Here is a 144179-nt window from a genome sequence, read left to right on the forward strand (position 1 = left end):
CTGTAATGTAATTATTCCTGGGTCTCGGTGTCCCCTCTCACTGCAGTGACCCCTGTAATGTAATTATTCCTGGGCCTCCGGGTCCCCCTCACTGCAGTGACCCCTGTAATGTAATTATTCCTGGGCCTCGGTGTCCCCTCTCACTGCAGTGACGCCTGTAATGTAATTATTCCTGGGCCTCCGGGTCCCCCTCACTGCAGTGACCCCTGTAATGTAATTATTCCTGGGTCTCGGTGTGCCCTCTCACTGCAGTGACCCCTGTAATGTCATTATTCCTGGACCTCGCTGTCCCTCTCACTGCAGTGACCCCTGTAATGTCATTATTCCTGGGCCTCGTTGTCCCTCTCACTGCAGTGACCCCTGTAATGTAATTATTCCTGGGTCTCGGTGTTCCCCTCACTGCAGTGACCCCTGTAATGTCATTATTCCTGGGTCTCGCTGTCCCTCTCACTGCAGTGACCCCTGTAATGTCATTATTCCTGGGCCTCGTTGTCCCTCTCACTGCAGTGACCCCTGTAACGTCATTATTCCTGGACCTCGCTGTTCCCCCCACTGCAGTGACCCCTGTAATGTAATTATTCCTGGGCCTCGTTGTCCCTCTCACTGCAGTGACCCCTGTAATGTCATTATTCCTGGGTCTCGGTGTTCCCCTCACTGCAGTGACCCCTGTAATGTCATTATTCCTGGGTCTCGTTGTCCCCTCACTGCAGTGACCCCTGTAATGTCATTATTCCTGGGTCTCGTTGTCCCTCTCACTGCAGTGACCCCTGTAATGTCATTATTCCTGGGCCTCCGGGTCCCCCTCACTGCAGTGACCCCTGTAATGTCCTTATTCCTGGGCCTCGTTGTCCCTCTCACTGCAGTGACCCCTGTAATGTAATTATTCCTGGGCCTCGTTGTCCCTCTCACTGCAGTGACCCCTGTAATGTAATTATTCCTGGGTCTCGGTGTTCCCCTCACTGCAGTGACCCCTGTAATGTCATTATTCCTGGGCCTCGGTGTTCCCCTCACTGCAGTGACCCCTGTAATGTCATTATTCCTGGGTCTCGGTGTTCCCCTCACTGCAGTGACCCCTGTAATGTCATTATTCCTGGGTCTCGTTGTCCCTCTCACTGCAGTGACCCCTGTAATGTCCTTATTCCTGGGCCTCGTTGTCCCTCTCACTGCAGTGACCCCTGTAATGTCCTTATTCCTGGGCCTCAGTGTCCCTCTCACTGCAGTGACCCCTGTAATGTAATTATTCCTGGGCCTCGTTGTCCCTCTCACTGCAGTGACCCCTGTAATGTAATTATTCCTGGGTCTCGGTGTTCCCCTCACTGCAGTGACCCCTGTAATGTAATTATTCCTGGGCCTCGTTGTCCCTCTCACTGCAGTGACCCCTGTAATGTCCTTATTCCTGGGCCTCGTTGTCCCTCTCACTGCAGTGACCCCTGTAATGTCATTATTCCTGGGTCTCGGTGTTCCCCTCACTGCAGTGACCCCTGTAATGTCATTATTCCTGGGTCTCGGTGTCCCCTCTCACTGCAGTGACCCCTGTAATGTAATTATTCCTGGGTCTCGGTGTCCCCTCTCACTGCAGTGACCCCTGTAATGTAATTATTCCTGGGCCTCGCTGTCCCTCTCACTGCAGTGACCCCTGTAATGTCATTATTCCTGGGCCTCGTTGTCCCTCTCACTGCAGTGACCCCTGTAATGTAATTATTCCTGGGTCTCGTTGTCCCCTCTCACTGCAGTGACCCCTGTAATGTCATTATTCCTGGGCCTCGTTGTCCCTCTCACTGCAGTGACCCCTGTAATGTAATTATTCCTGGGTCTCGTTGTCCCTCTCACTGCAGTGACCCCTGTAATGTAATTATTCCTGGGCCTCGTTGTCCCTCTCACTGCAGTGACCCCTGTAATGTCATTATTCCTGGGTCTCGGTGTTCCCCTCACTGCAGTGACCCCTGTAATGTCATTATTCCTGGGTCTCGGTGTCCCCTCTCACTGCAGTGACCCCTGTAATGTAATTATTCCTGGGTCTTGGTGTCCCCTCTCACTGCAGTGACCCCTATAATGTAATTATTCCTGGGCCTCGCTGTCCCTCTCACTGCAGTGACCCCTGTAATGTCATTATTCCTGGGCCTCGTTGTCCCTCTCACTGCAGTGACCCCTGTAATGTCATTATTCCTGGGCCTCGTTGTCCCTCTCACTGCAGTGACCCCTGTAATGTAATTATTCCTGGGCCTCGTTGTCCCTCTCACTGCAGTGACCCCTGTAATGTAATTATTCCTGGGTCTCGGTGTTCCCCTCACTGCAGTGACCCCTGTAATGTAATTATTCCTGGGTCTCGTTGTCCCTCTCACTGCAGTGACCCCTGTAATGTAATTATTCCTGGGCCTCCGGGTCCCCCTCACTGCAGTGACCCTTGTAATGTAATTATTCCTAGGACTCGGTGTCCCCTCTCACTGCAGTGACCCCTGTAATGTCATTATTCCTGGGTGTCGGTGTTCCCCTCACTGCAGTGACCCTTGTAATGTCATTATTCCTGGGTCTCGGTGTCCCCTCTCACTGCAGTGACCCCTGTAATGTAATTATTCCTGGGCCTCCGAGTCCCCCTCACTGCAGTGACCCCTGTAATGTAATTATTCCTGGGTCTCGGTGTCCCCTCTCACTGCAGTGACCCCTGTAATGTAATTATTCCTGGGCCTCCGGGTCCCCCTCACTGCAGTGACCCTTGTAATGTAATTATTCCTAGGACTCGGTGTCCCCTCTCACTGCAGTGACCCCTGTAATGTCATTATTCCTGGGTGTCGGTGTTCCCCTCACTGCAGTGACCCCTGTAATGTCATTATTCCTGGGCCTCGTTGTCCCCTCACTGCAGTGACCCCTGTAATGTAATTATTCCTGGGCCTCGTTGTCCCCTCTCACTTCAGTGACCCCTGTAATGTCATTATTCCTGGGTGTCGGTGTTCCCCTCACTGCAGTTACCCCACTCCAGTCACTTCTGTCACTAGAATGGAGTCTATGAGGAGCTCCTGGGTCACCCCTGTCCTTACATCCTAGTCCTGTCAGTGCTGAGCCGTATACACTGGAGGAGACCCTCACAGGAGCCAATTTTACACAGTAGTGTGCAGACATGACAGTCAGCCTTCCGTCCCCTGCCCCTAGCCCCCAATGTGGAGCGTAACAGACCCCGGATCCTTAGATGGCCATTCTGGGATCCATGTTTGTGTAGCACGCTCCTTGCACTGCAGGGAAATTTGTCTCCGAGAACATGGCGGCCAGCACTTCCTGGAAGTCTCGCAACCACTCGGTATAGCGATGTCCCAGGAAGCACAGATATGTCATCAGACACCGCCGGCCACAACAGGAGCCTGAGAAACGGTGATAGACCGTGCTGTGTGCATGATATGTGCCCGGATAGTGAAAGGAAGGCCGCGGTCATGTCGTGATAACTGGAAGGCAAGTATGAGCTGTGACTGGCTGCTGGCGCTATGGTTGCTCGGGAGAGGAGGCAGAGCTGCGTCCTGTCCCCATATGCCTCACTGGGTACATACATGGCATCATGGAGAGGGGGCACATGACTGCCCATAGATGAGCACTGGTGGCCTCCTTACATGATAAGGTTGTCATGGCAACGCCTATGGGCTGCTGGAGACAGCTGGAAATGTCATGTCTGGCCCCTGCTGTAGTGAGATGTGGCCCCCGCAGTCACTCCAGAATGTCCCAGCTGGAAATGAAAGCGTGTGTGTGTATTTGTGGGCAGGGGCATTATATAAGAAAACATATATAATACATGTGTGTGTGTATATATATATATATGTGTGTGTATTATTTGTGTACAAATGTGTGTGTGTGTGTATATATATATATAATTTGTGGTTTGTGTCCCTCATTCTGGTACAGTGAATGACCCGGCCTTTGTCCACAATTGATGAAAGGGAAAAAAGAAAACCCGTTACAGCAGATGGATGTGTACGTGTGGTAAAATGTCAATGAATATCCATAACCATATCACAAAGGTCATCAATGAACAAGTAGTGGTCGACCTCTGTAATGCCCCGCTCCTTTCTCAGGAACATTGGTATTTGTAGATTCTAGCAGCAGCAGCCAGCCATGCTCAGCGCTTCCAAGCTCTTATCTATTGTGCTTGTAGTCGCTGCGCTGAAGCAAGCCGGATTGCAGGAAGCGCACTGTTGGCTCCTGATCCGGTCAGTTTTAGTACAGTTGATCTCCTCCGATACTGCAGAGGTTTCCCGTGTTTGTAGCATGTGAGAATGCACAATGCGGCCGGTCACAGCTGTCAATCAGCAGGAGTGCCCCATCAGACAACATGGAGGAACAGCCCTTTAATACCATCTCGTGCCTTTTCACATTTTCTTGATTTGCTTTTATACAGGGGTTACTTAATGTAGTATAGAAGAAACTGGAAGTAATAAGACCCCGATAATGTGTAGAAAAGAATAATAGAATATTGAAAGTCATAAGCCACCACACAACTGTGTTTTTATTCATAGGATGAAATTTCAAAGTTGACCATGAAGCCTCTTGTCTGATAACTGGCACCGCCCCGATTCCTGTCATGCAGCTTTGTGCCTTGAAGATCATTTCCAATAAATAAGCTACTCAGGTGAGATAGTGGCATCATCTGACCTTTTGGTTTGGGGGCAGGTAGTCTACAATGTGGTGCTTGGTAGTGGCAGGGTCAGCAGTCACTTGCCTAAAGGGATTCCCCGACAATGTAATAACGTGGCGCCTGTAAGACAGTTAAAACTTCGTCTTGTCCTGGTCACGTGTTAGGACAGACTGAAGGCATGCAGCTCCCGAGACATATCTCAACTGACAGAGGAGCCGTATCACACCCATATCCATCAGCCGCGAGCATGGCTGTCCTATGTGAAGAGAGTTATCTCCTGTTTCATCCTCCTCCGTCAATCTGACAGTTTTAGAACAGTGCAGAATGAGAATACCTATAAAACATTGAGGAGGATGAAAGTGTAGATAACCCCCATTGTGCTCAGGAAGGAAAATGTATTTAATTTTAATCACATTAACTTCTCATTGCTTTAGACATCAGTATATGCATGTACAGGGTGGGCCATTTATATGGGTACACGTAAATGGGAATGGTTGGTGATATCAACTTCCTGTTTGTGGCACATTAGTAAATGGGGGGGGGGGACTTTACAAGATGGGTGGTGACCATGGCGGCCATTTTGAAGTCGGCCATTTTGTATCCAACTTTATTTTTTCCAGTGGGAAGAGGGCTATGTGACATCAAACTTATTGAGAATTTCACAAGAAAAACAATGGTGTGCTTGGTTTTAACATAACTTTGTTCTTTCATGAGTTATTTACAAGTTTATGACCACTTATAAAATGTGTTCAAAGTGCTGCCCATTGTGTTGGATTTTCAATGCAACCCTCTTCTCCCACTCTTGACACACTGATAGCAACACCACAGAAGAAATGCTAGCACAGGCTTCCAGTATCCATTGTTTCAGATGCTGCACATCTCGTATCTTCACAGGATAGACAATTGCCTTCAGATGATCCCAAAGATAAAAGTCTAAGGGGGTCGGATCGGGAGACCTTGGTGGCCATTCAACTTGGCCCACGACGACCAATCCACCTTTCACGAAACTGTTCATGTAGGAATGCTCGGACCTGGCACCCATAATTGATGGTGTGGTATATGGGTTACAAAGATAGTGGGGCCATTCTTCATCAATGGAAACCTCAATGCCACTGGATATCTGAATTGCTACATGATGATGTGTTGCCTTCTTTATGCACTGAAGATGGCACGTTCCCTGAGATTTTTCTGCAAGATGGTGCACCACCACATTATGGGTGTCAGGTCCAAGCATTCCTACAAGGAATCTGACCCCCTTAGACTAGCATTTCTTCTGCGGTGTTGCTATCAGTGTGTCAAGAGTGGGAGAAGAGGGTTGCATTGACAATCCAACACAATGAGCAGCACTTTGAACACATTTTATAAGTGGTCATAAACTTGTAAATAACTCATGAAAGAGTAAAGTTACATTAAAACCAAGCACACCATTGTTTTTCTTGTGAAATTTTCAATAAGTTTGAGGTGTCACATGACCCTCTTCCCATTGGAAAAAATTAAATTTGGATCCAAAATGGCCGACTTCAAATTGGCCACCATGGTCGCCAACCATCTTGTAAGGTTTCCCCCTCCCATATACTAATGTGCCACAAACAGGAAGTTAATATCACCAACCATTCCCATTTTATTTAGGTGTATCCATGGAAATGGCCCACCCTGTATATTTCTTCACATATCGCAGCCCTACTCCTGGCTGACTGAGATTTGTGTTATATAGCAGCATAATTTAGAGGCAGAGACCCTGATTCCAGTGGTGTCACCTACTGGGCTACCTACTGTGGCATTGATAAAACTCTTTTCTGAGCAGGAGATTCCCTAGAGGACTAATAAACCTGCTGCCATGTAGTTGTCCATATTCATGAGTTCTGTGTAACTCCGCCCTCACCACGCAATGTCAGCTTTCTGCCTATGCACAGTATACACAGAAAGCTGCCAATCAGTGGTGTGGGTGGGGTTATACAGAGCTCAGCAATTAGAGACTTGGTAGATCTGCGGGAGTTATAGGGAACCTGTCACCAGCAAAAACGCTATTAACCTGCAGATAAGGAGTTTGATAGCGTTACTAATCTGGCCGGTGTCCACACTTAGCCAAACGTTCTGGGGAGAAAATTCACTTTATTCTCCACGGCAGGATTCCATTTCAGTCACCGCTGTCTTGGGGTCATATTCTACACCGAACTTTCTTTTACTCCCTATATCCGATCACTCACTCGCTCTTGTCACCTGCATCTTAAAAACATCTCCAGAATCCGACCTTTTCTCACCTTTGAAACTGCTAAGACTCTTACTGTCGCTCTTATTCATTCTCGTCTGGACTACTGCAACTCTCTTCTGATCGGTCTCCCTCTTACCAAACTTTCTCCTCTCCAATCCATCTTGAATGCGGCAGCCAGGGTCATATTTCTGTCCAGCCGCTTCACCGATGCCTCCATCTTGTGCCAGTCATTACACTGGCTACCTATTCGCTACAGGTCCAGTATAAACTCATCTCTCTCACCCACAAAGCTCTCCACAGTGCTGCACCGCCTTATATCTCATCTCTCCTCTCTCATCTATGTCTATTGCCCTACACTTGCCCTCCGTTCTACAAATGACCTAAAACTAACATCCCCCGTAATCCGAACCTCGCACCTCCGTCTCCAAGACTTCCCTCGTGCTGTGCCAGCTCTCTGGAATGCACTTCCCCAGACGATCAGACTGATACCTAGCCCCGACCTATTCAAGCGCGCTTTGAAAACCCATCTCTTCAAACAAGCCTACCACATCAACTACTCAGTAAACTAACTTTGCCCTGTTCCCTCCTTCCAAATATTATTCTGAATCTGCACACTACTATTCATCTGTCTCCACACCCTCCATGCACATAACTGCACTTGATACTTGACTATTGCACTTAAACACACGGGCCGATGACCGGATCATGCAGCTTTATATGAAAATTCCTATTTATTATAATTGCCAGACCTGAAATAACAAGCACTTTTCACCTACTGTGTCCCCCCCATTTCCTTGTAGATTGTAAGCTTGCGAGCAGGGACCTCACTCCTAATGTCACTGTTTAAATTGAATCATAGAATCGTAGAGTTGGAAGGGACCTCCTGGGCCATCTGGTCCAACCCCCTGCTCAAAGCAGGATTCGCTAAATTATCCCAGACAGATGTCTGTCCAGCCTCTGTTTGAAGACTTCTATTGAAGGAGAACTCACCACCTCTCGTGGCGGCCTGTTCCACTCTATCTCTGATCACTCTAACTGTCAAAAAGTTTTTTCTAATATCTAATCTGTGTCTCCTCCCATTCAGTTTCATCCCTTTGCTCCTAGTCTTTCCTTGTGCAAATGAGAATAAAAATGATCCTACTACAATGTGACAGCCCTTGAGATATTTGTAGACAGCTATTAAGTCTCCTCTCAGTCTTCTCTTCTGCAAGCTAAACATTCCCAAATCCTGCAACCTTTCCTCATAAGACAGGGTTTGCAGACCGGTCACCATTCTGGTCGCTCTTTTCTGAACTTACTTCAGTTTGTTGATGTCTTTTTTAAAATGTGGCACCCAAAACTGGACACAGTATTCCAGATGAGGTCTGACCAAAGAGGAGTAGAGGGCAATAATGACTTCTTGTGATCTAGACTGTATGCTTCTGTTTATACATCCTAGAATTGCATTTGCCTTTTTTGCTGCTGAATCACACTGTTGACTCGTATTCAGTCTGTGATCAATTAGTATACCCAAGTCTTTTTCACATGTGCTGTTACTTAGCCCTATTCCTCCCATTTTGTATATGATTTTTTCATTTTTATTGCCAAGATGTAGTACTTTGCATTTTTCCCTGTTAAAAAACATTCTGTTAGTTGTTGCCCACTGCTCCAGTTTATTTATATCTTTTTGAATCCTCTCTCTTCTCTAGTATTAGCTATTCCTTCTAGCTTTGTGTCATAAGCAAATTTAATCAGTTTACCCTCAATTCCTTCATCTAAATCGTTGATAAAGATGTTGAACAATACAGGGCCCAGGACAGAGCCCTGTGGTACCCCACTTGAGACATTCTTCCAACTGGATATGCAGCCATTTACGACAACTCTTTGGGTCCGATCACTAAGCCAGTTAAGAATCCACCTAACAGTTGCCTTGTCCATTCCATACTTAGCCATTTTTTCAATAAGGATTGTATGAGATACTTTGTCAAATGCTTTGCTGAAGTCAAGATATACTATATCTACAGCATTTCCCTGATCCACCCAATCAGCGATTCTGTCATAGAAGGAAATTAAGTTAGTCTGACATGACTTATTAGTTACAAACCCATGCTGACTCTGTTTAATCACTTCATTCTTGTCCATGTACTTACATACATGTTAATAATTTGCTCAAAGATCTTTCCTAGTATAGAAGTCAGACTCACCGGCCTATAGTTGCCTGGGTCCACCTTCTTCCCCTTTTTGAAGATGGGAACAACATTTGCTCTTCTTCAGTCTTCTGGAACTTCTCCTGTTCTCCAAGAATTTTCAAAGATTATGGAGAGGGGTTCAAAAATTTCTTCTGCTATCTCCTTCAGAACTCTGGGGTGTAATTCATCTGGACCTGGAGACTTGAATTCATTTAGGTTAGCTAAGTGTTTCCTCACTAACTTTCTGTGTATAGATATCCTGGATTCTTCTATTTCCTTAATAGGACAGTGAAGAACAGTTGATGTTAAATTTCCTTTCTGAGAGAAAACAGATGCAAAATAGGAATTTAAAAGTTGGGCCTTCTCAACTTTCTGTCTTACCATTTCATCATTTTCATCCTGTAAAAATCCTATAGCATCTTTGACTTTTCTTTTACTTTTGACATATCCCCAAAATCCTTTATTATTGCTTTTAACATCTCTTGCAAGCCTCAATTCATTGCCAGCTTTAGAGAATCTGATTTGTGCCCTGCAGGTTCTGCAGACAGCTTTATGTTCTTCTTTAGATATGCCTCCCTCTTTCCATTTTACAAACATTTATTTCTTCCTTTTTAGCATGTGCTTAAGTTCTGTGTTCATCCATCCTGGTGTCCTTAAACGCTTCCTATTCTTCCCTCTTTTCGGAATTGTTAACGATTGTGCTTTGAGAATTTCATTTTTCAAGATTTCCCATCCTTCCTGGACATTTTTGTCCTTAAGGATATCCAGCCATTGGATCCCTCCAATTCTCTTTCTGAATCCCTTAAAATCTGCCTTTCTCTAGTCACCTTCCACGACAGCAGTATCGGAGGATGTCTCCCCGCCCTAATAGGGGACAGGAAATGCACAAGAGGTTAAATAACCCTCCCCTTCCTATTACCTTCAGTGTTTTTCCTGTCCCCTATGGGGGCATAAGAGGTCCGATGGTGCTGCCATGGCCGGCGACCGGAGCACCCCATCTCTTACCTGGAGCCGGGCAGCCGATGGTCGGGGAATCCGTTCCTCCCTCCTTGGATCTGGCCGCTCCCGTCTCCGCCTGCAGGTGCGACTCAGGACCCCGTACCCGCCTTTTCTGCGCCCCTTCCGCGGGGTAAAGTAAGACGGCGATGTGCAGCCGGGGTCCTCATGGAGCTCCCCGGCGTCCTCCTCTCCATGACGGCAGCGCATCGGAAGTGACGCGGCGCCGTACTTCCGGTTTCGGGGCGGCAGCATGGCGGCCTCCAGGGAACGCGAGCGGCGTCTCGGGGAAGGTGAGAGCTGCGCCTCGGTGTTCGCCCACCCACCTGCCTGACGCTATCCACCCGCCTGTCGCAGCCCACTCGCCGCCTGTTCACCGCCCACCTGCCCACTTACCTGAAGTGATGGGGGCTAAGGTGATACAGGGGCGGCATCGGGCGGTGGCTGGGAGTTCGAGGGGGTGGAGTGACGTCCCCAGGATGACAGTGGACAGCTGAGAAGGAGCCGTGAGGAGGGGTAAGCACGATTACCTCCACCTCTGGACCAGGGTAGGAGGAGCAGAGGAAGACACTGTGGAGCCTCGGCTTTTTAAGACCCTGGCAGAGGGCGTCCAGGTAAGGCCATTTCTGCACTGGTGACTGTGACAGACTCTCGTTCTGCTTCTGCGGAGCCCAGCGTACACCCTCCTACTGTAAGTAGCAGGACCGGTCCCCCTTTATTCTGTCCAAATGGCGAGGTAACTTAGTACGCCTTCTCTCTCTATTCTAGGGAGACAAGGCCCCTGACCCCATAAAGAAACCAAGTCGCAAGTGCGTGTGCGGTACCAAACTCTCCTTAACATACAGGAAAAATCTATGTCAGCCCTGCACGGATGAAGTAATCCGCGTAGAACAACCCTCCCTTCTGGACAGTATAAAATCTCTCATCAAGCAAAACATGCAATCTTCTATGATTACGAGTGCCCAGACCCCGACCGCACAACCCCCTCCAACTAGGAAAAGGAAGGCGCCCCCGGCGGAGTCGTACTCAGATTCGGGAGAAATTGCTGCCTCTGACTCAGAGGATGCATGGGAAAACGAGAGTTCCACTTCTGCCCCCAGGCCCGATAACAAAAAATATTACTTTTCATCGGAAGTCATGGGGGACTTAGTTAGCATGGTAAGGGGCACCATGGGATTAGAGGAGACGGAGGTAGAATACTCAGTTCAGGATGAAATGTTTGGGGGATTGAGACCCAAAGACCAAAAGGGGTTCCCCATCCATGAGAACATCCGAAATTTAGTTATGCAAGAATGGGCCTTTCCTGAAAAAAGGCTCACTACTCCATCAGATATGAGGAACAGATTTCCTTTGGAGGGGGATTGCTCCCTATGGGAGATCCCCAAAGTAGACGTGCAGGTATCCAGAGTGACGAAAAGGACGGCTCTTCCCTTCGAAGACTCGTCTCAACTCAAGGATCCTATGGATCGTAAAACAAAGCCTAGACATCACATCAAAGTCAAAACTTTGTGCGATTCCCTTCCAGGGGAAGTATGTATTTGGCCCAGCCCTGGATGATATCCTGGAGAAGGCCATGGATAAAAAGAAGTCACTACCAGAAGAGCGGAAACCTAGAAGACGGTTTTTTCGTTCCCACCGTGACCAACCCTCCCAGAAAGAGTTCAAAGGGAAGGGTAAAACGGGCAGGTGGAGCTATCCGAAGGGAGGAAGAGGCAGAAATATTCTGGCCTCCCAGTCCCAGCAACAACAAAACCCCACAAAGAAGCAATGACGGTATTCCGGTCGGGGGCCGACTGTCGAATTTCATAGAGCAATGGCAGTCCATAACATCAAACCAGTGGGTTCTTCGCACTATTCGCGACGGACTGAGATTGGAATTCGAGAGTCCTCCCCCTCAATGCCTGAGAATAACCTCCCTGCAAGCGCACCTCCAAAGATCCTTGCTTTCAGATATAAAAACACTCCTGCAAGCAAGAGCAATCTTTCCGGGTCCACAACGAGAAATAGGCAAAGGCCACTATTCTCGCCTCTTCGTAGTGGTAAAACCCTCAGGGAAACACAGGGTCATTATAAACTTGAAACCATTGAACCAAGTGGTGAAATACAGGCGGTTCAAGATGGAGTCGGTCAAGACTGCAATCCCTCTTATAGGACAGAATTGGGTGATGGCTACAATAGACCTAAGGGACGCCTATTATCACGTCCCGATCCATCCAGACCACAAGATTCTTCAGGTTTGCGGTATCTCAGGGGTCCCAGGTCAGGCACTACCTATTCAACGTCCTGCCGTTTGGAGTATCATCAGCCCCTCGGGTATTTACCAAGGTGATGGCGGAGGCAATAATCTTCATTCGCCAACAGGGGATCTGCATCGTCCCATATCTGGACGACCTTCTAATAGTAGCTCCATCCAGGCCTCGCCTGAACCAGGACGTACGCAAATCTCTAGAGATTCTGAAATCCTTGGGTTGGATCCCTAACCTAGAGAAGTCAAACCTTCATCCCTCAACAAGGAAAAACTCCTCTTCCAGGTCATGTGAAAGCCTCTCTTCTATGGTGGCTGAACCGTCAGAACCTTCAGCGGGGGGGTCGGCTGGGATCAGCTGCCCCTGAAGATCATCACCACGGATGCCAGTCAGCGAGGCTGGGGCGCGACAGTGGGAAAATCACACTTCCAGGGGTTATGGGGCCCAGAAGTCAGTTCCAACTCCTCAAATACAAGAGAACTAATAGCGGTAGAGGAGGCACTAAAGGCATCAGCGACCCTCGTCCAAAACCATCACGTACGCGTGTACTCAGACAATATGACTACGGTGTCCTACATCCGCCACCAGGGAGGCACAAAATTCTTCAACCTAAAGCTGGTGGCTGCGAGGATCTTCTCCTGGGCAGAGAAACATCTACTGTCCATATCAGCAGTGCATCTAAGGGCAGTAGACAATGTGGAAGCGGACTTCCTCAGCAGGAGGGACGTTCATCCCGGGGAATGGAGCCTGGACCAGTCAGTATTTTCATCGCTGGTCTCAAGATGGGGATATCCCGAGGTGGACCTGTTCGCCAATGGTCAGAATGCGAAGGTGGGAACATATTTCTCCCTCAGGCCCACCGACGGAGCGTGGGAAGTAGACGCCTTCTCTCACCCGTGGCACTTCAACCTAGCCTACGCTTTTCCTCCAATCCCCATGATAGCAAGAACACTACAGAAGGTACTGGCAGAACGAGTCACTACAATCTTTTTTTTTTTTATCATAAAGGTTTTTATTGAGTTTTCAGAAAAAATACAAACTTCTCATACAAAAACATCAAGAACAGGAGCAATGAGTAGCAAGAGGTGGAATAACCTCGAGCCATTATTAGAATATCAATCTGGGACATTAAATACCCCTTCCAACAACAACTTGAACATAGAAGCGGGGAGAGGGGGGAGGGGGAAGGGGAAGCAGCTCTACATGCATGGCATTCTTAGGCACAATCAATTTATTTATGGTGTAGGTGTCTGTATCTGGGGGAGGGCCGTTGCATAAAGGGAAGTGGCCCACGGATGCCGTTGTTTAAGTCTCACCGTTCTCTTCTCTAGATTGGGGGTCAAGTTGGTTTCGTATAGCCAGTGTAGGTTGGTCCTCTCAATTAGTTCTGTTTTTGTAGGGGGGCTCACCGACCTCCACTTGTATGCCACACAGTACCTGCCGGCTATGAGAATGTGAGAAATGATATTTTTTAACCCTCCGTCAGGCGCAATAGATCTGACAGGCACACAGTAATTAGTTTCACTTCTCTCTCCTTGCCCACTTATCAGAAAACCCCACCCCTCCTAGTTATCTCCTGACTCTACAGGCTCTGTGAAACCTGATATCACAGTGACTCAGCAGACCTTCTAGTGAGCAGATATCAACACTTTGGCTTCTCAGGCACATTGCGCCTGATTTCAACACAAATTGAAAGGTTAGTATTTTCTTTTTTTATTCATCACGATTGTGTATTTAGCTTGTTTTATGAAGGATTAATGCTAAGTTAGTGTACATAAGTACTGTTTTCTTAGACAAAAGGAGGGTGGCTTCTAAGGCACATTGCGCCCTAACACATACTCTTTCTCTCTTGCTTCAGATTTTCTGCTGCAATGGCCAGAAAACAGTATGACTCATCTAAACCCCTTCATTTAGAAGAAATGAAGATTTTTTTGTTAGAAGATGATGAGGAAGAACCAGCAGTAACTGAGGATTTAGAGGAATCTAGTGACATTTCATCTGAAGATGAGGTAGCAGAATGTAACACTGATTCTGGAACAGAGCAGGATGGTGATGACACTGATACAGAGGAAACAGACACAGATCTAGCTTATTATTTGGGCAAAGATAAAAATACAAAGTGGAACAAAAAGGCACCCAAGAACAAACAGCACAGAGCATCCCACAATATTATTACACACCTTCCTGGAGTTATTGGAAGTGCTAGAAAAGCTAAAACTGCAGTGGAATGTTGGAGTAATCTAATTACAGATAGCATGTTGGAAACTATTGTTCGGTTCACTAACCAGTATATTGACACAATCAAAGAGCAATTCTCCAGAGAGAGGGACATCAAAAACACTGATGTGATTGAACTCAAGGCATTTATTGGCTTGTTATACCTAGCTGGTGCTTTCAGAGCAAATAGGCAAAGTTTGGAGGAGCTGTGGGGGACAGACGGTGATGGCATCGAAAAATTCAGCCTTGTGATGAATCTGAAACGATTCAAAGTCCTGATCCGTTGCCTCCGTTTCGATGATCTTCTGCTGTAATTGAAACCACTGAAGATGAGTAGAAAATAATTAAGTAACATCTAAGTGCAATATCCTTTAAGTTTTTTTCCATAATTTTATATTTAAGCAATAGTTAAGTAAAGATAACTGGAGCCTATTTGGCGGTACTACCGAAAAGTGGTACTTTTAGTTTTAATAAGTTTATGGTTAATAAATGTTTTTTTTGCATCTGATTTGGTGTAATCTCTTTTAATACATTCCTATGAAGGTCACTGACTACTTCTATAGTCCTGAAATTGAAATATGTAGCTACTATAGGTGGTTTTCTGACCTGTGCTTGTCAGGCACATTGCGCATGAACTGAGGAGAATCTATATTGCGCCTGACGGAGGGTTAAAAGATCCGGGATCCCATCTAGGCCAATGTGTAGCACCGCTAAGGTTGGGTTTGGGGAAAGACGGAGACTAGTAACCTCATGGATTAGATTGAACACCTCCTGCCAGAAGTTAGATAACTTAGGGCAAAACCACCACATATGACACAAGGTGCCCCTGTGGTTGCATCCCCTCCAGCACAAAGGTGACATATGTGGGGAAAAAGAAGCCAGTTTAGTAGGGGAGTTGTACCACCGCAGATGAACCTTTTTTAATTGCTCTATGTGATTGAGACATGAAGAGAATTTGTGGATCCATTTTGAGGCCGCGAACCATTCTTGCGACGGAAGCTGAGAGGCTAGATCTTGTTCCCATTTGAGCATATACGGCAATTGTTTGTCCGGTTCCGGGGAGTTTAGCAGGTTATGGATGTATGAAAGGCCTTTGATTTTGCTATTTTGAAAGAATTTTTTAATTGCAGCGTGGTCGGCTGTTGTGGGAACCGGTAGGTGAGGAGCAGACTGAAGGAAGTGACGTATTTGAAAAAACTGGAATAAACTGTGTCGGGGGAGGTTAAATTTAACACACATTTCTGAGTACGGGAGTAGGACGCCTTCTCTATAGAGATCTGCTAGGGTAATTGGACCTCCACGTGTCCAGGCGGCAAGATTCAAATTTGGAATGAAGGCTTCCAGCGATCTAAGGGGAAGGCTGGGACCTAGAGCCTGTGACACTGGCTTGCTCCATAAGGACCAAGCTTTCTTTAGAGCTGCTGTGGTGGGTAGAAGATCGCCGGGGGGCGAAGGGGTTAGGAGCAGGGAGTCTATGAATTGTTTAGGGGAGTGGGCCTGTGCCCAGGTGTACTCAATCTGTAACCATCTCAAGTCTGAATCATTCTTCCACCAATCTCGAGCCGGTTCCAGGATAGCAGCTCTGTGATATGTTAGAATATTAGGAATACCCATTCCTCCACCACTGAACGGGGCATGCATACATCTCAGGGCTATTCTAGGTTTTTTCCCAGCCCATATAAATTTACTCATTAGCGAATGAATTTTGGTGAGATACCGTTGCGGAATTGTTAGGGGCAGGCACCGAAGTAAGTAGATAATTTTTGGGAGACAGATCATTTTAAAAGTCTGCATTCTCGCCACCCAAGAGAGTGGGAGAAGAGAAAGGCGAGTAAGTTCTTTATCCAATGAGGTGTGCAGGGTCAGCAGATTTTTCCGGATCACGGAGTGTAGCGGGGCCAGTATAATACCCAGGTAGGGGATTCCCTCGTCTTCCCATTTGAAAGGGTAAAGATGAGAAAGAGTGGCTCTGGTAGAGGCTGGCAAGAAGAGCAGAAAAATTAAGGACTTGGTAATATTAAGCTCGTAATACGAGACTTGAGCGAAGGAGGACAGGATCTCCATTACGTGTTGTGGGGACACCTCTACATTAGTGCAAGATAAAATCACGTCATCTGCATATAGACTGACCACATGATTTATACTCCCCACTCGAATCCCCGAGATCCGAGGGCATTCACGGATAGTCTGCGCCAGAGGCTCTATAGCAAGGGCATAGATGATAGGGGAGAGCGGACACCCCTGGCGTGTCCCATTGGTTAATTCAAAACTCCGAGATATAAATCCGGATGCCAGAACTTTGGCGTTAGGGTTAGAGTACAGCGCCATTATGGCATTAAGTATGGGGCCTTTGAAACCAAACTTGGCCAGAACAGATTTCAGATATCCCCAGTGCACCCTGTCGAACGCCTTCTCTGCGTCCAGGGACAGGAATACACTGGGGATTTTCCTCCCCTCAGCCACCGCAATCAGATCCAGCATACGTCTCGTCCCATCTTTCGCCTGCCTCCCCGCCACAAACCCCACTTGATCCGGGGAAATCAGTGATGGAAGAACTTTATGTATTCTAGCTGAGATTATTTTGGCGTACAATTTTAAGTCGCAGTTTAGGAGGGATATTGGCCTGAAGTTCCCCGGTGAAATAGGGGGTTTTCCTGGTTTTGGCAGGGTAGTTATAATGGCCTCTAGATTATTTGGTGAAATATCTGCTGTGGCTCGCCAAGAGGAGAAAAGTCTCAGGAGGAAAGGAGACAGGGTTTCAGTGAATTGCCTATAATAGGAGTTAGTGAGGCCGTCTGGGCCTGGAGCTGAATTTCTTTTGGCTGTGGTCACCGCCTGGCGAACCTCTTCCAGAGAAAAAGTGGAATTTTGTTGCTCCAGCTGTACTGCAGATAACCGAGGAAGATTAATATTGTTTAAGAAGGAATTAATTGCCGTTTGGGTAGGCTTTGGGGCAGTGGGGTCATTTTTAAGGTTGTAGAGAGACTGGTAAAAGTCAGCGAATGCGTTGGCTATTTCCGTTGGGTTGCGTATTGTGGCATTAGAACCCGTCACGAGGTATTCAATTTTATTTTGCATTTCTCGTTTTTTTAACCCTCCTGGCTAGTAAGGCACCCGCCCTGTCACCCATCACATAGTACCGCTGTTTGAGGGATCTTAAGTTTTTCTCATAGTCTGCCATCAACACCTGGCGGAGCTGTGTTCTTAGTTTCCTGAGTTCGTCAGATGTCGACAAGTTTGGGGCAGATTTATTGTGGGCTTCCAAAAGTACTATGCGGGACAGTAGAGCTTTGTAAGTTGCCTGACACCTCCTTTTCTCCCTAGTGGCAATTTTGATGAATGACCCCCTAATATAGGCCTTGTGTGCAGACCAAAGCGTTTCCTCTGTCACCTCCTTGTTATCATTAAAGTTAAAAAACTCTGCGAGGTCGGCCTGCAACTCCTCAGAGATTTGTCTACAGGCTAGGAGGGAGTCATTCATGCGCCACCGGGTAAAAACAGGCGCGCGGTTTTGCTCCTGAACTGTCAGGTATATGGGGGCGTGGTCCGACCAAGCTATAAGTCCAATTTTTGAATCTGAGCAATCCATAATAAGTGAGCTATCAACCAGAAAGTAGTCCAATCTGCTGTAAGAGGTGAACCGAGGCGAGAAGAATGTGTAGTCCCTCTCATTTGCATGTTGGTATCTCCATATATCATGGAGATGCCTTTCTGAAATTATTGTGCTCATCTCCTTCCTCTTTACAGCAGTATTGGAGCAATCCAGAGTGCTGGACATTACCATGTTAAAATCCCCGCAGATTATTTGCTTACCCTCTTTAACGGATGAAAGCTTGGAAAGAAACCTCCGCAAAAAGCTGATTTGACCAGAGTTGGGGGCGTAAACGGTTGCAATAGTATACTTAGATCCATTTATGGAGCAATTAATAATGGCGTATCTACCGTCAGGGTCTAAATGTTGTGAATGTAGTGTGAACGCAACAGTATTTTTTACACAAATGAATACTCCAGCCTTTTTTTTTTCCACAAGCCAGCAGTATGAAAGGAAATTTAGCATTATTTAACCTGTGTGAGTCCCCTTGGAGGAGATGAGACTCCTGACCACATATTACATCACATTTGGATTTAACCACTTCCCGCCAAAACATGGATCTCTTGGCTGGCGAGTTCAGACCCCTAACAATTATAGACATACAGTTCAGTACCATTGTACATGAAAAAAAAGTCTCTTGCCTAGAGCTGCAGGGGGAAAAGGAAGGTTAGGCAGGAAAGAGATAACACTAACAATATTGACATCACTAACATTACTGATGTAGGGAGCATCAGTCCACAAAGAAAAAAGCCCAAAAAAGGGGCCTGCGGTATGGTGGAAATTTACCGCCATTGGGGTTCAGGGTCCTGGTTGAACAGAACCAGCGGACCTTAAAAGTAGCAACTAAGTCTCAGCCGCGACTCAAACATATCACATAACTCACACGACGGACCAGTCTTCATTCACTTTATCCTGTTGGGATGATCCTGTAGCTCTTGGAGATCTGCCCGGGAGATTTGCCAAGTTCCATGAGGATAGGAGCTTTGCCAACTGCTGTGGGGAATGGCAGGCGTGGGTATTTCCTGCTCGGAAAAGCAGGATCTTTACAGGGAAACCGCATCTATAGGATATAGCTTCATCCCTGAGAACTTTGGTATAAGGAGCAAATTCCCTCCTTTTTGCCAGGGTTCCTGCAGACAGATCTGGAAAAATGGACAGGTGCCGGAATTGCTCAGACAGAGGGGGTCTCTTTCTCAGGGCTTGCAGCAGGGCTTCTTTGGTCTTGTAAAAGTGCAGGCGAGCTAAAGTGTCCCGAGGGACATCAGCACTGAGGGATTTAGGCTTAGGGACTCTGTGTATTCTGTCCACCAGGAAATCAGTTGCAGTCAGGTCTGGGAGCAGCTCCTGCAGCAAGGAGCCCAGAAAACTCTGCAGCCCCTTGTCTGGTATGGCCTCTGGAATTCCTCTGATTCTTATATTATTTCGGCGGGACCTGTCCTCTAAATCCAAGACCTTGGTATGGAGCTTTTGCACTTGTTCCTCCAGTGCTGCATTGGCATCAATGAGGCTATTGTCTGACTTTGTCAGCTCCCCCATTTTAGATTCAATATGTGCTGTACGGCTGCCTATGGCAGTGATATCTCCCCTCAGCTCAGCCTCCATATCTTTCCAATCCTGCTGCAGTGATGAGCGGAGGGCACTGAGCAGTTTCTGCATTGTACCTTTGGTAAGCGGTATATCTGCAGCGTCTGTGTCCAAGTCTGGGCCTGCTGTGGATCCCCTCCTGGATGAGCGTGAGGAAGCTGTGGAGGAGGATGCTGCCGCCATTTTCCCTTTCCCCGTGCTGGAGAAGAAGTCTATAACTTTCGCCGGGGACGGCTTCTTCTGGGATTTTCCCCTTGGCATGCTACGATCCTGGATACCTCCGCAGCACTCCGCCCCCGTGTGCAGAGAGATTGGTGCCGCTGGCGAGCCTCAATGAGCCGATTAGGAGTCGAAGTGGCTGGAGCTCAGCAGCTAAGTGACCGGTGCCATTAGCAAGCAGGCCACGCCCCCAGTCACTACAATCTTGATAGCTCCCTTGTGGCCGGGAAGGAGCTGGTACGGAGCCCTGCAAAACATGGCTCAGGATGGTTCAATACTCCTGCCCCAGAGAGACTATCGCCTTCGCTAGGGCCCTCTACTGCACTCAGATCCGTGCAAGCTGAGCCTGGCGGCCTGGCTACTGAAGCCAGAATTCTAAAAGCTAAGGGTTTATCCGAAAAAGTAATCCAAACCCTACAAAGAAGTAGGAAACCAGTGACTAACGCCATTTACGGGAAAGTTTGGAAGAAGTTCTCGTCCTGGTGCTCCCCAAATCTTCCAGATCCCTTCCATCCCAAGATTGCACAGATCTTAGAGTTCCTCCAGGATGGCCTAGATCTGGGCCTCACACCCAGTACCTTAAAGGTACAAGTGTCAGCCCTTAGCTCATTCTGCGATCAGGACTTGGCGAGCCATCGATGGATTAAACGGTTCATGACCTCGGCTTCTAGGATCCGTCCCAGACTCCGTAGCCAGATTCCCCCTGGGACTTGAACCTGGTTCTCAAAAGCTTGTCGGCTGAACCGTTTGAACCTCTGGCTTCCACGACGTTGAAAAACTTGACACTAAAAACAGTGTTCCTGGTGGCAATCACTACTGCAAGGCGCATAGGAGAGCTACAGGCCCTTTCGATACAGGAACCATACTTAACCATCATGGAGGATAGCATCATCCTAAGATTAGATCCCTCCTTTATGCCTATGGTAGTCTCGAACTTTCAAAGGAGCCAGGACATCGTATTACCCTCCTTCTGTCCAAGTCCCTCCAACGCGAAAGAAGAAGGGTTCCATACCCTCGATGTACGCAGAGTAGTCCTCTTCTACCTACAGCAGACGGCAAGTTGGAGGATTCATCAGAACCTATTCGTTCAGATTTCAGGCCGAAATAGAGGCAAAAAGGCGGCAAAAAATGCAATCGCCAATTGGATCAAGCAAGTGATCAGCCTCGCCTACTCGTCACAGAACGTTTCCTCTCCTACATCATTAAAAGCCCACTCTACTCATTCTGTAGCAACTTTGTGGGCAGGAAGAGGGGACGCATCTACAGAGCAGATATGCAGAGCCGCCACCTGGTCGTCTGTCCACATATTCACCAGACACTATAGACTAAACTTCAACAGGGATTTAACGTTTGGCAGATGTGTTCTGCAGTCTGTTGTCCCTCCCTAAGAAATTAGTTGTTGGTATTTCTCCGATACTGCTGTCGTGGAAGGTGACTAGAGAAAATAGAATTAGTCTTACCGGTAATTCGGTTTCTAGGAACATTCCACGACAGCACTAATTTCCATCCTTGCCTGATGCTCTACCGGATGATTCCTGCACCTTGGTGGTAACTGTACATGCTAGTGTGTACAGAAAAAACACTGGAGGTAATAGGAAGGGGAGGGTTATTTAACCTCTTGTGCATTTCCTGTCCCCTATTAGGGCGGGGAGACATCCTCCGATACTGCTGTCGTGGAAGGTTCCTAGAAACCGAATTACCGGTAAGACTAATTCTATTTTCTGAAATCTAACCTTGACGTCTGAGTCTTCACAGGTCTTCCTCCTCTAGTTATCCAAAATTCTAAAATAGCATGGTCGCTTCCTCCTAGGGTCCCAGCCACTTTTACCTCCTCAACCATTTCCTCCCAGCTTATAAGGATTAGATCGAAGGTAGCAGTTCCCCTTGTTTTCTCCCCTACCTTTTGGAAGATAAAGTTGTCGGCAAGAGAGGATAAGAATTTCCTTGACCTGTTAGTTTTGCCTGAGAGAGATTCCCAACAAATGTCAGGATAGTTGAAATCTCCCATGACACTTTGAGGATGGAAGAGAAGACCACCTGCGCTCCCAGTTCTTTCACTTTCTTACCTAAGTTTTCAGTCATTGCAGATGGTTTCCAGGTCGTTTCTTGCCTGGAAACCTGGAAATTGTCTTAACTTGTATTGAATTTATTGTCTGTACATGTCCCCGCTTAATTGTAAAGTGCTGCGGAATATGTTGGCGCTATATAAATTAAAAAATTATTATTATTATTTATTATACCGCTGTGAGAATCCAGAGCGCCGGCTGTAGCCGCACTCCCGGCCCTGACTGACAGCCCCTCTACTTTGGGGCCGGCTGTCAGGTGGGACCGCGGTTACTGCTGTCGCTTGCTGTGTGTATGCAGAGCAGTGACTGAGCTGTCCCCCATGACTGTGATTGAATGATGCCAGGGGGGAATAAAGTTAATTTCTCACCGCAGTGTTCGGCTAAGCACAGGTACCGGGCAGGTTAATAGCGATTTATTTTTTTTTTTTATTTTTTTTTTTCTTGAGACATGTTTCCTTCCAAACCGTTTTTAATCAAAACTGCAGCAAGCAGACAAGTTCATTTCTGACCTCGGGGTCTCTGCCCCTACACGATGCTGCTCAGATGTGGTAGCAAAAGCCCTGTGATAGGTTCCCTTTCATTCGTAATATGGTTTAGAAATCACTTTCTGAAATACCATAGAAGTAATTTTCAAGGTAAAATAGAGGATCCCACATTCAGGATGCTCCAATAACAGAATTATTTCTTTAGCTCTTTACAATTAGATGGGGGCATGTACAGACAGTAAATACCTCACAAAGTAACACACCGTGCTCCAGTTACAGGAGTGAGGACCCTGCTCACAATCTATAAGGACATAGAAAGTGCTTGTCATGTATGGTCCGGCCACCATTATTTTTATTTTTTTGTAAGTAATAGAAGTTTATTGAAACCTCATTGATAACAAGTACTAGAACACTATAAAATGCACAATTATAGAATGTCTTAACCCCTTTAGGACCAGGGGTATTTCCATTTTTGTGTCCCTGTTTTTTGCTCCCTTTCTTCCCATAGCCATAACTTTTTTTTATTTTTCTGTCAATATGGCCATGTGAGGGCTTGTTTTTTGTGGGGTGAGTTGTACTTTTGAACAATGCCATTGGTTTTGCCATATAGTGTACTGGAAAATATAGAAAAAAATTAAAGTGGGAGACTAGAAGCTGTGATCTTCTGTGTAGCTAAAAAGCTCATCTGCTATGAACCTCGGCCACTGGGCGTCGCTCATAGCAGTTCGGTGAAGACAACCACGGGGTCACCTACAATCCCAGGATTGTCATGCCAATCCATCAGCAACCCACATATATGTGACATGGGTTGGATTTGTGACTCACTTCCAGCACAATAATGTTAAAGGGAATCTGTCGCCCCATTTTTGGTCCATAAGCTGCGGCCACAGCCACAGCCATCAGGGGCTTATCCTAAAGCATTCTGTAATGCTGTAGATAAGCCCCCGATGTAACCTGAAAGAAGAAAAACGAGTTAGATTATGCTCACCCGGGGGTCCAGTCCGATTGGTGTCGCGGTCCGGTCCGACACCTCCCATCTTCTAGAGATGCCGTCCTACTTCTTACTTCTGCCATGGCTCCTGCACAGGCGTACTTTCTCTGCCCTGTCGAGGGCAGAGTAAAGTACTGCAGTGCGCAGGCGCCGGAGCTCTCTTACCTTTCCCGGTGCCTGCGCACTGCAGTACTTTACTCTGCCCTCCATAGGGAAGATAAAGTACGCCTGCGGAGGAGCTGCGGCAGAAGTAAGGAGGAGGACGTCATCTCTAGAAGATGGGAGGCACCGGACCGTGACACCCACCGCCCCCTGGTGACTATAATCTAACTTTTTTTTCTTCTCTTTCAGGTTACATCGGGGCTTATCTACAGCATTACAGAATGCTGTAGATAAGCCCCTGATGGCGGTGGCCCCAGCTTATATGCTGAAAATGGGGTGACAGATTCCCTTTAAATGCCGCTGTCAGAGATTGACACTGACATTTAACATGTTAACAGCCGCGGGTGAATCGCGGATTCCACCCACGACTGTTTGGGGAACCTGTCAGCTGATGAAATCAGCTGACATGTGCCGGAAAACTTGAACAGGGGAAGGCATCTTTGGACGCACCTTTACGTCCAAGGTCGTAAAGGGGTTAAAACCTGCTCCTGAGGCACTGCGGAGGAACCGAATGTTCATTAGTTATGGAGTCTGCTTGGATTTTTATGGTGTGAGTTGCTTTTTGTTTTTCCACTTTTAAATCTCTTTTATCATTATTAAACACATACATAACGAAACCCAAACAAACCGTTTAGTGATCAGGGGGTCCCTCTGCTTCTCTCTGCATCAGTTATGTAACTGATCTAGTATGGAAATATTTTTCTGTTCAAAAAACAGAGTGTCCACATACAGGTGGGAATTTGGCTTCATATAATGTATTTTTCATGTTTTATTAAAAATTCTAATTCTTTTGACCCTGTGAGTGTTGCATACTCTTAGATTCCAAGATGCCTGTGGAAGCGATGTCACCCAAAGACATCATGACAAACTCTCATGCCAAGTCCATCTTAAATACTATGAACTCCCTGCGCAAGAGCCAGACATTATGTGATGTCACACTCCGGGTAAACATGAAGGATTTTCCTGCTCACCGAATTGTACTTGCTGCCTGCAGTGATTACTTTTGTGCAATGTTTACTAGTGAGGTAAGTAGTGCCCAAGATTAAGAATTAAAAAGTTTTACAAAAAGTGCAGTTTTCACCCTTTTCCACCACATTTCTATAAGGTATTATTCCAATCTGCAAAAGTAAAAAATGGTTCTATTTGTGTGTAAAACTACAATACCGATCAAGAGTTCCGACACACCTGTTCATGCATTGGTTTACTTTGTTCTTATCCACATTCTAGGTTCTGACTGAAGGCAGCAAGTCTTTGAAAGAACAAGTACGGAAACCAGGAGTATAGAAAGAAGCGTGAAACCAGAATGTGTGCTAAATCTTACTATAGATCCTCAAAGCACTTTCATCAGGTAGTCGCTTGGAATGGCTTTCCTTTAAGGCCCTGTCACACACAGCAAGATCGCTGATTTTGTGATGCAACAGCGATCTCGCTGTGTGTGACATGCATCAGCGACCGCCCCCCCCCGCCGGGTATCGCTGATCGTGCTCTAATGTCCTGGGCCATTTTTTGATTGTTGGTCTCCCTCTGGCCAGCACGATCACTGCGTGTGGCAGCGGGAGAGCAACGATCAGCGAGCTCCCAGCACTGTAAGCAGACGCTGGGAGCTGGTATCCAAGGTAAATATCGGGTAACTAAGCGCGCGCGTCACTTAGTTACCCGCTGTGTACCTTGGATACGTGCATGCTCGCGCTGGGAGCTGGTATCCAAGGTACACAGAAGGTAACTAAACGACGCGCTCGCTTAGTTACCCGATAATTACCTTGGATAATTATTACCCGATAATTACCTTGGATACCAGCGTCCTCGCTGGTCCTGATCGCTGGTGAAATCTGCCTGTTTGACAGCTCACCAGCGATCATGTAGCGAGGCACCAGTGATTCTGACAAGGTCGTATCATTGTCGGGATCGCTGGTGCATCGTTAGTGTAACGGGACCCTTAGTCTTCAAGGAGTTCCCAGAGGTCCTGGGCACTTGTTGACTGCTCTTCCTTAACCCCTTAATGACAGCCAATACGTCTTTTAACTGACCTAAGATATCATCCCCACACAAGTGACAATTCAGCAGCTGTTGGCTGTACACTATAGCTGACAACTTGCTGTATCATAAACGATCAGTGTTGTCACCATCCATATCTGTTTAACCCCTTAGTTGCTGCTGTCAAAAGTGACATCAAATAAATGGGTAAAAGATTGTGGGGGCTTGCACTTTAATCTAATTGATAAACCGAGATCATGATTGTGTGGTCCTGATGTTTGCCATAGCAGTTCATGGCCAAATAGCGGCCTTAGAGTCTCCCGGCTATATCTGTCAGTTCAGAAGTCAGCGACATTTAGGTGGTAAACAAACATTTTGTGGGGGGCGTGGCTATGGAGTGAACAGGAGAGGACGCTTACCGAGAAAGCTCCTCATGATCCCGTAATATCCTGAGATTTAGACCCTTTCTGCCTGGCATATCTGGAGCGGCGCGGACCCCTGTGGACAGCGGGACCCCTTTGGACCATCATAGGAGGACGGGAGCAGTCTTCTATCAGCGGGAGACCGGGGAGACTGTAGCGGGCGGCTGCTTCCCCACGAGGCCGCGACCTTCTTGGGCGCGCGGCTCTACTACAGAGAGCTGCGGCGTCGCTCGCACCGCTGAACTGCTGTTCGGGCAGCGAAGATAACGACTCACAGAACGGGAAGGACGTGCGGTGAGTGCCCTGAAAAATCGGGCCCTGTGTGCTCTTCCCCTCAGCCATTTCGTTAGTACTGTGGGAGGCCTTGCGCCCCTCCCCCCGCGGCTGCTGTCTCTGTGGAGACCCCTCTCCCTCCCCTGGCCGCAAGGAACATTAACCATTCAATGTGAATCGCTGCCCTCTTAATTTCACGCAGCCCTCCCTCATCTCTGTGGCCTGAGCCATAATTATTTATTAATAATCCTTCTGTGCGTACTGCCTGCGGTGGACATTTTCAGAGCACATATCTCCAGCTTTCTTACTGAGTCAGACTGCAGCAGCCATGAGCAGATTTAAAGGGTCGGGAGCGGCAGCAGAAAAACTAAAGTGCACGACTCCTGAGGAATACGTCCTCCCAAGTTCAACGTAAGAATCGACCTTCAGGGGGTGAGGAGGAGGCTGAGCAAGAGGAATTGACACTTAAACAGGCGTCTGAGCAATTGATGCAGACCATTTCCCTCACCAGAACATCTGACAGAAAAAATTGAGGATGTTTACACCGAGGTGGGGAGACTTCGTCACGATATACAGGCCATGAAGGGACGCATTACAAAGGTGGAGATGAGGGTGTCCAAGGTGGAGAATTCCGTCACACCTATGGAGGCCAAGTTAACGAAAGTGGCGGGCTCCGTGAATGCTTGGAAGCAAAAGGTGGATGACTTGGAGAACAGAATGCGTCGGAATAATATTCGCATCATTGGTCTGCCTGAACGCTCGGAAGGTCAGCATCCTGAGCAGTTTCTGGAAGATTGGCTTAAGACCTCACTGGGAGATGATTTCTCGTCAGTGTTCGCTGTTGAAAGGGCTCATAGGGTCCCTACAAAACCTCTGCCTCCAGGGGCCCCACCTCGGCCCTTCTTGGCACGCCTCCTCAATTGTAAGGACAGAGACACCATTCTGCATCTTGCAAGGCTAAAAAGTGCCATTAAGTTCAATAATGCTGTGATCTCCATCTTCCCGGACTTTTCCATGGAACTGCAGAAGCAGCGGGCACAATTCGTTGAGGTCAAGAAACGGCTCAGGGAAAGAAATATTGTGTACTCAATGATATATCCAGCCCAACTTCGGATTGTCCACGGAGGTACCTCCGTGTTCTTCAAGGATCCAGTGGGGGCGACTGAATGGCTGCGGTCCCATGGGGGAATCCCCTGCAAAGGAATCCTGATGTGATGGCTGTTAATTTAGATCCTTTTATTTAAAGGTCTAATTGGAACTTTCTTGGCGGGTATCTAGTTACCAACAATACCGGACACTGTGCTCAGTGATGGTATCCCCTTGCCTATTTTTTGATGGGGGCATGAGACTATGCTCCTATATTGTTAGGTTCTTGTTTTGTTTTCTCTTTTTCAAAAGTTTTTGTTTTTCTGGTTATTTAGGTAAATGCTGCAGCCGATGCCAACTCTACTATCTAGGTGATATCTCTACATTTTGTTCGGGCACCGCTATGCAACATATATGGATAGGCGAAAAAGGGTTCTGAATTGATATGCATGACCTGGAATGTAAGAGGTATAAAAAACCCCCAGAAGAAAATTAAGGTGTTCTCACAAATTAGGCAATATCGTCCTCACATTGTGGCCCTGGTTGAGACGCACCTGACCAGAGATACCATTCGGTGTGTGCAAAAACCGTGGGTACAATAGTTTATACATGCTTTTCATACCAGCTATTCAAGAGGGGTTTCATTGTTAATCCATAAAGATGTTCGATGGGAGACCAGAGAAGCCCGGAAAGATCCTGAGGGATGGTTTGTGTTCGTACATGCGTTGATCAACTCTCAGAAATATGTTATCCTGTGTGTTTACAATCACCCTCCGGCCAATATGTCAATTATCCAGAAGGCACTGAGCTTTGCCCTAAATTACCCAGATGCACATGTTATTTGTATGGGTGACTTTAATCTGGTCATGAATAATCATCTTGATAAACTGAGATTGGGTGATGGAATACAGAGTGGGGTCCCCTCCCCGGGCACATCCCGGCTGTCACAATTTATGGCGGGTGGCTGGATTTATGGAGATTGCACCATCCAGAGACAAGGGAATATACGTGCCATTCCTCCACAAAACGCTCCGTCTCGTATAGATTACATCTTTGGATCCAGCAGCCTAGCGACAAGAGTGGATGATATTGAACATGACAGTTGGGGGATTTCAGACCACAGTCCGGTTGTTCTTAAACTTAGGTACGGACCGGTGAATACCAGGATAATATGGAAATTGAACCCTTTCTGGCTGAAATTGATAAAACCACCTGATAAGACGATTGATCAGCTGCATTGCTTCGTCTCGTCCCACCCTGAACCCCGAAATATTAATTTATTTTGGGACACGCTTAAAGCTTATTTGAGGGGTTGTTTATCCTCCACAATCATATGAACGCACACTATATCAAAATAGAGGGTGCCTGGGTAAATTTGAAAAGATCTGGGAGAGGTGGAATTCCTCTCACCTTACTTTGGAGAGTGGAGATGTCGCATAATAAAGGATTAATGGTGTGGAAGTAGGCTGCGGAATAGCTTAGTTTAGGTTTATGTTTTTTGTAGATGTAGATGCGGCTTAAAAGTCAAGCAGATCTCATTATTCAAGTAATAATACAAGACCATTGTGATTTAAATGACATTATATTTTGCTTTATTCTGTATACAACTGGTACGCACATTTTGCTTTATATTTTCATATCGTATGAACATATATATATTTTGTATTATGTTTAACATTATTTACCAGTATGTATATTGTATACCTGTTTATGACTTAATAAACAAATTAAAAAAAAAACAAAAAACAAATATTTTGTTCATTCCGGCTATACCACTTTGCATTAATTCCTGAAAATCACATGAAGGGTTAATAAACTACCTGACAGCAGTTTTCAATATGTGAGGGGGTGCTGTTTTTAAAATGGTATCATGTTTGGAGATTTTCCAATATATAGCACCCCCAAAGTCACTTCAAACCTGGATAGGTCACTCAAAAAAATAAATTTTGTAAATTTCCTTGAAAAAATGAAAAATTACTGCTACATTTTTAAACCTTCTAAAAGGCTAATAAAATAAGTTAGTGTTTTAAAAATGGTGCTGATGTAAAGCAGACATGTGGGAAATGTTATTTATTAATGTTTTTCTGTGATATGACTATCTGGATTAAAGGGATAATCATTCAAAGTTTGAAAATTGCAATTTTTTTTACATTTTTGTCAAGTTTCTGATATTTTTTGTAAATAAACTAAAAAGATGTCAACCTAAATTTACCATTATCATAAATTATAATGTGTCACGAAAAAACAATCTCAAAATAACTGGGATTTGTTGAAGCGTTCCAGAGTTTTCACCACCTAAAGTGACATTGGTCAGAATTTAAAAAATTGGCCCGTCACTAAGGGGTTAAATCTATGACTCAACTCATCCTAAACAATCTCAAGAGGGTTGTGATCTGATTGTGGCAGCCATGTCATCGGATGCAGCACTCTATCCATCCCCCTCCTTTTTAGTCACATAGCCTGGACATGTGTTTTGGTTCATTCATTGTCCTGTTGCAACACAAATGATGTTCCCACTAAAACGCAAACCAGATAGGGTGACGTTTTGCAGAATGTTGGGTAGCCATGTTGTGTAAGACTGTGTTGAGTTTGAAATAAAGTACAGAAATTTTCACCAGCACAGCACCTCCACACCATCACACCTTCCCCACCAAGCTTCAGAGTGGGCACCATACATATAGAAACCATCCTCTCTCCTTTTCTGCTTCTCCCAAAGGCATGGTGGTTGGTAAAGTACTGACTTCCACTGATCTAACGCCAATTTTTGTATTTCTTTGTTCAAACAAGTCTCTTTTTCTTGTTTGCGGTCCTCAGTAGTGGCTTCTTTGCAGAAATTGGATCATAAAGACCAGCTTTTCGCAGTGTCGTCCGGAAAGGTGATGTTGAGATGTCTATTAGTGATGAGCGAACATGCTCGGAAAAGGTGTTATTTGAGCATTCTCCTTTGCTGAGTGTCTTCAGCGTGCTCAAAAAATATGTTACAGTCCCCTCCCCACGGCTGCATGTCTCGCATCTGTTCGACAGCCGCAACACATTCATAATTTGTCTGATAAGCACTCCCTGTATGAGTTGCAGCTGTTTGCCAGCCACGAGACATGCAGCTGCGGGGACCCAAATATATTTTTTGAGCACGCCGGAGACACTTGAACACGAGCATGCTCAGAGAAGACCTTATGTCAGCTCATCACTAGTGTCTACATCTTCATGTCTGGACATCATTTATGAAGGCTGTTGTATTAGATGCTGTCAACCTGTGGTTTCTGAGGCTCGTAACTGTATTTATCCTCTGCAGCAGAGGTAATTCTTTGTCTTTTTTTTTCCTGTAGCCGTCCTCATGAGAACCAGTGATGGCGATTCATGGTTTTCAGAACTGCACTTGAGAATACCTGCAAGGTTCTAGCAATTTTCCACATTGACCTTCGTTTCTTAAAGTAATGAAGGACTATCATTTGTCTGCAATTATTTGAGTGTTCCTTGCCATATTCTGGCTTAGAACAGTTGTGGAATAGGACTGAGCGCTGTTTTCAACTGTGTACCAACACTGCCTCTGCAAAACTCACGATGGTCACAAACATTTTTTTGGAGATCAGTGACACTACAAATGAACTCTCAACGAGGCACATATGTTCATTAGACACCATTCCAGGTGACTACCTCATGAATCTGTTGAGAGAATACCGAGGGGGTGTAAAGCAGACATTAGAGTTAAAAATTGTACTTTTAAGGAATCTAAGATTTAACACATATCCCGGGTTGTTTCACGTTTCCTTACTCTTTGTTTCCATATGTGTACCTTCATGATTTTGCTTCCTTCAGTCTAAATCTACATTCAAATAAGAACAAGGAAATGAATGCATGAACAAAATAGAAAGAAAAAAGTATTTCACCAAGAATATCTCAGAAGAATTTGTGATATTAAGTGCACGGAACACGACTGCCATATTTAATGTAAGTGTTGACTCATTCGAGACAATCTATGCAACTTGACAATGATGCTTGAAGTCTGAAAGCCATGGACATCACAAAACTGTTTTTTTCTTTCCTTTATGATGCTTTTCCAGGCCTTTACTTTAGTTGACTTCAGTTGTTGCTTGTTTGTGGGTTATTCTACTTAACGTTTTGTCTTAAGCATGTACAAAGTATGCTTGATGGGGTTGAGATCTGGTGATTGACTCGGCCATTAGAGAATTTTCCACTTCTTTGCCTTAATGCTTTCACTGTATGTTTTAGGACATCGTGAATCTGCACTGTGAAGCGATTTCCATCAACTTTGCTGTATGTGGTTGAATTTGAACAGAACCTATAGCCCATGTAGTAATGCCAGGTAGGCTAGGGTTATATCCCAGCTCTATAGGCTCTGATTATTGGTACCTGGCTGGCACTGCATGTAACCAGGCTATAGGGGTTCACCTTAGTCAGTCAGCTTGTAAAAGATGACCAGAGTGGATGTGTGTTGGAGCTAAAGAGAGAGAGAAGTCGGAATCTGTCTCTGAGAACAGATTGCACAGGGCGTGTGCACCAAACTGCAAGTATAACTGGTTGCTATGGATGATAGCTGTTTTGTTTGACTGGATTGGGACTAGCTCAGCCGTGTATGAGTAGCCAAGGTCGGTGTTGTTTAGTTAGCGCCTGGACAAGGCTAGGGATTTATGTTTGTTTCCTGTTTGGTACTGTGCAGCCAGTGGAAAATACCGTATTTTTCGGACTATAAGACACACTTTTTCCCCCTCCAAATTTTTGGAGAAAATGGGGGTGCGTCTTGTAGTCAGAATATACTTACAAATACTGTGGCGGCAGCAGGAGTTGGGCGATTCTGCGACGGTCCCGGTCCGACACTGCCGGGCGATGAGCACACTCTCTTCCCTGGCTGGTGCGGCAGATTCTGCAGAGGGGCTCGGCCGGCATTTTGTGAAAGCACGGAGACCTCGCACATCCATTGTTACGATCTGGTGGCCTCCGGGAAAATGGCCGCCAGTGGCGGCACATGCTCAGATTGAGATCTCGACAGCCTTCTCCATAGTTTCTTCTTCTGATCATTCTGGTACAGGTTGATATTAGTTTCATCTGTCCAAAGAATGCTTTTCCTAAACTGTGCGAGCTTCTTTAGACTTTGCAAAAAAAAACAACAACTTTTCTGGCTTTTCAATTTTTTAAGGCTAATTAATGGTTTGTGAACCCTCTTTTTTTTTTTTTTGTCAACCTAAATATGGTTTGTTTCTTTTCCTCTGGCCACATGTTGTGGGTTCACAGCAACAGTTCCCAAATGCAAATGCTACACCTTAAATCAGCTACCTTTTACCTGTTTAATTGATGATGGAATAAAGAGGAATTAGCCCTTTTTTGCCCATTAAAGGGGTTGTCCGGGCTTTTCACATAATCTCAGTACATATCTGGGCTGCAGAATTATGACAATAAGTAATTTACTTTCTGTCACACGGTTTTCTAGATATTCTGAACAGAACGTCCAAGGGGGGGGTGTTATGGCATTGAAATGAGAACTGGTCGTATCCTCCTACTCTACTCCAAACATGCCCTCTATAGCAACAACCCCACCCTCTATAGCTACAGGCCCTCCCCGTCCACATGCAGAAGCCCTCATCACACAGTAACAAATCCTCCCCCTCTACCAGCCTCACTGCAGAGAGCAGACCACCCAGCTGCACCTCCCCCAGACACACGCTGAACAGTGATCTATGGAAAGTGAAAGTAGTGAGGAGGGAAAATCGTCCTGTATTCTGGGCCACTCCATGATTACAATACATAACTCACTATCAGTAATTCCTTCCCTCACTGTCTCAGGCTGCTGGCAGCAGTGAGAACAGACTGTGTGATGGCCAGTGATGGGGGTCTGCAGCTTCTAATCTGCACAGGGGATGGCAGTCACTGATGTAATCTGTTGTGTGACAAAGCCTCTGCTGTGTGAATGAGACAGCTCTGTGTCACTGATGTCTTCACACAGCAGCAGACTTGGTGCAGTGTATGTGTGAGCACTGTGTCTCTAATGACACAAATACTGATGGGAGCAGCCTGTCCCAGAATACAGGACGATTTTCCCTCCTCACTAGTATCACTTTCCATAGATCACTGTTCAGCGTGTGTCTGGGGGAGGAGCAGCTGGGTGGTCTGCTCTCTGCAATGAGGCTGCTAGAGGGGAGGATTTGTTACTGTGTGATGAGGGCTTCTTCCTGTGGATGGGGAGGGCCTGTAGCTATAGAGGGTGAGGTTGTTGCTATAGAGGGCATGTTTGGAGTAGAGTAGGAGGTTACGACCAGTTCTCATTTCAATGCCATAACACCCCCCCCCCCCCCCCCCCCCGGACGTTCTGTTCAGAATATCTAGAAAACCGTGCAAACTAGTGACAGAAAGTAAATTACTTATTGTCATAATTCTGCAGCCCAGATATGTACTGAGATTGTGAAAAGCCCGGACAACCCCTTTAAAGAGCTTTTGATATAATGTTCCAATTACTTTTGGTTCCTTAAAAATGAGGCAGCTACATATTAAAAAGCTGTAATTCCTAAACATTTACTCCCAATTAGGATGTGAATACCCTCACATCAAAGTCGAGAGTCTGCACTTTAACCCCTTTCCGATGTTGTGCATAATAGTACGCCCACGTCTGACTCCCTCCCTTTGATATGGGCTCCAGCACTGAGCCCACGTCTTTCCCGACACATGTCAGCTGTTTAGAACAGCTGACAAGTGCCTGAAACAGCCGCAGGTGGAATCCCGATCCACCCGCAGCTATTAACCCATTAAATGCCGCTGTCAAACTCTGACAGCGGCATTTAACATGCGGTTCCGGCAATTGCGCCTGAAATCCGCCCATCGGTGACCCCCTCACGTGATCACGGGTCACCAATAGGTTGGCATGACAACCGGAGGTCTGCTGGAGACCTCTATGGTGTCACTGCCGGATTGCTATGAGTGCCACCAAGTGGTCGGCGCTCATAGCAAGTTAGGTATTCTGCTACATACAGGTAATCTAATCATCGCCTGTATGTAGTAGAGCCGATCGGACAAGTGCAGCTTCTAATCTCCCATAAAGACTATTGAAGCGTGACAAAGTAGAAAAAAAAAAGTTTTTAAAAATATAAAAACAAAATAATATATATAAGTTCAAATCATCCCCCTTTTGCCCCATTCAAAATAAAACAATAAAAGTAAAATCAAACATAGACATATTTGGTTTCGCCTCATTCAGAATCACCCAATCTATCAATAAAAAAAGGATTAACCTGATCACTAAACGGCGCAGTGAGAAAAAAAAGTCTAATTGCCAGAATTACGTTTTTTGGTCGCCACAACATTGCATTAAAATAACTGGCGATCAAAAGATTGTATCTGCACCAAAATGGTATAATTAAAAACGTCATCTCGGCACGCAAAAAAAAGCCCTCACGCAACCTGAGATTGTGAAAAATGGAGATGCTTCGGGTATTGGAAAATGGCACAATTGTTTTTTTGTTTTAACAAAGTTTGGAATTTATTTTCTTCACTTAGATAAAATAGAACCTAGACATGTTTGGTGTCTGAGAACTTGTGGAGAATCATAATGGCAGGTCAGTTTTAGCATTTAGGCTGTGTGCACACGATGCAGATTTGCAGCGGTTCCGCAGCGGATTTTACCGCGCAGAAACGTTGCATATCCGCATTGTGATGTACAGTAGCCTTAAAATGAATGTAAAAAAAAAAAACGCTGTGCAGACGCTGCGGATTTTTCCCGCGCGGTTTTCCCGCGGTACAAATTCCGCAGCATGTTACTACTTTTGTGCGGTTTTCCATCTCCCCTGTCACCAAATCCGCAGGGGGAAAACCGCGATGGAAAACCGCATGGAAGAAATCCGCAGGAAAAATGCAGGTCATTTGACCTGCGGATTTCTTCCATTCTGCGCGGAAAAATCCGCAGGGCTAAATACTCCGTCTGCACTCAGCCTTAGTGAACCTAGCAAAATAAAGCCAAACAAAAAACAAGTGTGGGATTGCACTTATGTTTGCAATTTCACCGCACTTGGGATTTTTTCCCATTTTCCAGTACACAATATGTTAAAATGAATGGTGTTGTTCAAAAGTACAACTTGTCCCGCAAAAAAAACGAGCCCTCACATGGCCATATTGACGGAAAAAATAAAAAAAAATGATTCTGGGAAGAAGGGGAGCAAAAAACGAAACCGCAAAACTGAAAATACCTCCGGTCATGAAGGGGTTAAACCTATGTTCTTTATATCACTGTATATTGAATATGTTTTGGTAAACAGCTAAAATTCCAAAACCAGTGTCCCTGAACAAATATATCTGGATTTTACTGTACATCCAAGGTAATATTTCATGTGTATTAGTTTAGTTTTAATTATTGGATTTCAATCTGTAGAAGAGAAAAAATGGGTGAGATTTTTTTCTGCCATGTTAATAAATATGTCAAAATAAGATGTGACAAATTTATTAAGAGGCAAGTGCATTCTGGCTCACAGGGACAGAACTCAGGCACTGGCAGCTCTGGGAATGACAGAGACTGGACTTTTTTATTATTATTGTTATTATTTATTTATATAGCACCATTGGTTCCATGGTGCTGTACATGAGAAGGGGTTACATACAAATTACAGATATCACTTACAGTAAATAAACTAGCAATGACAGACTGATATAGAGTGGAGAGAGGACCCTGCCCTTTCGGGCTTGCATTCTACATGACTGGACTGTCATTCAAATGCGCATACAGAGAATAAGGAGTGAGGGCCAGAGAAGTGGAAATGCTTTAACACTCTCCAATGCAATTGCAGCGAGTTTGCATAGAACTTTAACTTTTGGATTTCTGCAAGAAAGGTAATAATTAACTTAGGTCGGGGTCAGACTGGCGAGAGCCTAGCGCACCAATACCCGGCACCGCCGCCGGCGCTCGGGACCGAAGCGTTCAGCTGCATAGAAATACATGCAGCCACACACTCCGGTCCGAGTGCCGGCGGCAGTGCCGGGTACAGGCGCGAGTTTCTTGCATAGCTCTCGTAAGTCTGATCCCGGCCTTAGAGTAATAATTTCCTTTTAAATCTGAGCAAAATAACAAAGGTACGTTAGATTTTCACAACTTTGGCTTTATTACATTTCTTTATGATATTTTCACCCACAGCTATCTGAGAAAGGCAAACCATATGTGGATATCCAGGGTCTTACGTCTTGTACCATGGAGATCCTACTTGATTTTGTATATACAGAGACTGTTCACGTTACTGTGGAGAATGTACAGGAGCTCCTGCCAGCTGCCTGCTTACTTCAGTTAAAAGGTAAGCAGGTTACATCTCATTATTTCTCAAGCCATTCTGCATGAAATAGTAATTACCTGCTGTTAAGTTTGTTTTTTTTTTAACAGAAATTTTTTTTATTGTTCTTGGAAACACATACACGTAGATAAACAAACATATGAACGCCATCTCACTTAACACGCCTTGGCAGCATGCTAAAAATTAGGTTATTAATGGTTGGCTAAGGAATGTTCTATACAGAAAAATGCAAAGTGTCACTTCAGCTCACCTGTCCTGTGTTAGAGATGAGTATCCCTCGAGACTTCTAGGGTAGACAATCTAGTCTAGGTGTGGTCCAAGGAGTAGGCTCTGGTCTGGCTTCCAGGTCAAATAACTCTCAATGGTCTAGACCAGTGTTCCCCCAACTCCAGTCCTCGAGCCATCAACAGGTCATGTTTTCAGGATTTCCCTTAAAATTGCACAGGTGAGATCTGCTCTCTGCACAGGGAAAAATTCCCCCACCTGGGTGATACTAAGGAAATCCTTAAAACCTGACCTGTTGGTTGCTCTTGAGGACTGGAGTTGGGGAACACTGGTCTAGAAGATGATGTTCTCCAGCACCAAAGGAGAGTCAGCGGGGTGAAGGGGATCTCTGAGTTCTCATACACACGCTGCTCATTTTTTTTCTTCTACAATTGAGCCATTGAGATGTTTTTTGGGGATCTGGAGCATGTCAGTACTTTGTGTTTCGCCGTGTTTTTCATCTATTTAGGTGAATGGCCAAGAAAGCAAGTAAAACATATAAAAAACAATGCACACTTATTTTACGCATCGTTTTTCCTGCCAAGACTGGTGTTTTTTGTGGAGGAATCTGCTGCAGGTATTCAGCATGTGCACATGGCCCAAGACTTTACCGCACCCTATTCCTACTTATTAGATCATCATGAAAGATTTAATTATGAACTATTTTTTTTCCTGTTTTCTTATGTCTAAACCTGGGTGCGTCCTACAGTCTGATGCTTCTTGTAGTCTGGAAAAAAAAAATATATATATGACCGATCAGGTATTGGTGACCTATCAAGTAGTGACCAACCCCTTTAAAGGCTAAGTTTTAACTGCTTTCTTTTGGTGCTGAAAAACTTCCCTTTTGGGTCATTGAGAGCTATAGAATGTTATGCCACTCTGAATGCACTTGGGCATACTCATTATCGGAATACATTATCAAATATTACAACAATTTTTATAAAGGTACCATATTTTTCAAATTATAAGACACACTTTTTTTTTTTTCCCAAAAATTTTTCGGTGAAAATTGGGGTGCGTCTTATAATCCGACTGTAGCGTACCAGAGAGGGAGGGCGGCTGCAGTTGAGCTGGATCCCAGGAGTCAGGGTTGCTTCTGCAGGAAGCTGGCTGCGGTGGGGCAATGCTGCGGGCCCTGGGTGAGATCTAAAGCTGCGCATGTGCTGCCTCTGGCATCCATTTTCCCAGAGTCAACCGCAGTGAAAGTGTTTGGAAGTGCGGGGACTCCGACGACATTTTCTGACAGCCTGGGGCCACAGCGCCGAACACCCCCCTCCTTCTAGCCCCGAGTCCTGCAGCATTGCCCCACTCCTTCCACCGCCAGCTTCCTGCAGTAGCGGCTCTGCCTCCTGCGACCCTGCTCCACCACAGTCGCTCCCTGTAAGCTGCTGTAAAAGCAGACTATAGGACGCACCACCAATTATAAAAAAAAAAAAAAAAAAAAAAAAAATTCCATTTTTTTTTCCCTCCCCAAAATTTGTGGTGCGTCTTATAGTCTGCAAAATACAGTCTATATTTGTAACAGGATGAAATGGAAATCTCCAGATATGGCATTTTCTGTAGGATCAAAATTACATGGCCATATAAGTCCAAGTTTATGGGATGAATAAGTACATAAACTCATTATTCAAATATCGCCCAACGATATACCAATATATACACTCACTGGCCACTTTATTAGGTACACCATGCTAGTAAGGGGTTGGACCCCCTTTTGCCTTCAGAACTGCCTCAATTCTTCGTGGCAGAGATTCAACAAGGTGCTGGAAGCATTCCTCAGAGATTTTGGACCATATTGACATGATGGCATCACACAGTTGGCGCAGATTTGTCGGCTGCACATCCCTGATGCGAATCTCCCGTTCCACCACATCCCAAAGATGCTCTATTGGATTGAGATCTGGTGACTGAGGAGGCCATTTGAGTACAGTAAACTCATTGTCATGTTCAAGAAACCAATCTGAGATGATTCGAGCTTTATGACATGGCGCATTATCCTGCTGAAAGTAGCCATCAGATGTTGGGTACATTGTGGTCATAAAGGGATGGACATGGTCAGCAACAATACTCAGGTAGGCTGTGGCGTTGCAACGATGCTCAATTGGTACCAAGGGGCCCAAAGAGTGCCCAGAAAAAATTCCCCACACCATGACACCACCACCACCAGCCTGAACCGTTGATACAAGGCAGGATGGATCCATGCTTTCATGTTGTTTACGCCAAATTCTGACCCTACCATCCGAATGTCGCAGCAGAAATCGAGACTCATCAGACCAGGCAACGTTTTTCCAATCTTCTACTGTCCAATTTCGATGAGCTTGTGCAAATTGTAGCCTCAGTTTCCTGTTCTTAGCTGAGAGGAGTGGTACCCAGTGTGGTCTTCTGCTGCTGTAGCCCATCTGCCTCAAAGTTCGACGCACTGTGCGTTCAGAGATGCTCTTCTGCCTACCTTGGTTGTAACGGGTGGCAATTTGAGTCACTGTTGCCTTTCTATCAGCTCGAACCAGTCTGCCCATTCTCCTCTGACCTCTGGCATCAACATGGCATTTCCGGCCACAGAACTGCCGCTCACTGGATTTTTTTTCTTTTTCGGACCATTCTCTGTAAACCCTAGAGATGGTTGTGCGTGAAAATCCCAGTAGATCAGCAGTTTCTGAAATTCTCAGACCAGCCCTTCTGGCACCAACAATCATGCCACGTTCAAAGGCACTCAAATCACCTTTCTTCCCCATACTGATGCTCGGTTTGAACTGCAGGAGATTGTCTTGACCATGTCTACATGCCTAAATGCACTGAGTTGCCGCCATGTGATTGGCTGATTAGAAATTAAGTCTTAACACACAGTTGGACAGGTGTACCTAATAAAGTGGCCAGTGAGTGTATATAGTATGTCGTCTCCCAGGTATTACAACTATACCCATATCAGTCTGTATTAAACCAAGGTATGCATATAATACATCAGATGTAATCCAGTTATCCGCTTCTGTTTGTAAGTAACTCTACAAATGAGACCTGACCTCTCTATTACCCACGATTAGCATCACTACCACTACGCCCCCTCATCAAGGCCTTTGACTAAATTGTCGGTCTTAATATATCAGAGCCAGAGATCTTTATATCATTGATATCACTTACTGGGCTGCTTTCTGTAGTTTTGGTAAAATCACTGTTTTATCAGCAGGACATTATTGCTGGAGGCCATGTAGTCGTCCATATTCTTCACCACTGTATAACCCCGGCCCCACCATTGCTTGGCTGCTTTCTGCCTATGCACTTTGTTACAAGACTGTCAATCAGTGCTGTGAGCAGGATTATACACAGCTCGGCATGCAAAGAACTAATTGCTCTCCTTCAAATGAATCAGTGATTTGTTTCAGAACTGCAGCAAGCAGCCCAGAAAATAATATAATTGCTGAAATCATTTGACTCCACATGATGTTGCTCTCATATGTGACCGACTCTCTAATTGCTCATGTATTTCTCAGTGTATCGTTCCTGTAACTGTAAAACTGCTAGGTAACATCACCTTGGAGGAAATCCAGGAGGCAACCATGTCCCTGCCTAATGGAAAAACTCCCGGTCCTGACGGTATGCCCACGGAGCTATATAAAAGATACTTAGACCAGTTGGGGCCAGTTCTGTTGCAGACCCTTTCTGAAGCACTTGCAGGGCACTCGCTCCCCCAATCCTTTTATGATGCCACTATTGTGGTGATTCCAAAGCCTGACAAGCCTGCTGAGGAGTGTGGTTCTTATCGTCCCATATCCTTGCTCAATACTGATTATAAAATTCTTACGAAACTCATTGCTAATAGACTGAAAGCATTAACATTGGGCATTGTACATGAAGATCAAACTGGTTTTATGCCAGGAAGGTCCACCTCCTCTAATATTAGAAGAGTGCAGGTTCTGACGCAGATAGGCCATAAATATTAAAGACCTTGGGTGATATAGCCTCTTTAGATACTGCAAAGGCCTTTGATTAACCCCTTCCTGACATGAGACGTACTATCCCGTCCATGGGAACCGGGCCCCTATGCCCATGGACGGGATAGTACGTCTAGCGCGATCAGCGGCGCCCACGTGGTGAGCGCCGCTGCTCGCGGCCGGGTGTCAGCTGATTATCACAGCTGACACCCGGCACAATGTGTCAGGGGCGGTCACGGACTGCCCCCGACACGTTAACCCCTTGCACACCGCGATCATGTTTGTACCGGCGGTTAAAGGGAAGCATCGGCAGGGAGGGGGCTCCCTCCGTGCTTCCCTGAGCCCCCCACGGCAGCGCAATGTGCAGCGCTGCTGCGGGGGACTCCTTTCCTCCAGGCCCCCGGATCCAAGATGGCGACGGGGGCCTTCAGGGGCCTGAGGAAGCTGGCTTCCTCAGTGCCTGCAAAGCGCAGGCATGAGGAAGCCTTCTGCAGTGCCTGTGTCAGATAGCTGATCTGTCACAGTGATCTGTGATGTGACAGATCAGCGATCTGTCACAGGACAGTGATGTCCCACCTGGGACTATTTAATAAAGTAAAAAAAAAAATAAAAAAAAGTGTTAAAATAATTTAAAAAAAATCGCCAAATAAATTAGAAAAAAAAAAAAAAATATTCCCCCAATAAATCCATTTTTTGGAAATAATAAAAAAAAAACAATAAAAGTACACATATTAGGTATCGCCGCGTCCGTAATGACCCGCCCTGTAAAACTGTCCCATTAGTTAACCCCTTTAGCGAACCCCTTAAAAAATAAAAATAAAAAACGAAGCAAAAGATTTATTATCATACCGCCAAACAAAAAGTGTAATAACGCGCGATCAAAAAGACGCATATAAATATCCATGGTACCGCTGAAAACGTCATCTTGTCCCGCAAAAAATGAGCCGCAACACAGCATCATCAGCGAAAAAATAAAAAAGTTATAGCTCACAGAATAAAGCGATGCAAAAATAATTATTTTTTATATAAAATAGTTTTCATTGCATAAAACCGACAAAAACATAAAAAAATGACATAAATGAGGTATCGCTGTATCCGTACTGACCCGAAGAATAAAACCGCTTTATCAATTTTACCGCACGCGGAACGGTGTAAACGCACCCCCCCAAAAGAAATTCATGAAACGCTGGTTTTTGTTCATTCTGTGTCCCAAAAATAGGAATAAAAAGCGATCAAAAAATGTCACGTGCCCGAAAATGGTACCAATAAAAGCGTCAACTCGTCCCGCAAAAAATAAGACCTCACATGACTCGGTGGGACAAAATACGGAAAAATTATAGCTCTCAATATGTGGTGATGCAAAAACTATTTTTACAATAAAAAGCGTCTTTTAGCGTGCGACAGCTGCCAAATATAAAAACTGCCATAAATAGTAAATCAAACCCCCCGTCATCACCCCCTTAGTTAGGGAAAAATAATAAAATTAAAAAAAAAAGTATTTATCTCCATTTTCCCGTTAGGGCTAGGGTTAGGGTTAGGGCTAGGGTTAGGGCTCAGATTAGGGTTAGGGGTGTGTTGGGGTTAGGGTTGGAGTTATAATTGGGGGGTTTCCACTGTTTGGGCACATCAGGGGCTCTCCAAATGCAACATGGCTTCTAATCTCAATTCCAGCCAATTCTGAGTTGAAAAAGTCAAATGTTGCTCCTTCCCTTCCAAGCTCTGCCATGCGCCCAAACAGTGTTTTACCCCACATGTAGGGTATCAACCTACTCAGGACAAATTGCAAAACAATTTTTGGGGTCCAATTTCTCCTGTTACCCTTAGGAAAATAAAAAATTGGGGGCAAAAATATCATTTTTGTGGAAAAAAATGATTTTTTTATTTTCACGTCCGAGTGTTATAAACTTCTGTGAAGCACTTGGGGGTTCAAAGTGCTCACCACACATCTAGATAAGTTCCGTGGGGGGTCTAGTGTCCAAAATGGGGTCACTTGTGGGGAGTTTCAATAGTTTAGGTACATCAGGGGCTCTCCAAACGCACATGACACCCGCAGACCATTCCATCAAAGTCTGCATTCCAAAACGTCACTGCTTCCCTTCCGAGCCCCGACGTGTGTCCATACAGTAGTTTTCTCCCACATATGGGGTGTCAGCGTACTCAGGCCAAATTGGACAACAACTTTTGGGGGTCCAATTTCTCCTGTTACCCTTGGGAAAATGAAAAAATTGGGGACTAATTGATCATGTTTCTGGAAAAAATACGATTTTTTTATTTTCATGCCCTGGCATTATAAACTTCTGTGAAGCTCTTGGGGGTTCAAAGTGCTCACCTCACATCTAGATAAGTTCCTTAGTGGGTCTAGTTTTCAAAATGGGGTCATTTGTGGGGGGTTTCCACTGTTTAGGTACATTAGGGGCTCTCCAAAGGCAACATGACACCCGCAGACCATTCCATCAAAGTCTGCATTCCAAAACGTCACTACTTCCCTTCCGAGCCCCGACGTGTGCCCATACAGTAGTTTTCTCCCACATATGGGGTATCAGCATACTCAGGACAAATTGGACAACAACTTTTGGGGTCCAATTTCTCCTGGTACCCTTGGGAAAATAAAAAAAATGGTGACTAAAAGATCATGTTTGTGGAAAAAATACGAATTTTTTATTTTCACGCCCGGGCATTATAAACTTCTGTGAAGCACTGGGGGGGTCAAAGTGCTCACCACACATCTAGATAAGTTCCGTAGGGGGTCTAGTTTCCAAAATGGTGTCATTTGTGGGGGGTTTCCACTGTTTTGGTACATCAGGGGTTTTCCAAACGCGACATGGTGTCCGATCTCAATTCCAGCCAAAAACATCAAATGGCGCTGCTTCCCTTCCGAGCTCTGCGATGCGCCCAAATAGTGGTTTACCCCCACATGTGGGGTATCAGCGTACTCAGGACAAATTGCACAATAACTTTTAGGGTCCTGTTACCCTTGGAAAAATAAGAATTGAGGGTGAAAAGATCATTTTTGTGGAAAAAATATGATTTTTTAATTGTATGGCTTTATGTTATAAACTTCTGTGAAGCCCATGGGGGTTCAAAGTTCTCACCACACATCTAGATAAGTTCCTTAGGGGGTCTAGTTTCCAAAATGGTGTCATTTGTGGGGGGTTTCCACTGTTTTGGTACATCAGGGGTTTTCCAAACGCGACATGGTGTCCGATCTCAATTCCAGCCAAAAACGTCAAATGGCGCTGCTTCCCTTCCGAGCTCTGCCATGCGCCCAAATAGTGGTTTACCCCCACATGTGGGGTATCAGCGTACTCAGGACAAATTGCACAATAACTTTTATGGTCCTGTTACCCTTTGGAAAATAAAAATTGGGGTGAAAAGATCATTTTTGTGGAAAAAATATGATTTTTTAATTGTACCGCTGTACGTTATAAACTTCTGTAAAGCCCTTGTGGGTTCAAAGTTCTCACCACATATCTAGATAAGTTCCTTGGGGGGGTCTAGTTTCCAAAATGGGGTCACTTGTAGGGGGTTTCCACTGTTTAGGTACATCAGGGACTCTCCAAACGTGACATGGCGTCCAATCTGAATTCCAGCCAATTTTGCATTGAAAAAGTCAAACGGCGCTCCTTCCATTCTGAGCTCTGCCATGCACCGAAACAGTGGTTCCCCCCCACATATCAGGTATCTGCGTACTCAGGACAAATTGCACAATAACTTTTGCAGTCCAATTTCTCCTGTTACCCTTGGTAAAATAAAAAAAATTGAACCTGAAGTATTTTTTTTATGAAAAAAAGTTAGATGTTCATTTTTTTTTTTAAATATTCAAAAAAATTCCTGTGACGCACCTAAAGGGTTAATAAACTTCTTGAATGTGGTTTTGAGCACTTTAAGGGGTGCAGTTTTTAGAATGGTGTCACTTTTGGGTATTTTCTATCATATAGACCCCTCAAAGTGGCTTCAAATGTGATGTGGTCCTAAAAATAAAATGGTGTTGTAAAAATGAGAAATCGCTGGTCAACTTTTAACCCTTATAACTTCCTAACAAAAAAAAATTTTGGTTCCAAAATTGTGCTGATGTAAAGTAAACATGTGGGAAATGTTAGTTATCAAGTTTTTTGTGTGCCGTATCTCTGTGATTTAAGGGCATAAAAATTCAAAGTTGGAAAATTGCGAAATTTTCAAAATTTTCGCCAAATTTCCGTTTTTCTCACAAATAAACGCAAGTTATTTGAATGAAATTTTACCACTAACATGAAGTACAATATGTCACGAGAAAACAATGTCAGAATCACCGGGATCCATGGAAGCGTTCCAGAGTTATGACCTCATAAAGGTACAGTGGTCAGAATTGTAAAAATTGGCCCGGTCATGAACGTGCAAACCACCCTTGGGGGTGAAGGGGTTAATTGGAGTGGAAATGCTTGCAACGGGTGCTTCTGAAATTTGGTTTCTCAGTCAAATTTTGCAAATGGGTTGAGCTGCTTTATCGTATGCCAAGAGCTAATATACTGGTGAATGGCGTGCTATCGGAATATTTCAATCTGAGCAGAGGGACCAGACAGGGCTGCCCACTATCCCCAATACACGCACTGGCGATTGAACCAATTGCGCTTAAAATTAGACAGGACCATTTGGTGGTGGGAATAGATATAAATTCTAGGGTGGATAAGGTAGGATTGTATGCTGATGACCTGGTGCTATTCCTGGATGGGATTGAACAGTCCCTTCCTAGAGCGATTGACCTTATTAATTGCTTTGGAGAATTCTCGGGTCTTAAAATTAATTGGAGCAAGTCGGTAGTTATGCCGATAATGGATAACACAACAGTACCCGTGTTGTTTGGTTTGCAAGTAGTACAGAAATTTAAGTATTTGGGCATTGTAATTAACCAAAATCCGATTAAAGACCTTGGAGACAATATATACCCCCTTGAGGATATGATGAAAAAAAACTTTGCGATATGGTCTCGACTTCCCCTATCTGTAGCGGGTAGAATTGGATTAATTAAAATGATAATCCTCCCAAAGTGTTTATATATGTTGGAACATACATCAATTATCGTCCCCAAGGGTTTCTTCAAGAAAATGCATAGCTTGATGGCAGCGTTTATATGGGGCTCATCTAGACCTAAAGTGAATATTAGTTCCCTGCAAAGGCTCAAGAGGCAGGGTGGATATGCGGTACCTGACCTTTTTTTGTATTATCTGGCTGGCCAGTTACGATATTTAAAACTTTGGTTGCCCCATGATGGACTCAATGCAGAGGCTCATCTCATTCATTTTCTCGGGGGGCACACACCATGGGCGGTATTGGAGGGTTCATACAGACCACCTCAGGGCCTGTTGTTTGCATATAGTTTGGCAATACAGGTTTGGCGGGAAAGTAAACATACTTTAAAGTTTTCCGATCAGGTTCGGGAGATTCAGATATGGGATAATCCTGAATTTTCCCATCTCCAGAATTTACAGGATCCAAATTTCTGGAAACAAAATGGTATAACAACGCTCAATCAGATCTTTGAAAATCAAATTTTATTACCATTTGAACAATTTCATATAAAATTTGGAATCCCTCATAGAGAGTTTTAGAGATATCTACAGCTGAGACATTCCATAATGTACCAATTCCCACTTCCTAGAATGCGAATATCTAGATATCCACTAATAGGAATATTGTCAACCCATGGACCTACAGGTGTGATTTTTTCCTTATACACCTTTTTATTAAATTCCAAAATTGCTTCCACCCCATTGGCTGTGGAGGATAAATGGAGGCACCTAATCCCCTCGATCACCGATGACCAGTGGAATGATGCACTGGAAGCGCATACGACGGTGTCTCCACCGGCAAATAACAAATTAATTCAATTATATATGTTACACCAATCCTATTTAACCCCGAATAGACTACATAAATTCGGCAGAAGAGTAAATGATGAATGTCATAGATGCGGGGAGGTGTGAGCGGATTTTTGACATCTCATTTGGGATTGTAGAATTATAAGAAGATATTGAAAGGACGTAGTTTTTACACTAGAAAGGATAATTGGGATACCAATTGAATGTAGTCCAGAGCTGTGTGTGTTGGGAGTTGTGGATGAAGAAATGTGGACTCATTATGACAGGATATTTCTCAGGGAGGTTATGTTTATGGCCAGGAAAGCGATAGCGCAGAGGTGGATGGGGGGAAGGTCTCCTTCGATCAATCAGTGAAAAAAATTAGTGAACAATATAATTCCATATGAGAACATATTACACAGAAACAGAGGATGTCCCCAGAAATTTCACAGAATTTGGGAAAGGTGGTGTGACTCACCCTTGACACACCTAGCCCCTGATGCCATAATCTCCTCAACTGCGAGATATAACCCATGAGGTATCTCTTTTCTAATGCATAAATATGATGCTTTATGTTGACTCAGGAATATTTGCTTATTATAACCCAAATTGTTGCAAACTTAGAACCCTGATAAAGAATCTCCTGATTAGTGATGCAATGCTGCTGAGAATACATCATGTTTAATGTTCTATTTCATTTGTGTTGTTTGTTTATTTTTTTATTGAAAGTTTGATTTTATAACTGATATTGTGGATGATGATTTGATGGATTACTCTGCTTTTACACTGTAATGTCATATGCTTGTTATATTATTTTGTGTAATCTTTCAATAAAAAGAGTTTAAAAAAAAAAACTGCTAGGTAACCTATTGCTTTTGGCTTCCAACACATTGACTTCAGCTGACTGTTCACTTGCTGCCTGTTATACCCCATCACTTGTCATGACAGTGTTATTCACGTCACCTTTCATAGGTTATAATGTTCTGGCTGACCGGTGTGTATATATGATATATGTGTATACACTTCATTTCTCCATCGTGACCAATGTTTTTTTTCACTCTGATTACAAAGCATTGTGAATAATCCTGTATAACCGCTGATCGTGTGGTCTACTACACAGGTGTCAAGCAGGCATGCTGTGACTTTCTGGAGTCTCAGCTTGATCCATCCAATTGTTTAGGGATTCGCGACTTTGCGGAGACCCATAATTGCTTGGACCTAATGCAGGCCGCTGAGGTGTACAGCCAGAAGCACTTTCCCGAGGTGGTGCAACACGAGGAGTTCATGTTACTGCAGCAAGAGGAGGTGGAGAAGTTAATCCGATGTGATGAGATTCAGGTAGGAGTCTGTATCCTCTGTGCGGCTGGGGCCATCTTATTCTGGGTTGCCAGTTTACTGCACATTATTTCAGTTTCTTTATTTGTTTTGTCATGCAGATTGACTCTGAAGAACCGGTGTTTGAGGCTGTTTTACACTGGGTAAAACACAACAAACCGCATAGGGAAAAATGCCTTTCCCAGCTTCTTCAGTACGTGCGCATGCCTCTGCTGACTCCACGGTACATCACAGACGTAATAGACACCGAGGTATTTGGCGAACGGGTGGATGTTCTGTTATCTTGTGTGATTTTTCCACTGTTCTACAGTAATTTCAACTATTTTTTTCATGTCTACATTTTTGCAGCCCTTGATCAAATGTAGTTTACAGTGCAGAGACCTGGTGGATGAGGCTAAGAAATTTCATTTACGCCCAGAGTTGCGGAGTCAAATGCAGGGCCCAAGGACCCGAGTACGTCTGGGTAAGTTCAGGAATAATTCTTATGTCAAGTTCCCTATTTTAAGGTTGACTTTACAGTCATCCAGTGTAAGATTTTGGGTGCGGTCCTAAACGGTACAAGGAAAACTGACAATCACTGATTAGGCTATGTGCACATGTCTGGAATTCCCGCGGATTTTATGCGTTTTTGCCGCGAAAATGCTGTAAAATCGCTGCAAAAACGCAAAAAATAAGGAACCCATTGAGTTCAATGGCATTACGCACATGCTGTGCTAATGCTGCGTATTTTTCCGTGGCGGAATCACATTGCGGGAAAATACGCAGCATGCTCATTCTATTTACGGAATCGCGGGATTTCCGCACACATAGGAAAGCATTGTTTCGCTTACTTTCCGCATGTGGCTATGCCCACCATGCGGAAAATGTGCGGATGGTACCCACGGTCTGGAGGAGAGGAGACTCTCCTCCAGGCTCTGGGTACCATATCCCTGTTAAAATAAAAAAAGAATGAAAATAAAAAAATGGTGATATTCTCACCTTTCGGCGTCCCCCGAAGCATACTCAGGCCTCAGCGATGCTCCCAGCAAGTCCTGTTCCTTTCAACAATGACCTTTGATGACATAGCGGTCTCGTGAGGGACGCCGGAAAGTGAGAATATCACGATTTTTTTTTATTATTATTATTTTTAACATATCTTTTTACTACTGAGGCTGCGTAGGCAGCCTCTAGTAAAAAGTTTGTCACACTTGTCAAACACTATGTATGACAAGTGTGACCATCCTGTCAATTAGTTTTCCAAGCGATGCTACAGATCGCTTGGAAAACGCTAGTATTCTGCAAGCTAATTATGCTTGCAAAACGCTAGTTTTTCACGGGAAATACGCGGGAATTACAAATGCGGATTTCTCGCGTATTTCCTGCAGGAATTCGGGACGTGTGCACATAGCCTTAAGACTACCAGCTACTACTTAACTCAGAATATTTAATGAGTAAAATACAAGTTTTACAGAATCTTTTCCAGCCCAAACCTATGTATTAATCTATTGAGCTTCTCTTGCTCTACAACAGTGTTCCTCAATTCCAGTCCTCAAAACCCACCAACAGGTCAAGTTTTCAGGATATCCTTAGTACTGCACAGGTGATTATTCCATCACCAGCTCAAGCATTAAGTCCTTAACCTGGTCAATACGAAGGAAATCTTGAAAACATGACGTGTTGGTGGTCTTGAGGACTGGAGTTGAGAAACGCTGCTCTAGAACATGATGCTCTGTGACTGAACACAATTTTCTCCTTCGCCTCATTGGGGGACACAGGTACTGTGGGTGTATGCTACTACCGCCTGGAGGCTGACACTAAGATAAAAAAAGAGGTTAGCTCCTCCTCCGCCGTGTACAACCTCACCCCAATTGCAGGGCAGGAAATCAGTTTCATGCTTAGTGTCCGTTGGAGGCACACGTCTGGTTTTTCTCCAGACTTTTTTTTTTTCCCTGAGAAGATGAGACAGGGGAGACGGACCCTATTGAAAGGGTCCGATCTCCCGAAACCAACAACGGGCGAGCACGTGCGAGCGTCGCCTCCACGTATCCTCTCCCGCAATGTGGGACACGTCTGATCTTTTTTTCCCAGACTTTTTTCTGTTTTCCTTCCATGAAGATGAGACAGGGGCAACGGACCCTGTTGAAAGGGTCCGATTTCCCCAAACCATCAACGGGCGAGCACGTGCGAGTGTTGCCTCCACATATCCTCTTCCGCAACATGGGACATGATGCCGGGCTTAGCCCTGACCACCCTAGGGTATTGAAACCCTAGGCTGTACAGAGGCACAAGCATAGTCCGTGCGCCCCCCCCCTGCACCACCAATGCTAGACTGCGGTGCTGCAAGGCGGCGGACGGTCCCTCTCCTCATTCCTGGAGGGAAAGATGGAGCTAGGGTGCCTGCACCGTCCTATATGTGGCCCCCCCTCCCCTCTACCTGAGCTGGGAAGCTGAAGCATCGTCACAGGGGGATAGTCGGGGAGGACTCCTGCAGCAGCGTCCACAGGGCTGGAGTCCTTAGCTTTTTCCTCGGGGGTCAGAGCGGCAGCATCCGAAGATAGCGCCCCCCCCCCCCCCCGTCGCGCACGGCGGTGGGTCCTGACGTCCAGCCATGTAGCCTCGTCCTGGGACTCCGTGGGAGGTGGGTCCCCCCCTCGTGGTCAGGCGCTGTAAATCGAGCCCGTGGCTACGGCTGGCGCTAGGCCGCGGGTGGAAGTCCCGCCTCCTTCGCGTCACTTTCTGTGGCCCGCCCCCCGTGGCCTGGGCGGCCGCCGAAGAAATTGAGCCCCCGCGGCTTTGGACCAGCGCTAGGCCGCAAACCGGAAGTACCGCGGGCGCAGAGCAAGCGGTTATGCGAAGCCTGTGATTCCGAGCGCGCCCAGGAGCCCTCCCCTGCGACCGAGCCCAGTGTACCAAGTCCCCCGGAGTGGGCCCTATCACTGTCGCAGTCTATGGAGTCCCTTCGTGCCCAGATAAGGGCAGGGATAGTGGCTCACCTGTCTTAGAAGGGTCCTGCACCTCACAGGAGCCTCCGGCCTGCAGGGGCCGCCCTCACTCCAGGCAGAGGCGGGGGAAACGAACCCACACAGCGTCTCCCGGTCCATCCGGTGCCTCGGCATCCGTGAGTTCCGCTTCTTGCTCTCCTTCACCAGTAGTCGATAGCGAGCAAAGCTCAGATTTCTACTCGGACGAACCCCTTGACAAGATACGCCGGGATGTCGTGAAACAGTGGACAGCCTCATCGAAGCCATCAACCAGACTTTGGGGATTGAGGATGTTTCCACCTTGGCTTCGGGCCATAAGGTGTTGTTTAAGCGAGTTAAGCGGCCGCATAGAGTATTTTGCACTCACCCAGAGTTCGAGGACATAGTGCAACGACACAGGGAGCGGCCGGACAGATGTTTTTCGGGCCAGAAGGCGCTCGAAGTGAGGTATCAGTTTGCCCCGGACCTCTGTAAGAAATGGACAGAATCCCCAACGGTGGATCCACCCGTGTCACGCTTGGCTTCTAAAACCCTGTTATCCGTGTATCCTAGTGGTTCTTCTTTTAAGGATCCCACGGATCATCTCATTGAGAGTTTGGCTCCCTCAGTATTTGAGGCATCAGGCTCGGCACTCTCTCCCTCGTTCGTGGCAACGTGGTTGGCCAAGGCCATGATTTCTTGGTCAGAATCATTGAACCAAGCCTTGCAGGATAGGGACCTACCTGTAGAAGTATCAGAGATCGCATGTCTAATCGCTATGGCTGGGGACTACTTAATCAATGCATCTTTGGATGCCGCCAATTGCACGGCACTTTCCATTAGGAGAGCTCTGTGGTTAAGGACATGGCGGGCCGATTCAACCTCCAAGAAGTCCTTGACTTCCCTACCTTATCAGTGCGGCCGCCTATTCGGAGAGAAGTTAGATCAGCTCATCTGACTCCACAGGAGGGAAGAGCGGTTTTCTCCCTCAACAAAGGGTCAAACCGCCGTTTCGTCACCAGTTTTCAGGCACGTTTTCGGGCCTTTCGCAACCCCGGGTGAACTACGGCGGCCAACTCCGCCGCTTCAGGTCGCCCCAACCAGGATAAAGGTCGGCAGGCCTCATATAGAGCCAACCTGTTGGGGAGAATGCGTACTCACCAGCCCAGGTCGAGGAGATCCAGGTCCCAAAGATCTTCAGCCGAATGACTCGAGGCATTTGCCAGGCGACACCAGCAAGGTAGGCGGCCGCCTACTCTGGTGTCGCCACGTCTGGCTCACCGTCGTACACGACACATGGGTAAGAGAGCTGGTGTCCTCAGGGTACAAGATAGAGTTTGTCAGGTACCCCCCAAGACGTTTTTTTCTTTCCCGTCTTCCCAAGGTGGATACCCGGGCAAGGGCTTTGCTAGGAGCCATCAAATCGCTCCAGCGCAACTGAATCATTCCCTTGCCAGAACACAAAAGGCTCATGGCTTCTATTCCAACCTATTCGCGGTCCCCAAAAAGGACGGGACTGTCAGACCTGTTTTGTACCTGAAGCTCCTGAACAAATTCATCAGGGTCAGACATTTTCGGATGGAGTCTACGTTCAGTCATATCGGCCATGGGGCAGGGAGAATACTTGGCCTCTATCAATATCCAAGACGCCTACTTACGTATCCCCATATTCCCTCCTCATCAAAGATTTCTACGCTTCGCCATCAACTGTTTACATTTTCAGTTCGCAGCGCTACCCTTCGGGCTAGCCATCGCCCCCAGAGTGTTCACAAAAGTCATGGCAGTTGTCATGGCCATCCTGCACTCCCGGGGCATAGTTGTTGTGCCTTACTTAGACGACCTCTTGGTCAAGGGCCCTTCAATTCGGGCATGCGAGGAAAGTGTCAACATCACGCTAGATACTCTATCCCTTGTTCCAGCTCAGAGAATTTCCTTTCTAGGGATGATCTTCGACACCTTCCGACGGTTGGTAATTCTCCCTCAGGACAAGGCCCTAGCTCTCCGGCAGGAGTCCGGACACTTCACCAACCAGTCCCTCATACCATCCGTTTCGGGATCAGGATTCTAGGAAAAATGGTGGCAGCAATGGAAGGGATACCGTTCGCCCAGTTCCATCTTCGCCCCCTGCAACACGCCCTCTTGTCATCCTGGGACAAGAACCCATTCACGCTCGATCACTAGTGCCTGTTGTCCTCTCAGGTCAAACGGTCACTCGAGTGGTGGATAACCAGTTCCTCCCTGCTTCAGGGGAAACCTTTTCCCCCAGACCATTTGTTGGTGCTCACAACCGACGCCAGCCTCCTAGGCTGGGGAGCGGTTTTTCGCCACCACACGACCCAAGGACGGTGGACGCCGCAGGAGGCACGCCTCCCGATCAACTTGTTGGACATACGAGCGATCTGGCTGGCTCTGCAACATTTTCATCACCTTCTAGCAGGCCGCCCCGTCCGGATTCAGTCGGACAACACCACGGCGGTGGCTTTCATAAATCATCAAGGGGACACCCGCAGCAGAGCAACCATGCGCGAGGTAGGGCACTTTCTTCATTTGGGCCCAGAGGAACCACTCGTTGATATCAGCAGTCCACATCCCGGGCGTGGAGATCTGGGCGGCAGACTTCCTCAGCCGGCAGGGTCTTGCGTCTGGGGAGTGGTCACTACACCCTGAGGTCTTCCAGCAGATTTGCCCGGATGTGGACCTGATGGCTTCCAGGGTCAACGCCAAGGTGCCCACGTATGTCGCTTGGTCCAGGGACCCGCAGGCAATCGATGTGGATGCGTTGGTTCTGCCATGGAACCAGTTTCGCCTCCCATATCTATTTCCCCCGCTGCCACTACTTCCGAGAGTCATCAAAAAGATCAAAATAGATGGGGTTCCAGCAATTCTGCTGGCCCCAGACTGGCCCCGTCGAGCGTGGTACACAGATCTAGTGCAGCTGCTCGCCGACGTTCCTTGGCAACTGCCAGAGCGCCCGGATCTACTGTCCCAGGGCCCGATCTTCCACCCGAGCTTAGGGGCCCTGTGTTTGATGGCATGGCCGTTGAATCTTGGATTCTAACCCAGGCGGGGTTTGGGCGCGAGGTGGTCGCTACAATGGTTAGTGCGCGGAAGCCTGCCTCAGCACGTATTTACCATCACACCTGGAAGGTTTTCTTTTCTTGGTGTCGAGGCCGTGGTTGTTCTCCACTGAGATTCTCTATCCCCAACATCTTGACCTTTCTCCAGTCTGGCCTAGACTCAGGGTTAGCCCCAAGCTCCCTCAGGAGACAAATATCGGCTTTATCCATCCTGTTCCAGCGCAGAATTGCTACCAATTTGCAGGTGAAGACTTTCATCCAGGGAGTCTCCCATTTGGTTACCTCCCTATAGGGCGCCCCTGGACGCCTGGGACCTTAACCTGGTCCTAAGCGTTTTGCAGGAAGCCCCATTCGAACAGCTACAAGATGTCTCTTTGTTGTACCTTTCCTGGAAAGTGGTGTTCCAGGTGGCCATAACTTCTATCAGGCGGGTATCGGAGCTGGCGGTCTTATCCTGCCGAGCCCCGTTTCTCACTTTCCATAAGGATAAGGTGGTTCTCAGACCAACCCCTCCCTTTCTGCCGAAGGTCGTTTCCTCATTTCACATTAATGAGGATATTGTCTTGCCCTCCTTTTGTCCAGCACCGGTACACCGTGTGGAAAAGGCTCTTCACACGTTAGACCTGGTAAGAGCCCTCCGGAGGTACGGGTCACGGACGGCACCCTTTCGTCAGACAGACACGCTGTTCGTGCTCCCCGAGGGTCGCAGGAGGGGACTCACTGCCTCAAAATCGACCATAGCCAGATGGATTCGTTTCACTATTCAGGAGTCCTACCCCATCAAAGGTGCGTCGGTTCCAGCAGGGATCAGAGCACACTCTACTCGGGCAGTGGGCGCCTCTTGGACGTTTCGGCACCAGGCTTCGACGGAACAGATTTGCAAGGCAGCCACCTGGTCCAGCCTGCACACATTTGCCAAACATTACAATATCCATACTCAGGCCTCAGCGGATGCGAGCCAGGGTAGAAGGATTCTCCAAGCAGCGGTGACGCACCTTTAGACATGAGGTGTATGTAGCTTGGATCGGTGAGTCAACTCCCACCCAGGGACTGCTTTAGGACGTCCTACAGTACTTGTGTCCCCCAATGAGGCGAAGGAGAAACATGGATTTTTGTGACAAACTCACCGTAAAATCCTTTTCTCCGAGATGCTCGTTGGGGGACACAACACCCACCCTGTTAGCCAAATGGCTCTTGTTTGTTTAATTAATATGCATTTTCGTTTGATATTATGGTGTTTTTTTTCTGGACATGTTGTTACCTGCATTAAGGCTGATTTTGTTGTTCTCCTACTGCTTTTGCACTAAACTGATTTCCTCCCGCAATCGGGGCGAGGGTGTATACGGCGGAGGAGGCGCTAACCTCTTTTTTTCACTTATTGTCAGCCTCCAGGCGGCAGTAGCATACACCCACAGTACCTGTGTCCCCCAATGAGCGTCTCGGAGAAAAGGATTTTACGGTGAGTTTATCACAAAATTCCAAGTTTCAAGCTGACATGTGATAGAAAAAATTGTAAACAGAAGTTCCTCAAGTGATGGATTTTATTGCTTCCGTTAGTGTAGTACCTTTTTGTTAGTATAGCTCATGAATTACACACGAACAACCCAAATATGAAGAAGTTATTCTGCAATTGGATATTTATGAGCTTTAACGTGTTCATGAAGCCATAAACCTGTCAAATAGAGCTGTGTAAAGGCTGCCATACACATTGGTTAAGTCACTAAACCCATCAGTTTCAGTAGGACTACATCTAATGTCTATAAGTGGGGCACCCAACTCTGTCCCCAACTTGTTAGTTTGGAAGAGAGGTGAGGATCGGGCAGATAAAAGTGCAATACAAAGATAAGCTGCCACCAGGGGTTTTGGGCAGTGGCTTTCTATACTCTCCCCTTTAGGTGCTTGGTCGAACATTCATGAATATGAGGAATTCTGGAGAGCGGGATGTAGGGTCCTCTTGAGTTTATTTTTATTTTTCATCTCTTTAGGATACAATACTAGTTTCTCTGAAAAAGAGAATGTGCTGGGTGATCAAGAGCTTAAAGGGAACTTGTTGTGTCCAGAAATTTTATTTACCTGATGATATAGGGATAATCTGCAGGTAAATGGCATTTAAACCCTGTGTAGCCGGCTTACTAGAAGCGTGCCTATAGGGAGTCAGCAGGGCGGTGTAGGCAGCAGTGACTATAAGCTGTCAGTAAGATGTGACGCCAGGTAAGTATGACTACACAAACAAGAAATAGATCAACATTTTTTAATTATGTTGGTGTTTCCTTACTGTATATGAGACAAAGTAGTTAAACTGGGATCACGTTTGAGAAGAAGGGCGACATGTCCAGAGGGAAAACCATCAAGGTATGTGGACATGACTGACTCAGTAGGTCACATTCATAATCTGAATAACCTCGCATTACTTGGGTATTCATACTACAATGACTATTTTCTGGCAGTCCTTCTATGTTACCTCATATTAATGTGCTCTTTGAACTATTGTAGATATATACGTATATGTATCGATTTGGACACTTTCCAGACCCTACCAACTAGCTATCATGCTGCTCTGGTTTTGAGCAGGGTATATCGTGTATACATTGTTGTCTGCGACTTGTCATTATTATAGCACTTTTGATATTTTACTGCACTCTTGCGTCTGTTATATATCTGTATATATATCTAGCAGAAAAACCATCCTAACTCCATCTTACAGGGAATGTATATATGTGATCTATTCAGTCGTGTCTTCATCCTCTGATGGGTTTTCCTCAGGTGTTGTCACCCTTTTTTGCAATCATGACATCCCATGGTTAGCTTCTTGTAATCATGCTGGTATATCCTTATATGAAATATAGATGTTGATATATTATCTGTGTGGTTACTTACATGGTGTCGTATCTTACTGTAGGCTTATAGTCAGTTTTGATGATGCATATTCAGGTACATTATACTGAGACAAGGCATAACTACAGTTTACCCTTTTTGTCACATGTGTATTGACTACATATGCCTTCTATGATTTAGCAGTTCTTGGTATATTCACTATACAGGGAGTGTGGGTAAAATGCTTTATCCTTTTCCTGCACTTTGAAAGACAGCCTGCTCTACACACACTTACAGGCTGGCATCATTGCTCACAGTATAGTGAGTGGTGGTTGTCACAGATTCCCTGCACTGCCCTTTTGACTGGAGACGAGCGGCTGCAGGGATAATAAAACTTATTTTTCTCCCTGTAGCCGCTGCTCCATTAAAACGGCTAAATGGGATTTAAAATTTAACCTTCAGATAATTGCTAGTTTCTGGGCATGACAGGTTACCTATAATGAGCAGCGGTGCAGGTGACAAATGATAGCTCAGCCTATGGGCAAAACTATTAAAAATTTAGACACAAAATACTAAATGGTAAATCAGCTTGTTGGGGCTTCCCCACATGGTATAGGGGGTACTGAGAAGCCATCAATAAAGTTGTATTACAAAGATAGTACATTTCTAATGATGAGCAAGCGTGATATCCAAGTATCTTGGGTGTGCTCGAATAATATGGTCGAGTCCTTGCGGCTGCATGTCTCGCAGTTGTTAGGCAATCCATGCATGTGTTGCGGCTGTCTAACAGCCATGGGACATTCAGCCGCAGGGACTCAAACATATTATCCGAGCATGCCCAAGATCCCTGTGCGTGCGCTGATAACACCTTATCCAAGCACGTTCGCTCATGATTATCACCTGAATTATATGGCTGACTATGATAACCATTGTGCATCGGACCCGCCAGAGTAGGAGCCACATTTACAGGCATGAAAGCACAAAGGAATTGCTATGATGAGAAAATACCTTTTACAAATCAAAACTTCCCAAAACAGTTACAAATAGTTATATCCGTTTTGTTCTTGTGTATTTCATTATTTTATTTGTATCTATTTTTTAAGGCGCTAATGAGGTGCTGCTTGTCATTGGTGGATTTGGTAGCCAACAATCTCCTATAGATGTAGTGGAGAAATTCGACCCCAAAACTCAAGAGTGGGGTTTCCTTCCGGTGAGTTCATAGGATTCTGATAATGATATTCACTGTACAGGGAACATCTATTCTAGGTCTTGAGGACATGCAATAATTTATTATTTTTTTTTTTTTTATAACTTTTTTAATTACATTTTCAGTATCAAACACAATACAAAACAAATCGGTGATATAGCTTTCTCAAGCATTACGCAATTATTTTTTGTAGTTTTTGTATCGGAGTGCAGCGTGATCCACAGCTATATGTGGTCTAATGTGGGTATGTAAAAAAGCAGCTATTCTGCAATTGTTCTTTAAAGAGTTTTCATTGTTTTTACTTTTTTTTTTCATAAATCAATGTACACATGACAATAAACTTCGTAATATACAGGTGCATCTCACAAAATTAGAATATCATCAAAAAGTTAATTTATTTCAGTTCTTCAATGCAAAAAGTGAAACTCATATATTATACAGAGTCATTACACACAGAGTGATCTATTTCAAGGGTTTTTATTCCTGTTAATGTTGATGATTATGGCTTACAGCCAATGAAAATCCAAAAGTCATTATCTCAGTAAATTAGAATACTTTCTAACACCAGCTTGAAAAATGATTTTAACTCCTTAATGACCGTCAATACGTCTTTTAACTGACCTGAGATATAAGAGAATATCATCCTCCTACAGGTGACCATCCAGCATCTGTCAGCTGTACACTATAGCTGACAACTTGCTGCATCAGCCACGATCAGTGTTATCGTCGTCCATATCTGTTTAACCCCTTAGATGCAGCTGTCAATAATGACTATAATAATAAATGCCCTAAGCAGCTTCCGGTTGTAACAACTTCCGTCCAGTTGTAACCGGTGACGTCACCGCACACCTCTTTCCATGTTAACCCTCAACACACACACTCCTCTCACCTTTCACCATCTCCACTCACGTCCACTCACTCTTTCACTCCACATACGACCCTTTCTCTCACTCCGTCTCTCATACTCACGCCGTCATCGCCGCTGATCCACGATCCCCGAGATCTTCCGCCGGCACCATCCTGGATCCAGACGTCCTCCACGCCGGCGACATGTTCTTGCGGCGACGCCATTTTGGATCGGCGAAATCCCACGATAGTCAAGATGGCGTCGCCGCAAGAACATGTCGCCGATGTGGAGGACGTCGGGATCCAAAATGGCGTCGGCGAAATCTCGCGAGATTGCTAATTTTTTAAAAAAAACTGTCAAATTTCTGATATTTTTATAAATAAACACAAAACATGTGAACCTAAATTTACCATGATAAAGTATAATGTGTCACGAAAAAACAATCTCAAAATCACTGGATTTTGTCAAAGCGTTCCAGAGTTATTACCACATAAAGTGACACTGGTCAGATTTTTAAAATTTGGCTCTGTAACTAAGGGGTTAAAATCCGAAATGTTGACCTACTGAAATGTATGTTCAGTAAATGTGCTCAGTACTTGGTTGGGGCTCCTTTTGCATCAATTACAGCATCAATGTGGTGTGGTGTGGCATGGAGGCGATCAGCCTGTGTCATTGCTGAGGTGTTATGGAAGCCCAGGTTGCTTGGATAGCAGTCTTCAGCTCATCTGCATTGTTGGGCCTAGTGTCTCTTATCTTCCTCTTGACAATACCCCATAGATTCTCTATGGGGTTAAGGTCAGGCGATTTTGTTCTCCAATCAAGCACAGTGATACTGTTGTTTGTAAACAAGCTAATGGTACTTTTGGCAGTGTGGACAGGTGCCAAGTTCTGCTGGAGAATCAAATTTCCATCTCCAAAAATCTTGTGCGCAGAAGGAAGCATGAAGTTCTCTAAAATTTCCTGGTAAAACCTTGCACTGACTTTGGTCTTGATAAAACAGTGTACCTACACCAGCAGATGACATGGCTCATGCCGGGTTATAGAGATGCGAGACTTATGCGAGTTTCTCACATGTCTGACCGCGGCCTTATGAAGAGAATTGCTTACACAGGAATTTTTTAGGGGCTTTATAGGAAAATGGGTGTGAATACATATGCAGATGTCAATTTTTAGTTATTTGATCATATAAATTTAATTGATTCCTATATTTTGCTTACTTCTCGTCACCAACTTAGACTATTTAGTGCTGATGCATCACACACATGTCGGATTACAAAATATTTAAAACAGGTTGTAATGTAAGAAAATAGGTAAAAAGCCAAGGTAGATGAATACTTTCGCAAGCCACTGTAGATTCTTTCCTGTATTTGCTTTTGCAACTATCCTCACAGACGTGCAGCTTCCCGGATCACAAAAAGGGTGCTGTTGGAGCTGCATGTGACTGGACCTGTCCATCAGTCTAACCTCGCCCCATCTCTGTGCTATTCATGTACGGTGGATGTCACTAGCAGTTTATTATGACTGATGTCGCCGTTCATTTCAGTCAACCACTTCTCTCCAGTGGCAGTATGGAGGCAAATCTTAGACAATGCTGACACGTGTAATAGACAGTAAAGTGAACAGAGCTGGTTGGCACAACAAGTAAAATAAAGGTTTTTGAGGAACTTAAAGGGACCCTGCCACCATGAAAATGCAGTGCAATCTGCAGGTACCATGTTATAGAGCAGGGAGACTAGATTGATGCAGTGCCTTGAAAAAGTATTCATACCCTGTGAACTTTTCCACAGTTTTTCACGTTGTACCCACAAACGTAAATGTATTTTATTGGGAGTTGCCAACACAAAGTAGCAACTATTTGTAATGTTTAAAGTAAATGATATATGTTTTTCTAAATATTTACAAATATAAATCTGAAAATTGTGACATCAATTTGTATTCAGCACCCCTGAGTCAATACTTTGTAGGACCAACTTTCACTGCAATTACCGCTGCAAGTCTTTTTGGGTATGTGTCTACTAGCTTTGCACATCTAAAAGCTGACATTTTTGCCAATTCTTCTTTGCAAACCAGTTCTAGCTCAGTGAGATTGGATGGAGAGTGTCTGTGAACACTAATTTTCAAGTCTTACACAGATTCCCAATGAGATTTAGGTCTGGACTGTGACTGGGCCATTGGAACACATGAACATGCTTTGAACTAAACCATTTCATTGTAGCTCTGGCTGTCTGTTTAGGATCATTGTCCAACTCTAAGGGGTCCTGGGCGCTGTGCGTCGGGAGGGGGAAGCGCCGTCCGAGGGTCCCCCGGGGGCTCAGCGTCCCAGCGGGCGTAGGAGCAGCACGGCCCAGTGTCCTGGGGCTCTGCCGTGGCTGCCGCGCCGCCCTCCCCCCTTCGCCATGAATACAGGAGCTGCCGCTTCCGGGTCGCTCCCCTCTGACGTCGCACGCAGGGCACGCTAGGAAGGGGCATGCCCGTGTGACGTCGGGAGGCGGCGCCGAAATCCAAGATGGCTGTGCCCATCAGGAAAACGCCGACCGGTAAAGGAAGATCCTGGCGGCATGGCTGTGGGTGTAACCGGAGGAGGCGGAGAGTGCAGTGGATCCCCCTTATAAGGGGGATGACCACAGAAGACGCACTCATGCCCAAAGCTTCACAATGAAAGTGGGGCAGGATGAGCAGCAGCGTCAGCAGCAGCAAGAGCTCTCGCCAGATGCCAGGCCGAGCCGCCAGCATGCCAGGAGCAGCCGCTGAAATGGGAGCGGCAGTCGTAAACGTGACCGGCATGGCTCTGAGACGTCCAGAAGAAATGTCATGAGCGCATCTGAGGAGCCTCTGAGATCGGTACCCCTGAGTGACAGCGGTGGTGAGTGATCTATGTGAATGTCACCCTTATGGTAACAGGGTTCCATTTTTTTCTGATTGGTCACTAGAGGTCGAGGAAGTCTAGCGGCAAAACAAAGAATAGAGAGTGCGCCCTATGCAAACACCCGCTGGCAGATCAGTGGCAGAAAGACCTCTGCGCTGACTGTATAAACAAAATCATACAGGATGAAACCCCTGATTTGGTGACTAGCCTTAAGGCGTTAATACAACAGGAGGTAAAAGGCTCCCTAAAGGCAGCCCTTAAAAAGAAGGATAAAAAAAGCCGTAGAAGGGATTCTGATTCGGAGGCCTCGCTAGTGCAGAAAGGTCGGGAAAGATCCCTGTCCCCCTCCACCTCCTCTTCCTCTTCTCAGTCCTCAGAATCCTCCTCGGACAGCGATATAAGGGGCCGTCCGTGTTTCCCAACAGAGGACGTGGAAAAGCTGGTCAAAGCTATCAGGGCTACTATGGGTCTTAAGGAGGAAAAGACTCCTAAGTCATTGGAGGATGTGATGTTTGGAGGAAAGGAAAAAAACGCACCTTCCCTGTAAATAAGATAAAGGCCTTAATTGACAGGGAATGGAAAAAACCTGAGAGGTCAGGGGGCTTGCCTTCTACATCAAAAAGGAAGTACCCTTTTGAGCAAAAGCATTCAGAGACCTGGAAAAAAGTCCCAAAAATTGACGGTGCCGTAGCCAAATCCTCAAAAAGGTATCTTTACCATTAGAGGACTCTGGCGTGCTGAAAGACCCGCTTGATAAAAAAGCAGACGATTTCCTGAAGCATATCTGGGAAGCTTCGGCAGGTGGATTAAAACCAGCGATAGCTGGTACTTGTACTGCTCGTGCCCTCATGGTCTGGCTACAACAAATAGAGGACCAGATCAAGGATAGAGTTCCTAGGGATGAAATACTGTCTAATCTGACACTGGTACATGGAGCAGCGGCTTTCCTAGGGGATACCTCTGCAGATTCCGCAAGATTGACAGTCAGAGCAGCAAGCCTGTCAAATGCGGCGAGACGAGCCCTGTGGCTTAAAGGGTGCCCAGGAGATTTGCCATCGAAACATAGATTATGTTCCATTCCGTGTGATGGCCAATTCCTCTTCGGAAAAAACTAGAGGAAATTTTGGAACATGCGGGGGATAGGAAGAAAGGCTTTCCCCGATTTCCGGGAGAGCCCAAAAAGCAGCCCTTTCGGAGGAGAAGATTTAACAGGGGGCGTCCCATGGGAGATAAGAAAAATTGAGACTTTAAAGAAAGGAGAGGATCGAGCTATATGTTTAAAGGGCCCTCTACTTCCTCCAAAAAATATCCCCAATGACATCAGGTCGGAGGTAGGGGGAAGGCTTTCTCTCTTCCTTTCCGCCTGGGCAAATATCTCCCCCAGTACATGGGTCCTAAACATAATCAAGGACGGTTTAAAAATAAAATTCACCCGTCCGCCCAGGCATACCTTTATAATGAATATAGAAACTTGGCACACACAGTATATATGATTTCCAGTGAAAAAGTGATTTTTCATATACAGTACATACAGTATAGACGTTTCAGTCACATTGACCTTCATCACAGTACTATGTATTGTACTGCTGTCATTTTCATAATGTTCAAAAGAGGGAGAGCCAAAAGGTAAGTGGTCCCCACTTTGGTCAGGCTCCTCTGACCCGCGATGGATGCCGTGTCATTGCCCTACATGCTGCATACTGACCGGACCGACTCTTCAAAGCTTTGCCTTTTGTCCCTACTCCCGGGGCGACCACTTACCTTTTGGCTCTCCCTCTTTTGAGCATTATGCAAATGACAGCAGTACAATACATAGTACTGTGATGAAGGTCAATGTGACCAAAACGTCTATACTGTATGTACTGTATATTAAAAATCACTTTTTCACTGGAAATCATATATACTGTGTGTGCCAAGTTTCTATATTCATATGATTACGGACTAGGATCCTACTTGTTGCACCACCACTTTATAGCTGTGCTAAACGGTTTTGTGTTATACCTTTATAATGACACCCCGAAGGAGAGCCCAAGAGCAGCAGCTGGCTCTGGAGACGGAAGTCCTGGGACTAGTGCAAAATCAAGTGCTACAAGAAGTCCAAGTGCAAGAAGAGGGAAGGGGGTTTTACTCCCCCCTCTTTTTAATACAAAAACCTGACGGCTTTTGGAGAACCATAGTCAACCTGAGGAGACTCAATCAGTGTGTAGACAATTGTTCCTTCAAAATGGAGTCAATCAATACGGCCACAAAGATCCTGTTCCAGCACTGCCTCATGGCAGTGATAGACTTAAAAGATGCCTACTATCACATCCCAATTCATCGGGAGTATCAAAAATACTTGAGAATAGCGCTCTATGTCCAAGGTCAGGTAAAGCACTACCAATACACAGCCCTTCCGTTCGGCTTGTCTACTGCCCCCAGAGTGTTCACCAAAGTGATGGCCGAAGTAATGTCTTTTCTTCGTTCCCGGGACATAGTTTCTTGTCGTAGGGAGGTCGGAGACCCACTGCACACACCAAGTGAAGGAAGTGATATCAACCTTAGTAAGACTAGGATGGATAGTAAACATCCCCAAGTCAAGATTAACACCAGTAAAGGTGCAATCCTTCCTAGGGTTAATACTGGACTCCGAGCGACAACGCTTCCTCCTGCCAGAGAACAAAGTAACCAAGATAAGGGGCCTAGCTCACACAGCAATACAAAGGCCAGCTATGACACTGAGGAACGCAATGTCCCTTTTAGGCTCGATGACATCATGCATACCCACGGAAGCGTGGGCACAGTACCACTTAAGACAACTACAGTGGGAGGTTCTGTTAGCACAGAAACAATTGAAAGGGCATTTAGAGGGCGAACTATGTCTCTCAGTGGCTGTAAGAGATTCCCTGCTCTGGTGGACTGTAGAAAAGCATCTAACAGGCGGTGTTCCGTGGCAAAAACCAGTCAACGACATCATCACAACAGATGCGAGTGCCACGGGATGGGGAGCACATCTAAGATCCCACTCAATACAGGGAACCTGGTCCTCAGTAGAGAAAGCCGTGAAACATTTTCTCCCCTTGCTTCAGGGCCGCCACACTCGAGTCATGACGGACAATCAGGCAGTGGTAGCCTACATCAACCACCAGGGAGGAACGAGATCTCGGGGCCTCATGGAAATATCAGATCTACTTTTCCAATTAGCAGAACAACATCTGTTATCCATCACAGCACTGCATATAAAGGGGGTATAAAATACACAGGCAGACTTCCTGAGTCGCAGGAACATAAGACAGGGGGAATGGTCCCTAAACCCCCAAGTCTTCCAACAAATAGTTCAAGCCTGGGGCAAACCAGAAATAGACCTGTTCGCCACCGCACGCAACAGAAAGGTCAGGAAGTTCTGCTCACTAAATCCAAGAGAAAACCCCTTCGCAGTAGATGCCCTACAATTACCCTGGAAGTTTATCCTGGCCTATGCATTCCCCCCGATAACAATGATCCCGGTAGTAGTCCGGAAAATCAGGGAGGATCGAGCGAGAATAATTCTTATAGCTCCATTTTGGCTGAGGAGGCCTTGGTTCTCCCTTCTGAGACTCATGTCAGTGACAGATCCATGGATACTACCGGAGGTTCCAGACCAGCTTTCCCAGGGACCAGTGGTCCTCTCTCAGGTGAAGGGCTTCCATCTAGCAGCCTGGAATTTGAGAGGGCGCTACTGAGTCACCAGGGATTCTCTCCAGGGTTAGTCTCCACCTTGTTGAAAAGTAGGAAACCTATAACATCCCAAATCTACGGTAGAACATGGAAAAAGTTCCTAGACTTCCTGGGGGAACCTTTAGGGGATGTAGCTCCAGTGTGACCTATTCTAGAATTCCTACAGTTGGGGCTGCAACTTGGGTTAGCCACTAACACCCTCAAAGTCCAAGTCTCAGCTCTGGGGGCCCTACATAACTGCAACCTAGCAGCCAATAGGTGGGTGTCCCAGTTCATAAAATCTTGTGGCAGGTCTAGGCCGGTCATTATCCCAAAGATGCCACCTGGGACCTCAAACTAGTCTTAGAGGCTTTAACTAAGGATCCCTTTGAACCATTATTAGAGCTGTCGCCAAAACTACTCACACTTAAAACTGTGTTACTGGTAGCCTTAACATCGGCCCGTGGAGTGAGCGACCTGCAATCTTTATATTCCCTCCATATACGCAGATCTTGGATGATCGAGTGGTTCTAAGACCAGACCCGGCCTACCTCCCCAAGGTAATCCAAAAGTTTCATAGGACTCAAGAAATCTCCTTGCCATCTTTCTGTAATAATCCTAGAAACCCTGGGGAGCAAAAGTTCCATACATTAGATGTAAGGAGGGCCATATTACAGTATATATCAATAACTAGTCAGTGGAGGAAAGATCAGTCCCTTTTTGTAGCCTTTCAGGGTAGTAGAAAAGGGCACGGGGTAGCTAAGAGTACCATTGCCAGATGGATCAGGGAGGCCATTATGTTATCCTACTCTGCAAGTGGCGCTCCGGTTCCAGAAGGCATCAAGGCTCGCTCCACCAGAGCCGTGGTTACCTCCTGGGCAGAGAAGGCTGAAGTATCAATTGAACAAATTTGTAAAGCCGCTACTTGGTCCTCACCTTCGCCTTTTTTTAAAGCACTACCGACTTGATCTATCTTCCTCTACTGACCTAACCTTTGGTAGAAGGGTGCTGCAAGCGGTAGTCCCTCCCCTAAGGTGTCTTATTCTACAAAATTCTCTCATGTGTGCCATCATAGAAGACGGGAAAACACCAAGGTTACTTTCCGGTAGCCGGTTTTTCCGGAGCCCATGACGGCACCTGTATATTCCCGCCCTTATCACTCCTTTGGTGTGCACTATAGTTTGGGTGTTTTTTTAGTTAGATATAATGTGGTGATAATTTTACCATGTGTACTAACCCGGGGGGGGCCTCTCATGCCCTGTAAACCAACTGAAGCGAGGGAGAGGTACCGCCCTTTTATCTTCAGTAGGGTTCCTGTCCTGGCTGGGCGGATCCCCTCTCTCATGTGTGCCGTCATGGGCTCCGGAAAAAAACGGCTACCGGTAAGTAACCTTGGTGTTTCTATAGTTCCAATAATCCCGTAGCACTTTACATATCAGAAGGGACTTGTGCAGACAATAAAGACCATTTCATCCAATAAATAGAGCTTGACTCTCCCTCGGGCATCTTTCCTTCTCCCCATCCCACCACCTTTTCTCCCTTCTGACAGCTCCCCTTATTGTTCTGTTTTCCATCTTCTTATTGAAAAGTTTGTACAGTTACTTTGATGTATAAAAATCTAAAAATCACTGTTTGACCTTTTTAATTGAAAATTTGAACTGTTGCAAATAAGAAAAAGAGAAGGGTACAGTGTCATATCTTACATTATCCCCAGCCATCCTGTATCCCACCCAAAAAATCCATATAAGGGGAGAGACAGAAAGAGAAAAAAAAATCACATTCTCAAAAAAAAAGAAAAACTCAAATTAAACCTATAATCAATTTCTGCCAAATATTCTAAAACTACATATTTGCATTGCAATGTCTTTGATAAAGTTTTTTTTTTTTGATTAAAGATGTTTTGAGGGGCTTTACCAAACCAATACCCTTTAACTGTTAGTAAGTCCGGTCACCAAAATCAAGATGTACCTCTGAGGGGTGACTGATAATGTCGTATTTCTGTATGGTATTTACAACTCGTATTATTTCTGCTCTGTAGAGTATTACTCGCAAGCGCCGCTATGTAGCAACAGTATCACTTGGGGACCGTGTCTACGTCATTGGAGGATATGATGGCCGTTCCCGACTCAGCTCTGTGGAGTGCTTGGATTACACCACAGAAGAGGACGGCGTGTGGTACTCTGTGGCTCCCATGAATGTTAGGCGAGGCCTTGCTGGAGCCACTACATTAGGAGGTACTGAAATCGTAAAATACTGTGGCCATCTTGGAAAACAACATGCGTATCCATTGTGGATAAATGGTCATTTATTTGCATGGGTTTGGGCATGGTGCCATGAGCGCTGGACCTCAGTTTCTAAAGGTTTTCTTTGATTGTGTAACATTGATTTATATTTTCTTAGATATGATTTATGTCTCGGGAGGATTTGATGGAAGTCGTCGACACACCAGTATGGAACGCTATGACCCTAACATTGACCAGTGGAGCATGCTTGGTGATATGCAAACCGCACGTGAAGGAGCCGGCCTTGTGGTTGCCAATGGGGTTATTTATTGCCTAGGTGAGTGAGGGAAGAGGTGCCCAATTGGCATGGCCGGGCACTGGTTTTACAGGATTTCACTTTGCATGTGACTTTCAGGTGGTTATGATGGTTTAAACATCTTGAGTTCTGTAGAAAGATATGATCCTCACACTGGGCACTGGAGCCACGTGACGCCCATGGCTACTAAACGGTCAGGTAAATAAGACTTCTTGTGTCTTTTATTTTTCTGTAGCTCTTCAAAGATGTGTGCCAATGTTTGTTCTGTAATTGCAGGTGCTGGGGTGGCACTTTTGAATGATCACATCTACGTAGTTGGCGGTTTTGATGGCACTGCTCATTTGTCATCCGTGGAAGCCTACAATATTCGTACAGACTCGTGGACAACAATGACTAGCATGACTACACCACGCTGTTATGTTGGAGCCACAGTTTTACGTGGTAGACTATATGCCATAGCTGGGTGTGTATTTTGAATTGTGAACATAAAACATTTCTTTAAAGTTATTTCAGCTTAAAGGGAATCTGTCAGCAGGTTTTTGTTATGCATTCTGAGATCAGCATAATGTAGGGCAAGAAAGCCTGATTTCAGCGATGTGTCACTTCGCAGTCCTTCAAGCTCATGGAAGTCACACAAAATATTAAATATGACTCTAATAGCACCACAACTTCATTCACCAATGTTATGCAACATATATTTGTATTTTAACCCCTTAATGACCAGGGGTATTTTTGGTTTTACATTTTCATTTTTCCCTCCCCTTCTTTCCAGAGCCATAACTTTTTTATTTTTTCGTTTATATGGCCATGTGAGGGCTTATTTTTTGCGGGACGAGTTGTACTTTTAAATGACATCATTGGTTTTACCATATCGTGTACTCGAAAACGGGGAAAAAATTCCAAGTGCGGTGAAATTGCAAAAAAAGTGCAATCCCACACTTGTTTTTTGCTTGGCTTTTTTGTTAGGTTCACTAGATGCTAAATCTGACCTGCCATTATGATTCTCCAGGTCATTATGAGTTCATAGACACCAAACATGTCTATGTCCTCTTTTATCTAAGTGGTGAAAAAAAATTCCAAAGTTTGCTAAAAAAAAAAAATTAAAAAAAATTGCGCAATTTTCCAAGACCCGTAGCGTCTCCATGTTTCATGATCTGGGGTCGGGTGAGGGCTTATTTTTTCCGTGCCGGACTGACGTTTTTAATGATACCACGTTTGTGCAGATACGTTCTTTTGATCACCCGTTATTGCATTTTAATGCAATGTCTTGGTGACCAAAAAAACGTAATTCTGGCGTTTTTAATTTTTTTCTCGCTACGCCGTTTAGCGATCGGGTTAATGCTTTTTTTTATTGATAGATCGGGCGATTCTGAACGCGGCGATACCTAATATGTGTATGTGGGATTTTTTTTTTACTGTTTTATTTTGATTGGGGCGAAAGGGGGGTGATTTGAACTTTTAGGTTTTTTTTTAATTTTTTTTATTTTTAAACATTTTTTTTTTTTTTTACTTTTGGCATGCTTCAATAGCCTCCATAGGAGGCTAGAAGCTTGCGCAACCCGATCGGCTCTGCTACATATGGGCGATGAGCAGATCGCCCATATGTAGCAGATTTACTGCTGTGCTTTCAGCGCCGACCACCGGTTGGCGCTGAAAGCCATATGCCTGGAACAACCATAGAGGTCTCATAGAGACCTCTGGTTGTCCAGGCAACATGACGCCGACCCCCGATCACGTGACGGGGGTCGGCGATGACGTCATTTCCGGCCCGGCGGCCGGAAATGCTATTTAAATGCCCGCTGTCAGCATTGACAGCGGCATTTTACTAGTTAATAGGCGCGGGCGGACGGCGATTCCGCTCGCGCCTATTGCGGGCACATGTCAGCTGTTCATAACAGCTGACATGTCCCGGCTTTGATGCGGGCTCAGCGCCGGAGCCCTCATCAAAGCAGGGGAGATGTCTGATGACGGACTGTGTCCGTCATTGGACATTAAGGGGTTAAGTTAATTATTTGTTTGAATATTACATTACTTTCTGTGGCCGACAAAACTTTTGTCTTGCCAAAATCTGACCATTCTGTGTCCATTAAATGATCAATATTTCTGCATTGATGCTAATTTATTTTCTCCTACGCCACATTGGGGGACACAGACAGTGGGTGTTATGCTGCTGGCCACTAGGAGGACACAAACACAGAAAAAAGTTAACTCCTCCCCTGCAGTATACACCCTCTCGCTGGCTGGGAATTCCCCAGTTCTTGCTTAGTGTCTGTAGGAGGCACTTGGGTCTGGCTTCAGACCCCACCGTTTTTATTTTATTTTTGAATTTTCTGTAAATTTTTATTTTTTAATTAACGGAGTGAAGGGGGCGACGGTTCCTTTCTACGGCCCGCTCTCCCCCGAACCAACAATAGGCAAGCACGCGGAGTATACCTCCCCGTACACTTTCCTGCGACGACTGGGGCTGATTCTTCTGGCGATGGTTCCTTTACGGTCCCAGTACCCCTCACGGATACGAGGGCGAGTGCACGGAACGCACGAAGAAGATATGACCAGCGCTTTCGGATGCCCTGAATCAGCCCCATAGCTCTCTGTCCCCCTGCCCATTGGGTGGATCGATTGAGCAATACCCCTGTTACAACCCCTCCGGCTCGGCTACATCGTCCGGGAGCTTTTTTTACCTCAAGATCTGAGATGGGATGAAACCTGCAGGCTCCTAGACAACGCAGATGAAGTGAGCACCGGATTGGAGGTATGGGGTCGGGTCCTGGTCCCTGGGAGAAGTGCTGACCAAGTCTCAGCGGCGACATACCGGCACCCCGTCGCGGCCCCCCGCTCCACCCTTCACCCGGCACTCGCCGCGTGTAGGCCCAAAAATTTAGTCCCTGGCTTTTCGGCCTACTAGGTCGCAATAGTGCCGCCTACTGTTAGCGCCGCCGCCCAAGTCTTTGGCGCCTCTCGCTCTGTATGAGAAGCGCCCTGCTAGTCTCGGGGCCATGTCCTTAACCCCTTCTCTGCTCCTCGGGCTCTGTGATGGCTGCGGGGGTGCGCGTACGGATGGACAACACCTGGTGACGCTACACGGCCACCGATATTCCTCCTAGGGGCACAGCGTCAGGACCGCGGGTAAGCTGTATCTGCCTCAGAGCAAAGCTTAACCCCTTCGCTGCACATTCCCTGCAGCTGCAGCCCAGGCTCTGCTTGTAACCCTTTCACGGGTACTATGTCTCAGTCTAAGGAAGCAAAAAAGGGGCTATTAAGAAGCGCACTGCGTTCTTTACCGCTGGTACCTATTGCAAGACTGCCTTGCCCAGTACCCAGACTAATCCGCTATGCACGGATTGCGACCCGGCTTGTGCTAAAAACGCCATCCGCCACCGCTGCATTGTGCTCCCTGCGTTTAGTCCCCCTGTGTGGGTCGCATCTTTGTCACGGTCTGTGGAGTCACTGACCAAGGCTATAGACTCCTCCGGGAATCCTCTTTAAGTCAGAACGTGTCTTTTCCGCCCGAGGAGGGCTTTGGCGACGGCTGGGAACTGTCCGCCAGCAGGGGCCGTGTTCGTTCAAGGGATCTTCAGGTCTCTAGAAAGCGGACCTATGACGTGTCCCCTAGTTACGCTCGCGATTCAGCTTCGGCGACTTCTGTCTCTCGCTCTACCTCGCCTAATGTTCGCAGAGAACGTCTCTGAATTCGAGTCTGACATGTCAGTCCCTCAGAATTTCCCAAATGTCCATGAATCGCTTGATTCTTTGACAGTCAGTCAACAAGTTTCTGACGTTGGACGAAGAGAATATTCCCACTCCTGAACACGGTTATCTCCTTTAAGAAGACTAAACGTGTGTGCAGGGTATTTGCCAGCCATCTGGAGTTGAAGGACATTGTCTAGAAATGAAGGAACCGACCACATAAGCGGTTCACAGGGCAAAAGCCTATCGAAGCTAAATACAACTTTACTCCAGATCTAATGAAGGATTGGTTACAGTCCTCCTCGGTGGAACCTCCTGTATTGTGCCTTGCTCCTAAAACACTTTGATCCGTTTCTGAGGGCTCTTCAGTCAGAAACCCCTCCGATTGTCAAATTGGCTACCTCGCCAGTTCAGTTTTTGGAGCTTCAGGAGCGTTCCCCGCCCCCCCCCCATCTTGCGCAGCGACTTGAGTGGCTACGGCAATGGCCATTTGGGCAGTAGTCTTAATTACTGGCTTCCAACGTAGTAATCTCCGGAGACAACCAGTGTCGCCAAGCAGATAATTCACGCAGGGGATTTTGCAGTAGACACCTCTTTAGATGCCGCTAATTGCGCTGCTAAGGCAACCGCTAATGCAGTCTCCATCAGGAGAGCCCTATGGCTATGCGACTGGCGGGCAGATTCTACCTCCAGAGACTTCTCTGTCGTATCATACTGGTCGCCTGTAGAGTAGATTTCTTCCCCAACAAGGGGCTGCCTGCCCGTTTTTCGGAATCAACAGCCGACTCGTTTTTTGACCTTTTTCGCAACTCCAGCTGGTCCCCCACAACCTTCTCTTCCGGATCAGGTCGGTCCCCGCGTTGAGACAGCGGTTCCCAGGTCTCTTGCAGACCTAACCGCTCTTGGAAACCCAGGCCGACAGCATCTGGATCTAAGGAAGCAGATCCCATAGATCCTCTACTCAATGACTTGTTGTGGTATCCGGCAGACACCGATAAAGTAGGCGGCTGTCATTCAGTCACAGCCTTCCTTCGGGCCATTCATGCGCCGCAAAGGGACGTAGTCATCCTTCCGGTCCCTCAAGACGAATGGTTCAGCGTCGTTTTATTCAAACCTTTCTTTGTGGTTCCAAAGAAAGAAGGAACGATGCGGTCCATACTGGACCTCAATCTGTTAAATCAGTTTGTCAAAGTACGGCAATTCCGAATGGAATTCCTCCGATCGGTGTTGCCTCCATGCAAAAGAGAGAGTACCTGTCATCCAGCAGTTCCTGCGTTTTGCAATTCGAGAAGAACTCTTCTAGTTCATTTCCTTGCCCTTCGGTCTCGCCACCGCCCCCAGGGTCTATACCAAGGCCATGGCGGCTGTCATAGCCATTCTCCACGCTCGGGGAGTGGTGGTACTGCCGTATCTGGACGTCCTGCTGATCAAGGGTCCATCCCTTCCAGCCTGCGAGAAATCCGTGGATATCACAGTAAATACACTTTCTCGCCTGGGTCGGAAGATAAACTTCGAAAAGTCTTCCCCAACACGGTCCAGCAGATTTCCCTTTTGGAATTGATCTTGGACTCTTCCCGCAGGTTGGTAATTCTCACTCCAGAAAAGGCCTGAGCCTTACAACAGGCAGCGCGGACTCTTTTCCCAACCGGTTTCTCACTCCATACGTTTTCAGCATGATAGTTCTCCAAAACATGGTGGCAGCGATGGGAGCGGTCCCATTCGCACAGCTCCATTTCCGCCCTTTACAACATGCGTTGCTGTTAACTTGGGACAAGAACCTGTTCTCCCTGGACCGCTGGTTCCTTCTGTCCCTGCGGGTCAGACGAGCCCCCAAGTGGGGGACACTGAAATCCTCCCTGAATTAAGGGAAGTTCTTTCTCCCAGTACGATGGTCGGTGGTGACCATCGACGCCAGTCTCCTAGGCTGGTGTGCGTTTTCTTCTTCGTCACCACACGGCACAGGGCCGTTGGTTAATTTGAGTCACGTCTCCCCATCAACATCTTGGACATTCTGTTAGGGAGAGAGTTAAATTAACCCTTCAAGGTTGAGCCAGTGATGTCCAAATTATTCCACGGAGTGTTGCTAGCAACTCAAATGACCACACAGAGACCGGGGTCTCTGTACGGGAGGATCGAGACAGATCACTAGTCCCCTTTATTTTAGTCACTTCTTTTATAATCTTTTGCTTAATTATGCACAGTTCTCAACCACCAATGGCATCATGGTAATACTTCACTTTATAAGCCAATAATATTGCAAGAAAACCGGAAACTACATATATGTCCGTATCCAAATAGCATAGAAAGCAATATAATGGCATATTCTTCAGAGTTTTACACCCCCGGTTCCCTTATCTTGCACCTGATGGGAACAGTCTGGTTTCATGACAGCCCATCCCAATTACAAAAATTTATCTTGCAGCAACAAAAATGGAGAAACGAAACCTTCAGAGAAATGGAGAAGTGAAACTTCAGCTCTGATTTTAGTTTTAACCCTTCACATTTCGAGCGATCAAATTAGCTCTACTGAGTTTCCCCTATTTCCTCGCAGGTCACCTCATCAGGATCCAATCCAACAACGCCATGGCTGTGGTGTATATCAACCGTCAGGGGGGTACTCGGAGCAGTATGGACATGCACGAAGTGAGTCACATCCTCCATTGGGCCGAAACCATCCATTCGCCCATCTCAACAATCCACACCCCCGGGTGTGGACAATTGGGCGGTGGGTTTTCTCTGTCGCCAAGGCCTTGCCTCAGGAGAGTGGTCTCTTCATCCGGAAGTTTTTTTCAGCAGATCTGCCATCGCTGGGGGACTCCAGATGTGGATCATATTGGCCTAAAGACTAAACAACAGAGTTCTTCGATTCATTACCCAATCGCGTGATCCATGCGCCATCCGAGCAGACACCCTAGTTCTGCCGTGGCACCGGTTCCGGCTACCGTGCATTCTTCCCTTGTTCCCAAGGGTCATCAAGAAAATTAGAGCAGAGGGAATACCAGTTATCCTAGTCGCGCTAGATTGGTTGCGCCGGCCATGGTATGCAGAAATAGTACAACTAGTCGCCGGCGTTCCCTGCTGACTTCCAGATCGCATGGATCTACTCACAGGCCCGATTTACCACCAGAACTCCGGGGCCCTGTCTTTGACGGCGTGGCCGTTGAATCCTGTTTTTTTAGCACAGGCTGTTTTTTCTCCCAATGGGATCTCCACCATGATTGTTAGGAAGCCCGTGTCCATGCGCACTTATCACCGCACCTGGAGAACCTTCTTTTCGAGGTGCAAAGATCATGGTCGATCCCTACTGGTGTTTTCTATTCTTTCCATATTGGAATTCCTACAATCCGGATTAACGTCAGGTCTCGCGCTTAGCTCGCTCAAGGGCCAGATTTCAGCCTTGTCAGTGCTATTTCAATGCAAAATTGCCACCGGACTTCAGATGAAGACATTCAGAGTGTCTCCCTGGTGGCGCCTCTATATTTTAAGGGCCATTGGAATCATGGGACTTTAACTTAGTTCTCGAAGCCTTACAGGAGGCTCTTTTCGACCCACTGCAGGACGTACCACTAGCTATTCTCTCTTGGAAGGTGGTCTTTCTAGCGGCAATTATGTCAATTACACAAGATTCTGAATTGGCAGCCCTGTCCTGCCGTCCTCCGTTCTTGAATTTTCATCAGGACGAGGCAGCTCACAAGACGTTTCCGTCTTTCCTGCCTAAATTCGGGTCTTCTTTTCATCTCAATGAAGAAATTGTTTGGCTTCCTTCTGTCCAGCTCCAGTCCATTGCATTGAGAGGGCCTTCCACACCCTCGATAAGGTCAGGGCTCTGAGACGGTACATCTCGCGGATGGCTCCCTTCCACAAGTCAGTTGCCCTGTTCGTACTTCCACAGGGGCATAGGAATGGTCTAGCCGATTCAAAACCACGCTAGCCAGACGAATTTGCTTGGCTATTCAGGAATCCTACCGTGTCCGGGACACACCTGTCCCAGCAAGGATTCAGGCGCATTCTATCCGCTTAGTGGGCGCCTCTTGGGCCATTTGGCACCAGGCGTCGGTAGAACAAGTCTTCAACGCTGCGACTTAGTCCAGCCTGCATACCTTTACAAAACATTACCAAGTTCATGCTCAGGCCTCTGCGGATGCAGCTCTTGGCAGACGCATCCTGCATCGGCAGTACCACAGTGTTGAGCCAGTGGTACATGGGGTATTAGCAGTTGCATGCTCCCCACCCAGGGACTTCTTTAGGACGTCCCACTGTCTGTGTCCCCCAATGAGGCATAGGAGAAATAGGGGTTTTTGTGTACTAAACCGAAAAATCCTTTTCTCCAAGCCAATCATTGGGGGACACAGCACCCACCCTGTTTGGCCTATTGGCTCACTGTAGCATTTTTAGGTTTTGACAGTTATGATTGTCATTCGTTTAATGCTCCTACTGCTTTTTTCACCGAAATGGGGAATTCCCAGCCAGCGAGAGGGTGTATACCGCAGGGGAGGAGTTAACTTTTTTCTGTGTTTACTTAGTGTCCTCCTAGTGGCAAGCAGCATAACACCCACTGTCTGTGTCCCCCAATGATTGGCTCGGAGAAAAGGATTTTACGGTGAGTACACAAAAATCCCTATTTCTTAACCGAAACCACATTTCTGAGGGTTTCAGCTTTCAAAAGAATAATTTATACAACCAATGGATGAATTTAACGTCTGGTTATAAGCTTTTATTTACATAACATGGATAAGCGACATAACGTCTGTCAGGGAGAGTACTTCAGTACATAATACAATTGATCAAACGATCGCAGGTTCAAGACCTTGACTAAGAAAAAATAAATAAAGATGAATATTTAAAAAAACACACATTTGGCATTTTGCTGCCTATAAAAGTTTTTTCTGTGAAAATATAAAGTTATTTAACTGTATGGTAGTTGTGCCATAAAGCAAAAAACACCAGAATTGCTGATTTTTGGTTAACGCACTTCCCTCCCCAAAAATGCATACTAACACCTTCACAACATGGCCAATTTCCATTTTCATTTTTCCTCCCTTTCTTCCTCGAGCCATAACTTTCTTTTTATTTTTCTGTCCACCTAGACCAGTGATGGCGAACCTTTCTGAGACCCAGTGGCCAAACTGCAACCTAAAACCCAACTATTTATGGCGAAGTGCCAACATGTGCCAAATGCCCCATCATGATCCCTTTCTTGTAGTAATGTGCCCCATCATGATCCCCATCATGTAGAAATGTCCCATCATAATCCCCTTCTTGTAGTAATATGCCCCATCCTGATCCCCTTCATGCAGAAATATGCCCCATCATGAGCCCCTTCATGCAGAAATATGCCCCATCATGATCCCCTTCATGCAGAAATATGCCCCATCATGATCCCCTTCATGCAGAAATATGCCCCATCATGATCCCCATGCAGAAATATGCCCCATCATGATCCCCTTCATGCAGAAATATGCCCCATCATGATCCCCTTCATGCAGAAATATTCCCCATCATGATCCCCCTTCATGTAGAAATTGCACATTCCACCACCTCCATCATTTCCTTCTCCCCATCATTGGCCCTCTCCCCATGACTCCCATCATTGGCCCTCTTCCCATTAACCCCATCATTGGCCGTCTCCCCATCACCCCCATCACTGGCCCTCTCCCCATATCACTGGCCCTCTCCCCATATCACTGGCCCTCTCCCCATATCACTGGCCATCTCCCCATATCACTGGCCCTCTCCCCATCATTGGCAAACGCGCACACACACACACCAGCGGCCACACTCACCTCTCTGCGCGCCGGCAGCTCCCTCGGGCTCTCACTTCCTCTCACACATTAAGAGGCGCGGCCGCATGACATCATCACTCAGCTCCGTGGCCGCGCCGCTCAGTGTGAGAGGAAGTGAGAGCCTGAGGAAGCTGCAGCTCCGGATCAGTGAGGCGAGGCCATGTGCCAGTTGAGAGGGCTCTGCGTGCCCTCCCTGACATGCGTGCCATAGGTTCGCCATCACTGACCCTATACCTACGAGGGTCTTTTTTTTTGCAAGAAGAGTTGTGCTTTTGAATGACACCATTCATTTTACCATATAGCAGGGAAAACAATCTGAGTGCAGAGAAATTGTGAAAAAAGCACAATTCTGACATTGTGTTTTGGGAATTTATGGTGTACATTGTGTGGTAGAGATGACATCGTAATAGGATTCTGCTCATTGGTACAATTACAGTGATAACAAAAATGTCCAGTTTTATTATTTTAGTAGTGCAAAACAATCAGAAGTTGTGTTTTATGAAAAAAAAATTTTGATTGAGTCGCCATTTTCTGAGATCCGTAACGTTTTAATTTTTCGGTCACTGGAGCTGTGTGACGGCTTATTGCTGTGGGGGGGAGACATTTTTATTAATCCCATTTTGGGATAGAAATGATTTTGATTTTTTGTATTACTGCAGTGAGTAAAAAAGCAACCTTAATTTTGGCGTTTTTGAATTTTTTCCATTTACAGGGTTTACCAATCAATTACTTTTATGTTTTGCTAGGTCGTACTTTTCTAAATGTGGCGATAAAACATGTATTTTTTTGTCATCTTTTTTTTTTTTAATGAGGGGTGACTTTAACTTTTTTTAATTTTTTTTTTTTTACATTTCACTGTACTTTATGGTCCCCTTAGGGGACTTGAGCTATCGTATGATCACTTGTACTATTCACAGCAATACCACAGTGTTACTAAAAACTTCAGTTTGTCCCCAAAAAAGCAAGCCCTCATAGAGCTACAGTGGGGGAAATAAGTATTTGATCCCTTGCTGATTTTGTAAGTTTGCCCACTGACAAAGACATGAACAGTCTATAATTTTAAGGGAAGGTTAATTTTAACATTGAGAGAGAGAATATCAAAAATAAAATCCAGAAAATCACATTGAACAAATTATATAAATTTATTTGCATTTTGCAGTGAGAAATAAGTATTTGATCCCTCTGGCAAACAAGACTTAATACTTGGTGGCAAAACCCTTGTTGGAAAGCACAACAGTAAGACATATTTGTAGTTGATGATGAGGTTTGCGCACATGTCAAGAGGAATTTTGGTCCACTCCTCTTTGCAGATCATCTCTAAATCATTAAGATTTTGAGGCTGTCACTTGGCAACTCGGAGCTTCAACTCCCTCCATAAGTTTTCTATGGGATTAAGGTCTGGAGACTGGCTGGGCCACTCCATGACCTTAATGTGCTTCTTTTTCAGCCACTCCTTTGTTGCCTTGGCTGTATGTTTTGGGTCATGGTCTTGCTGGAAGACCCAGCTACGACCCATTTTTAATGTCCTGGGGGTGGGAAGGAGGTTGTCACGGTACATAGAATCATAGAATCGTAGAGTTGGAAGGGACCTCCTGGGCCATCTGGTCCAACCCCCTGCTCAAAGCAGGATTCGCTAAATCATCCCAGTCAGATGTCTGTCCAGCCTCTGTTTGAAGACTTCCATTGAAGGAGAACTCACCACTTCTCGTGGCAGCCTGTTCCACTCATTGATCACTCTAACTGTCAAAAAGTTTTTTCTAATATCTAATCTGTGTCTCCTCCCATTCAGTTTCATCCCATTGCTTCTAGTCTTTCCTTGTGCAAATGAGAATAAAGTTGATCCTTCTACAATGTGACAGCCCTTTAGATATTTGTAGACAGCTATTAAGTCTCCTCTCAGTCTTCTCTTTTGCAAACTAAACATTCCCAAATCCTGCAACCTTTCCTCATAAGACAGGGTTTGCAGACCGGTCACCATTCTGGTCGCTCTTTTCTGAACTTGCTCCAGTTTGTTGATGTCTTTTTTAAAATGTGGTGCCCAAAACTGGACACAATATTCCAGATGAGGTCTGACCAAAGAGGAGTAGAGGGAAATAATGACTTCACGTGATCTAGACTGTATGCTTCTGTTAATACATCCTAGAATTGCATTTGCCTTTTTTGCTGCTGCATCACACTGTTGACTCATATTCAGTCTGTGATCTATTAGTATACCCAAGTCTTTTTCACATGTGCTGTCACTTAGCCCTATTCCTCCCATTCTATATATGCTTTTTTCATTTTTATTGCCCAGATGTAGTACTTTGCATTTCTCCCTGTTAAAAACCATTCTGTTAGTTGCTGCCCACTTCTCCAGTTTATTTAAATCTTTTTGAATCCTCTCTCTCTCTTCTCTAGTATTAGCTATCCCTCCTAGCTTTGTGTCATCAGCAAATTTAATCAGTTTACCCTCAATTCCTTCATCTAAATCGTTGATAAAGATGTTGAACAATACAGGTCCCAGGACAGAGCCCTGTGGTACCCCACTTGAGACATTCTTCCAACTGGATGTGCAGCCATTTACGACCACTCTTTGGGTCCGATCACTAAGCCAGTTATGAATCCACCTAACAGTTGCCTTGTCCATTCCATACTTAGTCATTTTTTCAATAAGGATTGTATGAGAGACTTTGTCAAATGCTTTGCTGAAGTCAAGATATACTATATCTACAGCATTTCCATGATCCACCCAATCAGTGATACCGTCATAGAAGGAAATTAAGTTAGTCTGACATGACTTATTAGTTACAAACCCATGCTGACTCTGTTTAATCACTTCATTCTTATCCAGGTATTGACATACATGTTGTTTAATAATTTGTTCAAAGATCTTTCCTGGTATAGAAGTCAGACTCACCGGCCTATAGTTGCCTGGGTCCACCTTCTTCCCCTTTTTGAAGATAGGAACAACATTTGCTCTTCTCCAGTCTTCTGGCACTTCTCCTGTTCTCCAAGAATTTTCAAAGATTATGGAGAGGGGTTCAAAAATTTCTTCTGCTATCTCCTTCAGTACTCTGGGGTGTAATTCATCTGGACCTGGAGACTTGAATTCATTTAGGTTAGCTAAGTGTTTCCTCACTATCTTTCTGTTTATAGATATCCTGGATTCTTCTATTCCCTTAATAGGACAGTGAATAACAGTTGATGTTACATTTCTTACATGGCTCCATCCATTCTCCCATTCATGCGGTGAAGTAGTCCTGTGCCCTTAGCAGGGAAACACCCCCAAAACATAATGTTTCCACCACCATGCTTGACAGTAGGGACGGTGTTCTTCCTCCAAACATGGCAATTTGAGTTAATTATAAAGGCCTCAATTTTTGTCTTGTCTGACCACAGCACCTTCTCCCAATCACTCACAGAATCATCCAGGTGTTCATTGGCAAACTGCAGATGGCTCTGCACATGTGCCTTCTTGAGCAGGGGGACCTTGCGGGCACTGCAGGATTTTAAACCTTTACGGTGTAATGTGTAACCAATGGTTTCCTTGGTGATTGTGGTCCAAGCTGCCTTGAGATCAATAACGAGTTCCCTCTGTGTAGTTTTAGGCTGTTCTCTCACCTTCCTCATGATCAAGGATACCCCATGAGGTGAGATTTTGTATGGTGCACCAGATCGATGTCGATTGACATTTTCTATTTCTTTCTTTTTCTTACTATTGCACCAACAGTTGTCTCCTTCTCACCCAGCGTCTTACTTTTGTAGCCCATTTCAGCTTTGTGCAGGTAAATGATCTTGTCCCTGACATCCTTATAAAGCTCTTTGGTCTTGCCCATGTTGTAGAGGTTAGAGTCTAACTGATTAATAGAGTCTGTGGACAGGAGTCTTTTACAAAGGTGACTATGTAAGACGACTGTCTTTAATGCAGGTAACAAGTTGATTAAGAGAGTCTAGATCAGGGGTCTCAAACTTGGCAGAGTAAATGGGCCACACATGAAAAAAAATTTAAGCTGGCAGGCTGCATTCCTTTCAAACTTAATACAGTACAAAGTTATTGTTAAACAATTTATTTATTTGAACTACTATAACAATTCTATATTACTGTACTATAATACTGCTAGGTTTAAACTTATGTAGGAGCAGTTACAGCACAGGTATGGGGGCTGTGCACCTGTATGTAGGGGCAGTTACAGCGCAGGTATGGAGGCAGTGCGCCTGTATGTAGGGGCAGTTACAGCACAGGTATGGGTGCTCTGTACCTGTCTGTAGGGGCAGTTACAGCACAGGTATGGGGGCTCTGTACCTGTCTGTAGGGACGGCTACAGCACAGGTATAGGGGCTCTGTACCTGTCTGTAGGGGCGGCTACAGCGCAGGTATGGGGGCTCTGTACCTGTCTGTAGGGGCAGTTACAGCACAGGTATGGGGGCTCTGTACCTGTCTGTAGGGGCAGTTACAGCACAGGTATGGGGGCTCTGTACCTGTATGTAGGGGCAGTTACAGCACAGGTATTGGGGCTCTGTACCTGTCTGTAGGGGCAGTTACAGCACAGGAATGGGGGCTCTGTACCTGTCTGTAGGGGCGGTTACAGCACAGGTATGGGCTCTCTGTACCTGTATGTAGGGGCAGTTACAGCACAGGTATGGGGGCTCTGTACCTGTATGTAGGGGCAGTTACAGCGCAGGTATGGGGGCTCTGTACCTGTCTGTAGGGACGGCTACAGCACAGGTATAGGGGCTCTGTACCTGTCTGTAGGGGCGGCTACAGCACAGGTATGGGGGCTCGGTACCTGTATGTACGGGGCGGTTACAACACAGGTATTGGGGCTCTGTACCTGTCTGTAGGGGCAGTTACAGCACAGGTATGGGGGCTCTGTACCTGTCTGTAGGGGCGGTTACAGCACAGGTATGGGCTCTCTGTACCTGTATGTAGGGGCAGTTACAGCACAGGTATGGGAGCTCTGTACCTGTATGTACGGGGCGGTTAAAGCACAGGTATGGGGGCTCTGTACCTGTATGTAGGGACAGTTACAAGTGCAGGTATGGGGGCTCTGTACCTGTCTGTAGGGGCAATTACAGCACAGGTATGGGGGCTCTGTACCTGTCTGTAGGGGCAGTTACAGCACAGGTATGGGGGCTCTGTACCTGTATGTAGGGGCAGTTACAGCACAGGTATGTGTGCTCTGTACCTGTATGTAGGGGCAGTTACAGCACAGGTATGGGGGCTCTGTACCTGTATGTAGGGGCAGTTACAGCACAGGTATTGGGGCTCTGTACCTGTCTGTACGGGGCGGTTACAGCACAGGTATTGGGGCTCTGAACCTGTCTGTATGGGGTGGTTACAGCACAGGTATTGGGGCTCTGTACCTGTCTGTACGGGGTGGTTACAGCACAGGTATGGGGGCTCTGTACCTGTCTGTAGGGGCAGTTACAGCACAGGTATTGGGGCTCTGTACCTGTATGTACGGGGCGGTTAAAGCACGGGTATGGGGTCTCTGTACCTGTATGTAGGGGCAGTTACAAGTGCAGGTGTGGGGGCTCTGTACCTGTCTGTAGGGGCAATTACAGCACAGGTATGGGGGCTCTGTACCTGTATGTAGGGGCAGTTACAGCGCAGGTATGGGGGCTCTGTACCTGTCTGTAGGGGCAATTACAGCACAGGTATTGGGGCTCTGTACCTGTCTGTACGGGGCGGTTACAGCACAGGTATGGGGGCTCTGTACCTGTCTGTAGGGGCAGTTACAGCACAGGTATGGGAGCTCTATCCCTGTATGTAGGGGCAGTTACAGCACAGGTATGGGGGCTCTGTACCTGTATGTAGGGGCGGTTACAGCACAGGTATGGGGGCTCGGTACCTGTATGTACGGGGCGGTTACAGCACAGGTATGGGGACTCTGTACCTGTCTGTAGGGGAGGTTACAGCACAGGTATGGGGGCTCTGTACCTGTCTGTAGGGGCGGTTACAGCACAGGTATGGGGGCAGTGCACCTGGATGTAGAGGCAGTTACAGCACAGGTATGGGGGCTCTGTACCTGTCTGTAGGGGCAGTTACAGCGCAGGTATGGAGGCTCTGTACCTGTCTGTAGGGGCGGTTACAGCACAGGTATGGGGGCTCTGTACCTGTCTGTAGGGGCAGTTACAGCGCAGGTATGGGGGCTCTGTACCTGTCTGTAGGGGCGGTTACAGCACAGGTATGGGGGCTCTGTACCTGTCTGTAGGGGCAGTTACAGCGCAGGTATGGGGGCTCTGTACCTGTCTGTAGGGGCGGTTACAGCACAGGTATGGGGGCTCTGTACCTGTATGTAGAGGCAGTTACAGCACTGGTATTGGGGCTCTGTACCTGTCTGTAGGGGCAGTTACAGCGCAGGTATGGGGGCTCTGTACCTGTCTGTAGGGGCGGTTACAGCACAGGTATGGGGACTCTGTACCTGTCTGTAGGGGCGGTTACAGCACAGGTATGGGGGCAGTGCACCTGGATGTAGAGGCAGTTACAGCACAGGTATGGGGGCTCTGTACCTGTCTGTAGGGGCAGTTACAGCGCAGGTATGGAGGCTCTGTACCTGTATGTAGAGGCAGTTACAGCACTGGTATTGGGGCTCTGTACCTGTCTGTAGGGGCAGTTACAGCACAGGTATGGGGGCTCTGTACCTGTATGTAGAGGCAGTTACAGCACTGGTATTGGGGCTCTGTACCTGTCTGTAGGGGCGGTTACAGCACAGGTATGGGGACTCTGTACCTGTCTGTAGGGGCAGTTACAGCACAGGTATGGGGGCAGTGCACCTGGATGTAGAGGCAGTTACAGCACAGGTATGGGGGCTCTGTACCTGTCTGTAGGGGCAGTTACAGCGCAGGTATGGGGGCTCTGTACCTGTCTGTAGGGACCTTTACAGTACAGGTATAGGGGCTCTGTACCTGTCTGTAGGGGCGGTTACAGCACAGGTATGGGGGCTCTGTACCTGTATGTAGAGGCAGTTACAGCACTGGTATTGGGGCTCTGTACCTGTCTGTAGGGGCAGTTACAGCGCAGGTATGGGGGCTCTGTACCTGTCTGTAGGGGCCTGCTGTGATGAGAGGCTGATTTGCTCCTGCTCCGTCCACAGCCAGAACTTTACACCCAGTCACTAATCCCGACAGTGAGCGGCAGCACAGCTCTGCAGGATCAGCCCACGTGACACAGTGCAGCACGGGTAGCACAAGTGCGCAATTGACCCCTCTATAGTCGCCCCCGCTGTATAACATGGAGCAGTCCACAGCCGGCGCCAGCACACAGCGCTGTATAAAATGTACCTGAGTCCTCTCACACACGCGCTGGGAGAAAGCTGCAAACTGCTCCCACAGGACCTGCAGTGATGACGGTCATGTGATCCGTCACATGGGAGGGAGGAGTCACGAGATGGGATGTTTATGTTGTGAAGAGGTTGTTGGAGTCTAGTCACAACAGAGCAGCGCACTCCTCTCTAGCATGAGACATGTGGGGCACCGCGGGTCGCAGATGCCTGCCTCAGGGGCCTCATGCGGCCCGTGGGCCGCGTGTTTGAGACCCCTGGTCTAGATGGTCTGTAGGAGCCAGAACTCTTAATGGTTGGTAGGGGATCAAATACTTATTTCCCACTGCAAAATGCAAATTATATAATTTAAACAATGTGATTTTCTGGATTTTATGTTTGATATTCTATCTCTCAATGTTAAAATTAACCTACCCTTAAAATTGTAAACTGTTCATGTCTTTGTCAGTGGGCAAACTTACAAACTCATTAAGGGATCAAATACTTATTTCCCCCACTCTATATTGGCAGAATAATAAGGGTACAGCTCTTGAAAGTAGAAGAAAAAACGTAAGTGCAAAAAAAAAAAAACCATCAAGCATGGAAGCAGCTACATTTAATAACAACTATTCGCTATTTGTGCAGCCATAAAGGAAAATGATAGATCGTCACGTCCCGCTTGAGTAATCCTGCAGCCAGCTTGCGGCACCTTTACTTCTTTGTTTAGTTGCTCTCGTCAGCAACGTTTTCTGACCTCAGTATTAACTGTTAATTCTGTTTTGGTTTTAGGTATGATGGTAATTCACTATTAAACAGTGTTGAATGCTACGATCCCGTCCTGGACAGTTGGGATGTTGTTACCTCCATGGCCACTCAACGCTGTGATGCGGGAGTCTGTGTACTTCGGGAAAAATGACGACCGAGAATGCAATACTGGAGCTAAATTACCCTGCGGGTCTGTACTTTGTGGAAAACCGTGAATATAGACCTTGCGTCAAATCTGTAAGATATACATCCTGCCAACCACTGGAGCTGAATGAGACGTTCAGAGATAAAGATCTTTCGAAACTGTGAAACAAAAGGTGCCTCATCATTGTGCCACAGACGGCCTGTTTGTAAGACTTCTGGCTACATTTCAGCAACGGACCATGGACGATGCATTACAGCAGACAAGTGTGAGAAGTTCCAACTAGTGCTACCCTGTGCCAAGGCAGTGCCACCTGACACATGAACGAATATGCACTTAATTAAAGCATACATTGTAAATACCAAATGACGACTTGTGTATTGCTGTATTAATACAGGGACGCCCCCGTGTCCGCCTGTAATACTGGTACCAACATGGGAATTGTTTTTGTTTTTATTCCTGCTGTTTCCTAGTATTTATGGGATATTTACTTTTTAAATCCACCATAGAGTTGCACAAATACTGTCCTTTTTTATTTAGTGCTGGTTTTTATGGTCTTTTACCAAGAGGCAGGATTCTCTAGGGGGTGCAAAAGGCAGCATTATCTAGGGAGTGCCTTCAGGCAGCTCTACAGGGTGGGCCATTTATATGGATTCACCTGGGTGGGCCATTTATAAAGATGCAATCCAAAATGGTGACTTCAAAATGGCCGACATGGTCACCACCCATCTTCCCCCTCCCATATATTAATGTGCCACAAACAGGAAGTTGATATCACCAACCATTCCCATTTAATTTAGGTTTATCCATATTAATGGCCCACACTGTATATTATGCCCCCTTAGTAAAGAACATAAAAACCAGCACTGACACTGTATGGTGGAACAGAAATTGGAGCAGTGGTGATATAATAAGCGCAAAATCAGATCTTCAGCTGCAACATGTTGACATGCAGACTACGCTACACTTATTTATAGTGAAATTTCCTTTTTTTCTGAAATCTACCAATGTCTTGCTGATTCTAGGCAAGTCATAGAGCATTTTTAAAGCTATAGTGCATTAACACAAATATTACTGTAGCATTAAAGCTGATATTGCACCACATTCTCAAATAGAAACTGTATACGTGATAAAATAGATTTGTTAGACCTGAGAGGCTGCTGTACTTACTTTGAAAATCTTAGTCAAAATGGCTATATAATCCCCATATTGAAATGAGAGAGAGAGAGCTCATGAGTCCAACTCTATACCGACCCATCCTGATCAAAAGATGCTGCTTCTACTGAGCTGTATGAGAACTCAGCAGCAGGAGAGACACTTAGGAGCTGTCAGTCAGGCTAGATGCCATTAATTTCCAAGTACACCAGCCTTCTCAGGTCTCAGAAAAAAGCCACAAAAAGGCAATGTGTGCACAGACCAAAATATTGTCTAAGGATGTGTGCAAACATTTCATTTGTCACATTTTTTTTCTGCAATTTTGTCACAAAACCTGAAGAATTTCCTGGTACAAACAAAGTGAATGAGATTCCTGAAGTCTCATGCTTTTTTCCCTACAGATCTGCAGCAGACTTAAATCATGTCGATTCTTTCTTTGTAGATTACACGCACACTAAGTATATGTTCCCACGGTCAGTAAACGCTGCGGGTTGGACGCTGCATACATCCGCAGCATCAAACTCTCAGTGGCCAGATGTTACAGCATAGTGGATGGGATTTCAAGAAACCCCTGTCCACTATGTGTGCACCAACGCTCGCAGATCACCCGCTGAGACGGACAGGTGACGCGTCTTTTCAGACTGCAGCACGTCACTTTATCTTGCGGAGGAGTCTCCACAATATAAATCTCACCTATATAATGAATTGGATGCAGTGAACACATGTGGAATCACCTTAGTTCAAAAGGCAGCATTGCTTTGGACCCAGCAGGCATGTGCTGCATCCAAAGCGCTGCCAAATCCTGACCGTGTGCACATACCCTTAGGAGTGGGGAAAAATCTGAGGCAAAACATGCATATTTTGAACAGCATTTTTTCTGCAAGGAGATGCAAAAATTCCTGCTGCAAATACACTGCTCAAAAAAATAAAGGGAACACTTAAACAACAGAATATAACTCCAAGTAAATCAAACTTCTGTGAAATCAAACTGTCCACTTAGGAAGCAACACTGATTGACAATCAATTTCACATGCTGTTGTGCAAATGGAATCGACAACAGATGGAAATTATTGGCAGTTATCAAGACACTCTCAATAAAGGAGTGGTTCTGCAGGTGGGGACCACAGACCACATCTCAGTACCAATGCTTTCTGGCTGATGTTTTGGTCATTTTTGAATGTTGGTTGTGCTTTCACACTTGTGGTAGCATGAGACGGACTCTACAACCCACACAAGTGGCTCAGGTAGTGCAGCTCATCCAGGATGGCACATCAATGCGAGCTGTGGCAAGAAGTTTGCTGTGTCTGTCAGCGTAGTGTCCAGAGGCTGTAGGCGCTACCAGGAGACAGGCCAGTACACCAGGAGACGTGGAGGGCAACAACCCAGCAGTAGGACCGCTACCTCAGCTTTTGTGCAAGGAGGAACAGGAGGAGCACTGCCAGAGCCCTGCAAAATGACCTCCAGCAGGCCACAAATCTGCATGTGTCTGCACAAACCGTTAGAAACCGAATCCATGAGGATGGTCTGAGTGCCAGACGTCCACAGATGGGGTTTGTGCTCACAGCCCAACACCGTGCAGGACACTTGGCATTTGCCACACAACACCAGGATTGGCAAATTCACCACTGGTGCCCTGTGCTCTTCACAAATGAAAGCAGGTTCACACTGAGCACGTGACAGAGTCTGGAGACGCCGTGGAGAGCGATCTGCTGCCTGCAACATCATGACCCGCTTGGCAGTGGGTCAGTAATGGTGTGAGGTGGCATTTCTTTGGAGGACCGCACAGCCCTCCATGTGCTTGCCAGAGGTATCCTGACTGCCATTTAGGTACCAAGATGAGATTCTCGGACCCCTTGTGAGACCATATGCTGGTGCGGTCGGCCCTAGGTTCCTCCTATTGCAGGACAATGCCAGACCTCGTGGTTGGAGTGTGTCAGCAGTTCCTGCAAGATGAAGGCATTGAAGCTATGGACTGGCCTGCCCATTCCTCAGACCTGAATCTGACTGAACACATCTGGGACATCATGTCTCGTTCTATGCACCAACGTCACGTTGCACCACAGACTGTCCAGGAGTTGTTGGATGCTTTAGTCCAGGTCTGGGAGGAGATCCCTCATGATAACATCCGCCGACTCATCAGGAGCATGCCCAAGTGTCATAAGGAGGTCAAACAGGCACGTGGAGGCCACACACACTACTGAGCTTCTTTTCCTTGTCTTGAGGCATTTACACTGAAGTTGGATCAGCCTGTAATTTGATTTTCCACTTTGATTTTGAGTATCCTTCCAAATCCAGACCTCCATGGGATATACATTTTGATTTACATTGATCATTTTTATATTTTCTTGTTCTCAACGCATGCCACTATGTAATGAATGCAGCTGCGATGTTTCATTCAGTAATATCTACGATGTTGTATCTTAGTGTTCCCTTTATTTTTTTGAGCAGTGTACTTAACATGTGCACATACCCTAAAAGTGCAAACATAGTTTGGCAATGCACCCAATTAATCAAAAGTTGGATGCTTTTTTTTTTTCTTGTACTCTTACTTTACACTTAACCCCTAATGCACACCGATTCACTTTTTTACAGCTGTTTTTAATGGGAACCTGACAGCAGATCAGCACCGACTATAGGATCTCTGCCATGTATGTGTGCATGTATAGAGAAAGACCTGTCACTCCAGGGGAACGGGAGCTGTCAGGTTCACTTTAAGAGGCTTTGATAATCAGCACTGCCCTTTTATGCCTCTGAAGAATGTGTCCATCAACGTGCCAGGATGGAGCTACAGATGACACCCAGCTGCCACAGTCATGGTCGGTGCTAGCAATGATTGTGGTCATTTGACCCCCTCTTAATCTATTAATATGGGCCTCGATGTCTAGATGGTTAACAGAGGAAGGGGGCTCCTTTCTTTGGCCATGCAACCCAAAGTGAAGTGCTAAATTGACAAGTCTAATGCGCTGCATAACAGAAAAAGTATTCTGCCATTAAGAACTCAAGTTTTATGTTAAAAAAAAAAAAAAAAGTACACATAATTGGTTTCAGCGCCCGTATTCTAACACTAGAACAATAAATATTAAACTTCCCCATTAACTGGTATAGCGCAAAAATATAAATAAAGTGTGCAGAAATAGTGAAACATGCAAAACAATATAATTCTGGCATTAATCGTACTGACCCGAAAAGTAAACTTGCCTTATTACTTGAAAACAATTCTTGAATTGCTGTTTATTTGTTCATTCTGCCTCCCAAAAATCAGAATAAGGCTATGGTCACATGTATTTTGTGATCTACACTGAGGACTTTTATCAAAGTTTAGGTCTCATTTTGCAAAAACTAAATCCTGGCTTGAACCATCCACTGATAGAAAATGCTATGTCTTTGGAGTGTAGAAGCAAACTGGAGTACCCGGAAAGAACATACAAACTCCTTGCAGATGTTGTCCCCACAGCTCCCTATTAGTGATGAGCGAGTATACTCTTGCTCGGGTGTCCTCCGAGTATTTTGGCGTGCTCGGAGATATAGTTTTCGTCGTCTCAGCGGAATGATTTGCGGCTGCTAAACAGGATGAATACATGTGGAAATTCCCTAACAAACAGGCAACCCCCACCTGTATTCAAATATATCATTTGATTTCCATTTTGATACTTTATTTCAGGTGTGAACTGGGGTCAGCTGTTTATTTTTCAACATATATTCCTTACATAAACATGTTTTTAACTCCTGGGGCCTGGTTTTCAAATAAAGCATCATTACTATTGATCTTGTGAAGACCTGAAAGCCACTGCCCCATGTGCTCATCCTGGCATAGTATTTGTGTATGGCCAGTTTGGCTGACCACTATTTAATGGAGGCCTTTAATATAGAGAGATTTTCTGCCAGCTCATATCTCCAAGCTACCATTACCGATTATCATACTAAAATCTACTGTGGTGCTTGAACCTTTTTAAAATCTTCAGAATTTTCTATATTTCGACAAAATTTAAACAAGAAAAACTGGAGCACTCAGTCCAAGAAAGTCACCGACACGCGTTTGCTTTTTCAAACACCTTGAAAAAGCAAACGCGAAACGCACGTCTGTGGCGCATGTCCTCTCTGTAGGGACTATTGGTAAGCACTTTTAGGAAAGGGATGACATAGGTTTGATGATTTGTGCATGCACTAAGATGATGACTTGTTTGAAATACTTATGTTCATCCCATCTAATCCCGTAAAAATACTGGCACTTAGCACTTTCCTATTTATTTGTCCATTTTTGCTTGGACACCTTTAGCCACTACTTACCTGATCCCGCTGCTTTTTTGTGTATCTTGCACGTCTCTATATACTTGACTATTTTATGGACTAATGTCATTGAAATAATTATGTGTCAAACAAATGTATACTTTTTTTTTTTTTACTTTCTTGGACTGAGTATTCCAGTTTTTCTTGTTTAGGACACTCCTAAATGCAGAGTTTATTTTCATATCTTTGCCTAAAGGCCCGTCACACATAGCGATCTCGCTAGCGAGATCGCTGATTTTGTGACGCCACAGCGATCTCGCTGTGTGTGACAGGGATCAGCGACCGACCCCCCTGCCCGGTTATCCCTGGTCTCCCACTGGCCACCACGCATCGCTGCATGTGCAGCGAGACCAGCGATGCTGGTTTCTAATGTAAACATCGGGTATCCAGGAGCCGCGGCTCCGGGATAACCGCTGTTTACCTTGGAAACCGGCGTACGCGCTTGTCCTGATCACTGGAGGGGCTATCTATGTGACAGCTCACCAGCGATCAGCCTAATGATGGGAACAGAAGGGAGGATCACAGGGAGACAGGTCACACAACCAAAAGGAGCAGGATAAATTAAGAGACCAAAGAGAAGAAAAGTTTGCACAGCAGGGAAAGAAAACAAGACATATCAAGAATAGACATGAGTGGTATGAACTGGGAGCAAAGGCGTTAAAGGGTATTCTATACAGGAGACCTAGTGGTGAATGAGAGATGGATGATCAAATCAAGGGTGGTGGGAATAGCTGCACAGACCATGTGACCTTGATAGTAACAAATGCAGAATTCGGAGTCTTGGTCCTGTAAGAAAGAAGGAAAGCACCACAGAGATGTATAAGGGTTAAAGGTTCACAATAGATAGAACAGCCCCAAAACCATATATAGTAACCCTAGATGAGAATCGCAAACCCTAGGGCTGAAGATACAATGCCATAAAATGTGGCGCACGGTACTAGTAGATCTAAATATCAATAGAGGAAGCACACTGGAATGGAAGTGGAGGCCAGAGCATGATAAATGAAGTTAGACAAGCACTGCCCTTAATAAGATGGACTAGTGTCCACATGACAGCCGCCCAATAGTGCATAAGGTGTCATAGCCATATTACCAAAGTAAGGTCATTCCTGCAGATCCCGATGGGCAGGGCCAGGAGTGGAGACCCAGGAAAGTGGCCCCACGCATATCACCATAAGCGGACGTCCCATCCCCGTGTGCCATAGTGACATGACCCTGCGTGGTTAATGCTCCCGCTATCAGACACAAGCAGGGACCCGGGGAGAAGGCAGCGCGGGTTATTGCCACTTCTGTCTTCACCGGCTCAGAAAGCACCGTGGTATACAGAACGAGCTATCGGACTATTGCAAATTCATGTCACTTATGGGGCCAGAAAAAAAGATTTAATAAAATAGATTTGGATCCCCTCCCACTTTCTCCCCTTAAAAAAAATACAAAATCCATATTTAGTATATTATTTAGCCCATATGGTAAATGTCATACAGCAAAAAAACAAAAGTGCGCTTTTCAGTCGCCTCTTCTTCCCACCAAAAAACCTGGAAATAAAAGGGACCAAAATTCTGTGCCAAAAAAATAAATCAATGGAAAAATAGAAAATTATAGAAATAGATCTTCACCAGATAAAGCAGTGATTTTATTACAACTGCAGCAAGCAGCCCAGAAAAGGCCATCACTGGAATCAGGGTCTCTGCCCCCACATCTTGGTTCTCTCAGTGGGTAGAGGCAAACACCTGCTGACGGTTTCCCTTTGAGTCCCATGGGTTAGTATGGCTTTATTCTCCTGAGGGAGATCAGAGTAATATTCTGTCAAGAGGTTTTCCTCATCAATGAGCCCGGAAGTCAACGTCCCGCAGAACTAGCAATGGCAGCTGCCTGGTAATGGCGCCATCACACGTCACAGCCGCCCTGTGTGACCGAGCACCAGCAGAACCAGCGCCCTCTAGCGGCTGAACATGAAACGCCTCCATTGGTCCTGTTGGAGCGCCTTGTCGCAGCTTCTCACTGGAGGCCTTTGTGCGGCCCGGCCCCACACTGTGGGAGCGCTATAGACGGCCATAGACGCTTTATACTGCTACAGCTCATTCCCTCACAGCTACAGGAGCCGCACGTTGCTTTCACGTGCCCCAATGACGTCACCTCACTCGGTCACATGACAATGACGTAGAGGCCTGGCCTGAGTCCACAGAGCGACGATGGACGAGACGCTGGTGACTGCCGATGGAAAGAACCTGCGGGCGGTGCTGTGTCAGCGCTGCGGCTGCCGGGTGTTATCTGCCGGGACCGCCACACTGGCCATGAGAGAGGTTAGCGGCCATATTTAGCCCAGAGCCGGGAGACACCCTGCTTATATCCCGGTGCCGGGACCCCCCCTGCTTATAGCCCAGTGCCGGGACCCCCCCCTGCTTATAGCCCAGTGCCGGGACCCCCCCTGCTTATATCCCGGTGCGGGGACCCCCCCTGCTTGTAGCCCAGTGCCGGGGGACCCCCCCTGCTTATAGCCCAGTGCCGGGACCCCCCTGCTTATAGCCCGGTGCCGGGACCCCCCTGCTTATAGCCCAGTGCCGGGACCCCCCCTGCTTATAGCCCAGTGCCGGGACCCCCCCTGCTTATATCCCGGTGCCGGGACACCCCCTGCTTATAGCCCGGTGCGGGGACCCCCCCTGCTTATAGCCCAGTGCCGGGACCCCCCTGCTTATAGCCCAGTGCCGGGACCCCCCTGCTTATAGCCCAGTGCCGGGACCCCCCCTGCTTATAGCCCAGTGCCGGGACCCCCCCTGCTTATAGCCCGGTGCCGGGACCCCCCCCTGCTTATAGCCCGGTGCCGGGACCCCCCCTGCTTATAGCCCGGTGCCGGGACACTTCCTGCTTATATCCCGGTGCGGGGACCCCCCCTGCTTATATCCCAGTGCCGGGACCCCCCCTGCTTATAGCCCGGTGCCGGGACCCCCCCTGCTTATAGCCCGGTGCCGGGACACTTCCTGCTTATATCCCGGTGCGGGGACCCCCCCTGCTTGTAGCCCAGTGCCGGGACCCCCCCTGCTTATAGCCCGGTGCCGGGATCCCCCCCTGCTTATAGCCCGGTGCCGGGACCCCCCCCTGCTTATAGCCCAGTACCGGGCCACCCTCGCTTATATCCCGGTGCCGGGACCCCCCCTGCTTATATCCCGGTGCCGGGACCCCCCCTGCTTATAGACCAGTACCGGGACACCCCCTGCTTATATCCCGGTGCGGGGACCCCCCCTGCTTGTAGTCCAGTGCCGAAACACCCCCTGCTTATATCCCAGTGCCGGGACCCCCCCTGCTTATAGCCCGGTGCCGGGACCCCCCTGCTTATATCCCAGTGCTGGGATCCCCCCTGCTTATATCCCGGTGCCGGGCCACCCTCGCTTATAGCCCAGTGCCGGGACCCCCCCCTGCTTATAGCCCAGTGCCGGGACCCCCCCTGCTTATAGCCCAGTGCCGGGACCCCCCCTGCTTATAGCCCGGTGCCGGGACCCCCCCTGCTTATATCCCGGTGCCGGGACCCCCCCTGCTTATATCCCGGTGCCGGGACCCCCCCTTGCTTATATCCCGGTGCCGGGACCCCCCCCTGCTTATAGACCAGTACCGGGACCCCCCCTGCTTATATCCCAGTGCCGGGACCCCCCCTGCTTATAGCCCGGTGCCGGGACCCCCCTGCTTATATCCCAGTGCCGGGGGACACCCCCTGCTTATATCCCAGTGCCGGGGGACACCCCCTGCTTATATCCCAGTGCCGGGGGACACCCCCTGCTTATATCCCAGTGCCGGGGGACACCCCCTGCTTATAGCCCAGTGCCGGGGGACACCCCCTGCTTATAGCCCAGTGCCGGGGGACACCCCCTGCTTATAGCCCAGTGCCGGGGGACACCCCCTGCTTATAGCCCAGTGCCGGGGGACACCCCCTGCTTATAGCCCAGTGCCGGGGGACACCCCCTGCTTATAGCCCAGTGCCGGGGGACACCCCCTGCTTATAGCCCAGTGCCGGGGGACACCCCCTGCTTATAGCCCAGTGCCGGGGGACACCCCCTGCTTATAGCCCAGTGCCGGGGGACACCCCCTGCTTATAGCCCAGTGCCGGGGGACACCCCCTGCTTATAGCCCAGTGCCGGGGGACACCCCCTGCTTATAGCCCAGTGCCGGGGGACACCCCCTGCTTATAGCCCAGTGCCGGGGGACACCCCCTGCTTATAGCCCAGTGCCGGGGGACACCCCCTGCTTATAGCCCAGTGCCGGGGGACACCCCCTGCTTATAGCCCAGTGCCGGGGGACACCCCCTGCTTATAGCCCAGTGCCGGGGGACACCCCCTGCTTATAGCCCAGTGCCGGGGGACACCCCCTGCTTATAGCCCAGTGCCGGGGGACACCCCCTGCTTATAGCCCAGTGCCGGGGGACACCCCCTGCTTATAGCCCAGTGCCGGGGGACACCCCCTGCTTATAGCCCAGTGCCGGGGGACACCCCCTGCTTATAGCCCAGTGCCGGGGGACACCCCCTGCTTATAGCCCAGTGCCGGGGGACACCCCCTGCTTATAGCCCAGTGCCGGGGGACACCCCCTGCTTATAGCCCAGTGCCGGGGGACACCCCCTGCTTATAGCCCAGTGCCGGGGGACACCCCCTGCTTATAGCCCAGTGCCGGGGGACACCCCCTGCTTATAGCCCAGTGCCGGGGGACACCCCCTGCTTATAGCCCAGTGCCGGGGGACACCCCCTGCTTATAGCCCAGTGCCGGGGGACACCCCCTGCTTATAGCCCAGTGCCGGGGGACACCCCCTGCTTATAGCCCAGTGCCGGGGGACACCCCCTGCTTATAGCCCAGTGCCGGGGGACACCCCCTGCTTATAGCCCAGTGCCGGGGGACACCCCCTGCTTATAGCCCAGTGCCGGGGGACACCCCCTGCTTATATCCCGGTGCGGGGACCCCCCCTGCTTGTAGCCCGGTGCCGAAACACCCCCTGCTTATATCCCAGTGCCGGGACCCCCCCTGCTTATAGCCCGGTGCCGGGACACCCCCTGCTTGTAGCCCGGTGCCGAAACACCCCCGCTTATATCCCAGTGCCGGGACCCCCCCCTGCTTGTAGCCCAGTGCCGAAACACCCCCGCTTATAGCCCGGTGCCGGGACACCCCCCGCTTATAGACCAGTACCGGGACACCCCCCCGCTTGTAGCCCGGCGCCGGGACACCCCCCCGCTTGTAGCCCGGCGCCGGGACACCCCCCCGCTTGTAGCCCGGCGCCGGGACACCCCCCCGCTTGTAGCCCGGCGCCGGGACACCCCCCCGCTTGTAGCCCGGCGCCGGGACATGCCCTCCTATACCCAGGGCTCTGCAGCCTGGGTGTCTGGCAATCAGCTGTGACGCATGAGCGCAGTGCACACCTGTCCTGTGGTCACACACACACACTACACTAGCCCCGCAATGTCAGGGTTATATGGATGGCTAAGAGGGCTTTTCCACTACTGGATAATCCTTTTAACCGCAATAGAAAATAAATTCTTGGCGCTGTCTCCCGGCCGGAGCTGGACTAGCCTTGGCTCAGGCTTTGGTCCCGCCCATGTTTTCTCTGAATCATATACCTGGCTGTGGTGTGCGCAGCATGACTTGCTTGACAGTTCCCTTTAAGAGGATGTGCACACGTTATGGATTGGGCTCTGGAATTTCCAGAGCGAATCCTGCATCTCTTGGCAGAAAATCCGCAGGTCAAAATCCACGTGTTTTTTATGCGGATTGTTATGCGTTTATTGGCCTGAGGTTTTCTATAATGAAATGGATGTAGAAACGCAGCGGTAGCTGCACAAAGAATTGACATGCTGCGGAAAATAAACTGCTGCGGATTCCATGCGGAATTTTCTTCAGCATGTGCACAGCAATTTTATTTTTCCGTTGGTTAACATTGTATGGTCAAACACTTGCGGATCTGCTGCGATTCTGTGCAGAAAATCCGCTGCAGATCTGCAACGTGTACACACACCCCAATGCTGAATCCTTGGTGCACTGTTCTGTGGCCTGGGAGGGGGCAGGGTAAAGGATGCTGTGATAAACATCTGTGGGGGGATTTTTCCTGAAGAGAGACTGCAGACAATCCTGGAGACTGTGGGTTTCTCCTTATGTTACCGTCTCCTTGTTACCATGGCTGTTATTGTTACAGGTCTTTACCGGTAGCGGGCGATCAGCACCATAGAAGTGAAAGGGGCTAACCGAGACTTTGGGGCTAAGAGCTAACAGGCAGGAGGTTTCTGACTCTCTCTGGCGCAGATCTCTGCCGGCTCAGAGTAGTCACTGACCGCTTCTGCAGGGGATTCTGCAGCTTCCACTGATGTCACATTGACAGAACAGCATCTTCTCTTCTGCTCCGCTCTGTTGACATGGCTTCTCTGCCAATTTTATGTTGATGGACAGTCGACTCCCTGCTGCCTAACTGCGGGGAACAGACTGTCAGCATGACGCTTGCAGAGAAGCCATGCCAGTAGATCAGGCAGGGAAGAGAAGATGCTGCTCTGCTAAGAGGTGAAATAAAGCTGGAGAATCATCCCCTGGCAGAACATGCAGGTAGTTAGTGATTACATACCTGTTAGTTCTTAGCCCCATAGCAAAAATAATAAAAGTTCCAGATAACCCCTTTAATGCTTTTATAGAAAGCCCTCAATTCTATGGTTCTGATTCGATGCTACTGGTGAGAGTATTTGTTAGGCCATGTTCACACGTTCAGTATTTGGTGAGTTTTTACCTCAGTATTTGTAAGCTAAAACCAGAAGTAGAACAATCAGAGGAAAATTACAATAGAAACACATCACCACTTTTGGATTTATCACCCACTCCTGGTTTTGGCTTACAGATACTGAGGTAAAATACTGACCAAATACTGATCGTGTGCACATGGCCTAACAAGAAGATTTATCATAACATGGATTAGCTGCTCAATATTAAGCAATAATATCATATAAGTCTATCCTGTTGGCCAGAAATCAAGCATCCTCTGTAAGTCCTCCCTCACACATCAGCGTGTCCGGTACACGTGATGATAGTTTTCACTCATACTGGAAACACTTACACACGTAGACCCATTCACGTGACTGGATCTGTGCACATGTCGGTGGGCAAAACACGCTGACATGTCTTTTTTTACCAGGCCGCAAAACGTCCCGCACATGTGCATACTGATGATACACAGATGACATCCGTGTGTCATTAGTGTGACACATACTGGCACCTGGGAATCAGCAGTACTATTCGCACTGATGCTGCTGGAGACAGCGCAAGCAGGGGACAATGTTGAGAGTTGTAGTCAGCCCCCGCTGACTATATTGAGTGTAAAATTAAGAATAAAATAAAACACATTCAACTCACCTTATCCCCTGAAGCCATTGTCCCCTGTAAATAAGCAAAAAACTACAATATCCCTCACCTGTCCGAAGTAGAAAGAATCCATAGTGTCCAACACCACAATCCATCTGTGTGACATTTGCTCATCATCATGAGTGGTGGCTCATGAAATACTGAATCGTGTTTTTCTCAGCAATCAGATAGTTACAAGACCTGAAAGAACAGGAAGGTCATCTACATCTACTGTAAGTAAGGTTGGCCTTGAGAGAAAGGGGAAAGACAAGTGGAAAAATGTCTGCCGGCTGTCACATTTGTATTTATCAAACATTGTCTCCACAAGTTTGTAACTAATAGAAGTCCTTGCACTGTACTGCCGGTATTTACATTGCTATGTGGCCATGACTTGGTTATATTCTTAATTCTGCTGTATGAGGACCCAAAAGGTCTCCATTCCACTGTAGCAGAGTTTCTCCCCCAGTTTTCAAAGGCTGTCTGCACATGAGATCTCTTACTTAAAAAGGAAATTGCTGGGCTTTCCACAAGGAACATGTTTCAGGACACGTCAACATTTTTTGTCCTGAAGTGTCTTTTTGGTTGTTTCCTTTGGTCGTCATTTTTGAGTGACTGTTTTTTTTTATTTTTTTTCTCCTAGTTTTTTTGTTGTCTTATGTACTGTCATTTTTCAGTCGTCAACAATGAAGAAACTGCTAATTTCAGGAGCTTAAACACTGATGAAACTCTCAAAAAGACGTCCTGTCTTTTGTGCTTTCCTATTGACTTGTAAAGTATGGTGCTTCTCCAGAGCCGAAAACTCCTGAAGAATGGTTAGGTTACTTATTTTCGACGCTTGGCGTCTTTTATATCCTGAGGCGGCAAAGAGACTCAAAAGCCGAAACACACACAGCAAGTCGTTTTTAGATAGAAATGTGTTTTGTTCATTCTTTTGAGTGGTTTCCTGATGCTTTTTTTGCTGGGTTTCGGAGCGGACCTACCTGAAAAGCGTTGTGTGCAAAATTGCAAGCCTACTTGATACAGAGGACACATCATTGACTAACTAGACCGTTTTGCTATTCACCATAACATTATAATCAATTAGGTGGCTGGAGAACATGAAAAGCATCATTAAGTGCAATCATAATCTTTTTTTTTTTTTTTTTTTTGCATTGTACTCTGGTCTACCTCATCTGAGAACAGCATGATTATAGTTTTGTATCACTTACTGGGCTGCTTGCTGCAGTTTTGATAAAATCACTGTTTTCTTTGCTCCAGATCTAGCAGTTCTCTGACTACTAAGCTCTGTATAACCCCGCCCACACCACTGATTGGCAGCTTTCTGCCTATGCACAGTATACACAGAAAGATACCAATCAGTGGTGGAGGCGGGGTTATAGAAAGCACATGAATATGGAGAACTATATGGCAGGAGGTTTACTAGTCCTCTTGTGAGAATCTCCTGCTGGTAAAGCCGTTATTTTATCAAAACAATAGCAAGCAGCCCAGTAAGTAAACATTGCTGGAATCAGGTTCTCTGCCCTAATATTTATTATATGCTCTCAGATTAGGTGGCCAAAACCTGATGAGATATCCGTTAATACTTTTTAATTCTAGTTTGGCTCTTGTCTAAAACAGCTACTTGTTTTGTTTTTGTTATAGGTCTTTTTGTTATTTATATTTTATTAGTATAAGGTGTCCAGATCCTATAAAACCGACAGCATCAACTCCCCTCCCGCTCCCCAAGAAGGTAATGACTGCATCACTCAGCACAGGGAAGAGCAGTGGGGATCAACAGCCCTCTGCCAAACATGAGGTCATTGCCCCTGAACACTGCCATTGTCTCCTAGGATGAGCAAGCAGCCTGTTCTTGCACGAAGCAAGGAATGTTCTCCAGAACATTGAGACGATTATGATCCTTATTGGTCAGTGTAGAGTTTGTGCACTAATGTGGATCAAAGGGGAGAAGGAGGGGAATAAAAATGACCCCTCAAAGAGAGCACTTCATTGAGCCCTGACCAGCCACACTGTGGGGGTGACCTGTGGTCAGTGTAAACAGTGGAGTTATGATGATGATAATGAGCCACCACCCCTCTCGGGAGCTGCACAACTAGGTCAGTAGGTGGCTTGGAGTCAGTGTTAGTAGTGGAGTTATTATGATGATGAGCTGCACAACCAAAGTCAGTGAGTGGCATGTGGTCCGTGTTAGCAGTGGCGTTATGATGACGATAATGAGCCACCACTCCTCTCTGGAGCTGCACAACCAAGGTCAGTGAGTGGCATGTGGTCCTTGTTAGCAGTGGCGTTATGATGACGATAATGAGCCACCACTCCTCTCTGGAGCTGCACAACCAAGGTCAGTGAGTGGCATGTGGTCAGTGTTAGCAGTGGAGTTATGATGACGATAATGAGCCACCACTCCTCTCTGGAGCTGCACAACCAAGGTCAGTGAGTGGCATGTGGTCCTTGTTGGCAGTGGAGTTATGATGACGATAATGAGCCACCACCCCTCTCGGGAGCTGCACAACTAGGTTGGCCAGAGTGAGGCTCTCTGACATGCTGGAAAATGCACATCGGGTGGAAGTTACAGATCCAGGACAGGTACTAGTATACATAGAGGCACCGATATAGCGGATAAAGTATCCACAATGCACACAAACATGCATAATGGTCACATGGAAATTAATATATGTTAAATAATTGATGGACGAGTAAATATAGGTCTTTAAAAAATCTATATATTTTTTACAACTTCTGCTGAAAACTTCTATTTGCAGTACTCTGGTAATTATGGGTCGTCCTGATTAGGGACCTGTCCTCTGTGTTGTCTATATAGTCTAATGGAACAATATCCTCTAACTTCCTTCCCGGTTACTAATGTCTCTATTATTGTATTCATTTTGTGCAGCTACTTCTGCCGTCCATGAAGAAGAAATCGTCCCTGGCTGATGAGTCCAATCCTGACTGTGAGCTGCTTGCTGAGCACTGGCTTGTACATGACATGTTTACGTTTGAGAATGTGGGCTTCACCAAGGATGTAGGAAACGTAAAGTTTCTGGTGTGTGCAGACTGTGAAGTGGGGCCCATTGGTTGGCATAGTCTGGAGGAGAAGAGCAACTTTTATGTAGCATTGCAACGAGTCCGACATGAATGAGGAACACAAGAACTGACCCCAGAGGAAGCTTCTGAATAAATCAAGTAGTGACTTTATGTTGTGATGTCTTACAGGTTGGACCAGAACTTCACCCTAGTGCCATACTTGTTTTCTACACATTCATTAAAAGGTCACCATTGTGTTCAAGATAATGGAAAGAGTCGCATAGCATCCCCTTGTCTTATTTCACTGGCACTGTTACCAACAGTTACTAGGTTTGGTGATAAAACAATCCTTCTATCCTAGTTCTGTATTATTGATGAGCTTGTATACCAGTTATAGGTATTACCCTTTGTGTACTTTAAAGGGTTATTATTCCCTATCCATGGGATACGGCATAACTTGCTGATCCTGATGGAACTCATTCACCAGCAGTGTCTTGAATGGAGCGGAGGTGTGCATCTTCAACCTTTGCTCTGTTCATTGTCTATGGGACTGCTGGATAAAGCAGGATACAGAGCCTGAGTAGTTCTGGCAGTCACTATAGACCATGAATGAAATGACGGTTGAGCATGCCCACCAGTGCTCCATTGAAAGCAGGACTCTACAATAATCCTGGTTCTCAGGTTTGCTGGGGGCTCAGCAGTCAGACCCCAGCTATCAGTGACGGTTTCCCTATCTTATGGATAGGAGATAACTTTTCATTCTTGGAATAACCTTTTGATTATAAAAGAGAGATTATGAAAGAAAATTGTAGACTTGACTTGGAAAGACAGTACGGATCTGTTCACACTGCGTTTTTCAGTTTTTGTTTGGAGCTTCTGTCTGTATCCTGTTTTTTGGGATATTCAGATAGTAGCATCTCAAGGAGAGTTGAACGCACCACAAAACTCTGTGTGCACAAGTCCTTGAAGCAAAACTGGAAGAAAAATACCGTGACTGCATCAATTACAAACCAAAAAGTTGGTTGTCAGTAGCAAATATTAAAGGTGCCACTGGTAAGAAATGTACACAAAAATTCTGAATTTAGGTGATATTGCATATCTACGAGATATGCAGTAAATGTCTCATAGGTGCTGGTCCAAGAGAAGAAATCCTCATTTATCTCCAGACTTAAACTCTATTGATCCCCGTCATGCTTGATTGGACAACTTCTGCCTATTGTATGTGGTTTTCTCCAATCACTTTCTATGGGACCTGGCTGCGTAAGCTGCACCAATCCATGTCCACCTCTCACTTTTTTTTTTTTTTTTCTCGGCCTGGATGTGACAGCCAGCTTAACCAAGAGAGATGTGTGGAGTTCCCTGTTCTAGACATAAGTGAGGGTCCTAAAAGACTATTAACATCTATCAGACAAATATAAAATATTCTGTGGATATGTCTTAAATGTTAGATGAGAAATAACAAGGGGAACATTGGGATCTGTATTATGACCACAAGTTGCGGCCTTATGAGCTTATCAACCTGAACAGTATCACATCCCTATATTTCTGTCACATGGGTCATACCTTGTTAGCAGTAGAAAAGTAAATGTTTTGCTATATACTGTATATACATAGTCGGTGATTATTTCTGTTTTATTTGTACTTAATGGACAAAATAAATTCATTCTGAAGTGGCTGAGTATTTCAAAAATTCTACATTAGTTGCAAAAAAAAAAAATGTAAAATTGATTTTACTTATTTCCGTGTTAGCAGTTGATGTAGTAATAGATGTAAAGCTACAAGTGTAGTTATGTTCACACTGTGGGTTTTCAGTGCAGATTCTGTATTCATGTGTACAAGGTGTTAAAAAATTCAGATGACATGCTGTATAAAAAAAATTGGTATTACTATTTTTTTTTTTTTTTTTTTTGTAAATTTGCAGTATCCCCTGTGTCTGAATTCATATGGGTAAAAGTCAAAAGAAATCCATCAGAGTAAAATTCACATCATAATCTGCATGTTACAAGGTGTTCGTGATGTTACACCTCGGATGTGATTTACTGGTAAACGACATTAGGCACATGCATTTGGCATATACACCAGGTTGGTATGTATCAGCATAACCTTTTTTCTTAAGAGATTACAATATTCAGAGCACAGAATTATAGTAAAAAAAGTGTATGTCACCCTGTAAATAATGTCTGGAGTTTAGTTACATACAGTTATGGCCAAAAGCGTTGGCACCCTTGAAATTATCCCACAAAATGAAGCATTTCTCCTAGAAAAGATTGCAACTACACGTTTTGTTATACACCTGTTTATTTTCTCTGTGTATTGGAACAACGCAAAAATAAACAGAGGAAAAAAAAAGGCAAATATGACATCATTTCACACACAATCACAAAAATGGGCCCGACAAAATTGTTGGCACCTATCCTTTCCAAAATTGTGGGTAAACAACTTTGTTTCAAGCATGTGACGCTCGTTCAAATTCACCTGTGGCAAGTAACAGATGTGGGCATATAAAAATCACATCTGAAACCAGATAAAAAGAAAAGATGACTCAATCTTTACATTGTGTGTTTGTGTGTGCCACACTAAGCATGGAGTACAGAAAGATAATAGAAATAGAAATGTCTGGGAACTTGAGAACCAAAATAGTTGAAAAATATCAACAACCTCAAGGTTACAAGGCCATCTCCAGAGATTTCGATGTTACTTTGTCCATGATGTGCAACATAATCAAGAAGGTTACAACCCATTGCACTGTTGCTTATCTCCCCGGACGTGGACGGCAGAGAAAAAATTTGAGAGGTTGCAACTCAGAATTGTCCGGATGGTTGATAAGCCTCATTCAAGTTCCAAGGAAATTCAAACTGTCCTGCAGGCTCAGGGTGTATCAGTCAGCACAAACTATCCGTCAACATTTGAATTAAATGCTATGGCAGAAGGACCCCACTGCCGACACAGAGGCATAAAAAAGCTAGACTGCAGTTTGCCAAATTATACATGAGTATGACAAAATATCGTCTTGTGGACAGATGAGAACAAGATAGCTTTTTGGTAATGACATCATTTTACTATTTACCGAAAATGGAATGAGGCCTACAAAGAAAAGAACACAGTACCTACAGTCAAATATGGATTTGGTCGTCCTATCAATATTAATTAACAGGAGCTGATTGGTGAGCACCAATCACAGTGTCCGGAAATGATGAAGTTTGTTTATATCTTCTTGATATACGGTTAATTTTGTAGTGATCTCCAGCTTAATATCAATATAAGAATCAATTAGTACTTCTGTGTACATCTTTGTCAGCATCCATAAGTATGGAGTGATTTTGATTGGAATTTTATAATAGACTTGAGTATATATTTGTAAGAGGTATTGTGATTGGTCATGACGTTCTATACTCTGATTTGCCAATAATTTTGGACTCATTTTGATGATATCACACCATAGGTCTTAAAAGATCCGGTCACCCATGTGCTTACTCAGTCTAGCCTCGAACCCAGATGAAGCCAGTTAAGCTGGTGAAAGATGTCAGGGAGGTCTAGAAAATTATTTTAATTACAAGCTAGCAGTGCAATCATATAATAGGGATATAGGTAGCGGCCGCACCGATCCCATGACATTTACTATTATCGCCGTTGGGGAATGATATTATAGGGAATACTACTATAATGTTAAGTGAATAATTATAGGCAGTAATTATCCCCCCTGGTGATAATTGCACAGTTGCTTGAGTTTTTATAGTCCTCATTAGTTCATTAAAAGTTACGTTTTAGTATAATCTTTATTTAGGGATTAGTTGGCAAATTGTGAACAGTTTTGCTGCCTTTAGCACAGGGTTTTTCCACTGTGTGCAAGGCATCATGAAATTTGAAGATTACCAAAGAATTTTGAGTCGCCATATAATGCCCAGTTTCAGAAACCTGGGTTTGCGTTCTAGGCCATGGGTCTTCCAGCAGGACAATGGCCCCAAACATGCTTCAAGATGCACCCAGAAATGGATGGAAACAAAGCGCTGGAGAGTTCTGAAATGCCCAGCAATGGGTCCAGATCTACATCACATTGACATCTGTGGAGAGAGATTAAAATTGCTGTTGGAAGAAGGCACCCTTTAAATGAGAGATCTGGAGCAATTTGCAAAAGAAGAGTGGTCCAAAATTCCACTTGAGAGGTGTAAGAAGCTTGTTGATGGTTATAGGAAGCGACTAAATACAGTTATTGATTCCAAAGGGTGTGCAACCAATTATTAAAGTGGTTGTCCACTTGTTTTGTCTGTCCAGGGGCCAACACCTGGCACCCCCGCTAATCAGCTGTTATTGGTGGCCGCCGGACGAATATACTCATTTGTGGAGCTGCTCCATCTTTTGAGATCGTGGACACTGCAGGGTACTACACATCCGCTTCCTATTGATTTTGAATTAGAGGCGGATGTGCAGTACCAAGCCTCGGCCACTACCAGAAGATGGTCAGCTCCAAAGGGCCCTTTCACGCATTCCTGCTATTTCCAGTAATCGAAAATCTAGTACCGGAGATATCTGTCCAGGTGTTTAATACATGTGGCAACCGTGTACAGCATCAGTATCACAAGTACCATTGCATGGGAATCAGCAGTACTGTTCACGTTCCCGGTGCTGAAGACCGCTCACATTATTGTCCCCTACTCGCTCAGCGATCAGCGCAAGTAGGGGACAATGTTGAGAGTTCTATTCAACTGTTAATAGCAAGAGCAGGCAGCGGCTGATGGGAGTTTTCATCAGCTGCTGCCAACACGATAAATAGCTAAGTTAAAAAAAAAAGGTGGGGTTCCCCTGTGTTTTTGATAACCATCCAGGAAAAACTGACAGTTGCAAGCTGCAACCCTCAGCGGTCAACTTTAGCAAGGCTGGTTATCAAGAAGAGAGAGGTCCCCACAGTGTTTTTTAATTATTTAAATTTAAATGGTGTGGGGTCCCCCTCATTTTTGACAACCAGCCAAGCTAAAGCAGACAGCTGGGGCTGGTATTCTCAGACTGGTAAGGGCACCCCCAGCCTAAAATTAGCAGCCTCCAGCCATCCCAGAATAGATGCAATTCTGGTGCTTTGCCCTTCTGTTACTTGTGAGTGACCTCATTAAGGTTACTGTGGATCACTGAGGTTGCGTTCCCAGCCGGGCCCCTGAACTGCGGTGGCCTCAGCACCATGAGAAAAAGTCTCACTGTGCATCGCTCAGTGAGTTCACCGCAGTTGAGGTTGGGTTGCAGCCCGTAGCTGTCTGTTTTGCATGGCTGGTTATCAAAAATACAGGGGAACCCCAGGTCATTTTTAATTATAGCGCAGGTGGAGGCTGATGAATAATCCCATCAGCCGCCGCCTGCTATCGCAGTTATCAGTTGAATACAACTCTCAACATTGTCTCCTGCTAGCGCTGATCGCTGCGCGAGCAGGGGACGATGTAAGCTGTCTTCACCACCCGGCGCCAAGGAGCAGCGTGAACAGTACAGCTGATTCCCAGGTGTCGGTACGTGTCACAATGGTGACACACAATTGTCGTCAGTGTGCGGGATGCTTCGTGGCCCTTGGTGCAGTGAAAATGGTCCGTGGAAACATTGACGTTCGCAGACCCATTCACTTGAATGGGTCTACGTGTGTGTCTCCGGGAAGTATGAATCTCGCCACATGTACCGGAAACACTGTCATGTGAAAGAGCCCTATGTGTCACAGGTTTACCGCGACAGACAAGAGCCAGAAGACCGCAGCGTCTGATTTCTCCTATTCCTGCACTGATTAGATGCACTTCACCTTTATATTAAAAGGTGCAGGTTTCTTTTAGCAGTACAGGAGTTAATTTGCTCAGTTGAGAGCTCCTGGAAGCTTTCCTGCAATAAGGCTCAGCTGACTTTCATTTGTTCAGTTTCATCGATTTTTAATTTAATATTAGTTTTGTCAGATTCAAATTATTTGTCACCATTGTGGATTTTTCTGTGATTAAATGAGGGGTACCAACAATTTTGACCACGTGTATAAACTCGGTCCGTTAATGGGATAGTAACACCACTGCCTTTGTCCCTGCATGGCTGTGCTGTAAGCTCTTTTTCCTCTGCTTGCAGGGCCGCCATCAGGGCATAACTGCCCTTACTGCTGTGTAGGGCCCGAGGCAAAAAGGGGGGCCCGCCTGCCCGGTTCGCGTGCGGGCCCCCATCTCTTTGCTTCTCATCGGGTCCGGGTCCGGGCCCCTGTACATTTTTTTTCAAGTCTTCCGAACGTCTGATGCATTAAAACACTGTGGTATTTTAAAGATACACCACAGTGTTGTTAATGTATCAGGCGAACCGAAAAGGGCACTGTACCTGCGGTGGCCGTCCCGTGTGCATCATAGGACTCCTGACGTCACACGGTGACACTGCTGCACTACCTCTTTCCGGTCCGGAGCACAGCAGCGTGCGTGCCACTGTGGGGAACGGCGGCAGACGAACCGGACAAGCAGAGGCTGGCGGGAAAGCAGGATGAGTGAATCCAGCGGCGGTGAGAAGAGGCTCACCGTGGCTGCTGGCTATGTCTCTACTGACTGGTAGCGTGCCGCTGCTGCATGTGGCTGATGAGGGAAGGCGAGGTGAGTGGTGACTGAGGGCCTGCATATGCGCATCCAACAAGGCCCTGGGCTCTGTTGGAAGCGGGCCCCCAGACAGTCCCCTCTAGCCTCCCCCTGGGCCCTGTTGGGCCCAGGCCCTCAGTCACCGCTAGCCTCCCTCTGGCCCAAAGGCAGGATGGGAGACACGGGGCAGAATGGGAGACACAAGTGCAGGATAGATACGATGGAGACATGGGGGGCAGGATGGATACTCATGAGGGCAGGATGGGAGAACTTATGGCTAGAGCCAGAAATGAGATACAAGGGGCCAGGATTGGGTATATTACCATCTGGGCTAATTAAGGGATATTACTGCAGTGATGTATTTTATTTTACTTTCTTGATACTTTTTTAAATGGGGGGGCGGTCCTGTTGCTGTGCAGAGCGACATTATTTTGCCTTTTTTTTCTTCATCTGGTGTAGTGTAGAAGTTGTGAAAAAAATGTGTTCTGCAAGTCGTGCTTTAGATAACTGTTATTTCCTGCAGAGATGAGCCCTGGCTGGAAGACGTGATGGCGGTCTGTGCTGGATGGAAGATGAAAAGCAAAGATGAAGGACTTCACTTAGAGACATCACTGGTGAGTCAGTTTGTTACCTGTACACTGACACTATACACTGTATACTATATACAGAGGTCCTGTGTAAAATGTCACTAGAGATCACTGTATTACCTGTGCACTGACACTATATACAGAGCTTCTGTGTATACTCGTAATGTCACCGGTGATCACTGTATTACCTGTACACAGACACTGCATACTAAGTACAGATTTCCTGTGTATAATGGCACTTATGGTGATAGCATTGTGTTGGTTTTATTAATTATCAGTATTGTAGTATTCAGTCACTGTGTGGTGATATGTGGTCTGGTCATGGTGTAGTATTTTTCCCTTGTATGTGCTATTCTGTCACTGTGGTGGTAATATGTGGTCTGGTCATGGTGTGGCTGTATTTATTCCTTGTGTGTGGTATTATTGGTCACCATGTGGTGGTAATATGTGGTCTGGACATGGTGCGGTGCTATTTGTCCCTTGTATGTGATATTATTCAGTCACTGTGGTGGTAATATGTGGTCTGGACATGGTGCACTGGTATTTGTCCCTTTGGATTTGATATTATTGGTCATTTTAAAAATTTAAAAATAAAAATACCTAAATTGTATTGGTTATTGTAACAAGTGTTTAATAGGTTAGAGTAGAGCCTGGCCAAAATAATCTACCTTGTCGTGGTGGCAGATTTAAAAAATCTTGGCCAAAACAAGAGCTGCTGGCTATATGTGTGATCTGGTGATGGGAACTGTTAATGTGTGATTGGTGAGAAGTGGAGTTTTTCCAAGAGAGAGCGGAGGGGCTGTGGACAGTTAAAGGGTGGAGGCGGGGCAGGGGTGGAGCCTGGGGGAGTCTCAAGGGGGCCCCGAAAATTTTGCCAGTATGGGGCCCCAATTTCCTAGTGGCATCCCTGTCTGCTTGCAATGCATCTTTTCTGTCAACATGCTTAGAGAGCATGAATGGGAACTTACTCATCCTTAAAGAGCCAGTGCATGTGCGCGTGATGTTTCAGCTCATTGCTGGGAGGCACTTTGTATTTAAGGCACCTCCACCTGTTGGGAGGTGACTGCAACATTCTCCTTTTAGTGTTGATGCAACTACTAAGTTGACAGGATCCTGACTAAAGCTGAGCGAATATTTCTCCAGTCACCTTCCACGACAGCAACATCGGAGGATGTCTCCCCGCCCTAATAGGGGACAGGAACACAATGAGGTTAAATACCCCTCCCCTTCCTGCAGCCACCAGTGTTTTCCTGTCCCTGATGGGGCATGAAGAGGTCTCTGATGGTGCTGTCGGGGCCAGCGATCGGGACACCCCACGTTACCTGTAAGAAAATGCTGGGCAGCTGAGGTTGGGGGCTCGGCTCTCCTCCGGTGGCTGCTCCCGTCTCTGCACTCTAGTGATACTTGGGACCTTCCCGCCTCTCCTGCGCCTCCCGGGGGTAAAGCAAGGCAGAGATGTGCAGCCGAGGTCCTCCAGCAGCTCGCTGGCATCCTCCCCCGTGCTGCTGTCCTGGGGAGCATGTGCGTACCGGAAGTGACGCGTCGCAACTTCTGGTTCATTCCCTATATGTTCCACTCTGGAATGCACGGCACTTCCGGTTTCTCTTTATGCATTCCACGCTGGAACACGCGCGCGCCGGCCGGCGCCTAGCTCCCAGGAGCAGCGGTCACTTCATGGGACGTACTTACGACGGTTTCCCCCCAACGGGCCGGGGGAGGAGCACAAGATCATGCTGGACCCTAGATTTTTTTTCTTTAAAATCCGGGCAGAGAGAGTCACCAGGTAAGACATTCTGTCTGACGCTGACTGCGGACCAACTGACATGGATGGCGACAAACCCTCCTCTGCGTCTGCAGAGCTCAGCGTTCCCCCTGCTACTGTAAGTAGCAGGTATTGGCCCTTGCTTTCCATGTTTACACCCACAGTGGCTTAGTATGCCTTCTCTCTCTCATATAGGGAGAAAAGGTCTCTGATCCTAAGAAAACCAGTCGAAAATGTAAGATGTGTGCTGCCAGGCTCCCCTCTACATATGGGAAAAAGCTCAGCCAGTCCTGTACGGATGAGGTCTTACGCTCCGAGCAGCCCTCTCTCCTGGATAGCATCAGAGCCCTCATAAAACAGGAAGTCCAGTCCTCTATGGTTACCTTCTCCCAGATCCCAGTACCACAACCACCTCCTTCTAAGAAAAGGAAGAAGGTGTCATGATCCCAGTGCAGGTTTTTGACCTGCACGTCAGGGGTTAATGTCTTGAGCTCAGTGCAGGCTTTGACCTGCACGCCTGGGGTTAATTATTATGGCCTCTCCTTGGTTCAGGGAGAGCTTTTTATAGCCCTGAAAAACTCCAATCCCTCCGTTATACTTTTGCCTTTGGCCGAGTGTTTTGACCCCTGTGTGCCTGTTCGTTGTCTTTATAGCTTGCTTATATGGTTCTGATCCGGTTCTGTCCCTCGTTGTGAGTTTGCCTGTTGATTCTGTACTGTATATCTGCTTCTCTGGTTTCTGACTTCTTGGCTACGTCTTGACTATCCGTTCTGTCTAGCCCTTTGGTAATTGTTGTGCTATCTCGTGCTTTGACCCCGGCCTGATCTGGTTTATGTCCCTGTTTATGCCAATTAGTAACTTTTGTTCCGTAGTTACCATTCTAGGAGTTTTCCTGCAGCTCCTAGCTCTCTGGGGTTTAGGCCACGCCCCCAGCAGTCACGTGCGTCAGGTCCTGTGGGTCTGAAGCACACATCTTCTCTGCTGCTGCCCGCTCCACAGGTATCTCTGAGCACAGTTTCTTACTCAGGACATGCGCACTGGCTCAGTGAGCAAGTGCAGTGCGGTGTTCCTGACATTATAACTGACCGTGAACTTTTTTTTTTTTTTTTTCTCTCACTTCTGCAGCATGGACCCAATGCATGCCTTATCTGAGCAGGTGAAATGCTTGACTCAGTCGCTGCAGAAGCTAAGTTTGGAAGACCAAACTCTGGCCCAGTCCCAACGGCAGGTTGCAGACTCGGTTCAGGGGGCGCTTTCCGCAGGCTTTCAGCAGGTGGGGAATAGAGATGTCATTTTAGTCCCATCCGAATCCCCGGTTAAGTTACCAGATACATTTGCTGGTGACAAAAATGAATTTAGAGCGTTTAAAGAGGGCTGTAAACTCTTTCTCCTTGAGACCCTGTTCCTCTGGGGATGAGAAACAGGGTGGGGGTGGTTATGTCCCTGCATAGGGGGTCCCCACAAGCCTGGGCATTTTCTCTTTCCTCTTCTGCCCCGGAGAGAATGACTGTGGATGTATTTTTTGAGGCCTTAGGGTTTATTTACGATGAGCCAGATAGTGCGTTTGGCTGAGGACAAGGTGATGAGTGTCTGTCGGGAAGCAATCGGCCGAGTGGTTCTGTTCTGAATTTAGACGTTGGGCAGCCGAGTTTTCTTGGAGTAATGCCGCCCTTCGGGGGCTGTTCCATAGAGGCCTGTGTGAACGTCTGAAGGATGCCCTGGCACTCCATCCTCCACCTGACTCCCTGGAGGATGCCATGACCCAAGCGGTTCGCATGGATCGCAGACTGCGGGCAAGGGGTGTTATGCAACTTGAAACATCATTCTCCAGTGGAGTTGAGACCCGGACTCCTCCAGTGGCTATGGAGGTGAGCGCTGTCACCTGTGATGAGAAGGAAAGAAGATGCCGCCGGGAGAAGCAGTTGTGCTTCTATTGTGGGGAATCTGGACATTGGAAGAGGGACTGCCCCTCCTGTCCGTCATCCTCCAAGGTGGCGGGAAACGACTAGGTCTGGGTAGTAGTCGAGGAGGCTATCCAGACCTTCAGGTACCTTTTTCCTCACTTGCAAACATTGTGCTTTGGGTGGAACTGGAACTTGGTGATGGTCCTGTTCAGACTACCGCCTTTGTTGTCTGTGGCTCTGCTGTTAACCAGATTGATGCCCGGATTATGACTCTTAAGATAGGGACAGTCAGGCTTCAGGATCCTGTTAAACTTGTGGCAATTAACTCGTCCTCTCTTACCCGGGACGGTATCTGTTTCAGGTCTGAATTTTTTTCTCTGAAAGTGGGTTCCACTCATGTGGAAAAATTAACTTGTCTTGTGTTAGATAACTTGTCTGCAGGACTGGTACTGGGGATGCCTTGGCTACAACACCATAATCCTACCATTGATTGGGTGACAGGAGAGATCACTCAATGGGGATATAAAGATAAATGTTGTAACCTGGTACCTCTTGTTAACTCTGTTAAAACCGTATCTATGTCGTCTGTCGGTCAGGAAGGTATTCCGGAGTACCTGAAGGATTGCGAAGACGTATTTTCCGAAAGTGAGGCTGAGGCGCTGCCACCACATAGACCCTACGATTGTGCCATTGATTTAGTACCCGGAGCCAAGTTACCTAAGGCTCGATTGTTCAATTTGTCCGGGCCTGAGCGCCAAGCCATGAAGGAGTACATAGCTGAGAGTCTCCGCAAAGGGCATAATAGGCCTTTTGTGTCACCCGTGGCAGCAGGATTCTTCTTTGTGAAGAAGAAAGATGATGGTTTGCGGCCGTGCCTTGACTTTTGGGAACTTAACAAGATAACGGTTAGGAACACTTATCCACTTCCCCTCATCCCAGACCTATGTAACCAGTTATCTGGGGCCCAATGGTTCTCCAAATTAGATCTCCGGGGGGCGTACAACCTGATAAGGGTTCGGGAAGGGGACGAGTGGAAAACTGCATTCCTCACATCAGAGGGACTCTTTGAAAACCTGGTTATCCCTTTTGGGTTAACTAATGCCCCCGCTATTTTCCAGAACTTTATCAATGTTGTGTTTTCTGACCTGATAGGCTGTTTTGTTGTCATTTATTTGGATGACATTTTGGTGTATTCCCCAGACAGTCAGTCTCAACATCTACAGACAGTTCTCCAGAGACTCAGGAAGAACCACTTGTTTGCTAAATTGGAAAATGTTCGTTTTTCGTACAGGAACTGTCTTTTTTGGGACTGATTGTATCTTGTGAGGGGTTTCGTATGGACCCTAAGAAGGTGCTGGTGATTGCAGACTGGGTTCAGCCTCGTGATCTCAAGGGGCTCCAGCTGTCATGAACTCATTTTCTGCTCCACCAGTTGAGAGTTCCCCTTCCGTTCTCCCTCTGGTGGTGACAGGAGGTAGTGCGGTTGGTTTAAGTGGTAGTGATCTGCCACCTGATGAGGAAGATAACGATTGGATCTCTGGAGTATCAGACTGGATATAAGTCAGCCGACGCCCTATCCGGGTGCTGGTGGTTCAGTCTGCTTCTCAGGTCCTGGACTTCAGCTCTCTTCCAGTCTTCTCAAGTTAGGTTTGTTTTTTGCTAATGTTCACACTTGCGCTTGTTGGTAAATTCAGTTTTTTGTGTAATCAGCCTGCCTCTGCTGGGGCTATGCTGAAATTCCACTCCTATTATTCAGTATTTGCCAATCTGCTTTTTGTCCCTTATTAGATTGGCCTCTTTTTTGCTCTGTCTCAGAATATTTCAGAGAGCTGATATAGGTTTAGAAGTCTAGTGACTTCAGGGTTAATTTTACTATCAGAAGTGTTGGACAATATTTTTGTAGGGTTTTTTTTGGCAGATTGCAGAGAGTGTCTTTCCTTTTCTGTCCTTTTTAGTTAGCCGGGCCCCATCGTTTGCTCAGCCTATTTTCCTGCCTTTGTGTGTATTTTCATCTTGTTTCACTGTCAATGCATGTGGGGGGCTGTCTTACCTTTGGGGTCTGCTCTGGGGCAGTTAGTTTTCCTCTCTTCCTGCTTTAGGCTTATGTAGTTCTCCGGTTGTGACGAGGCGTCTAGGAATAATGTAGGAACGCTCCACGACTGCTGCTAGTTGTGCTGGTAAGGTCAGGGATCTGCAATCTGCATAGCTACCAACTTCTCTGGTTTTCTGAGACTTAGCTTGTTGTCTTTTTTTCCTCCTCGGTTTCCCATTCATAACATTCAGCGCTTCTTGGGATTTGCGAACTATTACCGGAGATTCTTTAAAGGTTTCTCTCAAGTGGTTAAACCACTCACAGATCTTATCCAGAAGGGGGCTGATGTAAAAAATTGGTCGGAACTCGCTAAGGAGTCCTTCTCAGCTCTTAAGAAATGTTTCATGTCTGGCCCGGTGTTGGTCCAGCGAGACCCGTCCAAACCATTTATTGTGGATGCTTCTGAAGTAGGGGTGGGGGCAGTGTTGTCCCAGGGTCCGGCCACCCTTACTAATCTCAAACCCTGTGCCGCCTTCTCCAAGAAGTTCTCATCCGCCGAGAGAAACTATGATGTAGGCAATAGAGAACTTCTTGCGGTCAAGCTGGCATTCGAAGAATGGAGGCACTTTTTGGAAGGGGCAGCTCACCCGATCACTGATCACAAAAATTTGGCATACCTTGAATCTGCTAAGAGGCTTACTCCTAGACAAGCCCGTTGGTCACTTTTTTTTTTTTTCACGCTTTCAGTTCTCCATTACTTTTCGACCAGGGTCTAAAAATGTTAAAGCGGATGCCCTGTCCAGAAGGTTTGACCCGGTGTCTCCCCCCGAGCCGCCGTCCTCCATTCTTCCCCCAGGGGTGGTAGTGGCGGGGGTCTCATCAGAGTTGGAACAAGAAATTTTGAGGGCTCAGGCCCTAGCTCCGATGACCAGGCCAGGGGATAAATTGTTGGTTCCAGATTTATTGCGGCCTAGACTTCTGCAGGAGTTTCATGAGTCTAGGCTGAGTGCTCATCCCGGTATCACGGCCACTAGAGAGGCAGTAGCCAGGGTTTTTTGGTGGCCTTCAATGGGGTCCGATGTCAAGAAATTCATTGCTGCTTGTGGAGTTTGTGCCCGTTCCAAAAGCTTGCATGGCCGGCTGGGGAACTCATACCTTTACCGGTTCCTGATAAGCCATGGACTCATCTCTCCATGGATTTTATTACCGGTCTTCCACCTTCCAGGGGCAATACCGTGATCTGGGTGGTGGTGGATAGGTTTTCAAAACAGGCCCATTTCATTCCCTTGGCAGCACTACCCTCAGCAGAAACATTGTCAAGGTTGTTTGTGCAGCATGTGGTCTGATTGCATGGGGTACCCCTGAATGTGGTGTCTGACAGAGGTGTGCAGTTTGTGGCCAGATTTTGGAGGGCATTCTGTATGAAATTGGGCATCTCACTCTCCTTCTCGTCGGCATATCACCCGGAGAGTAATGGTCAGACGGAAAGCACCAATCAATCCCTGGAACTAATTCTCAGGTGTCTGACCTCCGCGAGACAGGAGGAATGGTGTGATGCGTTACCGTTGGCGGAATTCGCTTTTAACAACCAGGTGAGTCGGTCCACCAACATGTCCCCATTCCTAATCAATTATGGGTTTAATCCTCATTTTGGGGAGTTTTCACGGGTGGATTCCGGTTGTCCAGGGGCAGAGGGGTCCGTCCAACGGTTAAAAAACCTCTGGGCTGAAGTCCAGCGTAATATCTCTCGGGCTCAGGGGAGGTACAAATATTTTGCTGACAAAAAGAGGGCCCCGGGACACATGTTTCAGGTGGGAGAGAAGGTTTGGCTTTCCACACGTAACATCAACTTGAAGGAGTATAACAACAAGAAAAAGAGGCATGTACATAGTAGGGATCACCAGGCTCTAATAAAGTGTAAAATTCACCTTTATTGGGACACTACAAAACACACTGAAAACATTAAAAAATGCATAAAGCAATCGGACAAATCCAAGTACCCACAATAGGGTTACAAAGGACCCCTGTTTTAACCCGCCACTGAAGCAGACCGTGCAAGATGAGAATACATACACCACAGTTACATCATGTAAATATGGCCATATTGATAGAATACCAATCTGTAGAATCACGAGCACATAAAATTACCATGCTAAATATACTGTGAAGCTGCGGAAAAATAATCAAATGGCATACTGTTAAATGCACAAATAAGCAAAATGAATCTGAAGTGCCGAGAAAAACAGACTGCCCAATACAACCTGAGCCCTAGGAAATGCAGACATTCGCCTAAGGAGAGTAACACATCAGCAAAGGGCTGAATATAGGTCAGGCAATGAGGGAAACGGGCGCCACAAGATGCTGACGCGTTACGCCAGGAAACCTGGCTTCATCAAGGGCAGTATACAGTGTGTAAGAGAGCACCTTATAAATACCTTGAAATAATACTATTAGCCAGAGCGCAGCTGAAGAACAGCCGCGTGATGAGGACCGGCGTGCTGAGGCCGGCGTGTGACGTAAGCGGAAGTTACGCAAGACCTCTATCTAAGTCAATGGAGAGGGCACCGCCGGGAGCTTCAAAGATGGCCACCAACACAATCCACAGCACATGCGTTAAACCGTGCACGCGCAAACCCAGGGAATCACAACTAGATGCAAGGAGATAAATGTGGTTCGCTCATGCGCACTACAAGCCACTCCGGGCTTGGCACATGGGAACAAACCGCGCACCCTGCCGATACAATAGGGTCTGTAAACACAGGTAATTTGCAAATAATCAATTTGACCACACATGTTTTGACAGAACCTGAAAAGGCTGTTTTACAACGGGGGCTGACATTTTCCCCCACGAGGACGTTGGATAAATTCACGGTTGTCAAAGATATGTACCTTTTTTGTTGCCAACTAACATTTTAATTATTGTGTCACCATTCTTCCTCAGCTGATCAACTTCCTACTGATGAACGACAAGCTCTCAGAGATCTCTGACCTACTCCAGGAGAATGAAGGGACTCCTTCAAGAGGAAGATTTACGGGACGACTCCCTTCTCAGGCCACTCCCGCTTTTTCTCTCTTCCCTGCAGTCAACATCTTTTTTCAGAATGTTTGCCGGGACATCCAGGATCTCCGTCTTGATGGTAACAGGTATCAGAATCTGAGCAAGTTAGAATATAAAGCTATTCGGGACCTCCAGAGCAACCAGGAATTTATAGTCCGCGAAGCGGACAAGGGAGGTAATGTAGTCCTTTTGGCCTAACTCCCTTTACTTACAGGAGGTAATACGACAGCTCAGAGATTCCTCCTGCTACACTCGACTTCTGGCGGATCCAACAACTGTGTTTAAAGAGAAATTGGATGGCTTGATTGACCAAGCATCTAGACGGGGTATCCTGAGTAGAAAAAAGTCGAATTTTTGACAACCAATGACACTGACTTTCTACCTCCTGCCCAAGGTGGATAAGTCTTTGGATAATCCCCCAGGTAGGCTATTGTGTCGGGTATAGAGGGGTTATTGGAAAAACCCTGTATCTATCTAGACTTCTATTTACAACCATTGGTCAGGGCACTTCAATATTTTATACGTGACTCGACACATCTGATTCAACTTTTAGGGGACCTGTGTATTCCATCACATACACTTTTGGTCACTTTGGATGTCGAATCCCTGTATACAAGCATCAGCCATGACTTGGGCTTAGAAGCTGTCTCCTACTTCCTAGAGCAGAAATCCACAGGTGATAGGGACCATGATTTATTTCTCCTGAACTTACTGCACTTTGTCCTGGATAAAAATTTCTTTGTTTTTGATAGAAATTTTTTACAGACAAACGACCGGGACTGCCATGGGAGCATGGCATCTTTTTTTTGGGGTGGTGGGAGGAGCTTGTAGTGTACCAACACAAGGATTTTCAGCTACATTGTTTTCAATGGTTACGTTTCATTGACGATGTTGTATTGCTTTGGACAGGTTCCGAAGAGACCTGTAAAAACTTTATCATGGAACTGAATGTTAACCTACTTAATATCAACTTGACATCCAACATTTCATCTACTTCTGTGGAATTCTTGGACCTGAAACTCACCGTTGAGGGTTCGTATATCTCCACAAGTCTGTTCCGTAAACCAACGGCTACTAATAGCCTTTTACACTACACCAGCTTCCATCCCAGACATCTCAGAAATGGCACCCCTACTGGTCAATTTCTGCGTCTGAGACGCAACTGCAGCAGTTTGGCGGATTTCCACTCTGAGGCTGGAAAATTAACTGACCGTTTTAAGGACCGGGAGTACCCGAAGAAGGTCATCTCTACTGCCTATCAAAGAGGGGCAAGGAGTTCACGCTCGGAACTATTGCAAAGAAAGACAGGTGAGTCAGCCAGGCCCCTGTGCATCGTCACCACTTTTAATAATCAGTGGCAAGATATTCGCAAAATATTGAACCGCAGTTGGGGGATCTTATTGAGTGAACCCAAATTGACCCCATTCATTTCTCCCAGCCCCAATTTGATAGCGAGGCATGCTCAGAACTTGAAGGATAGACTTTGTCATAGTCACTATGTTCGTCCAACAGTGAGACTGAATAGGGGTACTAGGATCTATGGTACTTATCCCTGCGGGAACTGCAATGTTTGCCAGCTGATGGTGGCCCAGGATGGCTACACACTCTCGGTCTTTCCTTTTCAGATCAAACCCAGTAGGACTTTCTTCAACTGTAAGTCACAGAATTTGGTCTACACTTTAATCTGCAATTGTCCGCGAGTATACGTAGGACAAACGACACAGGAAGTTCGTCGTCGAGTACAACATATCTCGAACGTCTCTACAGCAAAGAAGGACCTGGAAAAAGGCAAGAGCATTTCGTCAGTTGCATCACATTTTTTTGATGTTCATCCGGGACGAACCTTGGGCTTGAAGGTGATGGGCCTTGAACCGGTATTGGAAAATATTAGAGGGGGGATGTGGCCAACAAACTTCTCAGGTGTGAATCGAAATGGATCCATAACCTTAAGAGCCTTACTCCCCATGGCCTGAATGAAGAGCTTTTCTTCACTAGCTTCTATAAGCAGCTTTAAGTCTACTTATGACCAGGCTTGTGCTGGTCACTCTTGTTGTTTGTATATTTATACTGTCTTATTCTTCTAACATCTTTCCTCCCTAGATGCCATCTTGGTATTCACTGTAGGATCATTACGTCTCAGAATCTATATCAGGCTTTTGGCTAATAACAAGAAATGAGCCCTCTTCATGGCGGCTATCTTTCCATCATGAAGAAAAGAAAAATTGTTTTTTGGTCCTTCGTTAAATTGGACAAACAGCGGCATTTTTTCACAATCATTCTTCATATGAATTTGGACTTCTGTGTGTATTTATTATTTTTTGTTAGCAGTACAGTTTTTTGAATTCACCCTGTTGCTTGCCTGTCTGGTATCCATCAACCAGTTCATTTGTACTTATTGTGTGCTGATAAATCTACTGATGGCTATTGTGCCTTGTTTGTGCATTTTTGTAGTGTATCTTACCTATTACAGATGAACTAGTTTCGATCTGTTCCAAAAAAAAATGTTTTTTTTTCAATTATGGGTACTTCATCTTTTGAATGTGTTTATTCTACATATATATGGGGCTCTGGTCAGCGTATGTTGTTAGGTTTGATATATTGCTGGGGTTTGTGTGGGTGGTGATTGGCATATTGCATGTGTTTATATACTCGTCCCTCCTCCCTAGCGTGTGGACATAGCTTCTGGACACATAGGATACCGATATGCTTAGTGTATCTGCTTCTTTATCCTTCTTCAATATATTCTTCCTCCCCTCTGTACGCGCCAAGTCCTGAGGTGCTTACATTTCGCCCAAGTGAACCACTTATATTTTCTTTTTCAGCTCAGGATCGCCAGGTCTGCGCGTGTGTGGTTTGTTGCCATGCGCCAAGCCCGGAGTGGCTTGTAGTGCGCATGAGCGAACCACATTTAGCTCCTTGCATCTAGTTGATTCCCTGGGTTTGCGCGTGCGCGGTTTAACGCATGCGTTGTGGATTGTGTTGGTGGCCATCTTTGAAGCTCCCGGCGGTACCCTCTCCATTGACTTAGATAGAGGTCTTGCGTAACTTCCGCTTACGTCACACGCCGGCCTCAGCGCTCGGTCCTCATCATGCGGCTGTTCTTCCGCTGCGCTTTGGCTAATAGTATTATTTCAGGGTATTTATAAGGTGCTCTCTTACACACTGTATACTGCCCCTGATGAAGCCAGGTTTCCTAGCGTAACGCGTCGGGCATCTTATGGCGCCCATGTTTCCCTCACTGCCTGACCTATATTCAGCCCTTTGCTGATGTGTTACTCTCCTTAGGCGAATGTCTGCATTTCCTAGGGCTCAGGTTGTATTGGGCAGTCTGTTTTTCTCTGCACTTTTGATTCATTGTGCTTATTTGTGCATTTAACAGTATGCAATTTGATTATTTTTCCGCAGCTTCATAGTATATTTAGTATGGTAATTTTATGTGCTCGTGATTCTACAGATTGGTATTCTATCAATATGGGCATATTTACATGATGTAACTGTGGTGTATGTATTCTCATCTTGCACGGTCTGCTTCAGTGGTGGGTTAAAACAGGGGTCCTTTGTAAACCTATTGTGGGTACTTGGATTTGTCTGATTGCTTTATGCATTTTTTAATGTTTTCAGTGTGTTTTGTAGTGTCCCAATAAAGGTGAATTTTACACTTTATTAGAGCCTGGTGATCCCTACTATGTACTTGCCTCTTATTCTTGTTATACATTTCCATTAGCATGTACTGGTGATCCCTTGCAGTGGTGCCCTCCAATTTTTTGGTTGTTACTGATCAACTTGAAGGAGGTAGCGTCAGCTAAATTGGGACCAAAGTTCATTGGTCAGTACGAGATTGTGGAGATGGTCAACCCGGTGGCATATAGGTTGCGTCTCCCCGCCTCCTTAAAGATATCCAATGTGTTCCATAAATCTCTGTTGAAACCCGTGGGGTCTGTCAATGAGGACTCCGAGTCTGTTGTTCCTCCAGTGTCGGTGGAGGGTCACTTGGAGTATGAGGTCGGACATATTGTGGACTCTCGGCGGGTGCGCCGCTCTTTGCAGTACCTGGTCCACTGGAAGGGATATGGATCGGAGGATCGCTCATGGGTCCCTGCTCACTCTGTACATGCAGATCGTCTGGTTTGGGCTTTCCATGCCAAGTACCCGGGGAAGCCTGGGGGTCCAGCGGCCCCCCGTTGAGAGGGGGGTACTGTCATGATCCCAGTGCAGGTTTTTTGACCTGCACGCCTGGGGTTAATTATTATGGCCTCTCCTTGATTCAGGGAGAGCTTTTTATAGCCCTGAAAAACTCCAATCCCTCCGTTATACTTTTGCCTTTGGTCGAGTGTTTTGACCCCTGTGTGCCTGTTCGTTGTCTTTATAGCTTGCTTATATGGTTCTGATCCGGTTCTGTCCCTCGTTGTGAGTTTGCCTGTTGATTCTGTACTGTATATCTGCTTCTCTGGTTTCTGACTTCTTGGCTACGTCTTGACTATCCGTTCTGTCTAGCCCTTTGGTAATTGTTGTGCTATCTCGTGCTTTGACCCCGGCCTGATCTGGTTTATTTTCCCGTTTATGCCAATTAGTAACTTTTGTTCCGTAGTTACCATTCTAGGAGTTTTCCTGCAGCTCCTAGCTCTCTGGGGTTTAGGCCACGCCCCCAGCAGTCACGTGCGTCAGGTCCTGTGGGTCTGAAGCACGCATCTTCTCTGCTGCTGCCCGCTCCACAGGTATCTCTGAGCACAGTTTCTTTTTTTAAACCAAAGATTTTTATTATATTCAAATGTCGTTATAATTACATTCAAGCAAAGCTTTCATATCATCTACATTGCATATAGAAGAATACACGACATTCAATTTCCTCCCCGTCATAAAAAGAAAAGATAACCTAACCTGACCTCCTCCCTCCCCCCCTTCCCAACTGCAATACAGACTTTCTCAATGTGATTGTCTCCACTGTAACCACATGGCCCTGAGTTTTTCAAAGTGAGCTTCCGTATGTCGCCTTCTATAAATTCTCTCCTCCAATCGGATTACGTTATTCACACGGATAACAAACTCCCCAGTCGTTGGGGGTTCAGCATCGATCCATTTTTGAGCTATCAGCTTACGGGCAATATATATGAGTTTTGCTATAATGGACTTATAGGCATTCCCCACCGACACCTCCTCCACATACCCCAACACACACGTTACTGGGTCCCTTCCTATATCACATCAGTATATCTTCTCAACAAGCCCTATAACCTCCTCCTAGTATGATGAGAGTCTTGGACAAGACCAGAGCATATGAAGCATTCCCGCAGATTCATACCCACATCTTGGACACTCCGCATTATCCCTCAAGCCCATTTTCCTCATAAGTTCTGGAGTCTTATATGTTCTATGTACAATATATATTTGCGATATCCTACCTGGCTCACTCAAAGAGAGTTTAGGTATATACTCTAAAATAGACTCCCATGTATCATCTACTATTTCCCCCACTTCTCTCTCCCATTTAGATTTTACTGTTAGAGGAAACCCAGTCAAGTAAGAATATAATAAATCTCTATAGATGGTAGATATAACACCTCTCGTACCCCCGGACGCACACACATAGTCCAATACCACATCCCTCTGCACCGTCATATTCATTATCTGTTTCTGCGCTTGAAATGCATGCCTGAGACCAAAATATCGAAATTCCCCACTACATGGGAGTCCAAACTCTTCTTTCAAAACAGTAAAAGACTTGATCTCAGACCCCTCCAATAGTTGCCACACATATTGCAAACCTCTCCTCTCCCAATCAATAAAGTCCTTCAGTTTGTATAGTTCAGAAAGGTTCACATTATCCCAGATAGGTGTGTATGTCATCAATTCCTCAACTCTTCTAAGAATTTTGATATGTTGGCATATTTTGTGCATTAGTCCAAATGTGGGCATGTCCTTCCCTAATCTCCCAAAGTTTCCTGCTTCTAGACTCTGTACCAATGTTCTCTTGTTGGTCAGTTGGGCCAAAGCTCTCCCCATAACGCTCAAGTTCCCCTCCTCTCGCCAACCCCTAAAGTGCTGCCCCTGCGTTGCCACAAAGTATATCCATGGATTTGGCGCCGCCAACCCACCCTCTTCCTTCCCCCTTTGCAGTATTTCCAATTTAATTTTTGCTTGTTTTTTCCCCCAAATCAATTCTCTAAAAATGGTATTAATTTTGTAAAAATTTTTCTTGGGAATCCAAACCGGGGCATTATGGAGGACGTACATCAACTGAGGCATCAGAATCATTTTAATTAGATTTGTCCTCTCCCCACTATTGATAGTACTAGCTTACACCACGCTGTCATCTTAACTTTAAATTTAACTAGTAATGGGTCCAAGTTTAGTTCGAGAAATCTAGATATAGGCATAGATACCCATATTCCGAGGTATTTAAATTCCTTAACTACTTTCAAGTGTCTAACTACCCCCCCCACATCTTGATCTCCCAGCTCTCTATCAATCCCCATGATACATGACTTGTCCCAATTAATTCTCAATCCGGAAAAGTATCCAAATTTCCCTATAAGGCCCATGACCTCAGTCAGTGCTTCTCCGCCGTCTTTTAAGAAAAGGAGTATATCATCCGCGTATAGGGCGATCTTTTCCTCCAATTCCCCATATCGAAAGCCTTGTATTTCTTTGGAGTTACGAATTTTAATCGCTAACGGTTCCATCGCCACAGCAAACAATAACGGTGACAATGGACAACCCTGACGAGTTCCTCTGAACAACCCAAATGCCTCCGAAGTCTCCCCATTAATCCTAATATATCCTTTCGGGTCTACATACAGTAACTTATCCCAGGAGATAAATCTATGCCCAAATCCCATACATTTCAGTACTGCCCATAAATACTTCCACTCTACCCTATCAAATGCCTTTCGTGCATCCAGTGAGACCACCACCCTTTCCCCCCTATTATCTGCTGGAATTTGAATATTCAAAAAAAGTCTTCGCAGATTAATGGCGGTGGATCTATTTTGTAAGAACCCTGATTGGTCTGGATGTATCAATTTGGGGACAACTCTAGACATTCTTATCGCCAACATTTTGGCTAGTATTTTAACATCTGATGTCAATAACGAGATTGGTCTATAGGATTCTACGGATGAGGCATCCTTCCCTTCCTTAGGAATCACCACGATTACAGCCTCCCTCATAGATCCTGGCAATACCCCTTTCTCTACTGCCACCTCAAGTACGTGCTTAAGTTTGGGTGCTACAATTTCTATTAATTCTTTGTACACTTCTCCTGGGATCCCGTCAGATCCAGGTGACCTGTCATTTGTTAATGATAGGATAGCCTTCTCTACCTCTTCCACAGTAAATAATTCTTCCAAGTTTTGTTTATCAATATCATCTAACTTAGGTAGCTCTATCTCTTGTAAATATCTATCCATCTCCAGATCCGAGGCCCTCAATTCCGAGGTATACAGTTCAACATAATATTCCTTAAAACACTCCAATATCCCGGTGGTATCCTTATGGACTGCCCCATCTTTAGTGACAATTTCATATATTTGTGAGGGTTTTTTCTGTGCTGCAGTAATCACTGATAATAAATGTCCCACCTTTTCCCCCTCTTCATAGAACAATGCTTTTTGGAATGCCCTTTTCTTATCTATCACTTGTAGGTATAACTTATTTACTTCCTCTTGTGCTTCTTTTAATGCGTTTTGGGTGTTGGCATTGGGTCTAACTATCATTTCTTCCTCTGCCCTACTAAGCCTATCTGCTGCCTCCTGATTCACTTGTCTCGTTCGTGTCTTCTGTCTCGAGATATCTCGTATGAATAAACCCCGCAAGTAAGCTTTCATGGTATCCCATACAATAAGTGGATCCGCAGTACCTTCGTTTAACTGAAAAAACTCAACAATATCATTTTGAATAGTTCCCATGTTTAAACATTTGAGCCATTCCGGGTGAATTGTCCCCCCTGCTCTCTTCCCTTTCCCCATTCCCACTCTCAGACTAACCACAACTGCCCTGTGATCGGAGAGAAGTCTCTGTAAGTATTCCACCGTCCCAACCATTGTGTCCATGCCCCTATTACCCAGTGCTAAGTCTATTCGTGATAAAGTGTGATACGAAGTCGAATAACACGAAAAGCATTTCTTCCCCTCATTGCGTACTCTCCATAAATCTATCATATCCATTTCGCTAACATATATCCCAAATGGAGTCATCTTGTTTTTCCTAGGGCAATTACCCCCATTACCCGCCCGGTCCCAAAACTCATTCATAACATTATTAACGTCTCCTAATATTAGCACTGGATAATCCCCTCTCCCTCCAATCCACTAAAAAATCTCCTGCAATTTCTTTTTCGAATATGGGGGTGGAATATAGAGGGCCACCACAATCATGCATATTCCAGAAATTCGACAGTGCAGAGACACAAACTGTCCGTCCTTATCTACGCAAGAATCAATTTCTTCATAATGAGTATGAGAGTGTATCAGTACAGATACTCCCCTTGCGTAAGCTGAATACATAGAGTGATAGGCCCGAGTGATCCATTTTTTCCCCTCCAACCAGTTTTCCTTTCCTTTAATCAAATGGGTTTCCAATAAACATGTAATAGCTGGATTATGCCTCCTAATTTCTGCCATAACTGCCGCTCTTTTATTTGGATCAGACACTCCCCGTATGTTCCAACTTAGAATTTTTGCATCACCACTCATTATGTCCTAAAAATATAAAATATAGCCGAGCTCCTGTGGTCACTATATTGTATTGCAGTATATGAACTACCCCATAACAAGGCCCCCCCTGCCTCCCTCCACTCCCCCCCCCCTCCCCTCTGTCCCAATCTAGCTGATTCTCTCTTTCCAACGAGAGAGGATACAGCCAGCCCCCAGTTATTGCAGACCCATATAAAGCCACTGAGTCTCCTTCCTCTGGCGTCCATCACTCCCACCATCAAAAACAAGAATGCTCATCAATACTAATCAGGCCGCATAACATTTTCTAACAAGGATATTGCAAGAATCATCAAAAACGCCCGGGGATCAATACCCCTAAAAATAGTTCTGAAAAAACCAGGTACCTCAGGGCACCACATCAAAAAGAAAAAAGTATATACGTCCGAGAGTCACTACTTCATCCGTCTCCGTCTCTCTCTGCTCCCAACTTGGAACGATTGTTCTCCATCCATTTGACGGCTTCCTCTGGGGTCGGGAAGAACTGAACAGATCCCAACGCTGCTACTCTCAGTTTGGCAGGATACATCATAGAATACTTCACTCCCAGCGCTCTCATTCCTCTCTTGACCTCGCCAAATTTCATCCGCATTTTCTGGACCTCTGCTGAATAGTCCGGATATATTTCAATACGGCTTCCATTAAACGTGAGGTCCTGCAGCCTCCTGGCTTCCCGGAGGATAGTCTCTCTGTCCCTGCAATTTAGTATCCTGGCCAGCATAGTACGGGAAGGACTACCCTGTGGGAGGGGTCGTAGGGGGACACGGTGTGCTCTCTCCACTGCGAACACCCTGGAGAGCGTATCTCTGCCGATCTTGGATAAAATCCATTGCTCAATAAAGTCGGTGGGATCACTGCCCTCTGCTTTTTCCGGAAAGCCCACAAATCTAAGGTTGTTCCTCCTTGATCTATTTTCTAAATCGTCCTGTTTTAAGTGCACTTCTGGTATCTTTTGAGCATGCTGGGACTGAGTTCTCTGCATTTTGTTTACAGAATCCTCAGTGGTGCTCACCCTCTCTTCCACAGCACCGATCCTAGTATCCGTCTTGTTCAGTGCCTCCTTAATGCCAGTGATTTCTTCTTTGATCTTATCAACCCGGCTATTCAATCTAGTCAGTGTCTTTTTGCAAAACGACACCACCATAAAGACATCTTTCAGGGTTGGCTCTCTCTCAGGGGTCTCATCATCGGCTCCACTGTCTTCCTCCTCAGACATACATTCAGGGGCAGCGACTTCCCCTCCCCCTCTTCTCCTGTTATCAGCGTCTCCTGTGGCTTCATCGCTCACCCCTTCCCCCTCCAGCACAGTACCTTCTCCGGTGTCCCCCTCCTCCTCCCTTGCAAAGCGCTGCAACTTCTGGAGGATTTGTGACCGTTTATCATAGCTCTCAGACTGTCTCCGCGCCTCCTCCACTTTCCCGGCGCCATCTTGTGCAGTCACGCTGCCGTCCTCCCCGATATCTTTCTGCCTCCTCCTTCCCATCTCAGCGCTTCTCTGTACTCCCGGCGTCTCCTCCCGACTCTTAAGCACTTACTGTGCTGATAGATGTGCCCAGATCAGTGCTAAAGCGGCCTGATGAAGGATATTACATAAAGCTGATGGCAGAGCTCCTTTGCCTAGCGTCTGCTCACATCAGCGCTAGGCCACGCCCCCTGAGCACAGTTTCTTACTCAGGACATGCGCACTGGCTCAGTGAGCAAGTGCAGTGCGGTGTTCCTGACATCATAACTGACCGTGAACTTTTTTTTTTTTTTTTTTTTCTCTCACTTCTGCAGCATGGACCCAATGCATGCCTTATCTGAGCAGGTGAAATGCTTGACTCAGTCGCTGCAGAAGCTAAGTTTGGAACACCAAACTCTGGCCCAGTCCCAACGGCAGGTTGCAGACTCGGTTCAGGGGGCGCTTTCCGCAGGCTTTCAGCAGGTGGGGAATAGAGATGTCATTTTAGTCCCATCCGAATCCCCGGTTAAGTTACCAGATACATTTGCTGGTGACAAAAATGAATTTAGAGCGTTTAAAGAGGGCTGTAAACTCTTTCTCCTTGAGACCCCGTTCCTCTGGGGATGAGAAACAGGGTGGGGGTGGTTATGTCCCCGCTTAGGGGGTCCCCACAAGCCTGGGCATTTTCTCTTTCCTCTTCTGCCCCGGAGAGAATGACTGTGGATGCGTTTTTTGAGGCCTTAGGGTTTATTTACGATGAGCCAGATAGTGCGTTTGGCTGAGGACAAGGTGATGAGTGTCTGTCGGGAAGCAATCGGCCGAGTGGTTCTGTTCTGAATTTAGACGTTGGGCAGCCGAGTTTTCTTGGAGTAATGCCGCCCTTCGGGGGCTGTTCCATAGAGGCCTGTGTGAACGTCTGAAGGATGCCCTGGCACTCCATCCTCCACCTGACTCCCTGGAGGATGCCATGACCTAAGCGGTTCGCATGGATCGCAGACTGCGGGCAAGGGGTGTTATGCAACTTGAAACATCATTCTCCAGTGGAGTTGAGACCCGGACTCCTCCAGTGGCTATAGAGGTGAGCGCTGTCACCTGTGATGAGAAGGAAAGAAGATGCCGCCGGGAGAAGCAGTTGTGCTTCTATTGTGGGGAATCTGGACATTGGAAGAAGGACTGCCCCTCCTGTCCGTCATCCTCCAAGGTGGCGGGAAACGACTAGGTCTGGGTAGTAGTCGAGGAGGCTATCCAGACCTTCAGGTACCTTTTTCCTCACTTGCAAACATTGTGCTTTGGGTGGAACTGGAACTTGGTGATGGTCCTGTTCAGACTACCGCCTTTGTTGTCTGTGGCTCTGCTGTTAACCAGATTGATGCCCGGATTATGACTCTTAAGATAGGGACAGTCAGGCTTCAGGATCCTGTTAAACTTGTGGCAATTAACTCGTCCTCTCTTACCCGGGACGGTATCTGTTTCAGGTCTGAATTTTTTTCTCTGAAAGTGGGTTCCACTCATGTGGAAAAATTAACTTGTCTTGTGTTAGATAACTTGTCTGCAGGACTGGTACTGGGGATGCCTTGGCTACAACGCCATAATCCTACCATTGATTGGGTGACAGGAGAGATCACTCAATGGGGATGTAAAGATAAATGTTGTAACCTGGTGCCTCTTGTTAACTCTGTTAAAACCGTATCTATGTCGTCTGTCGGTCTGGAAGGTATTCCGGAGTACCTGAAGGATTGCGAAGACGTATTTTCCGAAAGTGAGGCTGAGGCGCTGCCACCACATAGACCCTACGATTGTGCCATTGATTTAGTACCCGGAGCCAAGTTACCTAAGGCTCGATTGTTCAATTTGTCCGGGCCTGAGCGCCAAGCCATGAAGGAGTACATAGCTGAGAGTCTCCGCAAAGGGCATAATAGGCCTTTTGTGTCACCCGTGGCAGCAGGATTCTTCTTTGTGAAGAAGAAAGATGGTGGTTTGCGGCCGTGCCTTGACTTTTGGGAACTTAACAAGATAACGGTTAGGAACACTTATCCACTTCCCCTCATCCCAGACCTATGTAACCAGTTATCTGGGGCCCAATGGTTCTCCAAATTAGATCTCCGGGGGGCCTACAACCTGATAAGGGTTCGGGAAGGGGACGAGTGGAAAACTGCATTCCTCACATCAGAGGGACTCTTTGAAAACCTGGTTATCCCTTTTGGGTTAACTAATGCCCCCGCTATTTTCCAGAACTTTATCAATGTTGTGTTTTCTGACCTGATAGGCTGTTTTGTTGTCATTTATTTGGATGACATTTTGGTGTATTCCCCAGACAGTCAGTCTCAACATCTACAGACAGTTCTCCAGAGACTCAGGGAGAACCACTTGTTTGCTAAATTGGAAAATGTTCATTTTTCGTACAGGAACTGTCTTTTTTGGGACTGATTGTATCTTTTGAGGGGTTTCGTATGGACCCTAAGAAGGTGCTGGCGATTGCAGACTGGGTTCAGCCTCGTGATCTCAAGGGGCTCCAGCTGTTATGAACTCATTTTCTGCTCCACCAGTTGAGAGTTCCCCTTCCGTTCTCCCTCTGGTGGTGACAGGAGGTAGTGCGGTTGGTTTAAGTGGTAGTGATCTGCCACCTGATGAGGAAGATAACGATTGGATCTCTGGAGTATCAGACTGGATATAAGTCAGCCGACGCGCTATCCGGGTGCTGGTGGTTCAGTCTGCTTCTCAGGTCCTGGACTTCAGCTCTCTTCCAGTCTTCTCAAGTTAGGTTTGTTTTTTGCTAATGTTCACACTTGCGCTTGTTGGTAAATTCAGTTTTTTGTGTAATCCGCCTGCCCCTGCTGGGGCTATGCTGAAATTCCACTCCTATTATTCAGTATTTGCCAATCTGCTTTTTGTCCCTTATTAGATTGGCCTCTTTTTTGCTCTGTCTCAGAATATTTCAGAGAGCTGATATAGGTTTAGAAGTCTAGTGACTTCAGGGTTAATTTTACTATCAGAAGTGTTGGACAATATTTTTGTAGGGTTTTTTGGCAGATTGCAGAGTGTGTCTTTCCTTTTCTGTCCTTTTTAGTTAGCCGGGCCCCATCGTTTGCTCAGCCTATTTTCCTGCCTTTGTGTGTATTTTCATCTTGTTTCACTGTCAATGCATGTGGGGGGCTGTCTTACCTTTGGGGTCTGCTCTGGGGCAGTTAGTTTTCCTCTTTTCCTGCTTTAGGCTTATGTAGTTCTCCGGTTGTGACGAGGCGTCTAGGAATAATGTAGGAACGCTCCACGACTGCTGCTAGTTGTGCTGGTAAGGTCAGGGATCTGCAATCTGCATAGCTACCAACTTCTCTGGTTTTCTGAGACTTAGCTTGTTGTCTTTTTTTCCTCCTCGGTTTCCCATTCATAACATCCAGCGCTTCTTGGGATTTGCGAACTATTACCGGAGATTCTGTTTCTCTCAAGTGGTTAAACCACTCACAGATCTTATCCAGAAGGGGGCTGATGTAAAAAATTGGTCGGAACTCGCTAAGGAGTCCTTCTCAGCTCTTAAGAAATGTTTCATGTCTGGCCCAGTGTTGGTCCAGCGAGACCCGTCCAAACCATTTATTGTGGATGCTTCTGAAGTAGGGTGGGGGCAGTGTTGTCCCAGGGTCCGGCCACCCTTACTAATCTCAAACCCTGTGCCGCCTTCTCCAAGAAGTTCTCATCCGCCGAGAGAAACTATGATGTAGGCAATAGAGAACTTCTTGCGGTCAAGCTGGCATTCGAAGAATGGAGGCACTTTTTGGAAGGGGCAGCTCACCCGATCACTGATCACAAAAATTTGGCATACCTTGAATCTGCTAAGAGGCTTACTCCTAGACAAGCCCGTTGGTCACTTTTTTTTTTTTTCACGCTTTCAGTTCTCCATTACTTTTCGACCAGGGTCTAAAAATGTTAAAGCGGATGCCCTGTCCAGAAGGTTTGACCCGGTGTCTCCCCCCGAGCCGCCGTCCTCCATTCTTCCCCCAGGGGTGGTAGTGGCGGGGGTCTCATCAGAGTTGGAACAAGAAATTTTGAGGGCTCAGGCCCTAGCTCCGATGACCAGGCCAGGGGATAAATTGTTGGTTCCAGATTTATTGCGGCCTAGACTTCTGCAGGAGTTTCATGAGTCTAGGCTGAGTGCTCATCCCGGTATCACGGCCACTAGAGAGGCAGTAGCCAGGGTTTTTTGGTGGCCTTCAATGGGGTCCGATGTCAAGAAATTCATTGCTGCTTGTGGAGTTTGTGCCCGTTCCAAAAGCTTGCATGGCCGGCTGGGGAACTCATACCTTTACCGGTTCCTGATAAGCCATGGACTCATCTCTCCATGGATTTTATTACCGGTCTTCCACCTTCCAGGGGCAATACCGTGATCTGGGTGGTGGTGGATAGGTTTTCAAAACAGGCCCATTTCATTCCCTTGGCAGCACTACCCTCAGCAGAAACATTGTCAAGGTTGTTTGTGCAGCATGTGGTCTGATTGCATGGGGTACCCCTGAATGTGGTGTCTGACAGAGGTGTGCAGTTTGTGGCCAGATTTTGGAGGGCATTCTGTATGAAATTGGGCATCTCACTCTCCTTCTCGTCGGCATATCACCCGGAGAGTAATGGTCAGACGGAAAGCACCAATCAATCCCTGGAACTAATTCTCAGGTGTCTGACCTCCGCGAGACAGGAGGAATGGTGTGATGCGTTACCGTTGGCGGAATTCGCTTTTAACAACCAGGTGAGTCAGTCCACCAACATGTCCCCATTCCTAATCAATTATGGGTTTAATCCTCATTTTGGGGAGTTTTCACGGGTGGATTCCGGTTGTCCAGGGGCAGAGGGGTCCGTCCAACGGTTAAAAAACCTCTGGGCTGAAGTCCAGCGTAATATCTCTCGGGCTCAGGGGAGGTACAAATATTTTGCTGACAAAAAGAGGGCCCCGGGACACATGTTTCAGGTGGGAGAGAAGGTTTGGCTTTCCACACGTAACATCAACTTGAAGGAGTATAACAACAAGAAAAAGAGGCATGTACATAGTAGGGATCACCAGGCTCTAATAAAGTGTAAAATTCACCTTTATTGGGACACTACAAAACACACTGAAAACATTAAAAAATGCATAAAGCAATCGGACAAATCCAAGTACCCACAATAGGGTTACAAAGGACCCCTGTTTTAACCCGCCACTGAAGCAGACCGTGCAAGATGAGAATACATACACCACAGTTACATCATGTAAATATGGCCATATTGATAGAATACCAATCTGTAGAATCACGAGCACATAAAATTACCATGCTAAATATACTGTGAAGCTGCGGAAAAATAATCAAATGGCATACTGTTAAATGCACAAATAAGCAAAATGAATCTGAAGTGCCGAGAAAAACAGACTGCCCAATACAACCTGAGCCCTAGGAAATGCAGACATTCGCCTAAGGAGAGTAACACATCAGCAAAGGGCTGAATATAGGTCAGGCAATGAGGGAAACGGGCGCCACAAGATGCTGACGCGTTACGCCAGGAAACCTGGCTTCATCAAGGGCAGTATACAGTGTGTAAGAGAGCACCTTATAAATACCTTGAAATAATACTATTAGCCAGAGCGCAGCTGAAGAACAGCCGCGTGATGAGGACCGGCGTGCTGAGGCCGGCGTGTGACGTAAGCGGAAGTTACGCAAGACCTCTATCTAAGTCAATGGAGAGGGCACCGCCGGGAGCTTCAAAGATGGCCACCAACACAATCCACAGCACATGCGTTAAACCGTGCACGTGCAAACCCAGGGAATCACAACTAGATGCAAGGAGATAAATGTGGTTCGCTCATGCGCACTACAAGCCACTCCGGGCTTGGCACATGGGAACAAACCGCGCACCCTGCCGATACAATAGGGTCTGTAAACACAGGTAATTTGCAAATAATCAATTTGACCACACATGTTTTGACAGAACCTGAAAAGGCTGTTTTACAACGGGGGCTGACATTTTCCCCCACGAGGACGTTGGATAAATTCACGGTTGTCAAAGATATGTACCTTTTTTGTTGCCAACTAACATTTTAATTATTGTGTCACCATTCTTCCTCAGCTGATCAACTTCCTACTGATGAACGACAAGCTCTCAGAGATCTCTGACCTACTCCAGGAGAATGAAGGGACTCCTTCAAGAGGAAGATTTACGGGACGACTCCCTTCTCAGGCCACTCCCGCTTTTTCTCTCTTCCCTGCAGTCAACATCTTTTTTCATAATGTTTGCCGGGACATCCAGGATCTCCGTCTTGATGGTAACAGGTATCAGAATCTGAGCAAGTTAGAATATAAAGCTATTCGGGACCTCCAGAGCAACCAGGAATTTATAGTCCGCGAAGCGGACAAGGGAGGTAATGTAGTCCTTTTGGCCTAACTCCCTTTACTTACAGGAGGTAATACGACAGCTCAGAGATTCCTCCTGCTACACTCGACTTCTGGCGGATCCAACAACTGTGTTTAAAGAGAAATTGGATGGCTTGATTGACCAAGCATCTAGACGTGGTATCCTGAGTAGAAAAAAGTCGAATTTTTGACAACCAATGACACTGACTTTCTACCTCCTGCCCAAGGTGGATAAGTCTTTGGATAATCCCCCAGGTAGGCTATTGTGTCGGGTATAGAGGGGTTATTGGAAAAACCCTGTATCTATCTAGACTTCTATTTACAACCATTGGTCAGGGCACTTCAATATTTTATACGTGACTCGACACATCTGATTCAACTTTTAGGGGACCTGTGTATTCCATCACATACACTTTTGGTCACTTTGGATGTCGAATCCCTGTATACAAGCATCAGCCATGACTTGGGCTTAGAAGCTGTCTCCTACTTCCTAGAGCAGAAATCCACAGGTGATAGGGACCATGATTTATTTCTCCTGAACTTACTGCACTTTGTCCTGGATAAAAATTTCTTTGTTTTTGATAGAAATTTTTTACAGACAAACGACCGGGACTGCCATGGGAGCATGGCATCTTTTTTTGGGGTGGTGGGAGGAGCTTGTAGTGTACCAACACAAGGATTTTCAGCTACATTGTTTTCAATGGTTACGTTTCATTGACGATGTTGTATTGCTTTGGACAGGTTCCGAAGAGAGCTGTAAAAACTTTATCATGGAACTGAATGTTAACCTACTTAATATCAACTTGACATTCAACATTTCATCTACTTCTGTGGAATTCTTGGACCTGAAACTCACCGTTGAGGGTTCGTATATCTCCACAAGTCTGTTCCGTAAACCAACGGCTACTAATAGCCTTTTACACTACACCAGCTTCCATCCCAGACATCTCAGAAATGGCATCCCTACTGGTCAATTTCTGCGTCTGAGACGCAACTGCAGCAGTTTGGCGGATTTCCACTCTGAGGCTGGAAAATTAACTGACCGTTTTAAGGACCGGGAGTACCCGAAGAAGGTCATCTCTACTGCCTATCAAAGAGGGGCAAGGAGTTCACGCTCGGAACTATTGCAAAGAAAGACAGGTGAGTCAGCCAGGCCCCTGTGCATCGTCACCACTTTTAATAATCAGTGGCAAGATATTCGCAAAATATTGAACCGCAGTTGGGGGATCTTATTGAGTGAACCCAAATTGACCCCATTCATTTCTCCCAGCCCCAATTTGATAGCGAGGCATGCTCAGAACTTGAAGGATAGACTTTGTCATAGTCACTATGTTCGTCCAACAGTGAGACTGAATAGGGGTACTAGGATCTATGGTACTTATCCCTGCGGGAACTGCAATGTTTGCCAGCTGATGGTGGCCCAGGATGGCTACACACTCTCGGTCTTTCCTTTTCAGATCAAACCCAGTAGGACTTTCTTCAACTGTAAGTCACAGAATTTGGTCTACACTTTAATCTGCAATTGTCCGTGAGTATACGTAGGACAAACGACACAGGAAGTTCGTCGTCGAGTACAACATATCTCGAACGTCTCTACAGCAAAGAAGGACCTGGAAAAAGGCAAGAGCATTTCGTCGGTTGCATCACATTTTTTTGATGTTCATCCGGGACGAACCTTGGGCTTGAAGGTGATGGGCCTTGAACCGGTATTGGAAAATATTAGAGGGGGGGATGTGGCCAACAAACTTCTCAGGTGTGAATCGAAATGGATCCATAACCTTAAGAGCCTTACTCCCCATGGCCTGAATGAAGAGCTTTTCTTCACTAGCTTCTATAAGCAGCTTTAAGTCTACTTATGACCAGGCTTGTGCTGGTCACTCTTGTTGTTTGTATATTTATACTGTCTTATTCTTCTAACATCTTTCCTCCCTAGATGCCATCTTGGTATTCACTGTAGGAACATAGCGTCTCATAATCTATATCAGGCTTTTGGCTAATAACAAGAAATGAGCCCTCTTCATGGCGGCTATCTTTCCATCATGAAGAAAAGAAAAATTGTTTTTTGGTCCTTCGTTAAATTGGACAAACAGCGGCATTTTTTCACAATCATTCTTCATATGAATTTGGACTTCTGTGTGTATTTATTATTTTTTGTTAGCAGTACAGTTTTTTTAATTCACCCTGTTGCTTGCCTGTCTGGTATCCATCAACCAGTTCATTTGTACTTATTGTGTGCTGATAAATTTACTGATGGCTATTGTGCCTTGTTTGTGCATTTTTGTAGTGCATCTTACCTATTACAGATGAACTAGTTTCGATCTGTTCCAAAAAAAAATGTTTTTTTTTCAATTATGGGTACTTCATCTTTTGAATGTGTTTATTCTACATATATATGGGGCTCTGGTCAGCGTATGTTGTTAGGTTTGATATATTGCTGGGGTTTGTGTGGGTGGTGATTGGCATATTGCATGTGTTTATATACTCGTCCCTCCTCCCTAGCGTGTGGACATAGCTTCTGGACACATAGGATACCGATATGCTTAGTGTATCTGCTTCTTTATCCTTCTTCAATATATTCTTCCTCCCCTCTGTACGCGCCAAGTCCTGAGGTGCTTACATTTCGCCCAAGTGAACCACTTATATTTTCTTTTTCAGCTCAGGTTCGCCAGGTCTGCGCGTGTGTGGTTTGTTGCCATGCGCCAAGCCCGGAGTGGCTTGTAGTGCGCATGAGCGAACCACATTTATCTCCTTGCATCTAGTTGATTCCCTGGGTTTGCGCGTGCGCGGTTTAACGCATGCGTTGTGGATTGTGTTGGTGGCCATCTTTGAAGCTCCCGGCGGTACCCTCTCCATTGACTTAGATAGAGGTCTTGCGTAACTTCCGCTTATGTCACACGCCGGCCTCAGCGCTCGGTCCTCATCATGCGGCTGTTCTTCCGCTGCCCTTTGGCTAATAGTATTATTTCAAGGTATTTATAAGGTGCTCTCTTACACACTGTATACTGCCCCTGATGAAGCCAGGTTTCCTAGCGTAACGCGTCGGGCATCTTATGGCGCCCATGTTTCCCTCACTGCCTGACCTATATTCAGCCCTTTGCTGATGTGTTACTCTCCTTAGGCGAATGTCTGCATTTCCTAGGGCTCAGGTTGTATTGGGCAGTCTGTTTTTCTCTGCACTTTTGATTCATTGTGCTTATTTGTGCATTTAACAGTATGCAATTTGATTATTTTTCCGCAGCTTCATAGTATATTTAGTATGGTAATTTTATGTGCTCGTGATTCTACAGATTGGTATTCTATCAATATGGGCATATTTACATGATGTAACTGTGGTGTATGTATTCTCATCTTGCACGGTCTGCTTCAGTGGTGGGTTAAAACAGGGGTCCTTTGTAACCCTATTGTGGGTACTTGGATTTGTCTGATTGCTTTATGCATTTTTTAATGTTTTTAATGTTTTCAGTGTGTTTTGTAGTGTCCCAATAAAGGTGAATTTTACACTTTATTAGAGCCTGGTGATCCCTACTATGTACTTGCCTCTTATTCTTGTTATACATTTCCATTAGCATGTACTGGTGATCCCTTGCAGTGGTGCCCTCCAATTTTTTGGTTGTTACTGATCAACTTGAAGGAGGTAGCGTCAGCTAAATTGGGACCAAAGTTCATTGGTCAGTACGAGATTGTGGAGATGGTCAACCCGGTGGCATATAGGTTGCGTCTCCCCGCCTCCTTAAAGATATCCAATGTGTTCCATAAATCTCTGTTGAAACCCGTGGGGTCTGTCAATGAGGACTCCGAGTCTGTTGTTCCTCCAGTGTCGGTGGAGGGTCACTTGGAGTATGAGGTCGGACATATTGTGGACTCTCGGCGGGTGCACCGCTCTTTGCAGTACCTGGTCCACTGGAAGGGATATGGATCGGAGGATCGCTCATGGGTCCCTGCTCACTCTGTACATGCAGATCGTCTGGTTTGGGCTTTCCATGCCAAGTACCCGGGGAAGCCTGGGGGTCCAGCGGCCCCCTGTTGAGAGGGGGGTACTGTCATGATCCCAGTGCAGGTTTTTGAACTGCACGTCAGGGGTTAATGTCTTGAGCTCATTGCAGGCTTTGATCTGCACGCCTGGGGTTAATTATTATGGCCTCTCTTTGCTTTAGGGAGAGCTTTTTATAGCCCTGAGAAACTCCAATCCCTCTCAGTTATACTTTTGCCTTTGGCCGAGTGTTTTGACCCCTGTGTTCCTGTTCGTTGTCTTTATCGCTTGCTTATATGGTTCTGATCCGGTTCTGTCCCCCGTTGTGAGTTTGCCTATTGATTCTGTACTGTATATCTGCTTCTCTGGTTTCTGACTTCTTGGCTACATCTTGACTATCCGTTCTGTCTAGCCCTTTGGTAATTGTCGTGCTATCTCGTGCTTTGACAACGACCTGATCTGGTTTATGTCCCTGTTTATGCCAATTAGTAACTTTGTTCCGTAGTTACCATTCTAGGAGTTTTCCTGCAGCTCCTAGCTCTCTGGGGTTTAGGCCATGCCCTCAGCAGTCACGTGCTTCAGGTCCTGCGGGTCTGAAGCACGCGTCTTCTCTGCTGCTGCCCGCTCCACAGGTATCTCTGAGCACAGTTTGTCTTACTCAGGACACGCGCACTGGCTCAGTGAGCAAGTGCAGTGCGGAGTTCCTGACAGAAGGCTCCGGAAGAATCTGACTGAGACTCGGGCGAGTTCAGTCCTCGAGTTCGGAGGACGTTTGGGAGAATGAGGGTTCCACTTCTACCCCTAAATCAGGGAACAAAAAATATTATTTTAGTTCCGAGGATACGGGTGAACTGATCAGTATGGTGAGAAGCACCATGGGGGATGAGGAGGAAGTAAAATACTTGGTACAGGACGAGATGTTTTGGGTCTAAAGCCCAAAGAGCAAAAGGGATTTCCTGTACACGAAAATGTACAGAATCTTATCCTCCATGAATGGGGCCTCCCTGAGAAAGGTCTTAGCGTGCCTTCAGAACTGGAAAACTGATTCCCCCTAGACGGGGATAACTCCTTATGGGAAACCCCAAAAGTAGATGTACAGGTGTCCAGGGTAGCTAAAAAAAACAGCCCTTCCCTTTTGAGGACTCTTCCCAGCTCAAAGATCCTATGGATTGGAAAATAGAGAGCTTGTTAAGGAAGTCCTGGGACACCGCTAATAATCTGCTTAAAACATATAGTCTCAATATGCATAGCCAGATCCTTATTCCTATGGATACACACACTTGAGGATCATCTGACACAGGGCACCTCAAGAGAGGAAATACTCGACTCCCTTCCCCTCTTTCAGAAGGCAACGGGGTTCCTAGCCGACGCCTCCGCTGAGTCTGTCCGGGTAGTGGCAAAATCCGCCGTACTCTCCAACTCATCTAGGAGAGCACTGTGGCTAAAATCTGGGGGGGGAGACTTTACCTCCAAATCCAAGTTATGCGCCATTCCCTTCCAAGGCCACTATGTGTTCAGGCCTGTCCTGGGTGATATCCTAGACATGGCTACAGATAAGAAAAAATCTCTTCCCGAACAAAAAAAAAAATCCTAAAAATCGCTTTTTTTCGACCCCCCCCCCCCCCCCCATGACCAACCTTCGCAGAGAGTTTAGGGGAAACGGGGAGACGGAGTTATCCCATGGGAGGCAAGGGCAAGAACATCCTTATCCCTCACCAACAACAAACCCCAGACAAGCAATGATGGCGCTCCGGTCGGGGGTTTACTCTTGCTCTTCTTCACCAAGTGGAAGTCCATCTCCACCTGCTTCGTACAAATGTGGTCTCCCAGGTGCCAAAACAAGAAGAAGGAAGAGGCCTTTACTCGCGTCTCTACCTAGTAACAAAACCCTTGTGGAAAAACAGGATCATCATAAACCTGAAATCCCTTAAATGCAGCGGTCCGTTACAGGCGATTCAAAATGGAATCAATCAGGTCGGCAATCTCGCTCATCGGATGGAATTGGGTAATGGCAACAGTGAATCTGAGGGATGCATACTACCATGTGCCAAACCACACAGAGCACAGGAAATTCCTCATATTCGCATTCACTCACGGTCACCGGGTCAGCCATTTCCAATTCAACATCCTACCCTTCGGCATCTCATCAGCACCGCGAGTATTTACCAAAATCATGGCGGAAGCAATGATTTTCATCTGTCGCCAGGGGGTATGCATTATCACATATCTGGATGGCTTTTTTTCATCATTGCACCATCTTTCCCTCATCTGAACATAGACGTGGCAAAGACCCTGGAAATATTAAAATCCCTGGGTTGGATCCCGAACCTGGAAAAATCAGAGATTCATCCTTCCACAAGGAAGAAGTTTTTGGGGGTTCTTTTGGACTCAGAAAAAAGCACATTCTTTCTACCCAAGGATCGTCAAGTCGACCTTGTCTGCAGGATAACCAGATTCAGGGACCAGAGGGCACTAACCCTAAAGGCCCCGTTACACATAACGATGTCCCAGCGATCTGACCAACGATCCGACATGGATGGGATCGCTGGAACGTCGTTAGACAGCCCCTCCAGCGATCAGGACCAGTGAGCAAGCTGGTTTCCAATGTAAACAGCGGGTATCTAAGAGTTGCGTGGCTCTTAGATACCCGATGTTCACATTGGAAACCAGCGTCGCTGATCGCTGGTCTCTCGCTGCCACACGCAGCGATGCGCGCTGGCCAGTGGGAGACCAACGATCAGAAAACGGCCCAGGACGATGGAGCGCGATCAGCGATACCCAGCAGGGGGGCCGGTCGCTGATCCATGTCACACACAGCGATCTCGCTGGCGAGATCGCTGTGGCGTCACAAAATCAGCGATCTCGCTGGCGAGATCGCTGTGTGTGACGGGGCCTTAAGAGAATCAATGTCTGTCCTAGGATCTCTGACTTAATATATCCAGGTGGTTTCCTGGGCTCAAGCCCATACACGAGTACTGCAAACTCACGTACTTCTATATTTCAGAAGACAACAGAATCTATTGACCAAGAGTATCCCACTCCCTGGTCATATAAATCGGCCCTGAGGTGGTGGTTGAACTATCGAAACCTTCAGAAGGGGGTCAGCTGGGACAGCTTCCCTTGAAAACACTCCGTACAGATGCCAACCAATGGGGTTGGGGTGCAGTAGTAGAGGGAACCTAATTCCAGGGACAATGGCCCCCAAGCATCAGCACCAGTTCCTTGAACTTGAGAGAAGTAACAGCTGTAGAAGAGGAACTAAAAGCCTTATCAACACTGATCCAAAATCACCGCGTCCATGCCTATTCGGACAACATGACTACGGTGGCCTACCTCCGGCACCAGGGAGGCACGAAGTATGCTGGTCTAAAAGTAATAGCAGCCAGGATTTTTTCCTGGGCAGAAAAACACCTACTATCGGTCACAGCAGTACATGTGAAGGGGTCAGACAAAACCCAGGCAGACTTCCTCAGCAGGAAAGACATCCATGCCAACAGACAAAATGCGAAAGTGAAGACATTCTTCTCCCTCTACCAGATGGCCGATGCACAAGGAATAGATGTTTTCGCACAACTGTGGGATTCTGATCCCGCATATGCTTTTCCACCCATACCCGTGCTGGCAAAAACATTACAAAAAGTCCAGACAGACTAAGTCCCCACAATCTTAATCACCCCTCTGTGGCCCGGGAGGAGCTGTACAGTGCCCTTCTGGACATGGCTCAGGATGGTCCCTGGCTTCTGCCTCAAAAACTCAACCTCCATCACCAGGGTCCTCTACTACACATGGACCTACGCAAATTGAACCTGGCGCTGTTGGTGCATGCGCAGTAGCAGCTATCGGATCACAGCAGCAGACACCGATAGCAGCTACTGCACAATTGATTTTTTTCTCTAGCTGAATAACCCGAAAAAAAATGTATTATTGGCACGCAAAACTTGCAATTATGCTGCAGTGCAGGTGCCACATCTGGCACCTGCCTGCAGAAGGTTTTTTTTTTTTTTTTTAAAGTATATACAGATATTCATTATGCAAACTAGGGGGCAGGTCACTGAGGGATCTGTGACCTGTCAGCAGTCTGCATTGTGAATACCGAATCAGAGCACCACATTAGGGCACGAGAATCTCATTAACACAAAACTGAAAATAAAGATTAAAGAACAACCATAAGATGGATTTCATCAAGCAAGGTATCATTTTAATCAGTATAACAGCCCTGACCTGACACTGTAGGTTACTGTGCACAATTCTGCTGACAGGTTCCCTTTAAACAAATGAGGGCCTTACACCACAGAAGTGGCATCAATTTTACGAGAGTAGAAATAGTATAATAGGGACCGACAGGGCTTCCACTACACCCAATACAGTAGATGACACGCAACATGTAAGTTTCACATTTTATAAAATGAGGGCCTGACACCACCAAAGTGGAATAACTGTCGCAGGAATAGAAATAGTAAAATTGGGACCGACAAGTCTTTCACTACAGCTAACCCAGTAGATGTAGACCAACCATGACTGTTCACATTTCCACAAATTTGTGTTAACATCAGCAGCAGTAGGCACAGAAGCCACACTAAAAATATCAGAGTGCAGTTACGTGATATTAATGCATCACACTAAAAAATGCAATATCACCTAGTCTGTACATTCTGCTATTGGGGTGCAAAAGTCCTTGGAGATCCATGACTTGTTTATCTTGATGAAAGTTAGGCGGTCTACACTTTCAGAGGACAGCCGACTGCGTTTATCTGTTAGGCGACCACAAGAAGCGCTGAAGACACGTTCTGAGAACGCTGACTGCCGGGCACGATAAAACCTCCAAGGTGCGCGAGGCGAGCTCAGGCCACTCATCCATTTTTTAAGACCAAAATGTAAAAGGGTCCAAACCCTCCCTGATGGACTTGGACTCTGTGGTGCTGCTGCACAAGTTGGTCTAAAAAAAAAGTGTCAGAGGACTCACAGAAATTGCTTCTTCCACTTCCACCACTGCTGCTGCAGCTACTGCTAATGTTTTGGCGTTGGTGAATTGACGTGCCGGAGTTTGTAAGTCTAGAGCTGCAATGCAAACTGTGTGCTTCTGTAATATGCTGCAGGTGCTGAGGATGTCGCCACGGATGAGAGACAGACCAAGAGTTAAAGGGTTTATTTACAAAGAATATACTCTCCACGCAGGAAGAAGCAGTGGCGTATTAAATGTGACAGAGTAAACAATATAAACAGCAAAATAGGTTAAAGAAAGCTATTAAACAGTTATGCAGAGTTGAAACGGTAAAACTGGAATTATCTGGGGCAAGCTGAGTTGAAAGGTCTCTTTCTCCCACATTGGCACCGACAACAGCGGCACTTGTGGTCTCTGTAGTCTCTCCTCTGGATAAAGCTGGGACCTCAGGGGTTACAGTTAGGAGCAGGGAGATGCTGCAGAGTCTCCCCTGCTATGATTCTCTTTATGATACTCTGACTGTCTTTCCACAGGAACATTATTGCGCTTACTGAGAAGTCTCTCTGCCACATTCAGGGGCTCCAGCCTGTCACCGCGGTCACCAGGACTGCGCGCTCGGTTCACTGTCTCTGCAATATCAGGGGGAAGTCTCTGGTCACGGAGGCTACCGAGTCCACATACTCACATACAGTGCACTCGATGTCCTGTCCTGCAGTCCCAGTCTTCTGGCAGGGAGTTCTCTCTTTCTGGGAGCGCTGTGCTCCAGCCTGCTTTTGGTCTGGCACGCTCTGCTTTCTCTCTTTCGCGCCCTCTGCCTGCACAGTCACATGGTGGTCGGTCCAAGGCAGAAAGTCTTCCCCCCCCCCCCCCCGGCAACCCCACTGCCCTGCTAGGTGGTTCCGGACACGGAGCAGGGGAAGTAACCTCCTTCGGGCTCCATTTCCTCTTCACCCTCTTACACGTCACTGCTGTCTTGGGGAAAAGCTCTCTTAAGGTTGTGTAAAAGTATGTTTCGATACTCCAGCATTCACGGGTCCCTTTTCAGGGCTGGAAGCGCCTGGCAAAATTTTGTTTTATAACGTGGATCTAACAGAGTGGCAACTCAGTAGTCAGCAGTATTCCTAATAATAACTATACGGAGATCATGTTGCAGATAGAGCCCGACATACGAGTGCCTTCTTGCTGCACTAACATGAGGTCCAAGCCCCCTGGGCCCCCTGAGGAAGGAGCCTAGTGCTCCGAAATGCGCGTCGGGGTATACCGGCTTCCCCCTTGCCCTTCCAGCATTAAGGTAATATATGTTATTTCGCCAATCTATCTGTCATTCTGGATTTAAGCACTTGCTTTATGATTTCTATCATGCCGCTGCACGTGCACACTGTTGCATATCAGCCCTATGAGAGGCCAGGCTTGTGAGGGAGGGACTGCCACATGGGAGGCTGGTGGGCCCCTCTGTTCCTTCTCTTCTCAGACCAGGCAGCTGCCTAGGGCCCCAGCTCCCTAGCTGCGTGAT

The 144179-nt window shown here is 46.4% G+C and overlaps 2 protein-coding genes and 1 long non-coding RNA gene across 6 annotated transcripts; all 3 read left to right on the forward strand.

Annotated features, from left to right (window-relative positions):
* The first annotated feature begins 3257 nt into the window (after nt 1-3257).
* On the forward strand, nt 3258-85892 carry KLHL12 (kelch like family member 12). 4 transcript variants are annotated; one of them, XM_073542546.1, is made up of 13 exons: nt 3259-3441; nt 4497-4609; nt 24373-24578; nt 36436-36589; nt 47731-47948; nt 48047-48196; nt 48294-48408; nt 57879-57985; nt 67409-67604; nt 67771-67929; nt 68008-68106; nt 68185-68371; nt 85409-85892. In XM_073542546.1, the coding sequence occupies exons 3-13, from the start codon at nt 24381-24383 to the stop codon at nt 85533-85535; spliced, it is 1710 nt and encodes a 569-aa protein (XP_073398647.1). In that variant the 5' UTR covers nt 3259-3441; nt 4497-4609; nt 24373-24380; the 3' UTR covers nt 85536-85892. The 4 variants fall into 4 exon arrangements, with proteins under 4 accessions (XP_073398648.1, XP_073398647.1, XP_073398650.1 ...); XM_073542547.1 differs by lacking the exon at nt 4497-4609 and having other exon boundaries at nt 3258-3441; XM_073542549.1 differs by lacking the exon at nt 24373-24578 and having other exon boundaries at nt 3260-3441.
* LOC141047443 (uncharacterized) lies at nt 13510-14962 on the forward strand. Its single transcript, XR_012219806.1, has 2 exons — nt 13510-13933; nt 14096-14962. It is a non-coding gene; the product is annotated as an uncharacterized lncRNA (long non-coding RNA).
* A 6868-nt stretch (nt 85893-92760) lies between the features above and the next one.
* RABIF (RAB interacting factor) lies at nt 92761-103010 on the forward strand. The gene is made up of 2 exons (XM_073542550.1): nt 92761-93271; nt 101207-103010. Exons 1-2 carry the CDS (start codon nt 93161-93163, stop codon nt 101450-101452), a joined length of 357 nt encoding a protein of 118 aa, XP_073398651.1. The 5' UTR covers nt 92761-93160; the 3' UTR covers nt 101453-103010.
* Nucleotides 103011-144179: the final 41169 nt, after the last annotated feature.

The sequence above is a fragment of the Dendrobates tinctorius genome, unplaced genomic scaffold (genome assembly GCF_039654945.1).
Source record: "Dendrobates tinctorius isolate UK_male_01 unplaced genomic scaffold, ASM3965494v1 ptg000127l, whole genome shotgun sequence".
NCBI classification, from domain to species: domain Eukaryota; kingdom Metazoa; phylum Chordata; class Amphibia; order Anura; family Dendrobatidae; genus Dendrobates; species Dendrobates tinctorius.

Coding starts and splice junctions, on each gene's coding strand:
- KLHL12 (XM_073542547.1), top strand. CDS start 24,381: ATGCCTGTGGAAGCGATGTCACCCAAAGACATCATGACAAACTCTCAT. Junction 24,579..36,435: donor GTGCAATGTTTACTAGTGAG/GTAAGTAGTGCC, acceptor TTTCACCCACAG/CTATCTGAGAAAGGCAAACC. Junction 68,107..68,184: donor CATGGCTACTAAACGGTCAG/GTAAATAAGACT, acceptor CTGTAATTGCAG/GTGCTGGGGTGGCACTTTTG.
- RABIF (XM_073542550.1), top strand. CDS start 93,161: ATGGACGAGACGCTGGTGACTGCCGATGGAAAGAACCTGCGGGCGGTG. Junction 93,272..101,206: donor CCACACTGGCCATGAGAGAG/GTTAGCGGCCAT, acceptor CATTTTGTGCAG/CTACTTCTGCCGTCCATGAA.